The 106,312-nt window shown below is 36.9% G+C and overlaps 14 protein-coding genes, 1 non-coding gene and 2 pseudogenes across 18 annotated transcripts; 10 read left to right on the top strand and 7 right to left on the bottom strand.

Moving 5' to 3' along the window:
- Positions 1–6: 6 nt before the first annotated feature.
- LOC114723522 (tyrosine decarboxylase 1-like) lies at positions 7–4,889 on the top strand (annotated as a pseudogene).
- Positions 4,890–7,603: 2,714 nt separating this feature from the next.
- On the top strand, positions 7,604–12,547 carry LOC114723520 (tyrosine decarboxylase 1-like). The gene is made up of 13 exons (XM_028909697.1): positions 7,604–7,621; positions 7,749–7,912; positions 8,213–8,285; positions 8,430–8,664; positions 9,092–9,257; positions 9,788–9,928; positions 10,402–10,461; positions 10,959–11,123; positions 11,240–11,296; positions 11,486–11,550; positions 11,846–11,969; positions 12,064–12,201; positions 12,291–12,547. Exons 2-13 carry the CDS (start codon positions 7,784–7,786, stop codon positions 12,411–12,413), a joined length of 1,476 nt encoding a protein of 491 aa, XP_028765530.1. The 5' UTR covers positions 7,604–7,621; positions 7,749–7,783; the 3' UTR covers positions 12,414–12,547.
- A 4,472-nt stretch (positions 12,548–17,019) lies between these two features.
- Positions 17,020–23,497, top strand: LOC114723517 (ABC transporter C family member 5-like). Its single transcript, XM_028909696.1, is given in 13 exon segments — positions 17,020–18,563; positions 18,566–19,173; positions 19,276–19,596; positions 19,683–19,769; positions 19,958–20,507; positions 20,510–20,646; positions 20,729–20,893; positions 20,994–21,288; positions 21,568–21,782; positions 21,898–22,203; positions 22,349–22,412; positions 22,513–22,752; positions 23,037–23,497. Coding segments are annotated over 13 exon segments (4,587 nt in total). The 5' UTR covers positions 17,020–17,077; the 3' UTR covers positions 23,150–23,497.
- An 870-nt stretch (positions 23,498–24,367) lies between these two features.
- Positions 24,368–29,082, top strand: LOC114723521 (NADH dehydrogenase [ubiquinone] 1 alpha subcomplex subunit 9, mitochondrial-like). The gene is made up of 12 exons (XM_028909698.1): positions 24,368–24,508; positions 24,609–24,705; positions 24,871–24,935; positions 25,159–25,244; positions 25,367–25,451; positions 25,552–25,622; positions 26,255–26,386; positions 27,097–27,212; positions 27,355–27,478; positions 27,604–27,672; positions 28,517–28,637; positions 28,744–29,082. The coding sequence occupies exons 1-12, from the start codon at positions 24,412–24,414 to the stop codon at positions 28,881–28,883; spliced, it is 1,203 nt and encodes a 400-aa protein (XP_028765531.1). The 5' UTR covers positions 24,368–24,411; the 3' UTR covers positions 28,884–29,082.
- Positions 29,083–32,437: 3,355 nt separating this feature from the next.
- LOC114723519 (xyloglucan galactosyltransferase MUR3-like) lies at positions 32,438–35,873 on the top strand (annotated as a pseudogene).
- A 1,264-nt stretch (positions 35,874–37,137) lies between these two features.
- Positions 37,138–40,024, top strand: LOC114723515 (subtilisin-like protease SBT1.2). Its single transcript, XM_028909694.1, has one exon. It carries the CDS (start codon positions 37,473–37,475, stop codon positions 39,768–39,770), a length of 2,298 nt encoding a protein of 765 aa, XP_028765527.1. The 5' UTR covers positions 37,138–37,472; the 3' UTR covers positions 39,771–40,024.
- A 147-nt stretch (positions 40,025–40,171) lies between these two features.
- LOC114723516 (photosystem II reaction center PSB28 protein, chloroplastic-like) lies at positions 40,172–41,963 on the bottom strand. The gene is made up of 2 exons (XM_028909695.1): positions 41,809–41,963; positions 40,172–40,928 (listed from the first exon to the last, which is right to left on the bottom strand). The coding sequence occupies exons 1-2, from the start codon at positions 41,879–41,881 to the stop codon at positions 40,462–40,464; spliced, it is 540 nt and encodes a 179-aa protein (XP_028765528.1). The 5' UTR covers positions 41,882–41,963; the 3' UTR covers positions 40,172–40,461.
- Positions 41,964–43,454: 1,491 nt separating this feature from the next.
- Positions 43,455–46,701, bottom strand: LOC114723527 (auxin-responsive protein IAA11-like). 2 transcript variants are annotated; one of them, XM_028909706.1, is made up of 5 exons: positions 46,215–46,701; positions 44,721–45,022; positions 44,467–44,605; positions 43,952–44,013; positions 43,455–43,866 (listed from the first exon to the last, which is right to left on the bottom strand). In XM_028909706.1, exons 1-5 carry the CDS (start codon positions 46,508–46,510, stop codon positions 43,826–43,828), a joined length of 840 nt encoding a protein of 279 aa, XP_028765539.1. In that variant the 5' UTR covers positions 46,511–46,701; the 3' UTR covers positions 43,455–43,825. The 2 variants fall into 2 exon arrangements, with proteins under 2 accessions (XP_028765539.1, XP_028765538.1); XM_028909705.1 differs by having other exon boundaries at positions 44,467–44,608; positions 46,215–46,698.
- A 987-nt stretch (positions 46,702–47,688) lies between these two features.
- On the bottom strand, positions 47,689–49,933 carry LOC114723529 (uncharacterized). The gene is made up of 4 exons (XM_028909707.1): positions 49,741–49,933; positions 48,924–49,058; positions 48,181–48,368; positions 47,689–48,036 (listed from the first exon to the last, which is right to left on the bottom strand). The coding sequence occupies exons 1-4, from the start codon at positions 49,797–49,799 to the stop codon at positions 47,831–47,833; spliced, it is 588 nt and encodes a 195-aa protein (XP_028765540.1). The 5' UTR covers positions 49,800–49,933; the 3' UTR covers positions 47,689–47,830.
- A 1,212-nt stretch (positions 49,934–51,145) lies between these two features.
- On the bottom strand, positions 51,146–58,493 carry LOC114723530 (putative G3BP-like protein). The gene is made up of 9 exons (XM_028909708.1): positions 58,129–58,493; positions 57,899–58,033; positions 55,698–56,004; positions 55,096–55,367; positions 54,218–54,401; positions 53,383–53,504; positions 53,233–53,298; positions 52,653–52,734; positions 51,146–51,444 (listed from the first exon to the last, which is right to left on the bottom strand). Exons 1-9 carry the CDS (start codon positions 58,159–58,161, stop codon positions 51,299–51,301), a joined length of 1,347 nt encoding a protein of 448 aa, XP_028765541.1. The 5' UTR covers positions 58,162–58,493; the 3' UTR covers positions 51,146–51,298.
- A 6,843-nt stretch (positions 58,494–65,336) lies between these two features.
- Positions 65,337–66,747, bottom strand: LOC114723531 (plasmodesmata-located protein 3-like). 2 transcript variants are annotated; one of them, XM_028909710.1, is made up of 2 exons: positions 65,869–66,747; positions 65,337–65,708 (listed from the first exon to the last, which is right to left on the bottom strand). In XM_028909710.1, exons 1-2 carry the CDS (start codon positions 66,617–66,619, stop codon positions 65,575–65,577), a joined length of 885 nt encoding a protein of 294 aa, XP_028765543.1. In that variant the 5' UTR covers positions 66,620–66,747; the 3' UTR covers positions 65,337–65,574. The 2 variants fall into 2 exon arrangements, with proteins under 2 accessions (XP_028765543.1, XP_028765544.1); XM_028909711.1 differs by having other exon boundaries at positions 65,337–65,702.
- A 3,806-nt stretch (positions 66,748–70,553) lies between these two features.
- LOC114723525 (60S ribosomal protein L23) lies at positions 70,554–72,184 on the top strand. The gene is made up of 4 exons (XM_028909703.1): positions 70,554–70,605; positions 70,693–70,977; positions 71,866–71,907; positions 72,006–72,184. Exons 1-4 carry the CDS (start codon positions 70,593–70,595, stop codon positions 72,086–72,088), a joined length of 423 nt encoding a protein of 140 aa, XP_028765536.1. The 5' UTR covers positions 70,554–70,592; the 3' UTR covers positions 72,089–72,184.
- A 2,784-nt stretch (positions 72,185–74,968) lies between these two features.
- LOC114723526 (60S ribosomal protein L23) lies at positions 74,969–76,638 on the top strand. Its single transcript, XM_028909704.1, has 4 exons — positions 74,969–75,033; positions 75,121–75,405; positions 76,280–76,321; positions 76,421–76,638. Exons 1-4 carry the CDS (start codon positions 75,021–75,023, stop codon positions 76,501–76,503), a joined length of 423 nt encoding a protein of 140 aa, XP_028765537.1. The 5' UTR covers positions 74,969–75,020; the 3' UTR covers positions 76,504–76,638.
- A 7,808-nt stretch (positions 76,639–84,446) lies between these two features.
- On the bottom strand, positions 84,447–84,538 carry TRNAY-GUA (transfer RNA tyrosine (anticodon GUA)). Its single transcript is given in 2 exon segments — positions 84,447–84,482; positions 84,502–84,538. It is a non-coding gene; the product is annotated as a tRNA-Tyr (tRNA).
- A 1,299-nt stretch (positions 84,539–85,837) lies between these two features.
- On the top strand, positions 85,838–89,942 carry LOC114723524 (protein PHOSPHATE STARVATION RESPONSE 1-like). Of its 2 annotated transcripts, none has more exons than XM_028909701.1 (8): positions 85,838–86,647; positions 86,759–86,945; positions 87,049–87,125; positions 87,208–87,247; positions 87,466–87,520; positions 88,415–88,484; positions 88,847–89,624; positions 89,753–89,942. In XM_028909701.1, exons 1-7 carry the CDS (start codon positions 86,006–86,008, stop codon positions 89,210–89,212), a joined length of 1,437 nt encoding a protein of 478 aa, XP_028765534.1. In that variant the 5' UTR covers positions 85,838–86,005; the 3' UTR covers positions 89,213–89,624; positions 89,753–89,942. The 2 variants fall into 2 exon arrangements, with proteins under 2 accessions (XP_028765534.1, XP_028765535.1); XM_028909702.1 differs by having other exon boundaries at positions 88,847–89,658.
- Positions 89,943–93,798: 3,856 nt separating this feature from the next.
- On the top strand, positions 93,799–98,903 carry LOC114723523 (cellulose synthase A catalytic subunit 4 [UDP-forming]-like). Its single transcript, XM_028909700.1, has 10 exons — positions 93,799–93,849; positions 94,328–94,403; positions 94,713–94,797; positions 95,530–96,130; positions 96,239–96,376; positions 96,496–96,621; positions 96,729–96,938; positions 97,049–97,567; positions 97,676–98,026; positions 98,260–98,903. The coding sequence occupies exons 1-10, from the start codon at positions 93,805–93,807 to the stop codon at positions 98,830–98,832; spliced, it is 2,724 nt and encodes a 907-aa protein (XP_028765533.1). The 5' UTR covers positions 93,799–93,804; the 3' UTR covers positions 98,833–98,903.
- A 2,581-nt stretch (positions 98,904–101,484) lies between these two features.
- Positions 101,485–105,070, bottom strand: LOC114723532 (MDIS1-interacting receptor like kinase 2-like). The gene is made up of 2 exons (XM_028909712.1): positions 101,920–105,070; positions 101,485–101,843 (listed from the first exon to the last, which is right to left on the bottom strand). The coding sequence occupies exons 1-2, from the start codon at positions 105,068–105,070 to the stop codon at positions 101,485–101,487; spliced, it is 3,510 nt and encodes a 1,169-aa protein (XP_028765545.1).
- Between the last annotated feature and the right edge of the window lie 1,242 nt (positions 105,071–106,312).

Below are 106,312 nucleotides of genomic sequence, written 5' to 3'. Positions count from 1 at the left end.
GGGGTATCTTGTGAAGCTTCTACCAGATTCTGCACCTAATCATCCTGAATCACTACAAGACATTTTGATTGGTGAGATTTCTTTAGTCCGTTTATGTAAATTTTACTATTCTAACAATGCAGATCATAACGAGACAATGCTCCAGTTTACCTAATAGATAACGAAATTTCCCCCCACAAAGATGGCTAAAACATGTCATTTTTATTAGATGTTCAGGAAAAGATACTGCCAGGGGTGACTCATTGGCAAAGCCCAAATTATTTTGCATATTTTCCTTCAAACAGTAGCATTGCTGGATTTCTGGGAGAAATGCTCAGCGCTGGTCTCAACATTGTGGGTTTCAGCTGGATAACTTCTCCTGCAGCAACTGAACTTGAAATGATAGTTCTTGACTGGCTTGCTAAGGCATTTCAGCTGCCTGATCATTTCTGTTCTACTGGTAAAGCCTTAAGCTACCGCGTCTCTTTGAATGAATTTGATACGAGTAAAAAGAACACCATAAATCAGAAGAAAGATGACATAGTTCCGAAAGTGAGGGACTGGGACTCCTTCAGGGATTATGTTTAACTGCTTACATATTTGTGCTTGTGTATATGGTATGAGTTAGCCTACTTCCTAGCTTGTCTATTTAGTATCTACGTTGATGGAGCCAATGAAAAACCTGATTTTTGATGAAGATATAAAATCATGCTTCAGGTTCTGTTCAACTGTATCCTCAATTAATTTGATCAATCTTATGATTTTGAATGTACATGGATTTGAATAGTTTATTTGGTATGCTCTCATTGTACCTATGAAATGAAGGAGGTTATGTTTAAAATTATACTGCAGGGCAAGGTGGTGGAGTTATACAAGGAACAGCAAGTGAAGCTGTATTAGTTGTCTTGTTGGCTGCCCGTCACAAGATCTTAAGGAAGGTTGGAAAGAGTGCCCTCCCTAAGCTTGTGATGTATGCATCCGATCAAAACACACTCTTCTTTACTCAAAGCTTGTCAGGTACCTTCAACAATACAAAGAAAAAGTGAAAAACAAAAAGATATATATATTCAAAAGCATATGGCTTTCTCAATTGTTCCTTCTACCAGTCCTCAGGTTGACTGCCAACTACATCGCCCTTCTTAAATCCAATCAACAAACGTAACATCTTTGAATCTGCTTACTAGAATTACGAAGTGCCGAGGTCCCTTTGTCCTTTCTTCCCTATAATCATTGTGGGTTTCGATCACCCTATGATCTTGCAACTACAGTGTGTTTGGTCAGACTGTCTGGTTATTTTACTTTATACTGTATTTGTTACAAAATACTTTATATTCCTTAAGTCGAAATAAGTGATAGAGGAACTGGGTGGCAATCAATGGGATTAGTCCGGCATTGAACTCTGCATACTGAAAAAGAAGAACTCATTTATGTTACTCAGTGGCAACAATGAAGTTTGCATTGAAGTTGACAAGATCATTTCTGTGATTTAATAATAATGTTATTTGCTGCTAATTTGTCAGATAGGAGGACTCAATCCAGAGCTCTGCAGGTCGCTTAGAACTGATCCTTCCACAAATTATGCGCTTTCTCCTGATGTACTTTATGAAGCAATTTCAGATGACATTGCCAGCGGCTTAATCCCTTTTTCTTATGTGCTACAGTAAGAACCGAATTTCTCTGAGACATCTCTTTACATCAAATGCACTAACTTTTTCTGATCCACCTGCTCTGCGAGTTCTTAAATTCAATAACAACCCCCCCCCCCAAAAAAAAAAACAGAAAAAAAGCTCTGAAGTTGCCAAATTCGACACTAATAATGGACAAAGATTAGTCTCAAGCCCAAAATTACTTGAGAATACTCTAAATTATACCCAAGAAAAAAATGACACTAAATAACTGATATGAGCATTGGCTCAAGCGATCACGCATCATTCTTTATGTCATTGCATGAAGTCCTACTGCATGATTGTTTGCTGTTGAAAATACTTATGGTTTGTTACCTTCTTTTTATTCTCTTAAACAGTATGATTTGCACATTTTGCATGTGGACTGTCACAGTTTTATTTTTAAAATGGTATGAAGTGGCCAATTAATATTAATATGGTGAAAATTCTCAACACTGAATTTCTATGATTTACATAAATGAATTTTGACTGTTTTCTTATATTGGATGGCAATGGCAAAAGTCTTTTGTGTTTTACCATTCGTCAAAATCAAAATTTCTGATGTTTACAAAAATGCTCTTCATTCATGCTCACAGGTTGGCACCACTTCATCAACAGCTGTTGATCCTCTTCCTGCTTTAGGAAAGATTGCAAAGGTAATATCTATAATTGAAAGGGTAATAAATGCAGCTAGTGAAGCCCATGGTGCGTTTAGTGAGGAAAATGAGACCGAACCAAAAGATAAATAAATAACGGAATATAGTTAGTTGGTTGAGAGCATTGGAGGTGTCATTTGGTAGTATTTTATATGAACATTGTAGGAGCTCTTAATGTTTGCTGGTGCTGACACTTAATAGTGCTGCTATTATCTTGAAGATTAGCTGTTGTGAGGCACGTGTTTCAAGATTCTTGATAAATTCGAAAGATTCCTTCAATTGCTGTGTAGTATACCTACACAAAATCATCTAAATTTCAATAGTTTATTCTTTTCGGGTCTGTTTCATCTTCTGATGCTGATTCTGACATTGTGTTTTGTTCGTCACTGCTTGTGTCAGTATTTCTTTTATAATGATTGGGGTAGAGTTCTGTCTGACGTAGCTAGTACTCCTCTGGTCTTATTTATAAGTTACTTCAAACATGTTTCATACATATTAAGGAAACTCTTGAACTTCATTAACTCTCATTTAAAATTCAACAACTTTCCAACTTTATCCCTAGTTAATATACATTATACCTCATGTAAGCAAAGTCAACATGATAATAAATGAAGGGTAAAATTGTACATTCATATAAAAAATTTCTCTAAGTGCCCTATAAATAGAATAAAAAAAAATGTCTTCTCTCTCTGCCTTATAAGTTGGACCAGAGGGTACTTGGTAGGTGCACGCTGGGGAGTTGTTTCATCTGATAATGCTTGTAATTCATCTCTTCTTGACAGAGCCATGGAATCTGGTTTCATGTGGATGCTGCTTATGCTGGAAGCGCTTGTGTGTGCCCAGAGTATCGCCACCACATTAATGGTGTCGAAGAAGCGGACTCGTTTAACATGAATGCTCATAAATGGTTTTTAACCAACTTTGACTGTTCACTGCTCTGGGTTCAGGTATCTGTGAGGCAACATCTTGTTCTTATTCTCAATCCCCTTTCAGCATCTCCAGATGGTTCGATTTACTTAATGAACCAAAAAATATGCATTGTTCAAATGATGATGACAGGACAGGAACGCTCTGATTGAGTCACTATCTACAAATCCCGAATTTCTGAAGAACAAAGTATGTAAATTGCATGCTTTCGGTATCATCTAAGCTATTTTATAAACCTTTTATGATTAAATATTTTGTCTTGGGGGATGAGAAAGTCATGGGAACATTCATTTCTATCTGACATGCTGTTTTAATTATACTGACATCTGTGATTAAACTCTTGTCTAATATCTTCTTGTACGATTGAAACTTCAGGCTTCTCAAGCAAAGCTGGTCATTGATTACAAAGATTGGCAAGTTCCTCTTGGACGTCGCTTCAGGTATGTTTTTTGAATTTAGCCTTTAGAAATGCATGTTATTTTCTCTTATAATAGAGGTTTTTTGTGTTTTTTATTTTGTGTGGTGCCAAAACCGCTCGTTAATGGAAGATTGAAAAATGAAACTCATGGATAAATTGGCGTTTTACATGCATTGGAACCGCCAGACCACTTTCAAGTATACTTGGCAGTGTGCATACGATCTTGATTCGTACTAGTTCTTGGAGTTCATGAGAAACTAAAACTGAAAGATATTATTATCTGTGATAATTGATAGTTTTCTAATAAAGGCTCCTTTAAAACTTAGAGATCAAGAAATACTGTCAGATGTTTGACCTTGTTTTTCTTTATGGATCTGAAATCTTGCCGATTGACTTGCACTCCCTAGATCCTTAAAACTCTGGATGGTGCTGCGCCTTTATGGTTTGGAAGGTCTGCGAAGTCATATACGAAGTCACATTGATTTGGCTGCTCATTTTGAGAAACTTGTTCGTCAAGACCCAAGATTTGAGGTAGAGCAGTGCTGTGTTTTACGCCCTCTGTTTCTTGGGTATCATTTTTGACGGAAATTTTTGTTTCCCTTTATCTATGAATTTAGAAGTCCCAAACAACATTAATTAATATCGGAAGACAAAGCAAGTCAATTCCTATGATTACCGTATCACGATTTCTTGATCTTTTAGTTTCTTACAGGTTGTTACGCCTCGGACTTTCTCATTGGTGTGTTTTCGGCTCTTGCCTCGGCCTGATTCTGGACATGACGGCAATCAGCTAAATCGGGATCTACTAGACTCTGTAAATTCAACTGGGAATATTTTCATGACACACACGGTATCTTTGCTTTACCGGCGTCATGCTCCAATGCATTTTTCTTAGTTCTCTTTTCCTTCAGTTTATAAAATTATCAATTTTTGTACAGGTTTTATCGGGTAAGTACATTCTACGTTTCGCAGTTGGAGCACCATTGACAGAAGTAAGGCATGTGGATGCTGCTTGGCAGATTTTGCAGGATAAAGCCTCTTCTCTACTTGGGAATTCGTAGGACGGATCCAAAGTGCTCTCCGTCTGTTTCATGTAATGGTTTCCTCTTACACGCCAATGCATGGATTGCTGTCTTATTTATAATTCAATTTTCAAAATATCAATAATAGCTTTGAATGAACATTTTGGAACAGCGAAAGTTAACGGTGTAATGGAATTGTAGACGCCCAAAAATATTATGGTTATCTTCAATATATCAATATCAATATCAATATTATTATATATAATAAAATTTAATAACAGTGCAGTTTATATTTTGGATTTAAATATTATTTTCTAGCCCATGTTGGCCAAAATATCCGGCCCAGGGTTCTGCACTAATAGAAGTCGTCACAAAATAAAGCGGGTTCTGTACCCAAAAAAAAAAAAGAAGCGGGTTCGAGGCCCAGGGTTCCGCTTTAATGGAAGTCGTCACAAAATAAAGCGGGTTCGAGCACTACTTTTAAACATATAATCCCGGGGGAGGAAGGGGGTGTTTGTTTTGGTGGTAATTAATCAAGAGGCGGAAAATTTAAAAAGAATGAAAATTTCACATGTGAGGTGAAACAGTAATATTTATTTCTGTGATGAAATCTAAACTATTTAAAATTAATTTTAATGATTTGGATTTAAAATTTTTAATTAATTATTTTTTAAAAAATTATTTTTTAAGAAACTTGCAATTAAAAATTATATTTATTTTGAATTAAATATCAATTTAAAATATTTTTTTAAAATAAAAATATTAAATATTAAATATTTATTTTTTATTAAATTTAAATAATTAAATTTTGATAAATATTATAATGCCCATCACTGAGTACTGAAAGCTGAAAGAAATCATTGACGTTCAGTGCGACCTCTTTTCGCCCTGAGGATTCAATAATTATTAGCTATGGTTGGCGTTGACTAGAATTCAACTAGACTGTCGTCATCTCAACAAGATCGACGTGATGAATGGTACCGCCTCCAATCCTAATTATAAGATACAGTTGATTAATTTGAAGAGATTAAAAAAAGTTAAATTAGTTATTTGTAATAAATAAGTGTTATCTTTTCTAAAATATCCTTACTAATCAACTATATTGGCTAGGACTACAATTATTAGAAGGACCACCTTTAAAAAAATACATAAATATGAGAGATAGAGTGGATTGGGTTCTTATATTTAGAATTAAAATAAAAGTCAAACAAGATCTTATATTAAGGACTGAAGGTAGTATTACTTTCAGTGATTAGTTTAATTTTTAATTTGATCTCAAATGTAAAATTCTAATTTATTTTGACTCTCGTATTTATCTATTTTTTTTAAAATAATTCTTATAGTAATTGTACATATAAAAAGTTCTATCAGATAGTAGTTTTGACTAGTACATATGATTAGTAAGAGTATTCTATTAAAAAAAACCTATAATTAAATTAACTAATTTTCTCAATTTTTTTAATTAGCTAATTAAGTTTTATATTAAATACCGTATATTAGTGTGTAGGGTTTAGTACGCATTTTGGTGTGCGTATGATTGGACAGCTTTCATATTGAATTATCTGGTGAAATAAAAATATAATTAATTAAAAATCTTAACGACTCCACCACCTTGTATAAGATATCTGTGTTTAAAGCATAATTCTATACATGACTAAATTAATACATCATTGTCAACATAAATTAATTCAATTTATAAAAATGTGACTCATACTTTCTAAATACAAACTCTGTTATTATTAGGATCCGGCAAGAGTTTAGTATATTGATTATTGAATTGACGGAGTATACTTCTTATATAATTAAAAAAATTTGCTCTTATTAAATCTACATCTTTTTCTTGGTTGGTGGCGCAAATATTGGATCTTTATCTCGTGCATGCATCAGATTAAAGATTAATAAAAGTATGGAACCGCAAATAGGGGTACAATTTATCATTATTATTTAAAGTATTTTGATCGATGCCACAAAATGATCGGATATTAATAAAGGTTTGACTTTTCTAATATTGACCTCATATTGGGTATATACTACTTCCGATCTCTAATATAAGACCTAGTTAACTAATTTGAGCAGATTAAGAAAACTAGTTAAGTTAGTTATTTGTAATAAATATGTGTTGTATTTCTAAATTATCTTTGTTAATCAAATGTATTAGTTAAAATTACAATTATTACAAGGGCTACATTGAAAAAAATAGATAAAAATGAAAAACAAAGTAAATTGAGATTTTATATTTAAGATCAAATTAAAGGTCAAATTATTTCTTATATTAAGAATCAGAGGTAGTACTGTAGAAGCTTTGCTCTTGGAAGATTCGGACCATAAATTACAATAAACATTTTGAGGCTTCTGACCCTATTATTTACCCATCGCATAACACCATTTATAATTAGTTGTCAGAATTTTACACTCTGTAATAAAAGTCATATCGGGTTCTACTTATAAAACTCAGTAGACTAATTTAAGAAGATTAAAAAAAATTAAGTTAATTATTTGTAATAAACAGGTGTTATCTTTCTTAAAATATCCTTACTAATCAACTATATTTGCTAGGACTACAATTATCAGAAGGACTACCTTAAAAAAAAAAATATAAATATGAGAGATAAAGTGAATTGGGATCTTATATTTAAGATCAAAATAAAAGTCAAACAAAATCTTATATTAAGGACTGGAGGTAGTATTTAATGATCTACAATTTTTAATCAATCACAAAATAATTAAATGCCGTGATACGATTAAAATAAAAATTCAATAACGTAAACTTTGCAACGTATTTTCCATAATAGTAACCCTCCAATGCACAGCGTTCAATTCTAGTTGACGAAAGCCATCGTCGTGCTGGAGACATTTTCCGCTCTCTTCACCAGTACTGGAGTGCTGGAGCTGGAATAGTATTTCAGTCCGCTTAGTTTATCTCCGTCAAGGCTCTTCACTATTCCCCAAAGAAATGTGAGTCCCAAACATCAAACTCTATCTCCATGTCTATGGCAATGATTGTTGGAGATTACGCATTTTACAAAATTTCATTTGTAGATTAAATGAGTAAACCAGTTCCAGTGCCTCGTTCATTGCATAGTCTCAGCTTTGAACTTTGACCTTCGCAGTTCATAAATGTCTAGGGAGAGTGAGTTGAGGCCGATGGACGCTGAACAGCTCAGAGAGCAGGCTCATAAGATGGTGGATTTCATTGCTGACTACTACAAAACCATTGAAAATTTCCCTGTGCTCAGCCAAGTTGAGGTTGTAAAGTATTCCGAAGTTTTTCACTTTAATATCTTTCTTTCATTTGCACGATCGTTTATGGTGCCTTATAGCTGAATGAGAATATGCTTCTCAAAGAACTTGAAACATGGATTCAGTCTGTAATTGAAACGGGAAAATATTAAACTTCTGTCAATATGTGCATGACGCTCTTCTTTTATTGAGTAACTCTGCTGTCTTCTTTTATCTGATCCTTTCTTTAATCTTTCAATCGTGCTTCTAGTTTGAAATCACTATGACTATGCATCGGTTTCTCTATATTTGTCTCGCATATTGCAGCCGGGGTATCTTGGGAAGCTTCTACCAGATTCTGCTCCTGATCATCCTGAATCACTACAAGACATCTTGAATGGTGAGATTTCTATATAAGAGTCTGTTTATGCAAATTTTCCTATTCAACCAATGCAGATCATAAACGAGACATGGTAGCATGCTACTATTTACCTAATAACGAGATTTTCCCCACTAAAGATGGCTAAAATATGTCATGTATTAGATGTTCAGGAAAAGATAATGCCAGGGGTGACGCATTGGCAAAGCCCAAATTTTTTTGCATATTTTCCTTCGAACGGTAGCATTGCTGGATTTCTGGGAGAAATGCTCAGTGCTGCTCTAAACATTGTGGGTTTCAGCTGGATAACTTCTCCTGCGGCAACTGAACTTGAAATGATCGCTCTTGACTGGCTTGCTAAGGCATTTCAGCTGCCTGATCATTTCTATTCTACTGGTAACGCCTAAAACTACAGCATCTTGTTGAATTAGTCTGATATGAAGGAAGAGAAAAGCATAAACCCGAAGAAAATGGCATGGTTACTAAAGCCAGGACTTTGGACTGCTTCGCGGATTTTGAGTTACATTGGCATATTTGTGATTGCCTATATTGCCAACTACCTAACCTGTTCGTTAACGTTTGGCCCAGCAAAATAAAAATAAAAAATGAAAAACAAAAGAAACTTTTGTGTTGAGGCAGCAAATGATAAATCTGATTTTGAATGAAGATATAAACTCGTGCTTCAGATTCTGTTGAACTTCGTCCCCAATAATTTTGATAGACATTAAAATTTAGAATCTAAATAGTTTTGAATAATTTATTTGGTATACTCCAAATATTATGCTATAGATCAAACCAGTGAAATGCAGGAAGTTACGTTTTAATGCAGGACAAGGGGGTGGGGTTATACAGGGAACGGCAAGTGAAGCTGTGCTAGTTGTCTTGCTGGCAGCTCGTGACAAGATGTTAACGAGGGTTGGCAAGAGTGCTCTCTCTAAGCTTGTGATGTATGCATCTGATCAAACACACTCTTCTTTGCTCAAAGCTTGTCAGGTACCTTCAACAATCAAAGGAAAAAGAAAAGAATAAGTATCCAGAAGCATTTGGCTTTCTTAACTGTTCCTTCTTCCAGTCTTCAAATTGATTGCCAACCATGTGACCCTTTTAAACATAATGTATAAACATAACATCCTTGAATCTGCTCACTAGGGAAGAGGGATCATGGTGTTCAAATTTGTTTAGTCTATTGTAGGTTAATAATGATCCTGCTGTCCTTTTCTTCCGTATGATGCTTATGGGTTTCGATCACCTATGATCTTGCAATTGCAGTATGTATGCTCAAATGATGATCTAATTTCTAGTTATTTTGCTTCATGCAATTTTAGAAAATCTTTTCTATTCCTTGACCTGAGATAAGCGATAGAGAAACCGAGAGATACGCACGGGATTAGTCCAGCTTGAACCTTGCATGGTTAAAAGGAGACATCATTTTTGTTGCTTAGTTGCAACATTGAAGTCTGCACTAATTTTGTCAAGATGACCGTCCGTGATTTGATAATAATGATATTTCTGTTAATTGTCAGATAGGAGGACTCAATCCAGAGCTCTGCAGGTTGCTTAGAACTGATCCTTCCACAAATTATGCTCTTTCTCCTGATGTACTTTGCGAAGCAATTTCAGATGACATTGCCAGCGGCTTAATCCCCTTTTTCTTGTGTGCTACAGTAAGAACTGAATTTCTCTGAGACATCTCTTTGCATCAAATGCACTAAGTTTTTCAGATTCACCGGCCCTGCGTGTTCTGGGAAAAAAAAATTTTGAAGTTACCAAATTTGATACTAGCATTAGTTCAAGGGATCACGCATCATTCTTCGTGTTGTCGCATGACGGTCCTACTGCATGATTGTTTGCTGTTGAAAATACTTGTGGTTTGTTACCTTCTTTTTATTCTCTTAAACAGTACGGTTTGCTTATTTGCATGTGGACTGTCACAAAGTTTTATTTTTAAGATGGTATGAAGTGGCCAATTAGTATTAATATGGTAAAAATCCCTGGCACTGAATTTCTATCATTTGCACAAAGTATGTTGACTGCTTTCATATATGGGATGACAACAGCAAAAGTCTCTCGTGTTTTCCCATTCATCAAAATCAAAATTTCAATGTTTATCAGAAATGCTCTTCATTCATGCTCACAGGTTGGCACCACTTCATCAACAGCTGTTGATCCTCTTTCTTCTCTGGGAAAGATTGCAAAGGTAATATCTATAAATGAAAGGGTAATACAAGAAGCTAGTGAAATCATTGGCAGTGAGGATAATGAGACCAAACCAAAAGATAGATAAGGGAATATAGTTAGTTGGCTGAGCATTGCAGATGTCGTTTGGTATATTATATATGAACATTTTAGGAGCTCTTAGTGTTTGCTGGTGCTGACACTTAATAGTGCTGGTAATATCTTGAAAATTAGCTTAAGGCGCGTGTTTATAGATTCTTGGTAGATTCAAAAGATGCCTTCAATTACAGGGTAGTAGACCTACACAAAAGCATCTAAATTTCTATAGTTTATTCTTTTTGGGTCTATTTCAACTTCTGATGCTGATTCTGACAGTGTGCTTTGTTTCATTACTGCTTCTTTCAATATTTCTTGTATAATGATTGGCACAGAGTTCTGTATGACGTCGTTAGTGCTTGGTAGATGCACAATGGGGAGTGTTTCATCTGATAATGCTTGTAATGCATCTCTTCTTGACAGAGCAATGGAATCTGGTTTCATGTGGATGCTGCTTATGCTGGAAGTGCTTGTGTATGTCCAGAGTATCGCCACCATATCGATGGTGTTGAAGAAGCTGACTCGTTTAACATGAATGCTCATAAATGGTTTTTAACTAACTTTGACTGTTCACTGCTCTGGGTTCAGGTATCTGTGATGCAAAATCTTGTTCTTATTCCCTAACCCATTTAAGCATCTGTTGATGGTTCGACTTACTTAATGAACCGAGAAAAAAAATGCACTGCTCAAATTGATGATGACAGGACAGGAACGCTCTGATTGAGTCACTATCGACAAATCCCGAATATCTGAAAAACAAGGTATGTCTGTAATTGCATGCTTTTGGTAGACAAGCTATTTTATAAACCTTCTATGATCAAATATTTTGTCTTTGGGGGATGAGAAGGTCATGGGGGACATACTAATCAAACTAACGTGCAGTTTAAATCTTATCCCATCTGTGAATAAGCTTTCGTTCTAACCGTCTGCTTGCACAATCGAAACTTCAGGCCTCTCAAGGAAACTTGGTCACTGATTACAAAGACTGGCAAATTCCTCTGGGACGGCGCTTTAGGTGTGTCTTTGAAATTTAACCTTTAAATATGCCTGTTGTTTTCTTCTATAAGAGATTTTCACCCTCATAAGTAAATTTGCATTATAAATACATTGGAACCGGTTGATCACTTATAAATGCATTTAGCAGTGCGCATATGACCTTTATTCATACTAGTTCTTGGGGTTTGAGAGCTTACGACCAAAAGATATTATCAATGATAATAGCCTTCCAATAATGGTTTTTATAAATCTAAGAGATCTAGAAGTAGTGGCAGATGTTTTAACCTTGCCTATTGACTTACACTGGGCCCCAGATCCTTAAAACTCTGGATGGTGTTGCGACTGTATGGATTGGAAGGTCTGCGAAGTCACATAAGAAGCCACATTAATTTGGCTGCTCACTTTGAGACGCTTGTTTCTCAAGACCCAAGATTTGAGGTGCGATAGTGCTGCGTTTTATTTGAAGCCAAAACGAGTCAATTATGAATATCGTATTTGTATCAAACTTCCATGGTCTATTAATTTCTCACAGGTTGTTACACCCCGGACTTTCTCTCTGGTTTGTTTTCGGCTCTTGCCTCTGCCCAATTCTGTAGATGATGGGAACCAGCTCAATCGGGATCTGCTTGACTCTGTAAATTCTAGTGGGCATATTTTCATAACACACACGGTAGATTTGCTTTACCGGCGTCATGCTCTGGTTTATCTTTCTTAATTTTCTTTTCTTTTGCTTTATAAAATCATCAACTTTTTGTACAGGTTTTATCAGGCAAGTACATTCTACGTTTCGCAGTTGGCACACCATTGACAGGGGTAAGGCATGTGGATGCTGCGTGGCAGATTTTGCAGGATAAAGCCTCTTCTTTACTTGGGAATTCTTAGGACGAGTTCAGAATGCTCTCTATCTGTTTCATATAATGGTTTGCTCTTCACGCCAATGCATGGACATGGATTGTTGTCTTATTTATGATTCAAATTTCAAAATCTTGATCACTTTGAATTAGCAACGAAATGGAAATGTATACATATGATTAACAAATAATCCACGTTAAGTTTCGTTAGAAGAAGTCCGTCTTAACTATATGTTATTTTGTGAGCTAAAGGGGTTCAGAAAAAATAAGAGACATGATTAGTTAAGTGGCAGAAAATTGGAAGAAATTGGTGGATGTTGCTTGTAGGCATGTTTTCTTCTGGAGGTTGAGTGATGAGTGGATTTTCCTTCTCTCAGCCATTGGACGGTGCTGACCGGAATCCAACTGGATTCTCCCACGAAGAAAAACAATGGGAAAAAATGGTAAAAATATTATAAATATTTTCATGTAAAAATACAAAAAAAAAATCAGTTTTCATTCATGAATAGTCTTTCCTATTGTCTCAACAAAACAGTCATAAATAAAGTAAAGTATATAAATAATATTACTGTGTTTTTTTTTTAACTGCAATTGATGAACACTACCCCAAAAGAGGTAGTTTAGCTGTGCGGGGGTCGAACCATTAAAAAAAAAAAGAAACTAGAAAGTACTCATCCGGTCCTTAATATAAGACCCATTAACTAATTTGATTAGATTAAGGAAGTTAGGTAAGTTAGTAATTATAAGAAAAGTGACATATTTTTCCTAAAATATCATAATCATCTTTTTTAATACCCCATCTCCTTCTTCTACTTGATTATGGTTAGAGAATATCCATAGGGGTATTTAGAGAAAATTGATAAAATGAAAAAGGGGTTTTATATTTAGGATCAAAACCAACACAAGAATTGCGTCTTATATTAAGGACCGGAAGAGTATTATTTGCTAATGTATATTGTCAAATTATAAAAATGTGACTCGCACTTTATAGAATGTGAATTCGAATCCCATCGGCAGTGCAAAGAATTTTTGATAAATAGTTTATAGAAACCGTTGCAACCATGAGTTATTCTTAAGAGGCAGAAAAGTAAAAATAGAAAATAAAGCTGACTATATCTTTAGATTCGCAGCATGAATTGACAATTTAATTATTTGAAGACGATATTAAATTATTATTATCATCGTTATTATGCCCGTTTACAGGCTCTCGAAGGTTAGACTCTGGAGTCAAAATGAGTTCCTTTTTCTTTCGTCTTAAATAAAAAATTTTAATATTTTTTATCTCATAAATGTATAATTTTTCATCAAACAATACCATCAGTTTTATATGCTTAAGGGAATTCGTAACAAAATTTTTAATGCAAATAATAAAATAAGGCATTGCAAGAAAATTAGCGCACATTTATTATAACCAGCCCAATAATTTATTTAATATTTATGAATTAATTTTTTTTTATAATATTAAAAGAACACTAAGACTATAATTTTTTTTTTTTTTGCCCTTGGTTGGTGGCGCAGATGTTGGATGTTTATGGTGTGGATGCGACAGATGAACGAATGATAATCAGTTAATCATATCAGCACATCACACTTGAAAAGAAGTCCCTTAGGTTAGAAGCTTCTCCTGAGGCTGGCCCAAGTTAGATCAGACAGGATCCCATGTTTCCAGTTCATTATGATTAGGCCGCCTGACATGTCAGAGTTCAACTTCAATTAAGTTCTGTCTCTTTCGTTTTAATAAATCGAAACATAGACTTTTTGCTTAAAAGTCTGTGTTCTACTACTACTCCTCCCATTCTAATTATAAGACTCAATTAACTTATTTAAGAAGATTAAAGAAGTAAGTTAAGTTGGTTATTTATAATGAATAAATGTTGTCATTCCTAAATATCCTTGCTAATTAAGTATATGGCTAAAACTATCATTATTAGAAGGATTATCTTAGAAAAAAATGCATAAATATAAGAGACAAAATGGATTGGGGTCTTATAATTAGAACCAAATAAAAAGTCAAATGGGGTCTTATAATAAGGACCGGAGGAGTATTAAATAATAGCAGAACAAAACACAAATTGTCTTTACATTCATTCAAATACTCCCTCCGTTCCTTATTATAAGAGACAAATAACCAAATTACGTTGATAAAAAAAACAGTTAAAATTAGTTGAGAACAATTAATGTGTAAAAAGTATAATGTTTTTTTCCAACAATGCCCCTATTAATAAGGAGAGAGAGTATGAGAGAAAACAATTAAATTATTAAAAGAAAGAGAAGTGAGAGGGAGAGAGAGTATGAGTTGGAGACAAAATAAATAAGGGTAAAATAGAAAATCAATACAAAAAACTAGAAACAACTTTTAAGTGTCTCTTATATATAGGAACATGCCATAAGCATCAAATGTCTCTTATAATAAGAAACGGAGGGAGTAAATAACTTATGTTTATTATTTGCATAATAATTACTTCTCTGGTCCTTAATATAGGACTTAATTGTTAAATTGTTTTGGTCCTAAATATAAGACTATTCTCATATTTATCAATTTTCTCTAAATTACCCTATAGATACTCTCTCAACTATAATCAAGTAGAAGGAGGAGGTGGGGTATTAAGAAAGATGATTATGGTGTTTTAGGACAAATGTGTCACATTTCTTATAATTAACTAATTACCTAACTTTTTAATCTAATCAAATTAGTTAAATGGGTCTTATATTAAAGACCGGAGGAGTACATATACTTAACTTTTCTGTCCTAACAATTATGTTTTCCACACAAAAAAATCCTATTAAACATATTTTGATGCCATTCAAATTAAAAAAAAATACTGATGCATATTTTGGCGATATGTACTGCAGAGGACGCGTTTACGGGGGGAAATGGGAACACACTTTGTAATTCTCCTTTTCAATGCCAGTTGTTTAAGGAAAACCAGAAAGGCTATATTAATTGGCAATTGCTATCCAGCAATATAAGATCTGTATTTATTTGATATTATTAGTAATGAATGCCAAGTGCGAATAATATTGGAATATTCCACTTTTAATGGCCGGATCATTTTGCATTTGCATTTAAAGCTACTTCCATATTTTTAGTCTATGAGCTTCATCAACAAATCTTCATTGAATGCCACAAAATTTCTCATCCACTTGTCAATAAATCAAATTTCAACTCCATCACAGACACATGTTCATGCCACGTCATTTCCACTTACCAGCCTCCATCAATCCTGCGTCCCCCTGCCCCTGTATTTCACAAGAACGCAGGCGTCACAGATATAGTAATTTCTGGAAGGGAAAAAAAAAAAAACTTGTGCTTGTTTAAATTAATATTCCTAAAAAATCTAATGCGAATATTTTGTTTTGCACTTTAGGGTTTGAGCTCTTATTATATGTAAAAGACGCACGCCCGAGTATACACACACACACACATATATATTTCGTGTGTACAAGTGATTGATGAGTGGATTAGCTGTGGCATCCGCGTTAATGGAGTCATACTCATATACCAAATAATATGAAAATGGCTTTCTCAATGTGCTACGTCACAATTCAAAACACATGCAAGCCTCTCCTTTTGTCTCCACTTCTTGACAACTTGGGATGGGGTGGTTTTAGGTTCTCACTGTGACAATTAGGCGTTGGGAGGAAGAATTCAATTCAAGTGGTTTTCAGCGCCACTCTTTTGACAAACATGTCGGCACTTGGCGCGGCTCAAATCATCATCGTCCTTACTATTCAGTCCATCACTCTCTCACTTGAATCCTGCCGGCCATTATATTAATATCCCTCTGGCTCTGCTCTTGAACCATTACACTCCTACCATAGATGAGGAGTTAAAGTTCTCTTTTTTGTTCTGATTTTAATACTCTTTCCAGCTCACCTGGGGACTATTAAATTACGGCAAATCAAGCATAATGATACGTATATATAGGCGCTAAATAACAAAGAACATCACCTGAGCCTAATTCCAGTTGCGTCTATTCTTTGGCCTTTGTCACTGCCAAGTTTTTGGTTCTCGCACGGAACTGTCGATTGTTAACAACACCACTCGGATATTTATTAAAGAGTATGAAGAAAGAAAGAGATTAAGCTGATTAGGCTACCACTATATCTCTATTCTCTACGTCTATATATAGACTAGAGGCTAGCTTACTCATCACCAACTTTGTAGTTCTTAGTGTGGGATGATTCATTACCCAGTGGCATTGTTCCTTTCTCCCTCTTTCTTTCTCAACTTTGGTTGTGTAAGTGGTGATAAAGCTCATTGAGCTACTGCATCTTTATACAGGCCACCCTGGGCTGTCTGCGCCAACTCCAAAATCGCGATTTCAGATACGTAAGACGGGTCGGTTTTTCGTATTTTGTTTCGTTAGCTTTCTTTATTTCCTGCATTTATTTTAATTTCTAGTGCTGCTTTTGTCACTTCCAATTCTTGTGTAATAATTTAGCACATACTCTTATGAGAGGGAAGTTCGAGCCATTATCTATCTCTTTCTACTTGTTTTATTCTGTGTTGGTAACATATGTTTGTTTTCATGTGCAATGATTCCGCAGAAGCTGTCTCCAACTGCACATTTGCTTCTCCTCATCTTCGAGGTGGTGGAATGCTCCTCTTCTTCCGCTTGCATCTCTCTTATATAGCTTCATACGAACTCATTCTTCTTACTGAGTTTCTTCACCAATATATCATATTCAATAATGTCTATCACTCAATGGATCAATAATATTTCGGCTTCTCCATCACCTCCAGGATTGCTAATTACCCTTTTGATACGAGGATTGCCCGTATTGGAGCTTGCAGCGATATGCTTAAATTTGACTCTTTTTCTTGTGTCTCTGTTTATTGTCACTGCCACACGGATATTGGCGTGTGCCTGTCGAAATCGAATTCGTAAGAACAACACGACCGGCTGTGCAAGCCCGGCTCCTCATTGTATTGATGGGGACATGCATGACGTTCGAATCAGTAGGGGGTTCAAATTCACAGTGTTCTGCTGTTTCTATGTTCTCTTCGTGTACATTTTGGTGTTAGGATTTGATGGGGCCGCTTTAATTAGAGGAGCAGCACATGGGAAAATTGTCGACTTATCTCTTCTTTCTATGCCAGTTTCCCAGGCGTTAGCTTGGTTCATGTTAAGCTTGTCGGCTTTGCATTGCAGATTCAAGGTGTCTGTGAAGTTTCCACTTTTGTTGAGGGTTTGGTGGTTTTTGTCCTTTGTAATTTGTTTGTGCACCGCATATGTTGATTGGAGAGAATTTTGGATGGAAGGTTCAAAGCACCTTTGCTCTCATGTTGTGGCAAATTTTGCTGTCACTCCAGCTCTTGCCTTCTTGTGTATTGTTGCGATCAGGGGTGTTACTGGTGTAAAAGTAAGCACTAACAGTGAGCTTGAAAAGCCATTGCTTCCTGATGAAGGGCCAGAGTGCCTCAAGGTTACACCTTATAGTGATGCAGGGCCTTTTAGCTTGGCTACTCTTTCTTGGCTAAACTCACTTCTTTCCGTGGGAGCAAAGAGACCACTTGAACTTAAGGACATTCCCCTTCTTGCACCGAAGGATCGAGCCAAGACCAACTACAAGGTTTTAAATGCTAACTGGGAGAGGCTGAAGAGCGAAAACCCTTATAAGCGGCCTTCACTAGCTTGGACTCTCGTCAAGTCATTCTGGAAGGAGGCAGCTTCCAATGCCATATTCGCTGGTGCGAATACTTTAGTCTCATATGTAGGTCCATACATGATAAGTTACTTTGTCAATTACTTGAGTGGTAAACACAGTTTTCCTCATGAAGGGTATATCCTGGTTGGGACATTCTTTGCAGCAAAACTTTTGGAGACCTTGACAACTCGGCAGTGGTATTTCGGGGTGGACATCTTGGGTATGCATATTAGGTCAGCTCTAACAGCAATGGTATATCAAAAGGGACTCAGGCTCTCAAGCTTGGCCAAGCAAAGTCACACAAGCGGGGAGATTGTTAACTACATGGCTATAGATGTTCAGAGGGTTGGGGACTACTCTTGGTATCTTCATGACATGTGGATGCTTCCTCTGCAAATTATTCTCGCCCTGGCAATTTTGTATAAGAATGTTGGGGTTGCTGCTTTTGCCGCATTGATTGCTACAATCATTTCCATTGTTGTCACCATTCCAGTGGCTAGGATACAAGAAGCTTATCAAGACAAATTAATGGAGCTAAGGATGAGAGAATGCGGAAAACATCTGAGTGTCTCAGGAATATGAGAATTCTCAAGCTCGAGGCTTGGGAGGACAGATATCGAATAAAATTAGAGGAGATGCGTGAAGTAGAGTTCAAGTGGCTTCGGAGTGCCCTCTATGCCCAGGCTTTCATTACTTTCTTCTTCTGGAGCTCCCCTATATTTGTGTCTGCTGTCACTTTCGGCACTTCCATATTGATGGGTGGTAAGCTGACTGCAGGTAGTGTTCTTTCTGCTTTGGCTACTTTCAGGATCCTCCAAGAACCTCTAAGAAATTTTCCTGATTTAGTATCGACAATGGCTCAGACAAAAGTCTCTCTTGATCGCATCGTTGGTTTCCTGCAAGAGGAAGAATTGCAGGAAGGTGCAACTGTTAACTTGCCACGAGGCCCTTCTAACATTGCCGTAGAGATTAATGATGGAGTCTTTTGTTGGGATCCTTCTTCATCTAGACCTACTCTGTCAGGGATACATATTAAAGTGAAAAGAGGGATGCGAGTGGCTGTTTGTGGTGTGGTTGGTTCTGGGAAATCAAGTTTTCTTTCTTGCATTCTTGGAGAGATACCTAAGATTTCCGGTGATGTATGTTGATGAACTTAGGCTTTTTCATTCTACTTTTCTTATGTCTAGTGATGTTTGAATCCATCCTCCTCACCTATGATAGTAAAGAGGCTCCTTTTGCAGGTAAGAGTCTTTGGCTCTTCTGCGTATGTATCCCAATCAGCATGGATACAGTCAGGAAATATAAAAGAAAATATCCTCTTTGGAAGCCCGATGGACAAAGTAAAATACAAGAATGTTCTTCATGCTTGTTCACTAAAAAAGGATCTGGAACTCTTCTCACATGGTGACCACACCATCATTGGTGATAGAGGTATAAACCTAAGTGGTGGCCAGAAGCAGAGGGTGCAGCTTGCACGAGCACTCTACCAAGATTCTGACATATATCTCCTTGATGATCCCTTTAGTGCAGTTGATGCCCATACTGGGTCAGAATTGTTTAGGGTTAGTCTTTTCCTTGCTTACAATCAGTTTTTCTGTTTAGAAAGAAATATATTGGATATGGTTTAATCAATGAAATGGACATGCAGGAATACATATTGACAGCACTAGCAGATAAGACAGTCATTTTTGTGACCCACCAAGTTGAGTTTCTTCCTGCTGCTGATATGATCCTGGTATGCCTGCGTGGGCTTGTCTTGAAATTGTCCTTTTATTCCAGTTTCAAATTTCATAGAAGTTAAATTTACAATTATATTGCAACTTTTCAACCTTTTGACCCTTGAGAGTCACATGTGCTCTGCATCTAAGATTTAAAAAAATTTGAAGGTATGATCCTTTTAACATTTATGCTCCATCTTTGAAGGTTCTGAAAGAAGGCCGCATCATACAAGCAGGAAAATATGATGATCTTTTACAAGCAGGAACAGATTTTGAAACTCTAGTGTCAGCTCACCATGAAGCAATAGAGGCTATGGATATTCCTAATCAATTCTCAGAAGAGTCAGATGAAAATTTGTCCTCGGATGCATCTGTTATGACTAATAAAAAATTGGTTCCATCAGATGTTGACAGTTTGGCAAAGGAAGTGAAAGAGGGTTCATCAGCTTCTGAAGAGAAAGCAATTAAGGTGAAGAAGAAAGCAAAATGCGCAGAAGATAAACAACTTGTTCAGGAAGAGGAGAGGGTAAGAGGTAGAATTAGCATGAAGGTGTACTTTTCGTACATGGCTGCAGCATACAAAGGCCTATTGATTCCACTCATAATCATTGCTCAAGCACTATTTCAGTTCCTTCAAATTGCCAGCAATTGGTGGATGGCTTGGGCAAATCCTCAGACCGCAGGAGAGCAACCCAAAACAACTCCTATGATTCTTCTGCTTGTTTACATGGCCCTTGCTTTTGGAAGCTCTTGGTTTATTTTATTAGGGCTGTTCTAGTAGCAACATTCGGTCTAGCAGCTTCACAAAAGCTTTTTTTGAATATGCTTAGAAGTATTTTCCGTTCACCAATGTCTTTCTTTGACTCTACTCCAGCTGGAAGGATTTTGAATCGTGTAAGTTTTTTTTTTTTCCTTCTAATTTATCTCTCCATGTATGTAGTGCCCTATATAATATGGGTCATCTTTACCCCTCCAGGTATCAATTGATCAAAGTGTTGTGGACCTTGACATTCCTTTCAGACTGGGTGGATTTGCTTCAACGACAATCCAGCTTATTGGTATTGTTGGTGTGATGACAAAAGTCACCTGGCAAATTTTGCTTCTAATTGTCCCTATGGCTGTTTCTTGTTTGTGGATGCAGGTAAGGAGAAATATAGCATTTACATCCCCTCTTTCTTTGCTTGCCACTCCATTTTTGTGAATTAAGGAATCATTCCTGCGTTTAACTTGTTCTAGTGCAGAAATACTATATGGCTTCCTCAAGGGAACTGGTTCGTATTGTAAGCATCCAGAAATCTCCAATTATAAATCTTTTTGGTGAATCAATCGGTGGAGCGACCACCATCAGAAGTTTTGGACAAGGAAAAAGGTTCATGAAGAGGAACCTCTATCTTCTAGATTGTTTTGCACGTCCTTTCTTCTGCAGTATTGCAGCTATTGAGTGGCTCTGCTTGCGCATGGAATTATTGTCAACCTTTGTGTTTGCTCTCTGCATGATATTAGTAGTGAGCTTTCCACGTGGAACTATTGACCCCAGTGAGTATTGGATCTCATTAACTTGAAATGTCTTTTATTATTATTTTTCATTCTACTCATGGAGAGACAAGTTAAAAAGCTCTAAGCTTGTACTCAAGTAAGTTGCTTTCAACTTGACTAGAGTTCTGCGTGATCTTATCCATGGTTGATCTTGCATTTAAACTCCTTCAAAGAGGAAAGTACTCATTTGATTGTGAATATTGCTCGAGATAAAGATGCAGGATGAAATGTGAAAAATTTAAATATAACCTTGTCAATCATTATTTCTTTTCTATATAGGCATGGCTGGACTTGCTGTGACATATGGACTGAATTTAAACGCACGATTATCACGGTGGATACTTAGCTTTTGCAAACTTGAAAATAAAATAATATCCATTGAAAGAATATACCAATACAGCCAAATTCCTAGTGAAGCACCAACGACTGTTGAAGAATTTCGTCCTCCATCCACATGGCCTGAGAATGGGAAAATTGAAATTGTTGATTTAAAGGTATAACTCTGATTAGTTTCACGTCACTAAGATGCTCATGCTTATTCTTGTTCCTTTGAATTGGAATTTGATCATTTCGCTTTTTGTCCTATTGCTTGCGTTGTCCCAATTAAAGGTTCGTTACAAGGAGAATATGCCTTTGGTGCTTCAAGGAGTATCTTGCACATTTCCTGGTGGAAAGAAAATTGGAATAGTTGGACGGACTGGAAGTGGCAAATCCACTTTGATTCAGGCATTATTTCGATTAATTGAACCTGCAGGTGGGAGTATCTTCATAGACAACATTAATATTTCAGATATTGGCCTTCATGACCTTCGTAGCCGTCTCAGCATCATCCCACAGGATCCGACTCTATTTGAAGGTACCATCCGAGGCAATCTTGATCCTCTTGAAGAGCACTCAGATAATGAGATTTGGGAGGTTAGCATTGCTTGCGTATCTCCATTATCCAATTTACACACAATTAGTGTAATCCATAGAAAAGTCCGTGTGTGTGAATGTGAACAATGTATGATATCTACGTATGCTTTCTTTTTATTGATCATTGATTGTAATATTTTCACAGGCGCTAGATAAGTCTCAACTAGGAGAAATTATCCGTCAAAAGGAGCAAAAGCTTGATACACCAGGTAAAGGACTATGTTTGGAGTAAAAAGTAACTTTAAGACTTCTGCCCCTAACCCCACTCTTTAGGAAAAGTGACTTTAAGATTCATTGTGTAATTTGCAGTGTTAGAAAATGGAGATAATTGGAGCGTAGGACAGCGGCAACTAGTTTCTCTAGGCCGAGCTTTACTAAGGCAGGCAAAGATACTTTTTCTTGATGAAGCAACTGCATCAGTTGATACTGCCACTGATAATCTCATCCAGAAGATTATACGGACAGAATTCAAAGACTACACTGTCTGTACTATTGCACACCGTATTCCCACTGTTGTTGACAGCGATCTAGTTCTGGTACTTAGTGATGGTATGTGAAGTTGCATCTTTCTCCTTAGTCCTTCTTCTTCTTCTTCGTCTTCTTCGTCTTCTTTCTCAAAATACACCTGCAGATTCTGCTTTCTTATATTTCACGTAGTACAGATTCAAATTTTTTTTTTAAGAAAAAAAAAAAATAGAGAGCGTATGTTTGTTTGTCACCTTTCGTCCAAATTAGCTCATAGATATGGTTCTTTGTTTTTGATGATAGAGTATGATTCCGTGTTTGTTTTGCTAGACTGTGCTCTTGAAGTGAACTAGTTAATATTTTTGCAGGTAGGATTGCAGAGTTTGATACCCCATCTCGACTTTTAGAGGATAAGTCGTCCATGTTTCTGAAGCTGGTGGCCGAATACTCATCACGCTCAAGTGGCATTCCAGATTTTTGAATTAAGGGTCATACGGGATCCTTTAAAGCTTTCTAAGTTATAGAGGTGGGGCTGGCATTAACACAAAGACGGTTCAAAAGTTGGGCCCATAAGTGTTGCCTCCGTGGCCACCTCTGATGCATTCGAAGAACTGGAAAAATGGTAAAAATAGAGGTGGTCGCTGCTTCAAGCATCAAGCATTTCCAATCCAGTGGGAGGAAATTTGTTTATAATTTGATGTTGTTGTTAGTTAATTCATCCCCTTTAGCAAGTTTTGAGGAAATGCAGGTATGTATAGCAGCATGCCTTGTAGCAAAGTATACATTTGTCCCATTTTGTTGGAAGTGAAGAACGTGGTAGATTTTTTTTTTCCCCTTTAAGCTGGACGGTGGTAGAATTGAACAATAACGTATTCCTCGCTTTCTTGGACTCAGAATTAACTAGAAATGATATTTTGTTATATCCTCTCTTGGGGGGGGGGGGAGAAGTCTGAACACAGCAAAAAGATATACTACTTCCAGTTTTTAATATGAGAGCTAATTGACTGATTTGAATAGATTAAGAAAATTATTTAAGTTGATTATCTGTGATAAATGAGTGTTATCTTTTCTAAAATACTTTCACTAATCATGTGTATTAGCTAGAATTATTATTTGATAAAATTTTTAACATGCATAATTACTATAAAGACTATTTTAAAAAATAGATAAATATAAAAGATAAAATGAATCAAGATATTATACTTAAGACCAAATTAAATATTAAACTAACTTTTATATTAAATATCGTATTTGGGTTGGTTAATTAAGAAGAAGCTTCAGAGCCTCCCCTATATACTGTTATTATGCGTCTGGCGCAAATATTTGATATATTAGTCACAAGATATGAACTCAAATAATTGAAAACTGAAAAAATTGAATCTTTTCAATCACCCGTTTAAGTATTATTTCACCAAACTCATTCGGTAATGCGGCAAAAATTGTTCTTTCATAAAGCAAAGCTCATTTATAATGAGTTGGCAAAGCCCAAAAACTCATTTATGATGAGCCCAAAAGGCCTAAATAGATATGTCAGCAGTGGTTGAGATGGGTGATTTGCCCAATTAGCACTTTTAGTCCCCTAGTAGAATAGAGGCTTGCTCAGAGACATTGGCCCAATAAATTGGAGCCGAAGTTTCCAGGATCCAGATCCAAAAACTGTCGCGTTCACCCTCGCAAATCTTCGTTTTCATTCCTAGTTGTCGTGGTGCCTTCCTTTCCCTCTGTCTGTGACTGGAGCACGGTATGATGCAGGCCATTACCAGGCGCTTAGGGCACCAATCGCTGAAGCCCTCAACTTCCATATCGTTGCTGAAGTGCACCTATCCAATTTCCGATCACTGTGATGTTCTATTTTTCTCCATTTTCCGTCTTAATTTGTGTGTATTTTGATGAATAATGTGCTTAGTTTCCTCTTTCTCTTCTGGTAATTGATGTTGCAGACTATGGAGCGGATCGCGAGCGTTATGCATCTACCCTTGCAACCAAGGGTGTCGGTCATCTTGTTCGCAAGGGCACGGGTGGAAGATCATCTGTCAGGTGACGCTGATTCATACATTTATCTTATAAGGCATTTTTTTAACCGGTTTGCCTTTCCCATTTGAAGTATAGGGGTCAGATGGCATTGTTAAAGAAGTGTTATTAGCTTATACAGCTGATAGTTGGACAGTCAAAGTGACGCTTGAAAGAAATTCTGTTTTGCAGTGGCGTTATAGCGACAGTATTTGGGGCAACTGGCTTTTTAGGTCGTTATGTTGTCCAACAACTGGGTAAGCTTGTACAATATTTTGCAATGTTTCATTGTTTCAGGAAAAAAATTACCAGAATATAGCACAAAATATCTGTTTACAGTAATTCCTGTTCGATTAAATTTGTCTACTTTTAATTAAGAAGGTATTTTAATATCAATTCTGTTATGTTGAGGAAGTTCTATTTATCTAACTGCATTGTATTGCTTCATTTACTTTTTGCAATACCATTCTCCTCTTCTAGCTAAAATGGGATCTCAAGTGCTAGTTCCATTTCGGGGTTCCGAAGATTCTCACCGTCATCTGAAACTGATGGGTGACTTAGGACAGGTAGTTTGGGATAATATTTTCAACACTTATCTCCATTTTTTTTTTATTTGGATGGGATTGTTTGTGCAAGCTTGATTTCCATGAGTTGTTTGTGCTAATTCTCATGTGATTGATATGCACAGATTGTGCCCATGAAATACAACCCAAGAGATGAAGATTCAATAAAAGCTGTGATGGCAAAGGCCAATGTCGTCATCAATCTTATTGGTATGCGTCTCATGTACTTCTGCACCTTGATTGAATGTGTCATAGTATTGGAAATTGACTTTTCGCCGTACACTTCCTGGCTGATTATGCCCGCTGGCAGGAAGGGAGTATGAGACGAGAAACTTCAGCTTTGAGGAAGTGAACCATTACATGGCTGAGCAACTTGCAGTGGTACGTTTATTTACACTCAGCCTCAGAGTTTATCATTGACTCACTTTTTCTCTCATGGCATGCTCACAGGTGCAAATCCATGACGCATATTTGCATCAACGAGTACTCTTCATAATTCTTAATGAGCTAAGGGATACTATTGAATGTCCATGGCCTCAATAAAAATGTCTGCTGTAAACTTCTGGGATGTAATTGAATATTGACCTTGTGAGAAGCAAAAGCAAAATAAAGCCAAAATGTGCAGTTTACCATGATGTTTCCCTAGAAAATTAAGTTCTTATTCTAGGATCTGTGGTTGATTTGTTATCTGAGCTTGAAAAACTGGAACATGCTTGAAGCCTTGAACGTTAAACATTAATATGCAGAAGTTTAATCCTATTCATGAGTCTCTTGCAATTCATAGTGGCTAGTTTAAAGTGTACTCAAGCTCTGATTTTGAGGCTTACAACAATCGTGAGGTTTTTTAATTATTGCAAAGTTTTAAACACGTATTAGGCTAGTTTAGAGCCCTGGAAGGCTTGGTTTGATTGGATGTGTGCTGACTGTAACGTTTTAGTTGCTTAACATAATCCTTTTTTTAAAGTATATTTGAAATTATATGTCATGATGATAAATAATGTGAAATGATGCAGATTTCCAAAGAACATGGTGGTATCATGCGATTTATTCATGTTTCTTGCCTAGGGGCATCCCCTTCCTCTCCATCCAGGATGCTGAGAGCCAAAGCTGCTGCAGAGGAAGCTATTTTAAAGGAATTACCTGAGGTACACTTTATTCATCCACTGAGTTAGAAGGCAGCACTTGTAGTGTCTTTATTTCTATGTTGCATTTGAAAATTTGAAGATGAACAGATTGAAACCTGGTTGTTTTCATCTAAAAAGAATTTCTCTGAACAGCAGAGATGAAAGTGAAATATCAGCCAATGCATTGCTTTTAGCAGTCCAGCGCATCATTACCTATGATTTGTTCAATGAATAAATGCTAAAAAGTGGGTTGTCCATTTTTTTGTGAGGTTTTGGAATTTATTTTGGGTTTGGACTTGACCAGCATGATTTTCTTTATATCTGAAGCATTAGCATCTCCTGAATATTTTTTTGGGGTTACGGATAGTTTTATATTATTAAATGCTGCTACTTATCAGCGTTTCTTTAGACAATACATATTCTCCTGTTTAAATCTGATGAACTGAATATCTGATTGCTAATTAACTATAAAGCTTAGGCACGCATATTTTCCCATGTTAGTGTATCTGACGCCATAGTTGCTGCGACAGTACTGAGATGCGTGGACGTGTGAGAACAAGGAAAAAATTGTCTCTTTCATGTACAAAGTAAAATTCATTTTCACTGACAATGTCTAAAATATTTGTGGTGATTTTGCGCTCAACCAGTCACACCTAGGGGTAATTCATAATTTTGTGCTTGGTAGGTTGTAAGAGCATTATCATTGGAATTCATAACATGTACATCTACAGGCCACTATCATGAAACCAGCGGGTATTATTGGTACAGAGGATCGGATTTTGAATCGATGGGCTCAGTTTGCAAAGAAGTATAACTTTCTTCCATTGATAGGGGACGGGACCACTAAGTATGTAGTTTATCTGTTGAGCCACTACTGTAAACTTCAACACTTTTTTATGGAATGGAACTGTGATGTGTGTTGCTCTTCACTTTGGCATTGAAATACTTGTTTCTTGATATCTTTCTGGATCGTGACAATATTATTGCAGAATACAACCTGTATATGTTGTTGATGTCGCCGCAGCAGTTATTGCAGCCTTGAAGGATGATGGGACTAGCATGGGGAAGATTTATGAACTGGGTGGTCCTGAGATCTTTACAGTCCATGAATTGGTGATTCTTTCATCGCTATTTGTTGATTAGTGACATGATATCTTTTTTAAACAAATATTGTACTATTGGGGTAAAAGAAGTAAGAAAAATTGGTAAATTAATGCAGACTACTTATGTGAATACAGGCTGAGCTTATGTATGATACAATCCGGGAACGGCCTCGATATGTGAAAGTTCCTTTCCCTATTGCAAAGGTGTGTTGATAATTTTTTGGTTACTTAGTCTTGTGTGCACGTACTATTGGGATTCCAGCATTGAATCTTTATAATTTTGTGTGGTTTCAGTTCCAATTACATGTATCTGGTCCTTAATATAAGAGTTTTTTTTTTTTTTTTAAGTCCTAAACATAAGACTTTAATCTACTTTTTCTTTCATATTTATTCATTTTTTTCTAAAGTAGTCCTTGCAATGATGATAGTTCTAGCCAATATACTTGATTAACAAGGATATTTTAGGAAAAACAACACTTATTTATTACAAATAACTAACTTAACTAGTTTTCTTAATCTACTCAAATTGGTCAACTAACTCTTATATTAAGGACCGAAGGTAATATATGTTTAATTTATTTGACTAAAATGTTTGGAAACAGAATGGATTGTAATTCTAATTGTCTCACATCTGTAAACTTCTGTGGCTACTGAATGTTTTCTTTCAGTTTTGCTTTCATCCAATGTTTGATTGTGTTAGTGGGAATCTCTTGCCCAAAAAAATGCAGTAGTTTTCAAATAACTTCTTACTGTGAAATTGTCTGATGAGCAAAATTTGCTTAATTTCCCAGACATAAAAGTTATAGAAGTCGGTAGTCGTTGCAAGTTGTGTTAATCTGTTGTATATTTATGGTTGTACCTAGGTGACTGATAGTTGTCACTTTCCTGTTAGCTACCAATGGACTTTGTATTTTAAACTTCGTATATGAAAGTCACCATACATGCTGATGGAAGATAATGCTGGAGTTGGTTTGCTAATGACGACAACAATGTATGGTTTCACTTTAGTTACGTGGAGTTTACGTTATGTGGGATATGATGATTTCAGGCATTGGCAACACCACGAGAAATGTTTCTAAAGAAGGTGCCCTTTCCGCTACCCAATCCTAACATATTCAATCTGGATCAGATCCTTGCTTCAACTACCGATAATGTTGTTTCGGAGAGTGGTAATTTCTGTCATTTTTTTCGTGTGTTTTTTGTTTTCTTGATTCTCAGACTTAGTACACAATTTTTTTTCTCACATCTTTTATTTTTCTACAATTAAATTTGCAGCTTTGACTTTCTATGATCTTGGAATTGCCCCTCGAAAGCTGAGAGGGTACCCGATTGAGTATCTTTTCTCATACCGTGAAGGAGGCCCACAATTTGGTACTACAGTCAGTGAAAGAGTCTCGCCAGATTCGTATCCATGAGACAACTCTTGGACGTTCGGTTCTGAATCATTTTTCAGTTTGTTATTCGCTTTTTCATTCCGAGTCTAAATGGCTCCTAGAGGCTCAATTTTTGTAAATTTCATTCATAATGTATGATGCTTGACCATGTTTAAGAATGAAAATAAGTCTGATACTTGTTGACCCCAGAACTAGCATTTAATAGGTACCTTCGAGTGAAGCTGAAGTCATAATTTTCTTAACATTCTAGATCTAGCCCAATCCGGTGTTCCCTGGTCTCGAGTTAACGATGAGAGAGCCTGGAATTAGCGTTCTATGGTCAATTGGATATTTATTTAGCCTGAAAACCAAGGTGCTATAGTGCGGAAGGATTTCGAAAACATGTTAGTGTTGGACGTGAACTAGTAACTGCTTTGACTTTGGTCCCTTTTTTTCTTTTAAATTGTCTGAGTCAACTTAAGGAATAATTAGAAAGCACGACTTTGCGTTAGGTGAGTAGAATTATGGCCATAGCGTATGTGGTCCAAATTAAAGGGTTGCCCTCATTCTGGCAAATGTTGCTCACTGATCCCCAACCGCAAGACAGTGTTCCTTTATGGCTTCCCTCCAAGCTTAAATGCGCACAGGAGACAACTCCACGGTGAGTTTGGTGCAAGTGTTGAGCAGGAAAAAAGGAGGGGGGGGGGGGACAGAAACAGCTAGTTCAACCGTTTGTCGTCCGGTTTGGTTTAGTTGTTAAACCAGGCATGAGCTTAAGTGATCAAATGGGGATAAACTAGTGATAACTGGTGATAAATAAATTTAGATGATTATGTTATTATTGGTTTTATTTTTTCTCTGAGTTCTTAATATCTTAGTTCTTATAGATTTGAATAAATTTTAATGATGGTTTTGATATCGATAAATCATAAAAATCAAAATTCTCAATACGTTATTATTACATTTTCCTTAGATTTTGTTATTAGTGATTATTAATGTTATAACATTTTTTATTTTCAATTAAATTATATTATTTTAATATGACCGGTTTGATATCAAGTTAATCCTTGTTCGACTCATTGACTCTTGAATCACTACTTTAATTGATTTAATTTTTGGTCTAATTTTTTGCTTCTTTTTTGGTTAGGGTTAAGAAATAAGAACTATCATTACTCAGCAAGTACTAATAAGAGATTCGAATTTTCAAATTTCCAATTTAATTTGGAGAGAGCAACATAATAACTAGCAACTTGATTCGGAGAGAGCAACTTAACAAGAAATAAGACTCTTAAACCACCGCTACTTTAAATAACTAGTAATTTAATTCGGAGGGAGACAATGGCTTATAAACATATTTTATAATATAAGTTGAGACAAATTTTTTTACCCATACTTATGCGTATTTTATAAATCACGGAGTTCAATGATATCTACAATAGGCGGGCTTACTCTTTGCAGTCAATATTGAAATGCCAATGAAGAAAAAAGAAGAGATTTATGCGGTGTAGAATTGGGATCCGGATCCTCTCAGCGGCCACTTTCTCAGCGTCCCTCAGAATCTTTAAATCCTGTCCGTTAAGATAATCATATGGCTCATGGTTTGCCACATCATTAGACTATTATAATATGCATCTGAACCATTTATTTCAAATAAATCTCAGGCGTCCATTTTCAGGATCTTCACAGCATGTTCAGAACGCATCAAATGCGAAGAGAGCGTCGACCTCCGGCAAACTGTGGCTAAGAGTCGAACAGAGCCTCAAATGCAAACACATTCAGATAAAAACTGTTTCTTTTATCCATAAAACATGATAACCTTTGATTTCTCTTCAATAGCCAATGTCAAAAAAAAAATCTCTATTATAGGAATGGATTTTAGTTTGAACAGAAAAGAAAACAGAACCGGATGAAACTAGAAGTCCAATCAATGAGCACTAGAGAAATAAATTACTAAAGCAGAACGAAGAGATTGATCATAACAAAAGACGAAGATGAATTTAGGATAAACTTTGCACTAGATGAAGCAGAAAACCAATGACAAACTCCTGTCCAGAGGTTGGAAAAATTCTCTCTCTAAAGACACCGAATCTCGTTCATATACTTAGAAAGCATTCAGCCAATTTTTTCAATATGGATACTTTTTTATTTTTCCATTTTCTTAAAAGAAAAAACCCAAAGCCCACTCACAATAACAAAAATGGTTTTGCAGTTGATACTTTTGTTTGAGCTTCCCTTTGCTTTGATCCCCCTGTTCAAGTTTAGCAGCAGCAACACCGAGATGGCACCTCACAAGAATTCTATGGAGATTGCTTGACTATAAGCACTCAACAGTCAAAGAATGAGGAAGAGAGGGATAGAGAAGAAGGGCGGAGATATAGAGGAAGAGGCGTAAGGTAGATTAGGTAATGACGGAGCTTCCCATCTGCGTCGGAAATCCCTGTTTAGGTCACCGACGGAGCTTGCCATCGGCCGTGAAATGGATTTGGCAAACAGGACGTGATGGCCCAGACGCGATTACAGAAGCTTCGTGATGTGGCTTTTTGTGAACTCTTAGATGAATTGGATGGATAAGATTTAAAGATTCTGAGGGACGCTGAGAAAATGGCCTCTGAGAGGATCCGGATCCGTAGAATTGAGAGGGAGGGAGGGAAATTTGACTAGTGGAGGTTAAGGCGCAAATTAAGGGACGTGCTGCCACTTTCTGAAAGGAGTGTGTGACTTTCGAGACGGACGGGGTGCGAGTGCCAGCGGCTCCTAGATCCCTCGCGCCAGTTGTCTTCTGCTCACCGCTCTCTCACCACATGCCGCCCTTTTTTGACCACCCTCACATCACGTGCCTCGCTCATTTTACTCCCTAACCCTGTTTCTTGCTCTTTTTTTCTTCTGACCATTATAATATATGAAGAAAGTTTTTTAAATTAATGATTTAATTTCATAATCCTAATTATTTTTCCCCAAAAAGGACTCTGGAGTTTGGACACGCATTTACACATCATTTCAATGCATAGGGCACATCAGGGCAATACTTCCACTTATGATGATTAAAGAGGTAATATAATTTTAATTTTCTAAAACAATTTACTAGAAAATACTGAATAAGACCTGTTGAGATTGCCTTCAAAAATACTTATAAACATGTTTCATATAAGTCAAGATAAAATTTTTAATATGCTTTTCTCATATTTTATAAATCGTGATTAAAAATTATTTATAAAATATTCTGAAATAAAATTAACTTGTACTCGTAATTTTTCCAGCATTACGAAAACATATAATACGAGTCAACATTGTGACTCTTCAGATCTGAGTCCAATCATCGGCTTCCGCGTGGTCCAATTTGCCCATTCCTTCATCGGGCTTGTCGATTCATGCATCCGGGGAGACAGCTTCAATCTACTGGGCCCGACACGTTACCCCATCTCGGCGCGTATCACTCACGCCTCAGCCACCGACACGATGCAACCCCCCGCGCACGTTGCTAGCTCCTACGCTTCCCCATGCTCTCTAGTCTCCCTCTCTCGCACGCGCTCATTTATTTACTCATTTCTTCCCCGCGTATGCCTTCTCGATTTGTTGCTCGCCCCCTCTCTGCAAAATCGTCGCCTTGAGGCTCTAGATCTTTCTCTGTTGCTAAATCTCTCTTCGTTCGTAACTGCTCCCTCCTCTCCTTCTTCCGAACTATCTTTGGTCACTCCTACTCATTTGTCGATTTCATTGTCAAATCCTGTTATATTGCTCCAAAATGAGATCCATTTATTGGAACTAGACGTAACAGCCTCGGCCATTGTGATTCCTGTGGTTTCTATGCTCTTAATTTTAAAACAGTCTTTTTGTCCTGGTGTTTCAGTTATGTAGTTGCTGTAGGGTGACTCGGGATTTGGGATTTTGATCGGAATTGATATGAAATGAGACGCCGCCCTCCGGCGAGTGTTCTCCCTGAGCCCATGGAGAAAGGAACGGCAAAGAACAACAATTCTCGGCTTTGCTGTTTGGCATCCTTGTCCGGTTTTTTGTGGTTTCTGCTATTGTACTTTCATTTTGTGGTGCTGCGAGGTGGCAATGTTGATCAGTCCACTAAATTACAACCCGGTCCTATTAACCATGAATCCACCCCGTTCCACGTAACCGATGCCCGTCTTGTGCAAGCTCCTCCGAGAAAGATTGGAATCCATGATGCTCCTAGTCCCCCAAAAATGATGATGCTCCTCAGGTTCAGAGCCCTGAAAAGAATTACCCCTTTATGAGAGCAATGAAGACTGCTGAAAACAAGAGTGATCCCTGTGGAGGGAGGTATATTTATGTGCATGACCTTCCTTCCAGGTTTAATGAGGACATGTTGAAGGAGTGCAGGAGTTTGAGTTTATGGACTAACATGTGTAAGTTCACCACTAATGCTGGGCTTGGTCCACCACTCGAGAATGTTGAAGGGGTGTTCTCAGATACTGGGTGGTATGCTACAAATCAGTTTGCTGTGGATGTTATATTCAACAATCGGATGAAGCAGTATGAATGCTTGACAAAAGACTCCTCAATTGCCGCAGCAATTTTTGTTCCCTTCTACGCTGGGTTTGATATTGCCCGGTATCTATGGGGCTACAATATTTCAGTGAGGGATGCAGCTTCGCTTGATCTTGTTGATTGGCTTATGAAGAGGCCAGAGTGGGGCATAATGAATGGCAGAGATCATTTCCTTGTTGCAGGACGGATAACTTGGGATTTCCGGAGACTTAGTGATGAAGAATCTGACTGGGGCAGTAAACTTCTGTTCTTGCCAGCGGCTAAGAACATGTCCATGCTTGTGGTTGAATCTAGTCCCTGGAATGCCAACGATTTCGGTATTCCATATCCAACATACTTTCACCCTGCAAAAGATGCTGATGTGTTCATTTGGCAGGATAGAATGAGGCAATTGGAGAGGAAGTGGCTCTTCTCGTTTGCTGGAGCTCCACGTCCTGGTAACCCTAAGTCAATCAGGGGGCAGATAATTGATCAATGCAAGCGATCACAAGTTTGTAAGCTGCTGGAATGCGATTTTGGTGAAAGCAAATGTCACTCTCCAAGCAGTATAATGAAGATGTTTCAGAGCTCACTTTTCTGCCTGCAACCTCAGGGCGATTCATACACTCGGAGATCTGCTTTCGATTCAATGTTGGCTGGTTGTATACCTGTCTTCTTCCATCCAGGTTCCGCATATACGCAATATACCTGGCATCTTCCTAAGAATTATACCAAGTATTCTGTATTCATTCCAGAGGACGATATTCGTAAGAGGAATGTAAGCATAGAGGATAGGCTTAACGAGATATCACCTGAGCAAGTAAAAATCATGAGAGAGGAAGTCATTAGTCTAATTCCAAGACTAGTATATGCTGATCCTCGCTCTAAACTGGAAACTCTTGAAGATGCCTTTGATGTTTCTGTACAGGCAATTATTGACAAGGTTTCAAATTTGAGAAAGGATATCATTGAAGATCGTATAGATGAAAACTTCATAGAGGAGAATAGTTGGAAGTATGCACTGTTAGGAGAGGGACAGCGCGAGGTAGGACCTCATGAATGGGATCCTTTCTTCTCAAAACCGAAGGATGGTAGTGGAGATTCCAATGATTCGTCTGCAGAAGCTGCAAAAAATTCTTACAAGAGTGAGCAAAGAGGTCAATCATGAAAAGAAAGGTGAAATGCATATGCGGGGTTCTGAAATGTTGTTTAATTGAAACTCAGAGAAATGCTTTCCCTGAATCAAGAAAGAATTGTCGGTACAAACTGCTGTTGAGATCTTGCTATGCTTACTGCTGATGACGGGCTTGTAAACCCTGGAGAGATATTTTCCACTTCATAAAATTTTTGTTATATAGGTTTTTCCCAATTTCTGCATCTGCATTCTCCTTAGGGGGGTTCCAACGAAAGTATTTTGCCAGTTTAATGATTTATTTGATATGTTATTCTTTGTTAAGTTGATTTACATAGGAAATAAAAACGAAGATTGAGTTCATGACTGTTTGTAAACCTGAGCTGATTGCACCAACATTTTCTTTCACTGACTACTTTAAAGGTATGGGAATTTCAGCAATTGTCTACTTGAATAATTCGTCATTTCGCTGGTACATGAGTGCTGCGAGGACATGTCCCCTTTAGAGCGAGGAGGGGCTTTCTTGTGCGATTGCCAATCCAAGCTGAGAGCCTCTTTTGATAAATATCGAGAGAAACAATGCCTTTTTCTTATGTTCGTTTCCACTTTCCAGTTGTTTCCATAGCTAAAAGGGGTAGCATCATTTTGGTCTACAGACCTGTGGGATTTTGTAGCTAGCGGGTTATAATTATAAAAGCAGAAACAATCATCTGTTTCATTGGTTCCACAGTTGTTGTTTCTGCCTGTCTGACAACTTGCTTTGGATAAAGAAACGGGTGCGTTAAATTTTGTTATTAGCTAATCAAACCTATTCTTCAAGGCTTTACTGTTGCGTACATTTAATCTGAGGTTGCTGAGGATGGCCTTGGAGAAATGACAGGTAAACTTTAATGACAAGGCGGACAGTGGACACTTGTCCTTAATGGCACTGTTTACATGGTGGTTCTGGGAAAATGGCAGTGTTACTATTCGTACTATTTGGGGGGTGCCCTAATCCTTGCCCCTTACCTGCGCTGCCTCCGTTTGTCTTTATGGATATGACCAGGTGAGTTTCCAGTAATCCGGCAGGTTGATTTATTTTGCTTGCAGTTTTTAGAAGTACCTGCAAATGTTTGCTCATTATTGGGGTGCCAAGTACGCTTACTCTTTGGATACGGTGGTTCTCCTTGTCGGTGCAATAGTGTCGGCACACACCCCGTTGATCAGACTCAGATGCGAGAAGCCCCATGCCACCGAGTTTCTGCACGCTGTTCTGATCTCATCTCAGTTGGAGCCCTTTCTTTTCTTTTTGAATGACAAGACTAGATCAAGAAACTGTAGTAATTCTTGGAGTGGGAGGATTGTTAAGAATTCTGTAATCGGTGCCCATGCAGTGAGCAAGTCAGTTAGTATATTTATTGTGATAGTACTTGGCATTACTTATATATATCTATATATATGTTTCAGGTTCTAAAACAAAATTTTTTTAATATACCTACTTCATATTTAATAAATTATTATTAAAAAATTGTTTATAAGTTATTCTAAATAATTTCTTAATTGCATACTTGATCAAGATTACTAACATTGGGGGGAAAAAGAAAATTGGAAAAGGTCCCCATTTAAAATTTTAGTGGTGAGAGAAACTTACATTAGAGTATCAAAATTTTGTACACAAATTCGCAACATATTAATACAAAATATAGAAATTTATTAGGTCATTTTCACTAATAAAACTTTTAACTGAGAATTTTCTCCGAATTTTTCCCAAAAAAAAAGATCTTCACTTGTAGATCATTGGATTCCTTTGTACCCGGTTAATTTGACAAAAGAGGTCTATATATAAAATTATATTAATTATAAAAGAAACACAAAGAAGTAAATATTAAATCTTATAAATAAAATTTAATTTTTATGCATGTAATTGAAATACCTGCAAAGATTAAAAAACACTAACATTAATCATTAAAATATTAATATTGAACGCTGCTATCTTTAATAGTAGGAGGCAAAATTATGACAGTTTTTAAATTTCTAAAATAATATGAAAAAGAATTAGGTGTCTGACAATTTTAAATAAAAACTTTCAGAATAAATTTGCATTTTATCTCAATTTAAATTATATATGATCTGAGTGAGCAGATTTTAAAATATTTTAGAAGTTTGAAAATATTTGAGGTACGCAAAATAAAGCATATAAAACAAAATAAATAGATTATATCGCGAGTATTCTTTAGCGGTGAATTGCTGAACTCTTCATCATCGACCCCTTTAATCTTGATGAAAATTCCTTCATATTTTCCAATTGAGCTGGTTGCCATTTTTGGTCTAGTTGAATAATTCTCTGAAAAAATCTATGCGATTTTCGAGCAAGCAGCACTAGAGGATGGCCATGGAATTCATGATTTGTGAAGTGATTTGGATTGTGCAACTGCATAAACTGTTCTATATCCCAGTTAATTCAAGTTTTATGGATATTAAAAGGATTAAATTTATGTGTCATTCTTCATGTCTTGATCATTGAATTCTGACTTGAAAATTAATGATAAAGATACAAATAACGTCGTTTCACATTATAAAACACGCGACCCCAGCGGAAGATGGAGCCTTTGATCCCGAATTGAACAGAGGACGCATTAAATGCAAATTCGCACGATAGATTTATGGTGCCTTGGCAGGGGGTAAAAGGAAGCTAAGCATAGCAAATCCTAATATCTACATGCCAAAGTGAACTGAGAGAATTTGAAACTAACGGCTACTTAAGCTTCTATTAAAGCTAACCTAAACATCTCGTGATGGTCACAGCAGGCTCCTCGATTCCGAAATCATTCTCCCGTCTCGTTTCTTTCTGTTTCTCTCGCTCCCTTCACAAAGGATCCTCGTGATGAAGAGCTCTTGTACTTCACGAGCTTCATGTTCCCTCGCTCTCCTGTTTTCAATTCTCTCCCCTTACGCCTTCAAATACCCCCTCCTACCTTCCCACCAAATCATGCACCCCACATACAATTCTCGTACTACCAGTCATGGAATCCCAAAAAGTTCACTTTTTCTTTCTCACTCTTCTGTTCCACTTCATTCGCACCATCCATGCAGATTCTTTAGCAACTTACATAGTTCAGCTAGACCCGCATGGCACAACCAGCTCTCTCTTCACCTCCAAGCTCCAATGGCATCTTTCCTTTTTACAGCAGACCATTTTGTCTGATGACAACGACCCTTCTTGTCGCCTCCTTTACTCATACCGTTCCGCCATGGACGGTTTTGCAGTTCAGTTGACAGAGTCTGAAGTGGAGCACTTGCAAAGCCTCCCTGATGTTATCTCCATTAGACCGGACGACAAGATCCAGATTCAAACCACCTACTCTTACAAGTTCTTAGGACTGAACCCCAGGGGAGAAGACGCTTGGTATCGGTCAAGTTTTGGCCGTGGAACCATAATTGGGGTGCTTGATACAGGAGTGTGGCCAGAGAGTCCAAGCTTCAATGATCACGGAATGCCTCCAATTCCCAAGAAATGGAAGGGCATATGCCAGAACGGTCAGGCCTTTAACTCTTCCCATTGCAACCGAAAACTCGTTGGAGCAAGGTACTTCACCAAAGGTCATCTTGCAGCTTCACCTTCAAGAATTGCAGAGTATCTCTCGCCGAGAGATTCAACTGGCCATGGCACTCACACTTCATCTACTGCTGCTGGAGCATCAGTGCCTACGGCTAATGTCCTTGGTTATGCTTCTGGTGTGGCTAGAGGAATGGCTCCTCAGGCTCACATTGCAGTATACAAAGTGTGCTGGTTCAATGGCTGCTATAATTCTGATATCCTAGCTGCTATGGATGCAGCCATTAGAGATGGCGTGGACGTTCTCTCCTTGTCTCTAGGTGGCTTCCCGGTACCTCTATACAATGATAATATCGCCATTGGAAGCTTTCGAGCGATGGAACATGGGATTGCGGTTGTCTGTGCAGCTGGAAACAATGGCCCGATGGCAATGTCTGTTGCCAATGAAGCCCCATGGATTGCCACTGTTGGTGCCAGCACACTGGATAGAAAATTCCCAGCTACAGTTCGCATGGGAAATGGGCGAATTCTCTATGGAGAATCCATTTATCCAGCAAACCGACTTATGAGCACAGGCAAAGAACTCGAGCTAGTTTATCTGACTGATGGGGATAGGATGAGTCAATTTTGCCTCGCAGGGTCTCTTCCAAGGGACAAAGTTAGGGGTAAAATGGTGGTGTGTGATAGAGGCATCAATGGGAGAGCAGAAAAAGGTCAAGTTGTGAAGGAAGCAGGTGGTGCTGCCATGATTTTGGCAAACACAGCGATAAACTTGGAAGAGGATTCGGTTGATGTTCATGTCCTTCCTGCAACGTTGATAGGCTTTGATGAATCTATTCGCTTAAAAGCTTATATAAACTCCACAGAGAGGCCCCTTGCTCGGCTTGAATTTGAAGGAACTGTTATAGGAAGGTCCAGGGCTCCAGCGGTGGCAAGATTTTCAGCCAGAGGACCAAGTTTTACTAACCCTTCAATCCTCAAACCAGATATAATTGCTCCAGGTGTCAATATCATTGCTGCTTGGCCTCAAAACCTGGGTCCCACAGCCCTTCCGGAAGATTCTAGAAGAGTAAACTTCTCCGTCATGTCAGGTACTTCAATGTCTTGTCCTCATGTCAGTGGAATCACTGCTCTCATCCGCTCAGCACACCCAACATGGAGCCCAGCAGCTATCAAGTCTGCGATAATGACAACAGCTGAAGTAACCGACCGGGCAGGAAGCCCCATACTTGATGGAGATAAACCAGCAAGTGTGTTTGCCATGGGAGCAGGCCATGTGAATCCAGAGAGAGCTATAAACCCAGGTCTCGTTTATGATATCGGACCAGATGATTATGTCACTCATCTTTGCACACTTGGATATACGTCATCAGAAATTTTCAGCATAACTCACAGAAAAGTGAGTTGCCATGATATCTTGCGGGCGAACAAAGGCTTCAGCCTTAACTATCCATCATTTTCTGTGATCTTTAAGGACGGAATGAGTATGAAGAAGTTCAGCAGGAGACTAACTAACGTGGGAAGTCCTAACTCCACCTACTCATTGGAGGTTATGGCACCTCAAGGAGTGAAAGTGATAGTAAAACCCAGGCGCCTGGTATTCGACCGTATATATCAAAGGTTGAATTACAGGGTGTGGTTTATATCAAGGAAGGTGAAAGGAGCTGATTCGATGACATCTGCAGAAGGACACTTAACATGGGTTCATTCTCAGAATGGCTCCTACAGGGTCAGAAGCCCCATTGCAGTAACTTGGAAGGTTTAATAGCAGAGGGGACAAGAAAGCTATAGAATATGGCAATTCAGTTTGTCGTAGACCTTGCTTTCCCAGTATTATTGCTTCAAACACTTTATCTCTCGCAAAGTCGTTGGCGAAGTTTCGAGGTGGTTTCTTGATAGGCAGACCATTAATATAGTACTCTGCTAAATAATTGGTCAGACCTAGCTGTATTAAAAAAAATTCTATTAAGTACTTGTCTTTTCAAAACCGAGTATGTGTTATTTAATAGATATAAAGTTTCCCGCACCAAAGCCTTAAGAGAAACAGAATTTGGGATTGTGAAGTAAGGCAGTACACAATTACAGAAGGTACATAAACTGAGACATCCATGAATAAGCTATCAAGAAGTAATATTAATGATAAAGCAGGTTGACACATGCTGGCAATAATGTAATGCTCCATGGTATTGCTCGCCTAACTTCAAAGCAAGATAAACATACTATAGGAAGTCATATAACCAAGAGCTATATGAACTCAGTTCCAAGAAAGAGTCTGGTAAGATCTAGACAACAGCAGAAAGAGCAAAATTTTTGCAATTCAGATGAACTCAGAAGGATATGTGTATGTGAATAGATTTACATGCACATGAATCCATTATTCTACTATAATACAAAAGCCAACTTCATGACAAATGGAAAAAGAAGAGTGGGGAAAAGAGAAGAGTTAGCACAATGACTCATTTTTTAATGAATTGCAAACCATTAGCATTGGAGTACCGCTCCATGAATCTCATGAATCTATCCCACTCCCGTGGAGATCGCATTACATACTTGGCTTCAATTCCCGAAGGCTTCCCATTGATAAATTTGGCACTCACATCAACCGATTGAAGTACACCTTCCTCATCAATCATATAGAAGCCTGTGATGTCACCAACTTCACCAGAAGAATCGAAAACTGAGGGCTGATCAAACCTGAAGATAGCCATGCCATTTGTTCCATCTCTCGATTTAGTGAGCCTTACATCTGGCACCGTTAGCTCGTCTGTTCCTTGGATGAACTGTATGGTTGGTTTGACCATCATAATAATGGGTCCGCGTGTTGGAGGATTTAGTGCTACCGAAGGCAGCCTCAGACGAGGCAGGGATAAAGACTGGCCATTGAATGAGGAATGTGTACTTCGATGAACAGCCAAAGATGAGACTGCGGAAACAAAGAGACCGTCAGGTACACCAAAAATACCAGATAGTGGGAAAATATTTATTACTCTGCTTATCTGCTACTATTGCCAGATATATACATGCACTTCAGGCCAAGGTCAAGGGATAATGATACAGAAAATTGATCAAATATAGAGATGCCCGACTGCACCTGAAACTAAGGGCTTCAAAAATTAATTAGTTTCTTTCCAATTAGAATTCACAAGGATGCAAGATCAGAGAGAGGAGGGGGGAACACAAAGCCTGCCCCGTCCAAGATAAATGAAGGTGCCACTAACTACTCTTTTTGGATGGGAAAAAAAAATAAAAAGATGTTATACCCACACAGAGAGAGAGAATTATTATCAAACCAAGGACAGGCCAGAAACCCTTGAGCTTGTGGCCTTGAATAAAGTCACTAAGTCAGACAACTTCCTCCTTCCACCGAAAACGGTGGTATATAGTCAGAAGTATCAGTAAAGGACGCCTCAATGTCCTAATATAAAGGCAGAAAAGAGTGGTGTCGTCAATCACCAACGCACAGAACCAGTGCACAGAGAAATTACAAACTTTATATTATCAAATAGTTACCAGCATGGAACAACCCTAGGTCACTTCAGTTTACAAAAACTTCAGATGAAACAAATTATCAACCATTAGCCGGCGCATCTATTTGAACAAGTCGAAACCTCCTATAAAAAATGGAAACATTATTGTTGTCTTCCTTCTGCCCGACCCAAACAAACTGACTGAAATTCTATAAAAATGGCCACCCTGATTTCATCAACCCTACGCGTTAAGTGGAGAGAGAGGACAAAAAATAAACAGAGGAAAAACGCAGAGAATAGCAGAACTGGGGGGATATCATAAGAGGATGGTCGTACCTAAGAAAGAACGGGACTTCTGAAGAGAGTTAGGGAGCGGAGACGACAATGCAAGAGAGTGGAGAGTTGCCATTGCGAGGAGGAGAGAGAGATTGGAGAGAGAGTAAGAGAAAGCGTCCTATAGAACCAGAAGTGGAAAAGAAGCAGAATTGTGGCTCGAAGGAAATATGGTGTGTAACAAAGACAGCCATTCGCTTGACAAAGGAATTATCATCTCAGGCGGGGACTGGCCACCTTCGCCATGCTGACCTGGCAACAAATATGGATACAGGTTGCATGCATCTGGAATTTACTATTATTATAATTATAAGATAATTAATATTGTTACTTTTCCTTTCTTTTCTTTTTTGTTGTCTACCTAGTTCACTGGAATTTTACTCTGACTATATCTGGATCAGATCCGCGTCGCGCACCTAGATGTGGTGGGTGAGTCTCACGATAGGGATTTCTGCATACGTTGAGACTCAAACTCGAGACCTCACTTAAGCGGTACCAAACCGCTTACCACTTGGATCAATTTCAGCTGGTTAATTAATATTGCTACTGTTAAATGGAACATGGAGACTGGAGAGAGGCCCAAACACCACAAGTGAAGTAGTGAACCCAACAAGATGACCCGTTGAGGGGGGGGGCCTCGGAGGTTGATGGCATTCCAGGCGCTCAATTGGTTTCGTTTTACACATCTACACACTATAGCTCGCATCAGGATAATTAAGTTCGAAATAAAAGTAAGCCTTAAGAAGTACTCCTCCGGTCTTTAATATAGGACTCAATTGTTGAGTTAGTTTCGATCCTAAATATAAGACCCATTTCTCATATTTATCAATTTTCTCTAAATTACCCCTATAGATACTCTCCCAACCATAACCAAATAAAAGAGGGAGTGGAGGTATTAAAAAAGATGATTATGGTGTTTTAGGAAAATGTGTCATATTTTTTATAATTAACTAACTTACCTAACTTCCTTAATCTAATCAAATTAGTTAAATGGGTCTTATATTAAGGATCAGAGGAGTATTTAGATAGAATTAAAATCATATTTTTACAGTATATGAGGTAAATATATATAGGAATTTATTTTAATTTGTAAAAAAATATTTTTCAAAAGCACTTCTGATACTTCCCAAACATCCCCTTAATAGAGAGGATTTGATACTCCTGTTTTAAATAAATTTTACACTATATGAGATAAATTAGATAAATATATAAGAAATTTTTTTGTGGATGTAACTCAAGATATCATCAAGTCAATTTTCACTTGGAACTAATCTCTATTAAACTTAAGGCTAAAATTCTTTTAATAAATATATTTCTTAACATTTAAATTTGTATTCCCCTCCTCATGAAAATAAAATCACTTATCATTTCATTTCAACAAACAAATAACTTGTTGATAAATATAAAAGGAAAAAATTTATTTTACAGATGCATCTAATGGCAAGCAAGTACAGAGGTCGCTTGTTGATTGGGTGTTCTACCACAACACGAGTCTAGTCAAGAATTGCGCAGTCTAGCCGAAATGATGGGATGATCGGTTGTAAAGAAACAGTTGTTGACCTGTCACTTTATCTCGTCAGTTACATCCTCGGCAACGGCAAGAGAACTCCCCACACACTGAGTCAACGGTAAGTGACCATTCGCAGGAATACAAATAACAAGCAACACAACCTCCATTAATTATTGAAGCAACTTTAATTGCAATGTATACAACGCCACAAAACTCATCTTGTCCATTTCACTCGGCTAAATTAGAAATTTTCGTTACACTACCACAAAAAAAAAATTGCAATTAAGATTTGATGGACAAGAAAGTTGAAACGCATCCCACGCTCACAACATTTAACAAAAATAAACCCGTTTTCACTTTTTAAATATCTCAGAATCCATTCTTCTACTTTTCCATCTTCGTTTTTTTTTTTCCCCTTCTTTTTCTATTTTTCCTCCATAACGTGTATCACTTTACAGGCCAAAAGTTGCGTGTTTCCTAAACTATGCAGAGTTTCCATATCTACATGAGCTAACTTCTCAGTCTGCTCTTCTTCTCCTCCAGTCTTGGCGCTGCATGTATAAGAAAGAAACTATATTAGAGAAAAATACTGACAAGGGTTGAGTCAAAAATGTGACAAATAGCGCATCTGCTTACCAAGTCCATTTGCCTCAGACGTCCTCATAATTCTAAGCCTCCTCACAGAATTGAGAAACATACTGGTTGCAATTATAGAGGGGAAAGAGTCAATATCAAACCAGATTTAACAAGTCCTGATTTTCACGATTACTATTAAGACAGCTAACAATTACTACCAAGCAAAGCCAGACATAGCTTATTCTAACAAAGATCAGGAATACAGAGACATTTACTTCATGGTTCTCCTTATGAAACAACAAAACCATAACCCTCAACTCTCACAGAAGCAGTCAAGCCAAACCAAAAAAAAAAAAACAAAAGCTCACAGAAGTAGGACAGTGTCAGCAGTTGCAGATTAGTTCTATCCCGCAGATTTGCACAGTAAGTACTCAGTTACAGAACCTCAATTGCATTCTTATGAACAAGGCCAGTTGAGCTCATATTACAGCAGTAAGTACTCAGTTACAGTAACTTAGTCACTAGGACATCGCAATTGAATAGTATGAAAGTCATATCATGAATAAGATGCTTACTCCCAAGGAACATCTCCAACAAGCATCCAGTCTCCTTCTTTGTCTTCGTAAGTCAGCACGAAATTGGAAGATTCATCCAGCAAGTTTAAGTGTCTCTTTTTTGCTCCAACGACAATACCACGATCCTCCCCATTTAATCCTGCTGAAAATTGAGCAAATGCCAATGAAAAGAGAAAAGGTAGAGGAGAATCTTTTAAATCTATAAAGCTAGCACATGATTTTATGGTTGATTCTCTGAGGCCAAGGAAACTCACCTTTGGTAGCCGGTTCGTTAAACATATCCTCCAAAGCACGCGCCAAGTTTTCATAGGAACCATGAGCACTCAAATCAACCTTCCTTCCAATAGGTGTCCCGTCCATATTTACCTTCACAAACAGGGATCTCCTAATGTGCGCTTCTTCTTTCGCAATACTATTGTTTTTATTACTACCATTGTCAGTGGCCTTCCTTGCAGCTGTTTGATTACCCTTCGCCTCAGTGGCTGGAGATTTTGAGTGATTATTATTAAAGCTGTTCATTCTGTATGCTCGAAGAGGAGGCCATCCAACAACTTGACTGTTGAAGAATTTGAAGACAAAAAATAAATCAATAAATAAGTAACAATCCCATCAGTGAATAGAGGAAGATAAAAGTGGCAAATATTTATTCATTTCATTTCTGAGTTGAAACAGCTGAGGCACAGTCCAAAATACATCACTGGGAATAGTTAGAACCAGAAACACGGTTCAACAAATGACCAAGTACTTGTTGAGAAATAGTAAACTGTAAATTATTCATCTCACGGGACATAAGTGAAAGCATTCTAATTGTTAGAAAAGCAGAAAATGACTCAACAATTTAGCAGAGTTATGCGATAACTCTACTCTGCAAAAAGTAGATGAAACACAGACGTAGTTTAAACTCATTTTTTATTCTGCTCAAACTCTAACTGCTGAATCGAAATCTAAGTCAAACTGCCAAGCCCCAAGTACACATTAGATCAAAGTTTTACTTGTCTATATAGCTCGTGTGCCAATTATTCAAGATTCCGATAGCATTCAGTTTCAGTTGTGAAATAACAATCCTTTTTACTCAAAAATGCATGACTGTCCCAATATTGAGACGCCATGACATATGTTTCTCCTATTTATTAAACCCAATGGATTTGAATTGTAATGTCCCCAGGCTTTTACCTTCACGACAGCGAATTTAGGTTTCTTAAAGGTCACGATTTGCTAAACCCTCTAAAGAATTGTGGCAATAAGAACACGAAATAATTCTCACGAGGCAAAATTGATAGACATCGTAACATAATTCTTGAGCATAAAATTAAATTTCCAGCTTTTAATCGGGAGGAAAAGAGCAGGAGCTCTTGTAAATAAAAGATTAGGAGTAAAATTTCAGAGTTACCCCTTCGCCCGTTCATTTTTCAAATTCATTTTCTTAGGATAGATTGATACAGTAATACTTTGTTAAGTTCATATCAGCAAATAAAATGTTAAAGTCCCAAGCACAATTATAACTCCAAATCAGGTAAACATTCATTGCGATGCAATATTAGAAGTGAATTACCAAGAATTTGACTCACCGGAACCAGTAGCAACAATAAATTCACTGGTATTCGAGAAAAAAATGCAGTAAAAATCCTAGTTTGATATATCACCAAAACACCATCAATCTATTATTTTAAGATCATAAAAAGAGTGGATCCATAAGTAGAAAAACTAACAAATGATAGGGGAAAATAATCTGAAGGCTATGTATTTACCTAGGACCGTTTGAAGCGACAAGAGAATCAGCAGCTCTCTTGGTGCCAGCTGTCGCGTTAGGAGAGGAAGAGGAGGCGGAGGAGGAGGCTGAGGAAGAAAAATCCATAGCAGTCAAAATTCTAGCATACTGAGTCGTTGGAGGAGGCTGAGACTTGAGTCGAGGATGAGAAAGGCTTAAGCCAAGACCCAATTCAAGCTCGGACTCATCAGGGCAAGACGAATCCTCAGAAGAAAGGACCAAGTTATCCTCTTTAGACTCCGTGAGCATCGAGCGCGGAGAAGAATCACCCTGCATCACAAATTGTTCCGAAGCCCGCAGAAGACGAACTAAAAGAAGAAGGAATTAAGACAACTAGTGGGAGGGCGGACACAGAAGAAGGTATGGGGCTAGTGCGTTTGGAGGAGTTTGGCGAAGCGGTGAATGAAAAGAAAGGATAAATGGTGAGGTTAGGTGTGTTGTTGTGACGGTAAAGGGGGGGAGGAGGAAGGATAGGTGCCGTGATAAAGAAGGGGTAGTGATTGCGGTGTGACCCACATGTCTGGTTTGTGCGCCTCCATCAATGTCTCCTCAAACCTTGTACTTTTCTCCTTCTTCTAGACGTTTTTGCGTCCTTTGCACCCCAGATAATTCTCATTCCGCTGCGCACCAGTTTCATCGTTTCGACAGCTCCAAATTTTATTTTATAGCTTTTCCTCTCTGTTGGAGTGTTATTTATAAATGAACATCGTTTTATGTTTAACATAAGAAATGATTAAAATTCAGCTCAAAAATTGGAGGAAAAAAAAGAAGCAGCATATTTCTGATTTATCCAAGCCCCTTGGGGATAAATACAAAGACAAAGGAATATGAGTTGGGGGAAAGCGAACTTGCTAGTTGGAAACCAAATGTCGCGGTACCCGCCGACAAGCCGACAAGGGTGGGACCAGACATCACACGGCTCGGAAAGCGGAGCGCCTATGAGTAATGAATGAGTCATGATCGTGGCGTCCCCGTGTAACAGCTCAGCTTACAAAGTTCGTGATGAAACCTCCCTCCACTATGTCCGCTACCCAGCAGACACTTTCTACCACACGTTGCCTCCTCCTCCATACCCTCCAAAATCATACTGTGTGCCACCGTGCTCCCCCGCCGCACTGGATTCCACACTTCCATAAGTTCCATTGCCATTAACAGCCCCACGTCAATGTGGAATCATGATTTTAATCAGCTAATTTCTTTCAGCATCCATTAGAACGAAGCATCCTATAAGCTCATCAGCATTCATTCATACTCATACGGAGAAAACAAAACGGTCGGATACGATCCACAGCATTGACGGCAGTTTGACTTTGAATGTCGATCACCATCCTCTTCCGTTGTCCATTTGTTTAACGGAGAACAGATCAATCAGACAAGACGACCAATCAGAGATCACAATACATGCCACGCATTTATAAAATATTTTTTCAGTCCTAAATACAAGAGCCATTTTGTAATAAAATAACATAGCTAATTATATCAAAATATTTCGCACCAAGAAGAAAATTTCGAAATTTATTCCTTCAGGGAAGCAAAAACAAATATTGATATCCCCTGGTTTCCAAAAATCGTATATTCCCGGAATTAGTAATATTATTATTGTTCAGTGGTCATATTTGTTTCTGCGTTCTGTGCGATACATGGTGTGCGCTCGGTGCATGCAGTGCATGGAGTAGGCAGCCTTTCAGAGAGATCAATCCGCAACGTTTGGCGCTTTTCATCATTTCCAGGTACATGCAGAAGAGCGTCCATGATTAAAATCTCCCAATCACGAGGAAGGAAAAAGGAAGACCAGGTATCATCTGTTCAACCAAACCCATTAAATGGTCAAAACAAACCTTCTCATACTGGCCACTGGCAAGAGAAATAGCACGCATCATCTTCTTCCCTTTGTTTGATACTAAAAAAAATGTAATGTGATAAAAACAAGCATTTACTTTGCTCACCTCCATTACGAACTGCCTTCAGCTGTAACAACCCAGTGCCTTGTGGCCCCGAAACAGGAAATGAGCAAGACACAGAATGCCTCTTATGAGCTACTGCAAGAGATGCATTGTACCATGGACCTTTAACGATTGGTTCCCCAAGAGCCTCTATCATCGCCTGGTTCTTGCTCGCTTTCTCCATAGCCTTGCTGCAAAGTTCCCCACAAACAATTTTAAAAGTTGCTAAGGCTCACAGAATTTCAGGGGGACAGTCACACACAGAAGTATTGACGTAGCTTGAGCATCCAATATCTAAAGTTAGAGAAAGACAGAATTACTTAATGAGTCTTCCAAACTTATCTGCACGCAATTTTTTGCCCAATAGACTCCTTCCCTTATCTTAAATGTTAACAAGAGATGGCTGTAATACTACTAGTATTATTTACAGGCGGCATAAATAAACTGGCCCAGCTTCAGTTTCCAGTTAAAACCAACAGCGAACAACCTTCTCCAAATGTAATAAAGGTAGGATGATAGCCATCACTATGTGCACTGAATTGTGAGGCCTATTTTGTACTTAGGTCTAAACTGTACACTACACAACATGGAAAAACGGTTCTTATTAGCCATATCATGTCCGCCAGATGCTTATGGATAAGACTAAAGTTGCTTTTATTGAACTCTTAAACGCAGAAAATTACATTCAATTTAAGAATAACAACAAATACCAAAGCTTGGAAAAATAAATAAACAACAACAAATACCTACTACAGCCTCGATAGATAGCAAGGTCATCCAGCGCACTAAGAGCAACTCCACCAGTAATGGTAATCAAAACAAATGAAACTGCCTTACGAACGTAAGGTTTGCTCTCCTCCTCTTCTACATTTTTTATGGACCTGCAAAGTCATAGTCACAAGAAGGACCATTCCGTTCATATATTGATCACCAAATTTTCAAAAAGTAACAGTAAGGGATTCTTGCCAAGTCTTCTTTCACCGAAAAATCTCAATTTGTATGTTTAGTTGATTTCATCTGAGAGAGATTTGATAGTAAAAGATAACTGGTGTTGATTTCCTTGTTGATTTAATCAAACAGCTTTCTCGATTTTGGATTTCACCTTGACCAAAATAACTGCTATGCGGTGTAAACGTTTTGGGGCAAAAATACAAAATTAGCAAGTCCAAATTTTGTTGAGCTACCAATTCCATGGCTCTAGTCTCACATCAGGGGCCGTCGGAACTCCCTCCACTATCCACTGCCTTAACTACCAGTTGATGCAATTCCCCAACTCTGCTTAGCAAAAAGTTGGAGAGTTCAATAATTTGTTGAGCTCTAATACCCAGGATTCAAGCGTAGCAGTGATGGTTAAAACAATTTGAGGGTATCTGCCCATCTTACGACCCTCAAAATCATTAATTTTCACACCTTAATTAATATAGCCTCTAACAGAACCAGGATGCTCAATGTTACAATACAAAAGAACAAAAATCCAGAAGCAGTCACAGGAATCAATATTTACGGATAGAAACAGGAAGCCCTTGCGCAATGAAATGCTGCAAGAATCAATAGGGAATTAACCTGGAAATCTGAGGTTTTGAAAAGCTTCTGAGGAAGGAACTCAACCGCTTAACCAACATTCCACACTTCGATCTTGGTTGAGATCTGTCCCCCACAGTAGAGATTTTCTTGCTGTCAACTGTGCGGATTATAAGAGTGACACGACACGCCCTGAACAAAATGGTTTTTCTCCGTCCGTCAGTCCAACCTTTTTAGGGCTTTTTTCGTTACTTCACTGTTCTCTGAACCTCTTTGCCCTTTTGTTTCGTTTTGTTTTGTTTTTTTTGGGTAACAACCCTTCTGCTTTTAAATTGGATTAATTGGATCGGATCATCACTGTCTATCCATAAGAGCATAAGTGAAAACAATATTTCAAAAAAGTTTAGACGCCCATTTGAGTCCAACAAGCTAAATTAATAATAATGACCGTTAGATTCTTTAAAAAAAAAAAATTAAGAAAAGCGTCATAAATATCAATTCAGATAATTATAAAGAGAATCTTAGTTGTAAAAAAATTACAGTTCAAAACTTAAATACTTTATTCTATCATTATTTCAGTTAATATTTGTAACAATTTTTTTAAAAAAATTTATTCTATGATTATTTCAGTTAATATTTGTAACAATTTTTTAAAAAAAATTGTCGGTTTTACTTTTAAAACCTAACCATGATTTTCTCCTTTTCGATGCGACATGTCATTTCCCTTTTCAATATGGCAAGTAGTTTATTTGTATGCAACCAAAATATTTATTTACTAAAAGAAATTTATAGAACATTTCTTGAACTATTATTGGTGAGCAATTGTTTGTCATTCACTGCCATTATTTTTCTCTCATTCTTTATTTCATAGATTTCGTGTGCGCGTGCGTGCGTATAAAGGGATATCCCGTGACACTGGCGGTCATCAAAATCTCGTTTTCTTAATTTTAACCAAAAACTCATTTAAACTAATTTAAATTTAATTTTAAATTATTTTAATGAAAATTACAATAAAGCAAATTACATTCATAAAAATATTCTTGACATTTTGGATAACGCATGAAACTTATCCACTGGTTTGTCGAAAATAACCTTGGACTCCATTTGCATGCATTTATTTCGGGAGAAAAGAATTATTAGCGGGAAGTACTCAGATATAATACTCCCTGGCAACTAAATCAAATTGCAACAGTCTTCATCAAATTTGAGTAAAAGAAACACAATACATTGTAACACATGACATATCATCACAACCACTACTGATGTCCAAACGAAGTTCTTGGTCTTAAAAGACCTTTCTCTCCCTTTGGAAAGCTTCACAATCCCTCACATCGGGCTACAAATGCACAAAATTTCCCACCCGAATGGCATTATAAAAAAGCATTCAAGGGGACTACTGATCTAACTCGCAGAACAAGCCAATCTTAAAGTCTCAAATGCTTTAACTCCAAAATGTTCTTTTTCATAACCCCGCCCCCCCCCCCAACAAAAAGTAAAAAAACTGAGCTTCATGTCGCAAGTCAAGCTCGGTTTTCAGCAACTGTAAGCATCCTCTCAACAGGATCTTCATGGATGGCTGTTTCTCTTCAATGCAGTTTCCTTATCGTGAACCACGTTGCAGATAACCATCGCCTCTTGGTCTACTATAGTCACCAGCATCCTGAAAACTTCCCCTGCCCGAGTTCCGGCCACCAAAACGCCCCCTTGGAGCATCTGTTTGATAACTGCCTCGGCCTCTTCCCCTTCCTGCTTAATACATAAGTTTTCTATCAATATAACCACTATCCGAGCCTTTCTCTATTTCCATCAAAAAACATGACAAACAAAACCAAGCAAAATGCACACACAAGACTCCGTATCAGCGTTATCTGACGATTCTACTAACATGGTAGACAGTTCATGAAACAAGAGAGGGTGATGATAATTGGAAGTTAAATTATTGCATTGCCATGAAGCAAATATAACAATTATAAACAAATAACTCATGATACAATCGCTCTCCAAACCCCTTTCATATCTGAAAGCAGAGCTCCCTCAAGGGACCATGAGTACAGACCTAAAGAAAGGGAAAACAACCCCCCTCCCCAACAAAAGCCAACATCAAGATTACAAACTCTCAATACCAACACAAGCCTATATATGATGAAATTCCAGTTACAGCAACCATAAATTATATAAATTGCAGTCACTACCACACCCTAACATCCTTGCATCTAACAATGACCCAAAACACACTTTCTGGGACATGCAACGGCACCACCAAAAAAATTAAAAAGCATGTATAAGTCTCCCAAAGCACCACTGTGCCCAAGAACGCTACAATAGCACACCACCTTTCATACTCAGTAGAGTTGTCACATTTAAATCACTCACACAGAGGTGCAGAAAATAGTGGCTCTACCAAAGCCGATAGCAAAACGGTGACAATACAAGGATAGGAAAATTTTATTTATTATTTTTAATACTTAAAAAAAATTAAAAAAAAAAAAACTTCAGTCACTGGTCAGAACACATGCCTAATTTCAGACTTACAGAAAACACTCAATGAGAGTTCATCATGAATAAGGTTTACCACTAAGCTTTCATCAGAGTGTATGCGTTAACGATAAAAGACGCGAGATTGAACTGAAAAACTTAATGTATTGCACTCAGCCCGAATTCAGATGACAAAATGTGCTGAATGTTGCAGACGACACCCTCAGAAATCCAGTATTGACCATTAGCTAAGCATGCTAAGACAAATCAACCAACAAGATTGTTGTAGAGCTTGCAAATGCAAATATACCATCATAATCAAGAAATTAAGAATAAACTCTAGACACGTCAGAATGCTTCTCATTCAACACTTTGAAACAAAATATTTATCAGCTAAAACCCACAACCCCAAAAGGTACAAGATTATTGAGGCTTTAGAATGAGCTAGAAATGAATAATGAATGAAAGTGGGACATTACTTCCTCCCCGAGCAGTACTGCCACTGTTTGGTCTCCGTTCCTCAATGTATACTTGTCTTCCAGCTAACTGTATGGGAGAAGCCTACAGGAACAAGGTACTTACATTAAGACAAATATATAACTAAACAAAGTCCAAATTGAGTTAATATAGAGATAGCCATTATTACAACTAGAATGTTAAAGATGCTAAACCATACAGCCATCCCTAAAATTGGAAAATGAATCAAAAAACAGATGACAAAAAGAGAAAAGGATAAGAAATCTGGGCTAAATTTTCCCACCAAAACACACAATCCAATGAAGTACGTGGATTCTTATTAGCAGAAGACAAGCAGTGGCTTCATCATTATTTGCCTTAAGTACATTCTTTATGACCGATTCACTTACCAGAAAGATGATTAGAGGAAAGGAATCGAATGGAAAATATGAAATAATGTAGTTTGGTCGTCAGAGATAACAGGTTCAAGCAAATCACCAACAAATATAAAATCTTAATTTCTGGATCCTTTTTTACTTTCTAAGTTAATTAAGCTATCAAATCAAAAACAAAAAGGGGTAATGGGGAAATATCAGTTCAAACCTGGAGTGCAGATTGAACACCAAAAATGTCTTCAAACTCCACAAACGCATAGCAAACTCCAATTTCCTGCAAACCCAATATTCATTTCAGCCGTTCTCTTTTCATGGGTTGGCATAAAGACATTCAGCTTCATGAACAAATGAAAATTACCTTCCGAACTCTAATGAATATTCCATCTGGCTTAATTCTGCCAAAATTCTTAAACTCCTGCTCAATCTCAGCTTCAGTAACATTAGCTGGCAGGTTTCTCACATAGACAGATTTTACTTCACCTACAGGGGTCATAGACCAAGAATCAATCTCACATTTCAAGATTAAAGAGCACTCAAGCATCACAAGTGTCAAATCTCATGATGCAACTGTTACGGAATTGTTAAATATGGCATGGAAAAGGAATTGTTAAATGGCCCTCACATCCTTACTAAATTAATAAACAGTAACACTGCATAACAAAAACTGTTGAGTATTGATAACAAGAGCCTATTAATATTAACAATGCCTAAAATGATCTTGTTTTCTGTGCTCTCATTTCTCCTTTCCTCCCCAATCTTCCAATCAAATGACCCTTCACGCAAATGCAGTTTCCAATGTGGAGCCCCCAAAAAAAGAAATTTACAATTAAAAATACTAGAATGTATACTCTGACACTCTTAAAGATCAAGAAATGTGTGCCAAATAGCCTCCCATGTCTCAGGCTAGTCAAACCTAAAAAATCATTACGAAAATATAAGCATTTGTATTAGAACATTCACAAACTGATTACAATACAAGGACCTCAACCTAATAGTAAATCAAGGGAAAACAGAGAAAGAAAATAAACTTTGTATCATCATTTATACAGACTGTAGTCAGTAACATACTCGTGCACAGATCAAACAAATTCCCGGGGGAAATGCATATCAGTTAGCTAATATATCAATTAGTATTTGCTGAAAGGATGTGCAAGAGAGAGAAGAGTTAGGGAAGCAGAAATCAATAATTAAACCTTCTTCTTCTAGTCCATAGCCTTCCTCTGCTGCATCAACCCCCGACTCAGGAACATTAAGGGATGCAGAGCTAGACTGCTGAACGGCAGGCTGTGCTACATGATTCGACTCTGAGACAGTTGGGGCAGTTTTAAAGGATTGTTGCTGAATGGCTGATGGCACAGGTTGCCCTTTAGTTTGCAACTGCAATTCAACCGCAATATATTCAAATTAAAACAAAACAACAAAAAACCTACAAAAACCTGAAGTATGTGTTCTGCATGCAAACATGGCACTTAAAGGAAAAGAAATTGTTAACAAGAAATTTAAACTTAAGCACATCCACAATTCCAACTTGTTTCTTGAAGACTCCCAAATCCAAAAGATTGTTAGCATTAGTTTCCTAATACTTTATGCCCCATAAGATTAATCAAGAATATAATTAACTTTTGACAAAAGAAAGGGGGACAAATAAACCAAAGAGACATTAAGCTTCCTGCCTCCATACCATAAGCTGCAATTGATCTGGCATCTTAAGAAAAGGATAGCAGCAGGCAGGCTTGATAAAGGAATAACTTAAAGGTAATAAACTGAAGACGTCGGATGATGACAACAGTAGACAAATGCAACTAAACTAAAATTTTGGTGACAAGCTATGTGATAGATTCCAATATGGAAAGCCAACAAAAGCAAAGCTTCCCAAAACCTGACTTCTAATTCAAAGACATCATATCCATTCAACTAAAACCAGGTCCTTAAATGATTGCAGCAACCATTTCCTTAACTACCATAAGAATATGCTATAACAAGTTATATAAGGAAACGAAGAATAGAATGAAAAGGCAGCAAACTAAGCAAAAAAAGATCACAACAATCAAATAGTGAAAAAAATACATACTATAGATGCATAAGTTCTCTTAGGAGGCTCCTCCAAAGGTTCTTCCACATGAGCAGCAGGGGATTCACGGATGGCTTGCCCAGCGTTTTGCATGGATGGAGATGCCTCCTCTATAGGAGTTTCATCCACAACAATTTCAGTTTCAAGATCTTCTTGAAGATGCTGTTGCTGTTGCTGCTGCTCTGGAAGACTATACTTGTCCACAGGATCATCTTCTATGTGAACTGAGTTAACATATTCCTGAGCTTCTTCTTCCAAATCATAGTCTGAAGCTGTTAAAATTAAAGATTTAAACAAAAAAAAAAAAAATCCGTATCAGAAAACAGATTCTTAGCATAAATTAAAAAAATTGCGGAAAAAATCAATAATCTGAAAATTTAAATGTACTGAGAGAACCCGTAATTTAATCTAAACATTGCAGTGTAAATATGATGAACCAATAATCTAGCAAAACTGTTATGCAACACCGACTAGTAGAAAAAACCATTTAAATAAATATAAGTACTATATGATCCATCCAATATCAACCTATATCAGTCCATTTTAGAGTAAAACAACTTTAGAAAATGAATGATTTGCGCAATCCCTCAGTAGTCAATTACCAGGCGGTTCAGCAAGAGAATTCGACACATTCAGTTGCTTGTCTCTCTTTTCTGATGCTGCTGGTACCAGATTTGGGAACACCACTCCATCATCAACAAAATGAAAAATATCATTCAGTACAAAGTAACCCTTCTCCTGAGGTGCAAGAAAGAAGGATTGAACAAACTTCCTCCTCCCATTGATGTCCTTCATCTTGATGAAACCTGAGACCATTACAAGCACCCCTCCATCCCAAGAATCAAGAGAATTGATTGTCTTGATTTCGATTGAACTAAAATTCAATGACATGAGAAGTCCATGAATGTCCTACACAGAAGAAATGAAACTCGTCATTCATTGGTGAACTTATCAGGAAAAAAAATTAAAAAAATAAATTATAGAAAGAAAAAAAAAACCACACACGCACAGTGGAATTTGAATGCCAATTAAGGTCACACACATTACATTAAATTAACAACATCTACGTATCAGCGTCTTTGGCTAACGAGAAATCTGTACTTAACAGCATTGTTGCTGCCACCTACCAGGAAAAAGCCCCGCAATATAACCATGCCCAAGGCTGTTTAACCTAAGCATCGACCATGTCGATAGAAGATAGAAAAAGTAGGCCTCACATCAAATGAAAAGTTAGCACTCCAGGACCTAGGGAATAACGGAGCATGAGAATACAACCCGCTCTTTGTTCTAGACACTATGCTCTTACTTTGCTCAAATTTCTCGATGATTCTTGTACTACGAATGGTGAAAGTCATTAAGGCACAGGAGATAAACAAGTATATTCTCCCCAAATTTCCTATACAGATTTTTACACCCTATCAATTAGTTTACATTTTTGACCCGTTGTTTTCAAAGGATACAGCCAGTCCTTTATTTTCAACGGTACACAAATAGTCTTCTTGCCTTACATATGCACCTTTCCACAAATGCCTCTACATATGCTTGGATGGAATTCCTCCAGCAAAGAAAAATGGCATACTTACAACACAGAGCAGGGATGAGACATCATTGTAGAGATGTGGGTTTTATGGCCTCCCAAATCTTCCCTGTATCTTCTCACCTTTTCAATTAGTTTTAACTTCAACTCTCCAATTTGATTATAGCTTTATCATCCATCACAGAAACATGCCTGTAAACACCCCATTCGCTCTTTCTTCTTCATCATCCCAAGCGTGTAAGCTACGTTGTTGAACTTTAGGCAACATATAATCCAAAACTGGGGACATCCACGTGAGCCCAATACATACAACAACGTTTGATTACAGCTTTACCACAGGTGTCAAAGAAACATACTTGTAATACCCCATCCCCTTCCTTTTTTCATCGTCCCAATCGTAGTCCCAATCGTATAAGTCCCAATCGTATAAGCAACGTCATTGCACTTTAGGCAACATACAATCCAAAATAGGCATTATCCACATTAGCCTACATCTCTGCGAACACCTCATTCTATCTCCTTGTAATCATTCCCAAGCGTATGAGCTACATTGTTGCACTTTAGGCAACATATAATCAGAGCTAGTGTTATCCACAGCAGCCCACCACATTCGACAAAAATGACTTTCAGTATCCCTCGTTATTCCTCATTAAGAGCTGAATCTCACTCAACTGGGAAAGAAAATCCAATTTAATAATTGAAATTTTGAAATTGTGCCCCGTTACATCAGTACCTTCTATTGGATGAGCCTCAACAATGCAAGGTTTCGATTTGTGCCCATACAATTCTCATGTGGCTAACAAAGATAGCCCCAATAAAATTGACACTGACAAGCCAAATTCGATATGGAGGATAATATCATAATAAGAGCTCTGAAATATTTGCGTGTTAGGCCTTGATGGAAATGACCACCCTAAGATTGGTAACGGATGCTCAATAGAGTGTTCGTCAAACAAATATTTAGTTTCTTTTCACGAATTTGTAAAATGCAACATAAGACCCCAGATAGAAGAATTGGAATTCAAAAATTTCAGGCATGGACAAAAATGTTGAAACCAACTTTGATGATGGAGTATCTGAGATATCAGTTAACCAACAATGATTTAGCCCGCTCGAATACTCGTGGATTTTTCCCCAAAGTATGTTTAGGACTAATAACCTTTGGCCATACGAATAAGAAAAGCTAAGGAAATCGAATTCATTAGGCATTAACCAAGACAGGAAACTAGACATAATTTAACAAAAATATGCTCCCAAAATATCTACCAGCATATCGTTGGCTGTTTCACTGGAATCCCCGTCGACCCGAATCATAGAGCTAGCTTCAGAATAGAACTGATGAACAAGATTGGGTTGTTGTCGAAGAACTTGATAATACTGCCCAACAAAGTACGACCCAACCTGAAACCACCCATACAAACGCCCATTGAGGTCAAATCAGATATTCATACAAGCATCCCTATGCATGGATTTAATACGGCTGCGAACTACAATACCTGGGCAGCACTAACAGAACCGGGATACGCCATTTTCAGTTCCCTTTGAATCTCTGGTTTGCTATGCTTTTCTAGTTTAGCATGAAGTGCAGATAGAGAACTCTTACGCCTCTGAAGTCTGAACCCGGTAGCAGATCCAGAAAAAGGCTCAGTAACTGAAACCCTAAATGTCCAAGGAAAGGTAGGGCTTCGAATCAACAAAAAGCCCTCTGCCCCTCGACCAACAGCTCGAAATTAATATTTTCTGAGTACTTAAAGATGCGTCAGGGAGGGAGGGATCCAAGAAACACAGGAGGCAAGTGAGCAAATCTCAAATAGATCAGCGCGGGCAGATAGAGATGGAGCGGAAGGTGAAACTGGAAGAGTGAGGATTCTGCTGCAGATGGAGGTCTGTGGTGGGGTTCAGGATTCGCCATTATTTTATAGTGTATCGCGCAAGGGATTACCGCACGAGATCTCAACCCTTGGACTGGGTGTCGGAGAGCCCATAGGGGCTCCCAATCGGGACCGTTGCCCGTGTGAGTAACCCTCTAATCAGCGGTGAGATGGATTCGGTTCAATGGATAATTTTTCAGATTAGATCTACGGATTCTTTTTCTTTGCAAGAAGATATACGGTTACGATTTAATAGAGCTAGATGGCCCATTTATATATTTTCCACGTTTAAAATTGGGGACAGAAAAAAAAGTACTAACCTTCAAAATTAAAGAGTGCCCATTATTTTATGATGCTATAACAAATATATAATTTGAAAATAACATAAAATTATAATGAACTTTCTTGCAAAAAAAAATTATAATACTCCCTCTTATTTTCGATTAAAAAATTTGTTGAAGGTCAAATCCAATATTAAATATAAATTCCCATTTTATGTTATCTTCAAATTTTATAGGTGTTTTTTCAAAAAAAAATAAATTGTGCATATTAAGAAGGTTCTCATTGTGTGACAAATTTAATATATATGATTAAATATCTTAATTTAGAAAAATTAAAATATATTTATTATAAATAACAAATCTAACTTTTTTCTTAATATTATGTAACTCTGTGTATCAGAGATGCCCGTTTGGGTCGCACAATGAGTGAGAATATAATGAGATATAATGGTTAGGAATATAATGTAATGATAATTACAAAGAAATTGTTTGGTACCACATTAAGAACGGTAAAATTAAATTTATTATTTATATTTAATTAAAAAGAAACAAAGTTGAAAGGACAAAATGACCTTAAATAAAATCATTTATCCATGGCAGAAATAGGCATCTTCATCCCATTATCCCGCACCAACAAAGAAAATGCAGTCATGCGTGCCTTCCCTTTTTCATTCTTTAATTTCCCTTCACGCCTTCATTGAACCGCAGCAGGCGGCCTGCCAAATTCCTTTTATTCTTCTCCTCCCTTGCCAAATTCCTTTTATTCTTCTCCTCCCCTGTGAAGTCTGCTACTTCAGCTTAAGGGAATACTGCATCCGATCCTCAATATAAAATATTATTTGATTTTTATTTTGATTCTAAATATAAGATTCTAATTTACTTTGTCTCTCACATTTATACATTTTTTCCAAAGTAGTCATTATGATATAATAGTTCTAGTCAATATACTTGATTAGCAAGGATATTTTAAAAAAGACAACACCTATTTAGGACAAATAACTAGCTCAACTTACTTCTTTAATCTTCTCAAATTAATCAACTAGCTCTTATAATTAAAACCAGGAGTAATGATGAAGTTTCTGAGTCAATTGGTCATATTTCTAAATCAATTTTTTCATGAGTTTTCAGCTATTTGCACTTTCAATTTCTGAAATCACAAATAGAGCCAAATTGATTTTTATAAATAAAGAGAGATATTTGCCTCTTAATATGCAGCTTCCTACTGCTCTTTTGATTGCTAAACGTTTTGTCAGTGATAGATTTTATGGTTCTTAAAAATTCATGATTTTATGGTTATCAACTTATAAATCAAGTGACTATCAACACATAAACGGGGAATTGAAGACCAGTGAGGTGCCCAGTTCATTAGTAAGGCAAATAATGAATTTTTATTAGCTCTCACGTGTTGTAATCCTCATTTTTCATTTTTAGAAGTGTAGTCCTTGTTTTCTTATATGATGCAACCCTGATGCTAAATAAACCAACCAAACGCTTGGAAGAGGATATTATATCTAGATTATAGGGAATCCAAATACAATTTATCGAACCAGACGGAACAAATAATAAATTATACTGTTCACGCGTGGGTGGGCATGACATGGCTTACCTCAAGTTCTACATAAAACGTGAAACATTGCGTGTTTTGGAAAGCCCGGTATCTCTGTTGATAGAACAAAAGAGAAACAAAAAGAAAATCCGGCAAGCAAATTAAAAATTAAAAAAAAAAAGTATTATACCCTTTGTCCGACAAAACTCGTTGTTATATGGCTACCTCGCATAACATAAAATTATTTAAAATAAACTAATATAAACATTAATAATGTGGAAATCTTGTTTATCAACAAAACCTGCAACATCTTTGTTAGTTTGTCAAGTACGCATTTTGAATACCATTTTGACCTTTTTCCCTCAAACGAAGCAGTTATAGTCTCGTTTCACTGACTGTGGTAATTAGGAAAACCTCGCAGCCTGGACTTTTCATTTCACTGTGTCCGGGACGATATCGGGTCAAACTAACTGTCTCCACTTGCATATCCAGTTCCAACTTCTGAATCTAGCCTTCTGTGGGAAAACTTTGAAACTTAATCAATAGGAAGGAGCCTCCTGCAGCAGCAGCAACTTTGAAGGACGTGTTGTGCTTGCTTTTTCTTGTTCTGTTTCCATAAAAAGTATTAATTCAGCTTTTTATTATAAGTTCTGTTCTTATTCTATTACTGCAGTTTGAACTTTTATTTTTATTTAGGGTTAATACAATTTTTTATCATTCAAGTTTCTTCTTATTTTGATTTTGGATCATGAAGTTTCAAATCATATATTTTGATTCTTTAAATTTCTTTCCGTTTGAAACACTAATCATAATAATTCAATAAAAATTTTGATTATTTTGCCTCAGAGTGACAAAAACTTATGGTTTGAAACTCGAGGGACCAAAACTAAAATAAGAATAAATTTGGAAGACTAAATACTATCTCCGGTCCTTAATATAAAACCCTGTTTGACTTTTATTTTTGTCCTAAATATAAGATCCTAATCCACTTTGTCTCTCATATTTGTATATTTTTTTTCAAAGTAGCTCTTCTAACAATGATAGTTTTAGTCAATACATTTTATTAGTAATGATATTTTAGAAAAGACAATACCTATTTAGGATAAATAACTAACTCAACTTACTTCCTTAATCTCCTCAAATTAGTCAACTGGCTCTTATAATTAGGACCAGAAGTAGTACTCCTCCGGTCCTTATTATAAGACCCAATTTGACTTTTTATTTGGTCCTAATTATAAGACCAAATCCATTTTGTCTCTTATATTTATGCATTTTTTTCCAAGATAATCCTTCTAATAATGATAGTTTTAGCTAATATACTTAATTAGCAAGGATATTTTAGGAATGACAACACTTATTTATTATAAATAACTAACTTAACTTACTTCATTAATCTCCTCAAATAAGTCAATTGGGTCTTATAATTAGGACCGAAGGAGTATTATATTAACCATTTTATTTAAAATCATTGTGCCTTTTGTTCTAAATCTTGTTTTATTTGTTGATTGTTGATAGAGTACCTGACTATCAGATGCAATTCAAAATTCGAAATTATTAGTTACGTGTACAAGAAGGCACGAGGCACCACCATGACGAAGTCGATAAACTCGCGTCGCATTGAGGCGTCGTTTATATCTCGAAGGTAAACGACATGAGATTATTCGAGCTTTCCATTTTGCAAGCATTCCGATTGTTGCTGCGCAAAAATCCTCACGGGGTGTGTGGGTTAACTCCGACATGAGCGCATCCGTATTCTAAAAAAAAAAAAAAAAAACTAACTACACACTGCAGAGTGCATCAATAACGGTTTAATTTACCTAATAATTACTACCTCCGGTCCTAATTATAAGACCCAGTTGACTTATTTGAGGAGATTAAGGAAGTAAGTTAAGTTAGTTATTTGTAATAAATAAGTGTTGTCATTCCTAAAATATCCTTACTAATTAAGTGTATTGGCTAGAACTATCATTGTTAGAAGGATTATCTTGGAAAAAAATGCATAAATATGAGAGACAAAATGGATTGGGGTCTTATAATTAGGACCAAACAAAAAGTCAAACGAGGTCTTATATTAAGGACCGGAAGTAGTATATTATTATTACTTAACATTAAAATATATAATACACTACCTCCCGTCCTAATTATAAAACCCTATTTGTAATCTATGAATAAGATCTTATAATTAGGATTAGAGGTCTTATGATTAAAACTAGATAATATAATAAAATAATAACGCGATGATCATTTCTTTAAAGTAATTTTATATTCGTATTATACCAGGCATTACTTGCATTACTTACTCCCTCGTCGTTTAATATAAAGAGAGGGGACGGAATAGTACCTCGGGAATCTTCTAATAGTGGAATTGGTCAGATTTTCTTTTTAGTTACACGTATTCTCTTGGAGACAATCAAATTTTCTCAAAATATAAGCAATCATTAAAATTAGATTGGTCTCAAAACCAAACTTTTTTTTTTTAACATTTACGGGTCGAATCCAAAAACCAAAAAATGGGCAACCCAACCCCTTTGTTTTGGATTAATTTTGCTGTTGTTGATAGCCGGTCTCTCTTTTTGGTTCCATGAACCATTAATTCTAAAAAGAACCCCTCACCGGCTGCCCGTCACTTGGGTAACGACTAACGAGCACTAATATTTTAATTTGTACGTTATTTAAATTAGATATTATTTTTTAAGGAAAATGAATTTCAAAATTTCCGACTGCTTTTATAAAAGCATTGACTATTCTTATAAAATTTTCGACACGATAGTATCACCTATTTGTTATTTTGAAATTTAAGTGATATTTTTGGGTTATTTCCCTGCCTTTTAATTGTTAATTTTTAAATAAAATTTTATTTAAAAATGACACATTCAGCTTTTAAATTTCAAAATTGTATTTATGAATGATTTTCATATTTTTAATCTGAATAAAATTAAGACCAATTGAAAAACGTGGTCCAATTAGCACTTGGACACATGATCAGCCCAAAAAACACTGTACTGGAAATATGCAAATAGTCATGCAGGTTTCACCGCATATGTATATTATACGCAGTCTAATAAACGGGTTATTTGTTTATCAATGTATTTTATTGTGTACTAGTATATTGATGTGTTAATAAATAACCGCTTCAGGTCAAAATTATACTCCTCCGGTCCTAATTATAAGACCCAATTGACTTATTTGAGGAGATTAAGGAAGTAAGTTAAGTTGGTTATTTATAATAAATAAGTGTTGTCATTCCTAAAATATCCTTACTAATTAAGTATATTGGCTAAAACTATCATTATTAGAAGGATTATCTTGAAAAAAAAATACATAAATATAAGAGACAAAATGGATTGGGTCTTATAATTAGGACCAAATAAAAAGTCAAATTGGGTCTTATAATAAGGACCGGAAGAGTACATAAGTTTTTTTTTTTAATGCCATGACGTATACTGACTAATGAGAGACGACAATGAGTTCTTATCGTAATGGTTTTATAAAGGCGGTGGACATCTTGTATGTTTCACTCCGCTTCAGATTTGGGGTCATGATTCGGCTAAGGATTATTATTCAGCTCAACGTAAGAACTCCCCCCATGCCTGGGACTCTGGTCACAGATGTGTTATTGTAGAGTCTGATTGTTTGGAGGTGGTGGAAATACTGAATAATCGAACTGAGGTGGAAGGCCAACATGAAGACCTGTTCAGGGAATTCAGAAACGTCTTGGATCGAGAATGGCAAGTTCGTATTAGATGGTGCAGAAGAGAGGCAAATGCTGCTGCAGATTTGTTAGCAAAAGAGGGTCTAAGCATAGCTCCCCGAGATCACCATTTCTCTACTGTTCCACCGTTTATCTCAGATTGCGTCTCTACTGATGCTCTGCGCTGTCCTAGTTACTGCCTAGTGCGCCTGACTGTTTTCTTTTGCTTACAAAAACAAAAAAACAAAAAAAAACAAAAACAACGTTAAATAGTGTGATAAATCACGAGTCAACTTTTGACGCGTTTCTCAGCGCAGTACTTATATGTCAGCTTTCGAGTTTTAGTGCAAGACACGTTGGGCTACTGGGGCATTAGTTACTTCGAGGCTCGCCCAACAAAATGCTCACTTCTCATGTAACATCAAATCAAATTTAATTAAGCTGTAGCGGCGTTCGTGATTTATAAATCTTTTTTTCGTTACTGATATTTTTGAGACAATTCTAATCAAAATACTGCCAAGTTGATTTGCTCAAACTTTAGTCCATATGTGATGAAAAATTAGCCTCTTGTGATGTTTGTGATTTATAAATACATACTTTTCTGGTCCTTAATATAAGACTTAATAGTTAAATTGATTTTGATCCTAAATATAAGATATTTCTCATATTTATCAATTTTTTTAAAATTATTCCTATGGATATTTCATCAACCATAATCAAGTAGAAGAGGGAAGGAGGATATTAAGAAAAAATATTATGGTATTTTAGAAAAAATATCATATTTATTATAATTAACTTACTTATCTAACTTTTTTAATCTAATCAAATTAGTTAAATAGATCTTATATTAAAGATTGGAGGAGTATATTATTAAAATCATGACAAAGTCATTCGATTGGCGAAGTGAATGCTGGTGGAGCTCTTTCTCGGCCCATGATTTGAACGTGAATTCATTACACAATATTTTAGAACGTACGAGTTGGGTCGTTCATCACTGTCTTTTTCTTGCTGGCAGGATGATAAGAGAGATTTTGTATTTTAAAGGACACTTCACGAACCATGAAGACCAAGGAGTATGAACAGCACACTTTCAGCATATCACGTCTTTAATAATACTGATAGCGATGTTCATTTTTCCTCCTTTGTTCTTACTTTAGGTGTGATTTCATGACAACCAAAAATAAAGCGAAAGGCGTACTGGCCCATCCCCCCACCCCTCTCTTTAATTTAAAGCGCACTTCTCATTACTTAATAACCAAGAAAATAAGATCTCACCACCTTCCAGAGAGAAGGCGCCAACACAAAAAGGCGTACGTTTTCCTGAACTATTCAATGATCTTCATTATTCATCACCCACCCCTTAATACACTATAATCTGTCAAATCCAACTTACAAAACATGACAGTTCACTTTCTTTTTACAAGTGGCTCGAAGAAGATCTGCCAATTGGAAACTGTAAGATTTTGTGTTTTGATCTAGAATTACACAAAAAGGCTCTAAAGTATACTCATATGATATGTTGAGAAGTAGAATATGCACAGTGAAACTCAGCGTCAGTACTTGGTGCTTCTTTTCTTGAACACTGACTTGACAAATAACAAACAGGCAATTAAGAAGCCCACAGCTGCAAAACCTCCCACTGCGAGAGCCACTGTCTTCTGTGTGTGTTGTTGTCCCGTCCCTGATCCTATCAAACACAAGAATATAAGCATCACCCGCAATTGGGAGTAATATCAACCCAATAGATTCAGACTCTCCTCATTTTCCCAGTATTTAAATTATTGAGACAAATGCGAGTTAACATATGCGTCAGTATAATAACAGTTAATATTCATATTTTGATTTACCAGACGAATAAGATGATCTGCTTGGGACTCCATTGGGGTAAAAGCTGTAACTGATAAAGCATCTGTGCAGATAAATTTGGGCAGAAATGGAGTTGCCACACTGAACCCTGGCTTGATCCTCTGCACTTTTCACACAATCTCCACAATCGGAACTAGCTAAATCGCCCTCACACTGCCCCAATACATACAAGGACTGGTAGCTTCCTGTGTAAAACAGGTTCGAACCACTTTTCACTCCACTTTCCACCATACCAAACGCTGCTTCCCTCCTCTGCTCTAACCCATCTCCCTTCGCCTTCTTTCCACAAACCTTGTAAAGCAATTGAGTCTCAGGGATTTGTTTGAAGCCAACAATCTCGTACCTCATACTACACCCAACAAGCTGGATCCTAGCTGCTGCCACTTTCCCACATAGCTTGTCGAGCAAGTCTGGAATCTTGCTGACACAGTTGTAGCAATCGGAGTTTGTGAGATCTCCTCTGCATTGGTACAGACCCATGATTGCGTTCTGGTTATCACCGGATGTTGTAGAGGAGAAAGGCTTTTGCCCAGATTGGCCTACCAGGGAAGTCATGAGAGCTTGGAGGTTCTGCGAGTAAATCCCCGATGGGTCTTGAAGTTTTTGTTCTGCACATCCCTTGTACACCAAGTTTGTGTTATCTGCAGCCGAAGTGAGATAAAGAAGGAGGAGCAAGAAAACACTGATGAGAAGAGGAGAGGGGAGAGGACAACATATTCTGATCATACCCATTTGGGAATTTGAGGGGAAAAACGAAAAAGTTGTGTTAGTCCATGGGTTTTGGGAGAGGCTCGATTGTTTGGGAGCTTCTCAGGCTCTGTTACTGGCCATTTTGGGGGGCGTCACTGGAGTTTTTTTGGGCCTTTTGATAGTGTTTTACCTTCCCCCAATTCGGATGTGCAAGTGGTTGCTTTATATACTTCTAGGCCGCACAATAATTCATTTTTCCAGAGTTTTTAATTTAATGCGTAAGGCAATAATGAATGTCAACATATGCTAAATGAAAATATAACGGAATCAGTTTCGGTGCTCATCCATTTGATGAGCACCATAAGCTAATCAGATTTGAACGTCCATATCTTATTTGGGTAGTTTAGATTTTTTTTTTTTATTTATTCAAAATAATTATTTTAATATATATAAAATCTAAAACAGTAATGATCTCTTAACTATCATTCTTTCAAAAAATAGTTTTTTCTATTTAAAAAAATTAATTAAAGATTTTAAATCCGGACCATTCAAATGAGATATAGACTGTTCAGATTTGATGAGCTTATAGTACTCATCAAAGAGATGAGTACTGAAACTGGTTCCAAATATAATGGACTTTTGTTCTGGTATTAAAATAAATGAATCAATATATATTTTTGTGTGCGCGCGACTCCCCCCTCCTTTTCCGTTTCCTCCTCAGAGGGTATTCTCTTTTTTTTTTTTGTTATACTTTGATTTGATAAACAGTACCCACCACCAAGAGGGGGAGTGTAAGAGCGGAGGCTAGCTCGCAACGTCGCGTGGAAAAAAGCCGTCAAACTTTCAACATGCAGCTACAACTTAACTTGCTTGTTGTTTTAGGGTCCGTTTGGGCCCCAAACGTGCGTCCCAATCTGACTTTTGGGGTGGCTGTGATTTTGAGTGTTTGGATCTGCGATTACCTTATTTGACTTGTGAGGCTTAAATGGGCTTCTGAGAGAAGTTCATACAAGGAGCTTTTTTTTGGATGAGCAGCTGAGGTTGAGAAACTGTTGGAGTGTATTAATTTTTTTACCTAACTGACCCTCTGCATGTTTTCTCTCTCACTTCACTTCAGCTCAAAGACAAAAAAAAAAAAAGACGCACGCACGCACTCAGAAGGCACAAGACGCTCTGAAGCTAAAAACTCCTCCCGACGTCTGCTGCCATATCCCCGTCGTGTGCCCGCCGTCTCAACAGTTCGGGTTCTTGTGTGGTCGGTTGTTCATTCTTCCAACGTCTCATCAGTTCTTTCCTCTGTTCGTTCAGTTCTTCCAGCGTCGCCGTCTGTTGTCGTCGCCGTCTCCCGCCGCACGTGCTTCAACTACACGAGAAACAGGGAAATCAACCGTTTAGACTTCTCACATCGCAGCAAAATCATGCAAGCCGTAAAAACAGTCCCCACAACCAACAATCCATCGTCCCATGAAGCTCATTCATGTCGTCCTCCTTACCTTTCCCCACTCTCTGACTCTAAAAGTATCAGATTTTCTTCGGTTCAATCCTAACCCAAATAGCACCCAGCGAAGAAAACAAAGATGCATGGAGGAAGACTTGAGGGACTCACCTTGGTCGGAAATCACAACTGCATGCAACATTATCCTCTTTCGATCACTCCTCCGACGTCAAATCCTCTGATTCTTAGTGCTCTCTCGTTGCAGGTGAGAAATGAAAGGAAGAGTGATCTAATGCTTGAAAGAATGGAAGTGGCGCGTGCGGCGTCCGGTGAGGTGGCAAAATGACCAGCCTGCCCTTTTATTCTTATCTTGCTTTCTACTCATCCCTTTATCTATTTTTTGAAATTTTAAAATGAATTAAAAATAAATTCTTAATGTTTTATATGGATTTTCTTTCTCCATTAATTTTTTTGGCCCATAAAATAACTCCCGTAAAATTTTTGACTCAAAAATTAACCTGTAACTTTATCTATTTTTTTTAAAAAATTAACCTAATTTTTATTTTTAGAAATGTGCTATTTAATAGAATTAGATATGTGCTATTTAATAGAATTCATACCCTTTTAAATCATTTTACATTCAAACTTACTTTTACATTTATCATCCAAACAAGTTTCAGCTTCTCAAACTGACTTTTTTTTAAAACCCAATCTAAACATAAATCACATTACCCTATCTGACTTTTACTCAATTTGACTTTTGGAAAAGTCAGATTGAAAAAAAAGCTACTTTCTCCACCGCTAATCCAAACACATCCTTACTATTATTATGCTAACCAGTGTCTGCTTTCTGTTCCTCGCCCCTTTTTCCCTGGAAAAAAGCCTTTAAAAAAATAGTTGCACTGACTGAATTTCCAACGTGGCTGACAACAGACAATTCAATACAAGCCTTATAAGCCGTTTCTAATTTAAAATATTTTACTAAAAAAAAGAAGCCCTAATATCGTTTGAAGAGGGGAGGAAAAAGAAAACACCGCAGGAGTCGAGTAATTTCAGGGTGCCGCACAGCACAGCACCCCAACTCGCCGAGTGGAAAGACAAGTAGAAGTTCAAATTGCAAGCTTGACCTCGAGCGGCGCCGACTGATAGAAAGGGACTGTACACTAATTATGAAAAACAAAGGGAATATACATTATTACATTATACACTATCCGAGTTTAGCTCAATTTAGAGATAAAATTTCCCTTTACCGGCAATTTATAAACTAATACTACCTCTGGTACTTAATATAATACTACCTCTGATCCTAATTATAAGAGCCAGTTGACTAATTTGAAGAGATTAATGAAGTAAGTTGAGTTAGTTATTTGTTCTAAACAGGTGTTGTCTTTCCTAAAATATCCTTGCTAATCAAGTGTATTGATTAGAGCTATCATTGTTAGAATGACTACTTTAGAAAAAAATGTATAAATATGAGAGACAAAGTGGATTGGGGTCTTATATTTAGGACCAAAATAAAAGTCAAACAATGTCTTATATTAAGGACCAGAGGCAGTACCTCGTTTGACTTTTATTTTGGTCCTAATTATAAGACCCCAATCCACTTTGTCTCTCATATTTATGTATTTTTCTCAAGGTAGTCCCTCTAATAATAGCAATTCTAGCCAATAAACTTGATTAGTGATGATAGTTTAGAAAAGACAATATATATTTATTACAATAACTAACTTAAATTTTTTCCTTGATTTCCTCAAATTAGTTAACTAGCTCTTATAATTAGGACCGAAGGCAGTAATAATAATACTATATCTGATCCTTAATATAAGAATTAGTAAACTAATTTGAGTAGATTAAAAAAACTAATTAAGTTAGTTATTTGTAATAAGCATATGTTATTTTTTCTAAAATATTTTTTTAATTAAGTGGGCTATAACTATTATTATTATAAAAACTACCTTAAAAAAATGAATAAATATGATAAACAAAATAGATTAGAATTTTATATTTATAACAAAAATAAAAATCAAATAAACTGTTATAAGTTAATAATAACAAACATTAGTAACAAACATTTAGATGAGGCCTCGCACATTCAAACTGTACAACTTTTGTAAATTTAACATTTGACATTAATATGATTAAGATACGACAATTATAAAACAGTATTCCATTCGGTCTTAATTAATGTCTTATAATTAGAACTGGAACTAATAGTAAATATAGAAATATTGTCGTGTTAATACTACAATATTCCTCTATTTACCATGGTTTTCCGTTCGAATGCTCCGTTCTCCTCCTTTCGTCAGGTGACTAATGGATAAACGTTGGGAGAACAGAACGCTAACTGATAAAGGGATAATAAGAAAAAACTGGGTCAGAATGAAAAACTACATTGAGAACAAAATGGGCTTACACGGAGAAACCCAATGAGCCCATTACAGTGTACATGGGCCCAACGCGGATCAGAGTGTTAATGATTCACGGGCCCATTAACTTGCCCTTAAACCCTAGTATATGAACAACAAAAGAGCCGCGATTCTCTTGGCAGCGAGGAAAGCGGGAAGAGACCAGTGATCGAAGATGTCGAAGAGAGGTATGGCAGTTTGTGACGAGCTGGCTTGCCTCGAATTCATGGATTGCTTGTTTCTTTTTCTACTAATTGTTGGGTTAATTTGATCAGGTCGCGGTGGTTCGGCCGGAAACAAGTTCCGGATGTCACTGGGTCTACCGGTGGCGGCGACAGTGAACTGCGCCGATAATACTGGGGCTAAGAATCTGTACATCATTTCGGTGAAGGGGATCAAGGGTCGCCTTAACCGTTTGCCGTCTGCTTGCGTCGGGGACATGGTCATGGCGACCGTGAAGAAAGGGAAGCCCGATCTCCGGAAGAAGGTCTTGCCCGCCGTGATCGTACGCCAGCGCAAGCCGTGGCGCAGAAAGGATGGTGTTTACATGTACTTTGAAGGTTATTCCCTCACTCTTGATCATGAAATGCAATTACGTATCTGTTTGTTTCGTTTGGTTGAATATTGTTCTTTACCCTCTTTATTTCTTCATTCTTTATCATTTATTTTAGTCTTTGTTTATTGAATTACGATTGAGCTGTTGTGTTCTTGTCGAACATTTGGTCAGTTTAGCTGCTTTTTCCTGTTAATCAATGCATATGAATTATCGCATATTTTACTTCATAACTTCAGATTGGGGACTGCACTTCTAGATCATTGATTTCTGGAATTTCTAAACCCTGCCTGGACGTTATGTTTTATGACGCTGGCTTACACCGGCTAATCATCGTATCATGGTAGCTTCTGTTTTATTTTATTTTTTTCACTTTTGATGTAATTTAGCTTTTAAGTACTGCAAGGCCAGATATTTAGCTTCCCTTGATGCATGAGTATGAGTCAAACCCATGTCTTGTTATATCGTGTACTCTGATTAGCTTCCCTGGCCCGTACCTCCATCTTGTTGACTGTTGACAGCTGTTACTCCCTGTCATTGAATGATTACTCTATCTTTTGGCTAGGATTCTTTTACAGGATGTTAATCCCTTCTTGTTCCAAGTCTAAATACTTATATAACTTGGACAATGACCGGCTGATTTTCCATTAATTGTATGACTGTTTTTATTAAAGTTCTGCTGTTGCAACAGAATCTCATTAGTCATTTCGTCTGTTATATCATTGCATTCTTATAATCAAGTGAATGATGACTGAATGAACATATGATAATATGTGCTGATATTTTATGGTTAGTATCTGTTTGGCATTCAGACTCTTAATGGCCCCTCTGACGTGAGCATTTTGACTACTCACATGAAACGTTCTCGATGTTTGACATGTTTTACATTCTGCAGATAATGCTGGTGTCATTGTGAATCCCAAGGGAGAAATGAAAGGTAATATCTTGTGCTGACTGTTTATATTATCAATAAGATCCTTGTTTATGTCATCCACCCTTCTGTTATTAATTTGGATTTCACCTTTGTGAATGTAGGTTCTGCTATCACGGGTCCAATTGGTAAGGAGTGCGCAGATTTGTGGCCTAGGATTGCGAGTGCAGCCAATGCTATTGTTTGAGGGGGCACTTTTAGTTGTTGACGTTGCTGTTTGTCTGTAGGATCTGAAGTTATCTTTATTTGTTTTTGTTTATCTCGAATAGTAAGTGCTTGAGAGTTTGTATTTTCGACATTAATGATAAATGATTATGAGAATTTTGTTTTGTTAATTGTTTTTGCCTTTCCTAGTTGAAACAAAACGGAGGAATCGCAAATTACCAGTGGTTATCATTGAGCCGAAATTAGAAGTTGGCAGACCTTGATGATTGGTTCACGCAAACATCCACAGTTTGTTTTCATTTGTGCAAGGACTGGGTTATACTCCAACCCGACCAGTCTGAAATAATACCAGGATAGAAAAATCGACCCTTAGTTTGACTCGAAGATATCTGATCCTTATTCCGACGAGATGAGGTAGGGTTGGTCTTAATTTGAAAAATGGCTGGCCAAGATTGTTTTTCTAAAAATAAAAAATCACAATAGCTCAGCTCCAATAATAACTTTGACCTAAACCTGCCCTTCCTCTTTTGCAATTAGGGGTTAGCGTCCTCTCTTCTTTCTCCTGGTGACAATGAGCCAAGGCAAGATTCGAGATTATAAAGAAGGTAATAAGGGCGTGCCTCGTGGTCAATGGACATATTGAAATCAAAAAGTCTTTTTCCCACCTAAGCATCTCCTCTCTCTTTTTTTTTCTTAAAATGAGACTTGGCTTTTAAGATGAGGCCTGCAAACAAAATCAATTTGAGAAGCAGAATAATAGAAGAAGTAAAAGGAAGCTGACATATTTGGCAAGTTTCTGACTTCACTCTTAATCTTTCCTTTTGAATTTAGCAAATCCAGTAAATCTGGAGCTGAGTCGAGGTTTTGTGGGCAAGGTGGGTTAGAACGTGATGGTCTGATGGAGACGGAGAAGTTAGATCAGATGAGGAAGAGACAAGGGTTAAGGAGTTGAAATTTTTTTATTTAAAAAAAAATATACGCATCCGGTTAGATCAGACCATTTGATCCGAAGGGCTTGCTTGAAATTTAGAGGGTGTTTGGATGAAACCAAACAATGGTTTGGAGAATAGCTTCTGGAAAAAATAGATTTTGTGAAGAATAAATTTTGTGAAAAATTGATTTTGAGAAGTGAGAGTGTTTGGATAGTTGTTATTAGAAACACTTTTTATATGTATAAATCATTAAAAAAAGCATAAGTTAATATGATAATTACATAAAACACAGATTGTATGATATATTTTAATTTGAAGGAATAAAATTGTTAATAATATATTTTTTACCAATATAATTAATAATACATAAGATAATGTAATTAATAAATAATTAATATGTGTATATTTATTTATAAGATATAAGATTAAATATGTTTAAAAAAATTAATTAAGGGGTGTTAAAATCATATGATCATTGAGATTTACTCTAATAGGCACAATCATATTCTCCAATTTTTTTTCTAAATCATGACTTGGCCTGCTATCCAAACAGGACTTTAGTCTGACTCGACTCGATGACCAACCTAGTTTAGTCCCGTCCGTCTTTTGTTTGGGTTGCTTCTTTTTAGGTTGGACTAGATCAACTTTCTTCAGATTGGATCGAGTTTGCATATACTAGGTTTTTTTTTTAAAACATCCCGAGTTTTCAATAATCAGGTCATTTGGGGATTTTAGGAAAATGTCACACTAGCCCATGTACGGCTTTCAGAGATGGTCGATTGTTTGGGTGTTCGTTCTTGGAATGAAATCATTTGGGGTTGCTTAGGCTTTAGTGCTGGCTATTTTAGGGGCGTTTCTAGGAATATTTTTGGACCTCTTGTCCTCCCCTTGCTGTGCAATTCCACCGGGCATAAGCTCCCAAAGAGGAAAGAAGACAGTAGATGTTACTCGCCCTCCTAATTAGAGAAAACAAAAGAGATAAGTAATGAATGGGGAAGAGAAAATACGGACAAAAAATGTCCATAAAACTGTGAAAGTGATAACAAAACTCTTTTGTGAATTACTATCAAGAGCTGTTTTTAAAGGTTCTAATTTGCATTTCCTTATATTTTGATGAAAAATCGGGGATAAATATGGCAGGTCTCGCTTCTTAGTCCTCTCTTTTTTTTCTTACTTTTATTTTTTTTTGGTCTAAAGTTCTAAACAAGGGAAAATTTTAGAACTCCTATATTTTTTTTTCTCATGGTTTTTGTTTATTCTCAACTTTTTCTTCATTCACATGGGATCATTTTTTTTACCATTAGAACTTGTGATTTACTTGTTATAAAATTTATAATGAATGTGTGAGGGGAAAAAACATCAGTAAAAAATTTTATCAAAAAAAAAAACATCAGTGAAAAAACTCGAGTGGTTAGGGTATCACTGCCACACACAATATTACGCGAGGCAAGATAAAAATTCAAAATGCAAGACCCTGGGGGGTGGGCCCTAATATGAGTGGCATATATATTATTCACAAATTTGAATTTTAAATTTTTACAAATTTAAAATAAAAAATAACTTCAGCTCAGGTAATGTTGCCTTGCTTTTACTAGCAAATCCGACACCTATCATACTACCTAATAATTACGTGATATTGGTGGACTATACGGAGTCACATGATAGTAAATAAACAATAAAATTAAAACTAATTGAGCTGAAGTACATTCCAGATTTGCAATTCGATTAAAAAATGGCCATATTTAAAAACTAGTTTATAAAAATTAAGAACTGGGTCAGCATGTGCTTTATTGAAAATAAAATGGGCTTACAAGTAAAAGCCCAACACGAGCCCATTACACTTGTGTTAAGCCCAGAATGGGCCAGACTGTAAGTGATTTACTGGCCATTTAGTTTACCTTGCCAACGGGCCCATTTAATTTACGCTTAAACCCTAGTATACAAGGGCAAAAGAGCCGCCATTTCCCTCGTACTTTCTCTTCACCGAGCGGAGAGCGGGAGGAAGGGGACCGGTGATCAACGATGTCGAAGAGAGGTACGGTGTCCTGTGACGGGTCAACTCGCCTGAGATACATGGACTGCTTGTTTCTTATTCTTCTAATTGTTAGGTAAATTTGATCAGGTCGCGGTGGTTCGGCCGGAAACAAGTTCCGGATGTCACTGGGTCTACCGGTGGCGGCGACAGTGAACTGCGCCGATAACACTGGAGCTAAGAATCTGTACATCATTTCGGTGAAGGGGATCAAGGGTCGCCTTAACCGTTTGCCGTCTGCTTGCGTCGGGGACATGGTCATGGCGACCGTGAAGAAAGGGAAGCCCGATCTCCGGAAGAAGGTCTTGCCCGCCGTGATCGTACGCCAGCGCAAGCCGTGGCGCAGAAAGGATGGTGTTTACATGTACTTTGAAGGTTATTCCCCACTCTTCATTACTAAATACAATGGCGTATCTGTTTGTTATATTCTGTATGGTTATGGTCGATCGAATTTCGCTTCTCATCACCTTCGTTTCTTCATTCTTTATCTTTTACTTTTGTCTTTGTATATTTGATTGCGATTTTGCCTGTGTGGTTTTTGTGGAACGTTCGGTTACTTTTGCTCCGTTTTTCCTGTTGGTGAATGTATACGAACTATCACATGTTAGTGAATGAATAATCACATGTTTTATTTGATAAGTTCAGATTGCGTACTGTACTTCTAGATCATTGATTTTCAGAATTTCTAAACCCTGTCTCGAGGTTATGTTTTACGAAGGTAGCTTGCACCTGCTAGTCATTACATTATGGTAGGTTTAATTCTTTTATTTTTTAATTTGATATAATTTAGCTTATAAGTTCTCTAAGGCCAGGCCATTTAGCTATCCTGATCCATGAGTATGAGCTCTCTTGAACTCTGATCATTGATTTCCCCCAATAAATGGGTAACCCTCCAGATTATCTTTGGAACAGATTAATTGATGGCATGCTGTGATTGCCAAGGAATATGAGTTGCAGTGAATCCCTTCATTTAGTTGACGATTGACGATGCGTTACCTAGTATTTGCGCTTGTTCAGTTGTTCCTACACACTGAACGTTTAGTTTAGTTTTTGGCCAACGTTCGCTTAGAGGATAAGAATCTTTTTCCTTTTCTAATTCTAAACACTTCGGGTGATTTTCCATTAACTATATTGTATGATTGTTTTTATCAAAGTTATTCTTTGGTAATAAGAATCTCATTTACGTTCATGTGTTATATTTATTCAAGTTCGTTTTTAGTGAACAATTGTTATGTTTTACTTTCCGCAGATAACGCTGGTGTCATTGTAAATCCCAAGGGAGAAATGAAAGGTAATATATTTTGCTAGATTGTTGATATTTTCGACAAGATCCTTAATTATGTCTTGCACCTCTCGGTTATTAATTTTGATTTCACCTTTGTAAATGTAGGTTCTGCTATCACCGGTCCTATTGGTAAGGAATGCGCAGATTTGTGGCCCAGGATTGCAAGTGCAGCCAACGCAATTGTTTGAGAGGGATTTGTAGGATCTGAACTGAAATTATCAGAGTTTTGTTTACCTTGAATAGTACTCCAGATGCCTGAGTTTGTATTTCTGACATTTATGTGAATCATTTTAAGGATTTTTTTTAAATGTTTTTTTTCTTTTCTCCGTCGAAAAGTGGGAACCACAAAATGCCAGATTTTACTATATGTTCAATATAATGAGCCGAAATAGAAGTAGAGACCTGACTAACATGCGAGATTCACCTTGATAGCTTCATTGACCTCACTGTTCATAATCCTTAATCTCTATGATCGACTATATGTTCAGTGTAATGGGCCGAAATAGAAGTAGAGACCTGACTAAAATGCCAGATTTGCCTTGATAGATTCATTGACATCACTGTTCATAATCCTTAATCTCTATGATGGACTTTTCGGAAAGGGCAAACCGGACCAAAGTGATTTGTAAAGGCCCTATCGTGCGTAAGAGCCGTTAAAGGAGAGCGACGCAGTTGATCTGGACTAGCCTGGGGCAAAAAGAAAAGCAAGTATAGATCGAAATACAAGGTTCAAGTTGTCTCGGGTATAAAAATTTGTTTGAGGAAAAATGGAGCAGGATTTGTTCTAAGTTTTTGTTCAAGGTTAATGTGTAAGTTTGTCCTGAATTATCACAAGAGGCGCAATCGGTATAGCTAATTTGACGCGACAACTCATGATTTCAATAGTGTGTGGCAGTGATTTAATTTACATCATTTCAAATTTTGTAAAAGAAAAAGTGCCTTTGCCTGCTTCTTTGATTCCGCCTATTCGAACTTGCATTTTGATGTTTAGTGCAGCGCACGCAAGCCGCAAGTCTACAAGGCTTTGCCTTGCTTCTTTCTGTTCCCCAAAGTCTCTTTCGATTGCACCAGAGTTTGGAACAAGGCAACATCTGTCAGGCCACCCAAAGCAAGAAAGGCTTTCAACGACGAAAATATACAGCAAGAAATTGTGGGCTTTGCAAATGGACAGCAAGACTGTTATTGGGTAAAGACCTGGTACTGTGGAAGCTACTCCTGATGGAGCTTTACTTCATGCGCGGGAGCCAGCTAGCTAGCTTAGGTATGCAGGTCCATATATATTAGTATTTAAGTACACTCTTCTCTTTGCTACGAGTTGAGCTTTTCTTCAACACACATATCTTCCATTGCAGAAAATGGTTCGACAGAATGGCAAGTTTCAATGATTCTATTCCTTGTTAACCAGTACCGATTTGGTTTGAACAAGACGCAACGCATTTTCTGAAATTGCACGTACATGCCGGATTTGGTGACCTCTTTCGCTTCTAAAGTTGGCAAAGGCGAAACCATGAGAGAGGGAGGTTAAGATATGTTCCACTAAATATCTCTACCTCTCATTTCATTGCTCATCCAATCTCATGCATTCCTTTCATTTATTTTGTTGGCGACACGCATAACTGCCATAACTAATTCTGAAACCTCCGCATTATTGATTCTTCTTACTCTCTATTTTCCTTGCCACATAATTATCCACATATCTGAATGAAGACCACCCACGTACTAGCACAATTTTTTTACCGCTAGACTAACCTTGATTTTTATGATTGTCTATGATCCGTCATTGACGCCTTTGGAATATTTCTAGTAAACAGTATCACTGTTTTTATTAACTATTTCCTCTTGATGGATTATGTTTACTACATAATAAATTGTCATGTCATAAAAGATATGCGGTGAAAAACTTTTTTGAAGATTTTGCTTTGCCTAGACTTTAATATCCAACCTCGTTTTTAGTTTGTCTTCAGAGCTGCAGAAGCACCGTTCTATCTGTTATGCTGCTTTTAAATCGTTAGGAACTTTGTTGGGTTCGAAGACAGATTCTTGCAAATTTTGATATAATTGCTTTCACATTATGCCCGTTATCACGTATAAACAGAGCGTACCGTCTTGATGTCGCGAGGACCTCATTCCACTAATATTCCTGATTTGAAACATCCTCGAAAAGTTGCTCAAATCTTAGAGTAAAACACAAGCAAATCACAAATGATCACACGCTAACAAATCTCTATCCAATATTGTCTCCCAAAAAAAAAAAAAAAAAGGCTAAAACATCCCCTTTGACAACACACCACTCAATCCCTCTGTCCTTGCTGGGACCATTATCACTGTGCAAGAGAATCACACGCACTATTCATGACAATGCTTTTCATCTACCACGGGATCCGAAGTATCATAAACACCGAAAGGCTGAGCTTTCACAGATCTATCTGAATTCTGAAGTCTTCAGCCAGAAGCACAAGAGCAGGAAATGAAGATCTCAAGGCTTTATTATAGCTTTCACAGATCAGTTCAGTTATTGAAGTTTCAGAGAAAAACCAGAGTCTGCTCCTCAGTTACACTTGGCGGTAATAATGCTCACAAAAGATCATCTTCACTTGGCTGTTTTCCTTCTTCAAGCATTCTGAGAGACATAATCTGTAAGTTGAAGAATCGATGGAAGCAAGCTTTGGGATGGCGAACCGGTGCTTCTCAACATTATAGCTACGATCTTCGAAGTTATTGTCTTAACTTCGATGATAATCCTTCAAATCACCATATCCGCCCTCTTCCTCCTCTGCCAAGATGATCTTCTCCTTTTAGATTCTCTCTTTACTGAATTATTATTACTGTGAATAAGTCTCTCTGCAGGCTCTTGTTGTTCTACGCGGCAACATGATAATGTTTCGCAAATGGAATAACTGTATAAAGTGGTTTGATACAATTATTTTATATGGTGATACGTTTTGCTTATCATTTTCGTTGTTGGTTTCTGAGGGTGGAATATGGAAATCTGTAACACAGAAAAACTATCCAATCTCACTGCTTCATTCTCTATTTTTTTTCCCCTTTTGGGTTGCTTTTCTGGGTTCCTCCACTGTAGTTTCTTGTGATTCTTCTGCTAACTATCTGGGAATCCAAAGATTTAAAGGTATCCGCATTAGATAATTTGAAGTGATATGACCTAAACATCTTTTTTCACACAGCATATTGCTTTATAAATCGAAAGTTTCGGTTATGTCTAAGACCAGGAAGGACGCCATATCTTCTCTTCTCTGTTAAAGTACGTATTCGTATAATTTTGTTTTCAGGAAAAGGAGTTGTTTATTCCGTTTTTAAATTATATTTTGAGATTAAGAACCGTTTCTGTTACAAATTAAGATACCGCAAACTGGTACACGCTTTTTGTTTCCAATCGACCGATAAAAGTACAAATTGTCCGCCATGTTGTTAATAGTGCTTATTAAATTATTATTATTATTTGTTGCAGCAGGATCTAAATACTAAACTTCTTCACATGTGGTCTTGTACTTTCAGCCTGAAATAGCTGTGTATTAAATTATTTGTCAAACAGAAATTACTTCTCTTTGTACAAACCAAATCATTGTTTTAAAAATGCTTTTACGGTATATGAGGTAAATATGTGAAGCAGTTTGTTTTGTTTTGCAGAAAAATACTTCTCAAAATGCTTCTGAGAAGTATTTTTGGATGCTTTCAAACACCCCTGTAAACGCTTGAAGCCATAAACTGTTTAAAGATAATTAAGTTGTAATGTTTATTCTTCAACTACCATGAAGGGACTCTCTCTCTCTTCTTCTTTTTTTTTTTGAATTTTTTTTTTACCTACATGAGATTAAAGAGGCTATATAGTGGGAAGAGGGAAAAAAGAATGAAAATTAAATTAAATTTATTTTTTAGAAATTAAAACCTCGATCTGGTGACCGATCTAATTGGTAATTATTGAGGGAGGGAGGCGCCTAAATCAAATTCATAGACGGGCAATGATTTTAGGAGGCAACCGTTGCAAGGGGGGAAAAAAACAGAGAGGAAAAAAAAGAAGAGTGCGTGTCCTGTGGCACTGATTAAGGCCCTACATTATAAATTACTAATAAATTCCATTAACCTAACTGATGATGTTTAGGGTACGACGATTCCTGTCGGATCAATAATTTCTCTCACTAATTATCTCCACCTTCATGCACCATACAGACTGAAATTATTCATGTTAATCTTAAATTCTTTAATTCTTAATTCACACGGACGATATACGGATCTGACAACTGTTAAGCGAATACATTTACACCTCTTTGGCACAGTGGCCGAGTTTGTGGAGCGGCGCAGCATTGTGGGGTGGGGAAGAGGATCATGACTTCATCAGGGGGCGTCCAGCCTCCAGAGGTACTGTGAGAGCCGGAGGATCAGCGTTGAATTATCTCAGGAGCGAGCGGATCATGTCCGCATGTACGCGACGACGTCGTTTCAGCCATAGGACATGTCCGACCGCGAAACGGCAGAGCAGCTTGGAGATTGACGACACTCTCTTGTCCGCCATCCCTTCGTTGTTATTTTAAGATTCAGAGCTTGTTTGGAGCTCCGTTTAAAACGGGTTTTTAAGCAAGTTCACGTAAACCGAGACAAAACTCTCCTCACATACTTATCTCGTATTCCGTAAATCACGTTTGAAAAGCTACTTATAAGTCAATCCAAATAAGCCCTCATTCATTCATGGATTCTGGGTTTTGATGACATCCCCACCTTTTGTTTCTGTTTTTATTATTAGGACTAGATATACTAGCGTCTGCCACATTTGCTTCTGCGTGGTGATATCACGGTAGCTGCTCTGATGGAGTACAGCTAATATATTATTATCTTTGTTTTTTGTGATATAAAAACTAATTAACTAATTTAAATAGATTAAAAAATTTGTTAAATTAATTATTTCTAATAATAAGCTTTTTTTTTCTGTTATATTCTTACTAATTATATGTATTAGCTAGATACCATTTGATGAAACATCTAATATGTGTAATTACTACAAAGATTACTTTAAAAAATAGATAAATAAGATAGATAAAATATATTAGAGTCTTATATTTATAACCAAATTAAAATTTAAATTAGCTTTTATATTAAAAATCAGTGGTAGTATATAATATACTACATCTGGCCCTTAATATAAGACATCGTTTGACTTTTATTTTGGCCATAAATATAAAAATCCCAATTTACTTTCTCTCTCATATTTTTTTTTCCAAAGTAGTCCTAATAATGATAGTTTTGGACAGTACATCTGATTAGTAAGGATATTTTAGGAAAGACAACACTTATTTATTACAAATAACTAATTTAACTTATTTCTTTAATCTCTTCACATTAGTCAACTAGCTCTTATAATTAGGACCGGAAATAGTATATATTAACCACTCAATTAGCTTTTTAAAATCTAAACCCCATCACCTTAATTCTCTGGTGCAACTTGTATTAGGAAAATATAAAGATGTGGGTGGGTGGGATGACTGTAGGTTGGGAAGTAATTAAGCCAGAATCGCGTCTTCATACTAACTTACATTGCAATATATGTACGACGCACATATATATATGGCTATGAGTGGCAGCAAGTAATTGCGCATAATAAGAGGAGCCACCAGATGCCATGTGAAACTGAGAGGTGCAAGATATTATATCTTTTTTCATTCAACTCTGCTTGCTTGCAGCAACATAAGCATGAAAGAATAAATTAATAGAGTTTAAGTGTTCGTTTGGATTAGTAATTAGAAAAGTAATTTTTCTTCAATTTGATTTTTAAAAAAATTAGATTGAATAAAATTTAAATTGGGTGATATGAATTATGTTTAGATTGGATTTTATAAAAGTTAGTTTGTAAAAACGAGATTCGGTAAAAAATTGTTTGAATTATGGTTGAATAAAAGTAAGTTTAGTTTATAAAATTACCAAAATGGATATGAGTTTTGATAAATAATGAAACATGATAAAAATATAAATTTACATAATATAATGAATTTAAATTCTTTTAATATGAAGAAGTAAAATTTAATGGCTAAAATATATTTTAAAACATTAGAGATATCATTAAAAATTATTAGAATTATAAAGTGAAGCATAATTTCAATGGATCAAATATTTTTAGATTTAAATTCATTCTATTGTGACAAGATTTAACAAATAATGAAATATGATTAAAAAAATGAAAGAGAACGAGAGAGAAATTAGTAATTATCTGGCACTTTTTAACAGTACACTCCCACAAGCACAGTGAAAATCAGAAATAAGCTACTTGTATCAACTTCTCCAATTGTACGATTGAATCTTGCTTTTCAGTTATAAGTGGGATGACCCAAAAACCATACCAAACAAGTCAAAAATTACGAATCGGGCTTATGACACCAATACGTTCTTTTTGGACTTACAAACGCCCATCCAAACACACCCTAAGACAGCTTGCTGCAATTCAGAGAGGAGACACTAAGATTGTCCCGTTAAATATGGAACACCACAGGGGCATCAGAATATTTCTGGTTTCTTCCACTAAGGGTAAGGGTAAGGGTAAGGGTAAGGCAACAATTGGTGAAATGAAAAGGGATCCATCCCATCTGGGGCATTAAAATATATATGTGTGTGTATTATATAAGAAACAGGTATTACAGCCTAAAGTTTTTCCCCAGTTATTTACCTTTGTTACGCTACTCCCCTACCCCCACTCTCCTATTTATAATTTTGCCCCTTTCTTTCTCTCACAAATGCCTCCCTTCCGCCAAATCTCCAATAACCTTTCCTTCTCCCTTTTAAATATTGGGGTCGGCGTCATTGCTTGCTTTCTTTGAAGCCTGAAGCTACCAATCGACATATCCCTCTGCCCTTCCCTTATTTTTTTGACGTGTGTGTGTGTGTTCGTGTCTTGTACTGCTGTCTTCTAAGGTACTCCCTCCGTTCCTTATTATAAGAGACGAATAACCGAATTACGTTAATAAAAAAAACAGTTAAAATTAGTTAAGAACAATTAATATGTAAAAAGTATAATTTTTTTTCAAAAATGCCCTCATTAATAAGGAGAGAGAACATGAGAGAGAACAATGGTAATTTATTAAAAGAAAGAGAAATGGGAAGGAGAGAGAGTGTGAGTTGGAGACAATAAATATGGGTAAAATAGGAAATCAACACAAAAAAGTAGAGACAACTTTTAAGTGTCTCTTATATATAGGAACATGCCATAAGCACTAAATGTCTCTTATAATAAGGAACGGAGGGAGTAATTCACGGTGCATATGCTTTAGAGCCTCTCAATTTCAAACCTGAATTTAAAAAAAAAAAGAAAGAAAGAAAAAAAGAAACACAAGTTGAGAAAGCGACATCAATGACACCATAGGAATCAATGACACGCTTTTCTTGTTTTCTTGTTTTATTTTTTGCCCTGTCAACTTATAAAATAGATTGTTTATCAAGTACTACCTCCGGTGCTAATTATAAGACCCAGTTGACTTATTTGAAAAGATTAAGGAAGTAAGCTAAGTTAGTTATTTGTAATAAATAAGTGTTGTCATTTCTAAAATATCCTTGCTAATTAAGTATATTGGCTAAAACTATCATTATTAAAAGGATTATCTTGGAAAAAAATGCATAAATATGAGAGACAAAATAGATTGGGGTCTTATAATTAGAACCAAACAAAAAATCAAACGGGGTCTTATAATAAGGACCGGAGGTAGTAATAAATGAAGCCACATTTCCTTACATTTTCGCAAAATTAAAATTGAAAAAAAAAATACATACCAGCCCGCCAGCAAAGAGTCGCGAAATGCATGTGCGGTTTACCTAGATTTAAAAAAAATTACATTTTTCCAAATTATATTTTTGTCAACCTTACACAAATTTCATGGGAAAATCCCCGAGTTAAAAAAACTTCTCACGAAAATTCACTCCAAACTCACATTCATTTTTTTATAGACGAGCCTATAAAATCAAAGCTGTGTGCAATATAATATGGAAGATATTCCGAATCTCGCAAGAGAATTTTCTCGTATTAAAGAAACTTGCCGAAGTTGTTCTTTCGACCCCTCCCAACTTGAATTGTATTTTTCACACGGAGAATCCAGAATCGCGCCAATATTAAAAAGAGGCGGGGAAGTTAAAAAACCCATCCGACCTGCCGGATTCGAACCAGCGACCTAAGGATCATCTGCCGGGATTGCCCACTACAGTCCTCCGCTCTACCAACTGAGCTAAGGTCGGATTTGTTGTCTGCGTATCCCATTTTATATTAATAGAGTATGAAATCTTCTGTTTGTCATTTGTGGATGCTGGTACTTGAAAAATTGATGGACCGAGTTTGCGTTCGTCAAAATTGCCCGTGGGAAAGATGCATGAGAAGGATTAGCGTTATGGGAAACGAGAGAACATTTCTTTAATCACATGGTGGAAGCCTAACATCACCTCTGCACCGTTGGATCTATTTTCCTTCCACCAATCACCCATCCCTCTGCTCATACGTGGGGTGTGGCTGCGCCAATCCCCCTCCACGTAACCGAACCGCCAGAATCACCCACGCGCCCCACTAGAGCGTGTCTTTGAAACTATTCCTCATAATCATAATGCAAAAGACCAACAGGGTAAAGCGCACTCTTCACCGTTGTCCACTTCCCGGCCTTGCCTCGTCTTGCCGGTGACCGAATTTACAAACACCCGCCTGTTTTATTAGGAGCTGCTTCCATCGTTCTCCTCCCAAATTCCTGCTTCCGATTCGACTCCTCAGCTTTTTGGTTCGATTTTTATTATCTTCCCGCGTACTTCTCGGGTGTGAATATGATACACCGTTTTCTTAGTTTGCAGGACATCACCACTTTCCTTGCTGTGAATTTGACGATACCTCGTTTGTTATTGAGAAATACCCCTGAGGATTTTTTTCTTCTATTTTGCTTTTTTATTCTTAATTGCGTCCATATCGCATTCGGTTACTTTCTCTTCCTTGTTATGTCTTGCTTGCTTGTTGCTGATTTCTTTTGTTGGTTGGAAGTCTGCTTTCAATTTCATTTATTTTTCTGTATGCACATCATTACGAGTTCGCATGCCGCATGCATGGCTTGCTCGGTGACTGTCACTGATGGCTATCAATAAGCAACAAATATATGATCATCAATTTAGGCATCACTTTTTATATGCTGGAATGATCCCTTACTTTTATGGCAGAGGGAGGCGAGTCAACAAAACTTTTGTTTAATGGTTGGGGCTTCGGGTGTTTTGGTTAAATGAGAATTACGGTGTGCACCGAGTGGCTTCCTAAATCATTTGTATTTTGTCAGTACCCTTGTGTATTGAATTAGTGATTTATTATGACACTGAAATCGAAAGCATTGCTGGAAAGCTTAAACTTCTGTTCGGGCTTGGTTATGAAATTTGTGCTCTTTAGATTTGACTTATTCTCATGATGAGGTTTTCTAATTTCAGAGGCCTTATTCTTGGAAGTGACTACTTTCTTGTGGCTAGCTTTTTGTACTAAATACCACGAGTACTTTTTCTTTCACAGTTGTAAAGACTGAAGATTGATGACACAGTGTCTGGTCTGGGCTTCTAGAACAAGCAATTTGCGTTGTAGTGTTGCTGGTCAGCATTACCAGTTGAAGGAAGAATGCAAATTCTAGGCTTTATTGGTTGACTTAGTAACTGATAAGTTGTTTTTCCGATTAGAATTTAAGGGAAATAATGGCAGCACGCACTACTTCCTCCATTGAAAGATCAAGCACCAAGCAGCTCAATAACATCGGTTTGTCTGGACCATTGCCATCATCCTTGTCAGTCCGTCCGACTCCGATAGGAGAGACATTTGCCAAGTTTTCTGATTCTCAGCCGGCTGTCATGGCAAAAGAGCTTATGGCTGGGTCTATAACTCAGCCGAGTCATTTAAATTCCAGCGGAGCAATTGGGCACATATTTTCATCTTCTCCTGGATATTCGACTGATCTTCATCACTCATCTCTTTTGCCGCATGAAAAACACTCAACAAATGCTCATTCCATTTCTCAGTCATCCAACATGGCTTCGTTGCCCTTTTCTTATTCTTCCAATAGTGGACCGCTTCCTTCTTCAACACCAAATAATTATTTCAAAGAAAACAGTGCTTCCTGGAATATAGAACCCCTGTCCAACTTTCTTGATTTTCCTGTGAATACTACCATTGAGAATAGTCCAGCAGAAAACAGTGCCTGCACTGTCATGGCATCTGAGGAGTACTGTAAGCGAAATGAATGGCAAGAGTGGGCTGATCAGCTTATAAGTGAAGACGATCCTTTGACTTCTAATTGGAATGACCTTCTTACTGACAACATTCAAGATCTTGAGCCAAAGGTTAAGGTTCTTGTGACTGTATTGTATATTAGATTGCAAAGTGATCTGATCAGTAATTTCTTGACCTAAATGTTATTGGATCTTATTGTGTTTCCTTAGGTGGGAGGCCAGGTTTCACATGTTCCAGGAAACCAGTCCCAAGGTCAGCAGCTACTTCCAGCTTCATCTGGAGACAATTGCTTTGGTGCTCCCCCTGCTTCGTCAGCAAGTTCTGCTCCTGCCAAGCCACGGATGCGATGGACACCAGAGCTTCATGAGGCTTTTGTGGAGGCTGTCAACAAACTTGGTGGCAGTGAAAGTATTTTCATTTTCTTTCTCACTTTCTGCGCATTCCTCTGCTTGTTTACAGAAGCTTTGCCTCATTTTGTCCTTCTCTATTCTCACTGCTTTTCATTTTACAGGAGCTACCCCTAAGGGTGTGCTGAAGCTCATGAAAGTTGAAGGATTAACGATATATCATGTTAAAAGTCACTTGCAGGTTTGTGTTCCTGCACTTAATGTCTAGATTTGTTTGCTGCCATATTTTTTTACCGAAACAGATATTGCTCCATGAAATGCAGAAATACAGGACTGCTAGATATAGACCGGAACCATCTGAAGGTAAATAAGATATGAATTGTTGTATCTGTACCAATGCAAGTACCGGTATCCATTGGCATTGATGTAATCCTATATCAATCTAACAAATATGAGACTTGAATTTTTCCCCCCTCATCAAGTGCCTTGAATATCATGTCTGAATTAGTTTATTTTAAGTCTATTCCCGTAAATATGAGACGTGCTCCTACATTTCGTCAGCTAATAAATATTGTTGGCAGGATCCTCAGAGAAACGACTGACCATTGAGGACATGCCTCCTCTAGACCTGAAAACGTAAGTAAACTACCTCAGATGACTTTTGTTGGGTAGCATTTCTGTCAATGCGGCATTTTCTCTTATGTGAGGTTACTTATGAGCTGGTTTTAACTCTGGGGAATGGTGATTGGCTTGTATTGAATGTGCATTACAATGTCATATTTGTATTAACTTATCTTGCCATAAGATAGTTGGCTGCCGGTCTCCAAATTAATCTAAAGATATATTAAAAATTGGAATGATGAACTACCGTTCTCTCTGTCTTTTGAGAGTCCAAATTATACATATGCGGTTTTTTCCTCTGTTTTGAAAAGTTATACTCCCCTTCTTAGATGCTAAAAAATGTGCTATTATAGCTACCCTTGTAACAAAATATGAGTTATGATTGCACCCGATTTAACCAAAACGCCCTTATATGGAACAAGCCTTAGATATGTGCTCTATTTAACAAAAATAGTAATTGTATTCTGGAGACCGATACCAATAATACCTCACAGAATTGGGACATGTAAGTTTTATGCAATTTTAGCATGTAGGCCTGTTTCTTCTTATGGGCTATGGCAGTGATTATAGGTATTTATAACATTTCATTTCGGAAAAGAAACAGGTAACCCACGTTAGGGGAAGGTTCAGGAATGAATACTAGGCCTAAAAAAATTTAAAAAGAAATAAAGAAAGATTGTGTGAGCCCTACTATCAACTATGTTGAGTATGTTCTACTTCAAGACCGGAAGAGTATACTCAAGAAGAGACTTTTCAAGGATATAGATTCATTGCTCCAGGATTAAGGCCATAATAAGAGGACCAATGATTTGGTGGTTCTCACTGATATCTGTGTACACCACGACACGTTCTGACTTAACATATGGTAATGATATTGCTATTCTTACTTCATTGCTGCACTGTTGACAGTGGTATTGAGATCACTGAAGCCCTGCGACTGCAGATGGAGGTTCAGAAGCGGCTGCATGAGCAACTTGAGGTATGAACTTGTTCTTCTTGAAATCTTGTGGTATGATCATGCAGTGACTAGGTTTATATGCTTAGTCAAATTAACTGAAGGTAGTTTTGATTAAATTGACGAGAACTTTTGTTTCTGCTATTACAAAAATTAATTTCTGTAATTATGTATGTCTAGCATATAGTTATGCCCACACAAGATAGGTGTGGGGTTTCTTCTTCCCCTTTATTTTTTCTCCATTTAAACATGCATTAATATTTAGGGATTGAGATCTCAATTTCTCGTATTGTCTGAGACCTTGCCCTTCCATTTCCTAAGGTGGTCGTGTATTTTTTTCCTAATGGTCTGATGAAGATATTCCCCACTGTCTTTTTCTGTGTCAGATTCAACGAAACCTACAACTGCGAATAGAAGAACAAGGAAGGTACCTTCAGATGATGTTTGAGAAGCAATGCAAATCTGGCACTGACAAGAAGGCATCACCGGCATCTGCGACAGAGAAGCCATCGGGAGTGTCTTCAGACGCTATCAAAGATTGTGCTGCCAAAGGTGAAGTGGAAGCCTCCCAAGTGGAGGGTGATTGCAAGTCGGGACGTGATCAAGCCAATAACAGTACTGCAGTTGAGGAAAGGTCTCTGGAAGTGGGTATGAAGAATGATGGCCCTGAAAATCAAGCTTCTGAGAATCCTAGGCAACAAGCCGGTGAGGAGAGTGCTCCAGCCTCAAAGAGGCAGAGAACAGACGAGTAACTGAGTAAGCCGTATGATCTCAGTGTTGAACTGACTAGACAATCCTGATTTACAAGAGATTTAAGTTAGTAAGACTTGGCTAAATGATGGGTAGAGCTCCATGACTCATAAATTCCCTCCCTGTTGTGTTGATGAGTAATTGCGAGTCTCGTGTATTTTGCTGTCGCAAGAGGATGAGTCAGTTTTGATTATGACATTCTTCAACGCCTTTATTTCTTAGTGTAGTTTAGTTATGGGAGGATGACGATGGGATTCTTAAGTTAGCTGAGCTCTCACCCTGTGAAGAAACATATTAGTGGAGAATGGAGCATGTTACTGATAAAATCAGTTTAAAATTATCATAATTACTTTGTTTGCCGGGTACAACTGTAGCTCTTGCAGGAAGACACGTTTGCAGGTGGCTTTGATGACGGTTAGTTTCTTCCACTTTGTTTCAATTCCACATGGTAGGGTTTGGGTTTCACTTATGTTCTTTATTGGTTGATTCCAACTATTTAGTTTAACTCGGCATAAAGCCTCTCCTCCCGATGTTGCTTGTAGGCGAAGCAGCCATGAAGGCCGTGGGAAGGCCTTGCATTAATTTCTCAATGGAAGAGCACCCAAACACAAATAAAAGTACTAATCACTAAATATATGATATTTCGTAATTTAAATGCAACTAGACTGTAATGGTTTAAGGTAAATTATGTTGTTCATTTCTGACGAATGTATACCGATTTTTCGCGGGGTTCGTAAGTAGGGACCCTCTTTTCTGGACCGGCAAGTGGGGAGCGATGTTAAGAAAAAGACATATTAGTAATTAATAGTAAACGTTATCCTGGAAATTTTGCGAAGCTGTTTTCACAAATAAAATTTAGGCATTTAGTGTTTTATTATAATTCTCCAAAAAGAAAAATCTATGTAGTTGAATAAAATACCTTAAATCTGAGTTTAGTCAGCTAATTTTATTATAAAAGTTGACTGAAACTGATAAATGCGGTAGCTTTGACTTACTTCCTGCAAAAGGTAAAAACTTAATAGTTAAATTAATATAATGAGCATTAATGATATATCTAATACGTAAACGTGATTTTTCAAATTTAGCAATTTGGAGACTTACTAATTGATGAGGAAAAAAATAAATGAATATAAAGACTATATGTAAACAATCATTTTTCAACATGAATTAATTTTTTGGCCAAAAAAAGAACTACTTTAAATATATTTCAAAATAAAATAGAAAATAGAGAAAAATTCTAAAAAAACAAAAAAAAGAAAGGAAAGAGAGCGAGAATAATTTGCATATGGCTCTGACGGCGAGGAGTTAAGCAGATGAACTTTACTGGCAAATAATCAAAAGGATATTTAAAATACTCCTCCGGTCCTTAATATAAGACCCTTTTGACTATTTTGATTAAATTAAGGATGGTAGTTAAGTTAGGTAATAAATATAGATATTCCAAAATACCCTCGCTTTACACCTCTAAAAAGAAACTGACATTTGAAAAAAAATCAAGTCTGGTTAACTCGCCTCCTCCGGTACCAACGTCGTCCAAGTTCTCCTAGCTCACGCACCGTCCGAGTTGTCGGTCTCACTCATCAGTATGATTATTATTATGCTATTCCTCGGAGGTAAAAAAATCCAATTACCTTGAATGGGTATTTGTATAAAAATATTTTTTTAAAATGTTTAAATTATTTTATTAAAAATATAAAATGGTAGAATTGATGTATGTGTGAAATCAATAAGTAATAAGTATTCATTCACTTTATAAAATATATAGGTGATTATTAATGAATAATGAGTATTATTGTGGTATTTAATTATCTAATAGGGGTAATTTAGGAAAGAATGAAAAAATATGAGAAAGGGATCCTATATTCAGGACCAAGATCAACCTTCTAATTGGGTCCTATATTAAGGACCGGAGGAGTAATATTCTTTCGGTCTTTAATATATGACTCAATTGTTAAGTTGGTTTTGGTTCTAAATATGAAACCCATTTTTCATACTCCTCCGGTCCTTAATATAGGACCCAATTCTTGAGTTGGTTTTGGTCCTAAATATAAGACCCATTTCTCATATTTATCAATTTTCTCTAAATTACCCCTATAGATACTCCCTCAACCATAATTAAGTAAAAAGGAGAGGGGGTATTAAGAAAGATGATTATGGTGTTTTAGGAAAAATGTGTCAATTTTCTTACAATTAACTAACTTACCTAACTTCCTTAATCTAATCAAATTAGTTAAATGGGTCTTATACTAAGGACTGGAGGCGTATTTATCAATTTTCTCTAAATTACCTCCATGGATACTCTTTCAACCATAATCAAGTAGAAGAGGGAGATAAGGTATTATGAAAATTGATTATGGCATTTTAGAAAAAACATATCATATTTTTTATAATTAACTAACTTACCTAACTTCTTTAATCTAATCAAATTTATTAAATAGATATTATATTAAAAACCGAAGGTGTACAAATTGTCGTGTCTTTCCAAGAAACAGAAAGAAGTAATCAAAGGAAGTAATAAGATGAACGTGCTGTTGTGTTGTAACAGTTTAAGGCAAAATAGTTAAGATTAGCGGTAGATAGTGCCTAATCATTACTGTGACAACTAAAAATGGACTTGTGACAGCGATTTCTGAGTTTGACAGTAACAATTGAGAAAAGAGAACGATGACCATTAACAACAAACTAAGAGATTATTTAACGTAAACACCGTCTTAATTTCTATGTCGGAGAGGATAAGATCTGTTGATTAACTAAAATTGTGGGCTGCGTGAAAAGACATTTTTGCTGTCAGAGTTCCATGGGTTGGTTTTTCGTTTTCAAACAGATTATGCAGTGAATTAGACAAGGAAAAGAAAGAAAGAACAGAGAAACATCGGCATCTTCGACCCTGCAATGATTCGAGACTTGGCTATTACAGCCTACTTGTGTTTTTTCCCTCTTTCTATTTACACACACGCACACACAAAAATAGACAGACATATTACCTGTTAAGAAATAGTTTAACTTTTAGATTAATCCTAAATACTCCTCCGGTCCTAATTATAAGACCCAATTGACTTATTTGAGGAGATTAAGGAAGTAAGTTAAGTTGGTTATTTATAATAAATAAGTGTTGTCATTCCTAAAATATCCTTGCTAATTAAGTATATTGGCTAAAACTATCATTATTAGAAGGATTATCTTAGAAAAAAATGCATAAATATAAGAGACAAAATGGATTGGGGTCTTATAATTAGGACCAAATAAAAAGTCAAATGGGGTCTTATAATAAGGACCGGAGGAGTATAAAATCTCAATTTTATTTTATTTTTTATATTTATTTATTTTTTTAAAGTAATCATTATATTAATTGTACATATTAAAAATTTAAATAGTAGTTCTAACTAATACATATAATTAGTAAGGATATTTTAAAAAAGATAACACCTATTTATTACAAATAATTAACGTAATTAATGTTGACTTCTCCAACGGCTTCACTTTACAGCACTTTACTTGGTCTTCTTATTGGTCAAAACCCTATGCAAGTGGCCTTCTCTCGTTAGAGGACTCTCAATGAGAGCACCAAAGTAATGAGCTTAAGTCTAAGGGGAGAGTTCAATTCCAAAAAACTAGCCTATTAGAAGGGATAGTTCTTTGAATTTATAAACTCTACAACACTTGTGAGATTTCCTAATGTAGAGCTCATAACAACTAATTTATTTAATCTCTTCAAATTAATCAATTAAAGTATTATATTAAGGATTAGAGGAGTTCGGATTAACTTTCAAATATAAATAAGTTGACATCTTCACTTAATAGTGTGTAAGTAGTTGAGATATCAAAATAAGATAAACCTGTAAGCCATTTTAAAATCTTGAGACGCGCATATTTCAAAATACATATTCTTTGAAAACGGCATCTTAGCTAACGGGTCTGATTATTATTATCCGACAACGTAACAGATGAGAGAATGATTAAAGACGAAACAAGTACAGAGATCGGATGAATTAATTGCTTCCTTAATTTTAACAGTTAAGTACAAAAGAAGATATCATAAATCTCTAATTAGTGTGCCGACACTCTTAATTAATTGCATGACATACATATTCACTACGTAAGATACATGCACATATATCAGTATCGTGTTATATGCAAAACAAAAGGGCAAAGTTGCCGAAACAGGCATATGGAGCCATATGTACTCGTGGGAATTAACGTAATCCGATGATGATGGGAATACTTGATTATCACTCTCTCCATCTATAGAAATCTCAGAATATTTGAACATACGTTAAGAAAACGATGTTTTGTAACAACAGCAAAATGCCAACTAAAATTAAATATAAGAGGCTGAGTGATATATTGCTGAGATGAGTTACGTGGGTGCTACAAGCTAGCTAGCTATAAGCCTTCTGGGTACAGTGTGTGTGGAGAGAGAGAGAGAGTAGAGAGAAGGGTGGTGATGGAGCAAATCAAAAGCAATGGCTTAGTGATATGGCTTAAAGACATGCCAACCTCCGGGTTTGATGGAAAGTGCAAAACATTCATGCACTTACTTCTCTTATAAATTCTTCTTCTTGTTCTTCTTCTGCCACTCTTGTCTCCACAAACCATGCCTCGTCCTGTTTCTCAACTTCTCCATTTCCCTCTTCATCAGGTGAGCCCACAGTCTGCTTGCCATATCTCTACGTTGCTTTTCTATAAGCTATGGTCCTCGTACCGGACCTTAATTCATCATACTCCTCCTGTCCTAAGTATAAGAATCTTATATTTAGGACTGGACGAGTATATATATATATATTCTCATTGATCTAACCATATGGCCTGGTGGTAATCTATAGTAATTATTTTCACGCATTAGTTGAAGTTGAGATGTAAATGAAATCATTTGTTTCAAATGGGTTTTATTATATGTTTACATAGATAACAAGGTTTTATTATATATATGTATATATGTAACGCATTATTGAATCTCTGCTGCTCATGTTTTCCATTAAACTAGCTAGCTTTTTCGAAATGAAACAATAACGTGGTAATTTTATAAAAATTATTATTTGTTATATTATCGATGAATACGATGAATAGCTTGCAATGACACGTACGAGGAAGCTGCGTTGTGATTGTAATTTTGACAGGGAAAAAATACAGACACTAATCCAGATGAGTTGCCTGGCCATTCTCAAGCTTCATTTGCATCTTCTGCTCCAACAGGTAAGCTTTTCCCATTTAATTTTTCTTTGCCCTTTTTGGTAAACGAATCATTTGAAAAGAAAGATTGAATTTTCAAAGGCAGTTTGCTACTTTAGTTACACACATACGGGGTGCACTCTTATTATTATACATTTCACGCTGAAATATAATGTCAAAACTATGTATATATACTCAGTATCACACGCGAAGAAATCTATAAAATTCAAGGAGGATTTTTGTCCAGTATGCTTGTGTGTGTCCTATGGTTTTGTTTTCTGAGAATCAACCTTTTTCATGTTTATTTTGAATTATGTGGGTCATCATATACAGTTGCTGGTAGAGATTCCGATGATGGAAATATTGTAGAATGCAAAGGCGGACAAAAAGATGAGCAAGGGGGCGACCATGATTCCCTGTAAGTTATTTTCTTCTTTCCCCCGCAGTCTTGCTCATTAAATCGGGGGAACAATATCAATAATTTACAAATTAAACTTTTTTTTGTCCAGAAGAAACAGATTACATTAAAGTTGCATTAAATGTTTTTTTTTTTCGAGAATTATCATACAATCTCATATCAGCGATGTTAAAAAGCCTCATAATATGTAAATGGATAGTACATAACGAGAAAATTCGTATAAAAAATGATAACAAGTTATACTATTTCCGGTCTTTAATATAAAAGCTAGTTGACTAATTTGAGTAGATTAAGAAAGTTTGTTAAGTTAATTATTTATAATAAATAAGTATTATTGTGTTATCTTTTTTAAATTATCATTATTAAAAGAACTATCTTTAAAAAAATAAATAATAATAAGAAAAAGTACATTGGAGTTTTATATTTAAGATCAAAATAAAAATAAATAAACTGGCAAAAAAACTTAATTTCAAAATAAATGAGCAAATTTACTAGTAGTTTATTGAAAAAATATTGCATCATCGGCTGTGATCTCTGAGATTAATGTAGATTTACCATGCAATCGAAGTCCTGACTCATCAGCAATTTGCTTTCCTCGTCTCAAAATCATCTGAGAAATTTAAAATACTATCGATAAAAAAATAATTCAGTTTTCGGGGGTTGTTTGTTTCTTATTTTTATTTTTATTTTTTCCCAAGAAGAAACGATAATTTTGAAATTGTATTGCGGCAGTTCAAGGCAGCCGTTATGGCGCAAAGTGCCAGTACCTTCAAACCTAATCAACCCGTACCGAATAGTCATTGTGCTGCGACTGATCATCCTAGCTTTCTTCTTCCGCTTCCGGATTTCCAATCCTGTTCACGATGCGTACGCCTTATGGCTCATCTCTGTAATCTGCGAAGTCTGGTTTACTCTGTCTTGGATTCTCGACCAACTTCCCAAATGGTTCCCCATCACGCGCGAAACTTACCTGGACCGCCTGTCCATTAGGTTTGAGCACAAAGAGCCAAACCGTCTAGCCCCAGTTGATGTTTTTGTAACTACCGTAGACCCGTCGAAGGAGTCACCTATTGCAACGGCAAACGCTGTTCTCTCAATCTTGTCCCTTGATTACCCTGTTGAGAAGGTCACCTGCTACGTCTCCGACGACGCTGCGTCTCTTCTGCTTTTTAATACTCTATCTGAAACTGCCGAATTCGCAAGAACATGGGTTCCATTCTGCAAGAAGTATGATATTGAGCCACGGGCACCTGAGTTCTATTTCTCTCAGAAAGTTGATTACTTCAAAGATAAAGTGCACCCCGCATTTGTTAAGGAGCGCAGGGCCATTAAGGTAGACATATAGATGGGAATTAAAATGTGCTTTCATTTATTTATTTGTGATGGTAGAATTGTAGGTGTTATGTTAAGGACATTCTTGTAAACTTGTTCTCTCCTGCAGAGAGAGTATGAAGAATTCAAAGTAAAAATTAATGCATTGGTGGCAGAGGCTCAGAAAAAACCGGAGAAGGGGTGGGTGATGCAGAATGGTATGCCATGGCCAGGGGTCAACACTGACGATCATCCAGGAATTTGTCAGGTTTGGCATTCCATCCTCAGTTTCTTCCTGCTCGATTTGTATCTGACGTTTTGTTATGAAGATGCGCGATTTGGCGGGTCTGAATTGTAATGCTGTCGCTCATAAACTTGTCATTGTAGGTCTCTCTGGGAGGTGATGGTACTCCGGATGTTGAAGGTAAGGAATTGCCACGGCTTGTGTATGTTTCACGAGAAAATCGCCCTGGCTATCAACACCACAAGAAATCTGGCGCCTTGAATGCTCTGGTACGCAACTTCAACTTCAACTTCAAGTTATATTTGTTACTTCCATTATGGCTGAGTTATTAGAAAAGTTGTTAATGATGCGCGCAATTTCATCTGTCCTAATAAAGGTTCGAGTCTCTGCTGTGCTTACAAATGCCCCTTTCTTGTTGAATATGGATTGCGACCACTACATCAACAATAGCAAGGCTATAAGGGAGGCTATGTGCTTTCTAATGGACCCCAATGGAAGGCGCCTCTGTTTTGTCCAGTTTCCATTGAGTTTCGATAGCATGGATAGCCATGACAGATATGCTAATCACAATACCCTTTTTTTCAATGTAAGGGACTTTTTTCTTAATTCCAACTTGTCAAACACGATTATAAAATGTAACGTTTAATTTCACTAACCGGCCTTCAACATCTGCCTTTAATGTTACTTTGGTTATAGATCAACATGAAAAGCCTTGATGGGATTCAAGGTCCGGAATATTTTGGTACTGGATGTGTACTTAACAGGCGGGCTTTATATGGCTATGACCCGCAAATATTTAAGAGAAGTTCGAAGATTAATTGCGACTGGTGGCCTATGTGGTGTAGCTGTTGTTGCGGTGGTTCTGATTCCGTGATTGATCTTGAAGAGATTGATGAAAATCTTGAAGACTATGATAAACTAGATATATTTGATCTCAAGGACATGGAAGAATCGCTTGAAAGTTCTGACGTGGAGGAAATACTAGAAATACTTGATCTTGGGCAGAGTGGAGAAGATCTTGAAGGTTATGAGGAGACAGAGGAACCATCCCCCATGTCACGGGAAAAATTTGTGAAACGATTTGGGCGGTCACCAATTTTTGTTGCTTCCACTTTGAGGGGGTCTGGCGGGGTTCCAGAAGGCGCTAATGCTATGAAGGAGGCCATTCATGTTATATGTTGTGATTATGAAGAGAAAACAGAATGGGGCAAAGAGGTAATGTTATTCATTGCAACGAGTTTTTCGCCTTCAATTTCTAATTTCTGTTATAAACCATAATTACGAACCAATCAGGTCTTCTTCTCAAATTTATTTCCTTTGTAGATTGGTTGGATTTATGGTTCAGTCACGGAAGGGATCTTGACTGGTTTTAAGATGCATTGTAGAGGATGGAAATCAGCGTACTGCATACCAAAAAGAGCAGCTTTCAAGGGCTTTGCTCCAGTAAATCTATCAGATCAATTATTCGAGATTTTGAGACGGGCTCTTGGTTCCGTTCAGATACTCTTGAGTCCCCATTGCCCGATGTGGTATGGCTATAAAGGAAAACTGAAGTGGCTTCAGAGGCTGGCTTATACTAATACAATTGTTTACCCAATCACTTCAATCCCTTTGTTAATATATTGTACAATTCCAGCTGTCTGTCTTCTGACAGGAAAGTTCATCATCCCAACGGTAAGTAAATTACGTTTTGGTCAGCCAGAGCAATTAATGAATTATATTTGGCTCATATTTGATGAGATATTCGACCTCATAACAATTAATGTATCTTGTGAACTGATTACAAGGATAACTGATCTGTTTTAGGCTATCGTATAAATTTCACTATCAAATAAAGAGAAAGAGGGGGAAACGGTAATTTTGCCATCAGATATGCGTTTCCTGACCAGGGACTTTATTCGATGCAGTTGACAATTCTTGATAGCATTTGGTTAATGGCGCTTTTTGTCTCCGTCATCTCAACTTCCGCGCTAGAGCTTCGATGGAGCAGGGTTAGCATTCATGACTGGTGGCGCAATGAGCAACTCTGGATCATTGGAGGTGTTTCTTCCCATTTGTTTGCTTTATTTCAAGGTCTCCTTGAAGTTGTTACTGGAGCAGATACTGATTTCGTTGGCCGGGCAAAGACAACAAGTAACACTGGCTTCTACCTCTTAAAGTGGACTAATCTTCTCATCCCACCAACCACTCTCGTAATCTTGAATGTTGTGGGAATTATGGCTGGCATCTCAGATGCCGTCAACAATGGCTATGGCTCATGGGGACTTTTATTTGGTAAACTATTTTTAGCCTTCTGGGTTATTGTGCACTTGCATCCTTTCCTCAGAGGTCTGATGGGAAAGCAAAATAGGACTCCTACTATCGTTGTCCTCTGGTCACTATTTGTAGCTTTAGTTTTGTCATTGCTTTGGGTTCGGATCGACCCATTTTTGCCCAGGCAAAGTGGTCCGGTACTTAAACAATGTGGGGTAGAATGTTGAAGTTGCAGAGACTAGTGGATGTAGTGTTGTTCCATTTCGTTTGATGGTTTTGGAATTTTACATTTCAGGAAGACTGTTAATGTAGTATGTAACACCTCACATAATTATATATACAAACGTGATAAAATACTTTCTTTAAAAGTTCATTTAGCATTCAAAACAGATCAATTTCAAAATATTTTTCAGACATAATAAAATAAATTATTGAAATTTTATATTCATGGCAATTAAAAATATAACATAGTATATGTTCGAGGAGTATAGAAGCCTTCACGACTTACTCAACCAATGCCTTTCTTTGATTCCTACTAGATTCTTCACTTGAAAACGTTGATATAAAGGATGAGATCAAATATTTTACTAACTACTAAAATTCTAACCTATACAAGCAAACTATTTATGATAAACAAAAATCCGTTTATATGTGTGTATATATTTATGCATGAAAATCACTGATTTTATACATTCAACTCAATTTTATTTTTGATTCAATAATATACCAATATCATTTTTCCAACATATCCAAAAATAATGTGATATGCAGCCTCCTTTATATTACTGTCCACCCTGACACCGCTGATTGGAGGCATAGGCTAATACATACTCCAATAGGAACTAACCCATTTTACTGAATTATTCCAAACTCACCGATACTGGAGATATATCAGGCCAAAGATATAAAGTTCAAGTTTAGACTATGACTCCCCTTCTTTGCAAATAAAATAAGGAGGTGTTATATGTCCCACAGCTCTAATGAATTCATGATAAAAGGAAAACATGGAAGGAGGAGTCCTGACAAGTGCTATCCACTGTGCACCAAGTGATGACATATCACTTGGTAATTTTATATCCATCCAAATCTAATTATATCATTAGCCCAACAATGTATATGTTATGTGCAAATAATATTACATCAGCACTACGTCCTCAGATATATTATTAAAGTAAGATAGCAATAAAATTTTTGTATCAATAACTCAATATATTTAAATATTGATCATAATTAATAACAATAAATCTTAAAAAAATAAAAACTTTATTTGAAAAGTCATAATACATACATATATTTCAATATGGTATAATAAATTAGTAAATCCACAATATAATCATACACAATCCATATGTACCTGAAAGAATTTTTAGAGTTACCTATTACTCTTTAGCTTACAAATATTTATGCAATGATTACTCCAAAATTCTCAAGAGTCTACGAAATTACACACAAATATTTATTAATATAAAACTCAAAACTATTTCAAAACTGCTCTAAAATTCTAAGATTACCATCTAAACTAAAATTACAAAAATATATTAACTCTCACAAATCTAGCTATTTATAATGAATACAATATTATTTGGAAATAAAATTTATTTTTTTCATATAAGAAATTATTTAAAATTAATAAATTAAATAAATACATATTTACTACCCAAAATCTAAATATTTCATATTAAAATCTCAATTATTTATTATAGTCTCATTTAAAATTTTTCCTCAAACCAAGTAACTCTTTTGAATTATAAATAGACTTTAACTTTATCTAATTTCATAAAATTCTTAATTTACAATTCTTCAAGCTTGCAAAAATTATTTTAACAATATATCTTTGGCCCATTCAATATTTGAACAGATTAAAACCTTAGTAATATATTGAATAATCCAAATAAATTATTTAACTTAAATTTAATCACTAAAAACATTCTACATGTCTTGAAAAATAAATATTCAACTAAAATCTTAATTGACAATTCTCAAAATAATCATAAAATAAATATAAACAGATTAAAATTTCTTAATAATACATCTTTAAATTTCTACAATTATATATTATCAAAACTCATTACTAACTCCATGTCCAAACAATGAAATTTTCTCCAAACATTATAATGATACTAATAATATAAATCTATAAATATATAGAAAATATTCATAAAAAATTTGACAACAAGAAGTATTTTTGAATACATAAACGATCTTCAAAGCTTGTCCTAACTTTCAGATCATGTACTCTGCAGCTTAACTTCTCACTCTTTCTTTTTCTATTTCTCGCACAAAATGAAGGGAAGAAGGATTGCAAGTATTTAATATTCTCACATTTACTTCTCCCTCCTTATTTTTCTTTGACCTGCACCACCCCCCATATTTTTTTTCATCTGCGTCTTCCCTCCTTTTCCTTCTTCAATTAATACTCCTCCTATTTTTTTCCACCTCCATATGTTCCTTCTCTTTTTTTTCTCTTCATTTAATACTCCTTCCCCAAAATTCTTCCATCTTAATTACCTTTCTTTACCACCCCCACCCTCCCACCTTTCCACTGTCGGTAATGGTGGGTGTCTTTTCTTTTCCTTTTCAAAATAATAATAAAATATTATCATATATATTTAAATTGCAATTTTTTTTCTAAAAAAATAGTATGTTGCATGGTATGCAAGCTTGAAGGAAGAAAATAGTTATATTGAGCAATTCAAGAGACCATAATGTCTTTGAGCAGAATAACGTGTCATTTCAGATGATATAAACACGTTACCTAAATGCCTATTGTGCCAACTACGGCACACCACAAAACAATTAGCTAGTGAGTTTCACACGCATACGCTTGGGCGCACAGAAGCTAAGGAACAAGACAGGTTGTGTCAAAAGACATCATCATTCTACATATGAAACCTTGTTAGCTTATTTAGGGATATTGTGCTCAAGGGTTCCACAAGAGAAGTCTGCTCAATAGCCGAGAATTGTTGGGCCACAAAATGCATGGTGGGTCTAGACTCAGGGTGCGTTCGCGTGCATGCCAAGGCTATGGTCATTATAAAGGCTATCGCTTCGCCCAATCGAGCTGGAGGAGGTGGGAATCTTTGGTCTATTACATCCTTCACCAACACTTGTGGATTCTCCATTGATGGCAATGTGGCCAAGAAATCGCCGGGGTGCTTTCCCAGTAATATCTCTAATACCACCACTCCAAAACTATAAACGTCACACTTCTCTGTCACCTGCGTTGTTTGTGCTAGCTCTGCAAAATCAATTTTTAATAAAACATTGATGAATTCCTTATCCAAAAAAAAAAAGCAATTGGTTAGAGTCAGTACCTGGAGCCATGTAGCCATAGGAGCCAGCAATTGAGGACCATGTTGTTGAATTTGGCGTAAGAAGCTTCGCTATGCCAAAATCTGCGAGGCGGGGTTCATATTCTGAGTCCAGCAATATGTTATTCAACGTCACATCTCGATGTACAACTTGTGGGATGCAATCGTTATGTAGGTACGCTATAGCTTGCGTTATCCCTTGCACAATCTTCACTCTCTGAGGCCAGCTTAATACCGTCTTCATTTCCTCGCCGTACAACACTTTTCCTAGGCTGCCTCTTTCCGCATACTCGTAAACCAAGTGTGCGTGTTCTTCAGTGTGACAAAACCCATAAAGCTTTATGATATTGCGGTGTTTTGCTTCGGTAAGAGCTTTTATCTCATTCTCGACACTACGAAGATTCTCAGCTAGAATGTCACTAGAGTTTGAGATATTGAGTCTTTTGACAGCGACAACTATACCTGTAGGTAATTCTGCTCTATAAAGACTTCCGAAACCTCCTTTTCCAATGCAGTATTTGTCGTCGAAGTCATCGGTTGCTTTAACAATTTCAGCAAATGTGAATTTTCCCTTTCTTCCCCAAATCATGCTTACAGTTTTTTTAGTCTTCTGAGCATCGCTGGACTCTTCGTCTGGAAGTTTGGCCCGTTGGTGGAACACTCGGATTCTAACAACAATCACCCCGAAAATTAGTAGCGCACAAACTGGTATAATGACACCAAGAAGTACCTTTTTGTTGACCCCTCCAGAGTTGCCTAGGGAAGATTCTGTGGAACAAGCAATTAATCCTTTTGCCTTGCCGCACAAACGAGAATTTCCAACATAAGCTTCAGTAGGTGCTCTTTGGAAAATACCTTCCCTGGGTATAGGACCCATCAGGTTGTTGTAAGAAAAATCGATGGATTGAAGACTGAGCATACTTGAAAACGATGGTGGGATTGTCCCTGAAAGATGGTTGCGTGAGACATTAAGGATCTGCAAATGACTGAGCTTTTCTAGGTTCTGAGGAATTGGCCCTGAAAGAAAGTTGCTGCTGAGGTCCAGAAGGTATTGGAGCGATAACAGGTTGCCAAGTTCAAATGGTATCTCCCTAGTTAAATTGTTATGGCTCAAATTCAAGCCAATTAAACTGCCACAGTTACTGAGCTCTTTCGGTATGCTTCCAGTAAACTTGTTCTTTGATAAGTCAAGACAATTAAGGCGGTCCAATCTGCCAAGAGTCTGGGGGATTTCTCCTGTCAAATGATTGCCGCTCAAGTTAAACAAGTAAAGTTGCCTTAGATTTCCCATTTCTGGTGGAATGCTACTAGTAAATTGATTGGAGTGTAGGCTTAGATATTGTAATTGGCTTAACAAACTCAATTCAGATGGAATTTTCCCAGAGAGCTTGTTGTTATCCATGTCTATCTTGATTAAGCTCTTGCATTCGCTCCATTTTGGGGAGAGTTCACCAACAAACTGGTTGCCACTGAGTGTGATGGATGTAAGATTTAGGTAAATCCCAAATGCTTCTGTGATGTTTCCTGTGAATTGGTTTCTCTCAAGCTTCACCATTGTTAATGCTGAACTATTCCTCAAGCACTTGGGCAATGGTCCTGAAAAACTATTGTTATTCACCCTTAAGTCCATTAGTGCAAAACCGCTGCACAGATCAGGCGGTAGTTCCCCGGAGAAGCTATTATTTGAAAGATAGACATATCTCAAATCAAGGCTGTACTTCCCAAAATCTCTGGGAATGTCGCCTGAAAAATTGTTGGTGAATACAGAAAGATTTTGTAACTTGGTTAACTGGGAAATAGTGTTGGGCAACACACCATGGAGAAAATTACTGTTGACATCAAAACTTATCAATGAAGTGAGGTTTCCAATTTCCATGGGAATGGTTCCTGAGAGGTTATTCGAGGCAAGAGTTATGATTGTAATGTTTTCAAGTCTCCATATGGTTGAAGGAATTGGACCAGAAAATTTGTTTGAAGAGACGTCTAAATGGCTCATTGCTTGCAAGTTCCCAATCTCGGGAGGAATGGGGCCAGAGAATGTATTGTTGTATAGAAAAAGAATGTCAATTTTCATCAACAGGCCAATCGATGCAGGGATTTCTCCCCTAAATTTATTGTTTTGTAGCTGCAAAGAAGATAATTCTGTCCATTTAGAGATCAACGAATCAGGGATTTGACCTGTGAAGAGATTATCTGATAAGCCCAATTCTTTAATTTTTGTCAGGTTGGACAACGACATTGGCAAGGAACCAACCAGAGAATTCACTGCTAAAGCCAGGAAGGTTAGGTTGGTACAAAGGCCAAGCTCAGAAGGAATGGTAGAATTTAAGGAATTTTGTCTGAGATCAAGACGGCGCAAGTCACTAAGCTGGCCTAGAGAGGAAGGAATTTCCCCCTCGAGTAAATTCTCATTCAATTCAAGAACTTGTAGTCCAGATATTAATCCTATTTCTGCGAAAATGGAACCTGTCAACTTGTTAGCACGCAGATGAATTTCTTTGAGATTGGAAAGCTTGGACAAGTTTGTTGACAAGTGTCCTTCTAGCTCACATTTGCTCATATCGAGGTATTCAAGCTTTTGCAGATGGGTATACAATGACTCTGGTATTAGACTCATCGGATTGTAGGACATGTCTAGAAATGTCAAATTTCGACACTCTAGAATGAAGCTTGGAAATTCAGAAGTGAATCTATTGAGAGCTAAACTAAGGTGGGTTAAGGACGACATGCCTGAATATATTGACCAGTCAGGAGGATTAACAAAGTAGTTTGATCCAAAGTCTAGGTGCCATACCTTTTGGAGCTTCGTGACCTGATAGGGAATGGTCCCATTAAGGTTGTTGTTGTATAAACTCATATACTGAAGCTCTTTCAGCTGATCTAGCTCAGCAGGCAGAGTTCCATTGAAGAAGTTGTGTCCCAAGTCCAGGAAAATGAGCTTGGAGAGGTTAACAAGAGCAGATGGAATTGACCCATTGAAACCATTGTGACTGAGGTTCAGGCGAGTGAGACTGGGGAGAGAAGTGAAGTCCAAACCCGTAAGTGAGCCAGTAAGATTGGCTCCGGAGAGGTTTATCTCTGAGACTGTTGTATTAGTGCTGTCACAGACTATGGCACTCCAATTGCAGAGATTGTTCGTATTGCTAGGGACCATGAGTTGAGAGTAGAAGGAGACAGACTGTTTTCCATTTAATCAGAGCTTCTGCTTCTGCTCTCAGTGATGCGGTTATCTTCGATGGAAGAAAACATACCAAGAGTAAGTGAAAGAATAGAGCTGAAGCCTTGTGAGAGCTTGTCATGCTTCGCCCCAGTGAATGGGTTACATGCTCTGCTTTTCCAGCCCTACTCAGCCGTCTTAAAGAAGTTTTTTTCTCTTTTCTTTGTGACTATTTTTAGTCGAACCCCATTTCCTATCAAGGCTTCTAGCTGAACACGAGACGTAGAAAGCTAATGGATCATGCATGGTCCACCTTGTGAGGTATGCAATGAGATTAATCAAAGTTCTTTGACAAATCCTGGCTCAATTCATTTTGTATAACGGTTCCAGACCTTTTTTTTTAAAAACTTTTTTTGACCAAATTTAAAGTTGACTCTGGAAGGTTCTGCCTGTGACGATGAACATAGCCGTCTTACGTGGGGGTTGGTAGTACAGCACGACGTTCGCATTGAGGACCATTACCTATTTTATAATTCTCTTTAGAATATAAGTGATAGTTGAAGATTTTAAAAATTAAAGTTATCTTCAATGATCATAGAAATAAGTTATTATTGATTTTTTCCCCCTAAATGATAACGCTCTTGTAATGTTAAAAAACTGAGCCATAACTTCATAGAATATGAGCGTGACTTTATGATACCGGAAAAGAAACTAACTTTTATGGTCCTTAATTATTATTAATATAAGTATGAATATTTAATTATGATTTTCCCTATTTTGTAGTTGATGTCTGAATTCTAAACTCTTAACCTTGTGTAGTACTATCTTCGATCTTAAATATAAGATCTACTTGACTAATTTGAATAGATTAAGAAAATAAATTAAGTTAGTTATTGTAGTAAATAGGTGTTGTCTTTCCTGAAATATCCTTATTAATCAAATATATTAGTTAGAACTATCATTATTAGAAGAATTATCTTGAGAAAAAATACATAAATAAAGACAAAATGGATTGAGATCTTATATTTAGAATCAAAATAAAAATCAAACAAGATCTTATACTACTTTCGGTCCTAATTATAAGAGCTAGTCGACTGATTTGAGGAGATTAAGAAAATAAGTTAAGTTAGTCATTTTGTAATAAATATGTGTTGTTTTTACTAAAATATCCTTACTAATTAAGCGTGTTAGCTAGAACTACTATTATTAGAGGACTATCTTGGAAATAAATATATAAAT

This window comes from Neltuma alba, unplaced genomic scaffold, assembly GCF_004799145.2.
Source record: "Neltuma alba isolate B1F8T4 unplaced genomic scaffold, ASM479914v2 tig00012144_pilon, whole genome shotgun sequence".
Lineage (NCBI taxonomy): Eukaryota > Viridiplantae > Streptophyta > Magnoliopsida > Fabales > Fabaceae > Neltuma > Neltuma alba.
The sequence above is the reverse complement of the archived record's forward strand: the minus strand, read 5'-3'. Positions and strand labels throughout refer to the sequence as shown.

What these genes read in the sequence shown, in the direction of transcription:
- LOC114723523 (XM_028909700.1), top strand. Translation starts at nt 93,805, where the DNA reads ATGCCTCGTCCTGTTTCTCAACTTCTCCATTTCCCTCTTCATCAG. An exon ending in GGGGGCGACCATGATTCCCT is followed by an intron (nt 94,798 to 95,529) that starts GTAAGTTATTTT and finishes GTATTGCGGCAG; the next exon opens with TTCAAGGCAGCCGTTATGGC. An exon ending in CTGGCGCCTTGAATGCTCTG is followed by an intron (nt 96,622 to 96,728) that starts GTACGCAACTTC and finishes GTCCTAATAAAG; the next exon opens with GTTCGAGTCTCTGCTGTGCT.
- LOC114723532 (XM_028909712.1), bottom strand. Translation starts at nt 105,070, where the DNA reads ATGGTCCCTAGCAATACGAACAATCTCTGCAATTGGAGTGCCATAGTC. An exon ending in CTATGGCTACATGGCTCCAG is followed by an intron (nt 101,844 to 101,919) that starts GTACTGACTCTA and finishes TTGATTTTGCAG; the next exon opens with AGCTAGCACAAACAACGCAG.
- LOC114723524 (XM_028909701.1), top strand. Translation starts at nt 86,006, where the DNA reads ATGGCAGCACGCACTACTTCCTCCATTGAAAGATCAAGCACCAAGCAG. An exon ending in TTCAAGATCTTGAGCCAAAG is followed by an intron (nt 86,648 to 86,758) that starts GTTAAGGTTCTT and finishes GTGGGAGGCCAG; the next exon opens with GTTTCACATGTTCCAGGAAA. An exon ending in GGCTGCATGAGCAACTTGAG is followed by an intron (nt 88,485 to 88,846) that starts GTATGAACTTGT and finishes TTTCTGTGTCAG; the next exon opens with ATTCAACGAAACCTACAACT.
- LOC114723525 (XM_028909703.1), top strand. An exon ending in TGTTTACATGTACTTTGAAG is followed by an intron (nt 70,978 to 71,865) that starts GTTATTCCCTCA and finishes TACATTCTGCAG; the next exon opens with ATAATGCTGGTGTCATTGTG. An exon ending in TCCCAAGGGAGAAATGAAAG is followed by an intron (nt 71,908 to 72,005) that starts GTAATATCTTGT and finishes TTGTGAATGTAG; the next exon opens with GTTCTGCTATCACGGGTCCA.
- LOC114723516 (XM_028909695.1), bottom strand. Translation starts at nt 41,881, where the DNA reads ATGGCAACTCTCCACTCTCTTGCATTGTCGTCTCCGCTCCCTAACTCT. An exon ending in GAAGTCCCGTTCTTTCTTAG is followed by an intron (nt 40,929 to 41,808) that starts GTACGACCATCC and finishes TTGTTTCCGCAG; the next exon opens with TCTCATCTTTGGCTGTTCAT.
- LOC114723527 (XM_028909705.1), bottom strand. Translation starts at nt 46,510, where the DNA reads ATGCAGGGTGATTCTTCTCCGCGCTCGATGCTCACGGAGTCTAAAGAG. An exon ending in TAACGAACCGGCTACCAAAG is followed by an intron (nt 44,609 to 44,720) that starts GTGAGTTTCCTT and finishes CTCAATTTTCAG; the next exon opens with CAGGATTAAATGGGGAGGAT. An exon ending in GTTGGAGATGTTCCTTGGGA is followed by an intron (nt 44,014 to 44,466) that starts GTAAGCATCTTA and finishes AATTGCAACCAG; the next exon opens with TATGTTTCTCAATTCTGTGA.
- LOC114723530 (XM_028909708.1), bottom strand. Translation starts at nt 58,161, where the DNA reads ATGGCGTATCCCGGTTCTGTTAGTGCTGCCCAG. An exon ending in GTTCTGTTAGTGCTGCCCAG is followed by an intron (nt 58,034 to 58,128) that starts GTATTGTAGTTC and finishes GGGTGGTTTCAG; the next exon opens with GTTGGGTCGTACTTTGTTGG. An exon ending in AGAGAACTTATGCATCTATA is followed by an intron (nt 54,402 to 55,095) that starts GTATGTATTTTT and finishes GTTGAATTGCAG; the next exon opens with TTGCAAACTAAAGGGCAACC.
- LOC114723520 (XM_028909697.1), top strand. Translation starts at nt 7,784, where the DNA reads ATGTCTAGGGAGAGTGAGTTGAGGCCGATGGACGCTGAACAGCTCAGA. An exon ending in CTCTGGGAAAGATTGCAAAG is followed by an intron (nt 10,462 to 10,958) that starts GTAATATCTATA and finishes TCTTCTTGACAG; the next exon opens with AGCAATGGAATCTGGTTTCA. An exon ending in CCTCTGGGACGGCGCTTTAG is followed by an intron (nt 11,551 to 11,845) that starts GTGTGTCTTTGA and finishes ACTGGGCCCCAG; the next exon opens with ATCCTTAAAACTCTGGATGG.
- LOC114723521 (XM_028909698.1), top strand. Translation starts at nt 24,412, where the DNA reads ATGATGCAGGCCATTACCAGGCGCTTAGGGCACCAATCGCTGAAGCCC. An exon ending in TTATGTTGTCCAACAACTGG is followed by an intron (nt 24,936 to 25,158) that starts GTAAGCTTGTAC and finishes CTCCTCTTCTAG; the next exon opens with CTAAAATGGGATCTCAAGTG. An exon ending in TGGCTGAGCAACTTGCAGTG is followed by an intron (nt 25,623 to 26,254) that starts GTACGTTTATTT and finishes GAAATGATGCAG; the next exon opens with ATTTCCAAAGAACATGGTGG.
- LOC114723515 (XM_028909694.1), top strand. Translation starts at nt 37,473, where the DNA reads ATGGAATCCCAAAAAGTTCACTTTTTCTTTCTCACTCTTCTGTTCCAC.
- LOC114723526 (XM_028909704.1), top strand. An exon ending in TGTTTACATGTACTTTGAAG is followed by an intron (nt 75,406 to 76,279) that starts GTTATTCCCCAC and finishes TACTTTCCGCAG; the next exon opens with ATAACGCTGGTGTCATTGTA. An exon ending in TCCCAAGGGAGAAATGAAAG is followed by an intron (nt 76,322 to 76,420) that starts GTAATATATTTT and finishes TTGTAAATGTAG; the next exon opens with GTTCTGCTATCACCGGTCCT.
- LOC114723531 (XM_028909710.1), bottom strand. Translation starts at nt 66,619, where the DNA reads ATGGGTATGATCAGAATATGTTGTCCTCTCCCCTCTCCTCTTCTCATC. An exon ending in CAGATCATCTTATTCGTCTG is followed by an intron (nt 65,709 to 65,868) that starts GTAAATCAAAAT and finishes TGTGTTTGATAG; the next exon opens with GATCAGGGACGGGACAACAA.
- LOC114723529 (XM_028909707.1), bottom strand. Translation starts at nt 49,799, where the DNA reads ATGTTGGTTAAGCGGTTGAGTTCCTTCCTCAGAAGCTTTTCAAAACCT. An exon ending in ATCTATCGAGGCTGTAGTAG is followed by an intron (nt 48,369 to 48,923) that starts GTATTTGTTGTT and finishes GGAACTTTGCAG; the next exon opens with CAAGGCTATGGAGAAAGCGA. An exon ending in GAAGGCAGTTCGTAATGGAG is followed by an intron (nt 48,037 to 48,180) that starts GTGAGCAAAGTA and finishes TTGGTTGAACAG; the next exon opens with ATGATACCTGGTCTTCCTTT.